We start from the raw sequence: 144,179 nt of genomic DNA, 5'->3' as shown, positions 1-144,179 counted from the left end.
CAGTGTGGGAGGGAAAGGTTCAGGGATTTAAGTGTTCATTTTATGTGAGATGTTTTTATGCACTTGCAGTAGATGAGAAATATGATTGGACTACGCTAAAAGAGTTGTGAGGCACTTCTGAGAATCCATCCCCCATTCAAAGTAATAGCACAGAGAACTGATGGCGCCCCATCTAGCTCCTCCCCCCCTCAACTGCCTTCCATGGAATGTGAGAGGGTTAGGCACCCTGTGCAAAAAAAGACATGTACTAGAATATTTGTGTAGGCATGATGCACATCTGACATTACTTCAAGAGACTCATTTCACCCCTGTGGCACATGCATCATTTGCCACTCACTGGGCCTCATATTGTCATTTTGCTACTTACTCATCGTATTCGCGAGTCACTACTATAATGGTTCATAAGGATATACCGTATGTGCCCCAGGACACTCGAAATGATCCACAGGGCAGATACATGGTAATATGGGGTAGGCTGGCTGAACAATCGATTAACGTAGTCAGTTGCTACGGCCCTAATACAGTCGATCCATCCTTTTTTGACACCGTATGGGCTCACATAGCAGATATCAGGCCCACACATATACTATGGGGAGGAGGCTTCAACCTTGCTCTCACCGCAGCCGTAGATAAACAGCTTTGCTCAACTACATCCCACAAGATTGCCCTGAAGCATTTGCGTAATATAATGACAGCAAATGACATACTAGACAGTTGGCGCTGGTTCCACCCATGCAGCGCAGAAGCCACCTTTTACTCCAATGTCCATGCTAGCTTACTGGCTTATCTCACCTGCGCTTGTGACTTGTGTGAGGGGTGTCAGCCACCTAGCTTGCATCTACTTGGATCATTCTCCTGCCATGCTGAGACATGACAAGTGAATGACCTGAGTAGGTGCCCCTCCTTGTTGGCCTCTCTCCCGCCTTCCTACTCAACATGCCATTTTGAGACGGGAAATCGTAGATTTTTTTAAATATTATTCGTGGTTCTGTGCCAAAGATCTGCATGATTTGGGAGTCTTTAAGGTCACTTTGCGAGGCATCTGTATGTCAAAAAGCCAAGGCATGCTTCGAGATACTCGCGCTACCCTGCAACGCTTAGAGACAGATACTAAATCCCTAGAAAAATATATATTGTCTGCCTTCAGAACTGCTGCTTGCAGACACCGAACGACCCTCTCCGAATATCATGAAACTGCTCAGCGCGAGGTCCTCTTTCATGGCAAATATGCATGAGCACAAACTTACAGAGAGGAAGAGCGACCGGGCTGTGCTGTAGCCACCGCAATTCGCTCAATGCACCCGCCAAATAGTATCCTGGAGATGCTGGATGAATCCGGCCTTTCTCTTCGGGATAAATCTGATATCCTACAGGTGTTTAGAGGCTATTACGATCACCTTTACACCTCAACTAGAGAAACCCAACTAGATGTTGATGGCTAATTAGAAGACGTTGCCCTGTTCTGGCTCAGTGATTTGCAGCACGAGTTTCTGGCGGCAGACATTGAACACAATGAGATACATGAAGCTATCATGCAGCTTCAATCAGGAAAGCCACAGGGCCCTGACGGCTTTCCGTCAGACTGCTATAAGGCTTATGCAGGCACTTTCATACCCCTTTTAAAGGGGGTATATATGAGAGAAGCACTGATCATGACACTACTCAAACCGAACAAATCAGCCTCCAAATGTGAATCCTGCAGGCCATTGTCCCACATAAATTGTGATGTCAAGATCCTAGCAAAGGTCCTGGCCGGTCGCTTAAGTTTGTTGATGCCATTCCTAACAAGACAGGATCAGTCGTGATTTATCCCTGGTAGAGCCACCTCACATAATTTTCATAATTTCTTTGCACTGCTACAGACAATCAACCCTGATCTCTTAGTGACAGCTATCTTTTTAGATGCCACAAAGGCTTTAATTTGCTGCAGTGAAATGATCTGATGATCATCTTGAGACACATGGACTGCCCGCCCGGATTCATGGCCTGGGTGGCTCTCCTGTACGCAAGCCCTTCAGAAAGAGTGTTAGTGAATAACATTCAGTCTGCGTCATTTCCAATCAGTCGTGGGACAAGACAGCGGTGCCTCTTATCACCCCTGCTTTCTGCTCTTGCGGTGAAGCCTCTGGCTGCCAAGCTATGCCAGCATCACAGCACTTAAGCGATCAGGACACCCAGCAGACATGTTCTTATCTCACCATATGCCGATGATGTCACACTCTATCTCAGAGATCTTGCAATTAGCCTCAACGCAGTACTCTGGGAACTTATCAAATTTGGGCACCTTTCTGGTATACAAATCAATTGGGTAAAATCATAAATTGTTCCATTGAAGACAAAAACGCAAAAGTTCTACCTGGACTATCCCCTGCAATGGTGTGACTCAATCATATGATACCTAGGTATTGAGGTGAACAGAGACAGAGATGAACTTATGAGAGCTAATTATGGTAAGGCAATTTTGACACAGTATCCTTAATAATATTAAGCAATCTTAAAGGGGAAGCAGTAGCACTGGCAGTAGGCCAGCAGCTCCTGGATGTTCCTGCACAGGATCAAGAACGTGAGCTGCCAAAGATTATCGTAGAGACCTATCCTAGTATAGGAGGGATAGTCTGGGAGCCAGACCAGGTAAACCACAACTATAAGGTAAATCCAATAAGGATTCTACCAAGCAAGCTGCAGAGGGTTCTAGAAGATGCTGGGATAAACAAAAACAAAATAAAGACAATGCAAAACAAAGAGGAGAATTTACACGTTCAGAGACCTCTGAGAAACACTATAATTTGAGAAATAGGGATAGTTTAAAAAACTTCTGATAAATACGAATACACTGATACACGCCAATCTTGTTGCTTTCAGGACTCACTGGAAAAACTTATTGAGAGAGGCGGGCATTCAGAACAGTGAAATGAGTATGTGAAACCGAGAAAAGATTCACAACGCTCATCTGAAGATTCCATAAAAAGTAAAAGAAACTTCCCCAGCAGAAACCACAATTCAAAAAGAAAAAGTGGCAGCAATTTCAGCAAAAAGTGCAACACATAATGAGAAATTTATTGGAGAATGGGAGGTGCGAGGTGACTTTGCTAGAAAGCATGGCAGAGGTCACAATAGTTTGACGCTATCTTCAAGAGCTTCTGGATGTGACAGCAACTAATGACTACTTAGAAGTCGAAACTTCCGACAAGCGCGTCCCACCCCCCTGGACAGGGTTTACAAAGCAAAAATACAAATAGAGGGAGACATAGAGCGCACCATTAAGGTAGTATTTTGTGGAAGATTAACACTGAGTTATGACATCCCTCTTGGCAGAAACAGATTGGCCACCTGAATTTATCTGGAAACTCCCATGATGAGAAGTCGTCATTATGCCATCTTTCTTGATCCTAGTTCCGGAAAAATTAAGAAAAGCTTACTCCATAGATTGGGCATTGGTGCTCCTGCACTATCGCAATCATGTAGGATAGGCTGAAGATTCCCCCTACCAAATAATACCCATTAGATCTACACTACAGCCTCAACCACTATACCCCATTAAACATGAGGTGAAAGCACCAGTTAGAGAAATACTCACACAACTTGAGTGCGAGGGTGTAATAGAACCCTGCATATCACGAATGAACAACCCTTTGTTCACTGTAGCTCAGCCAGACCATACATATAGAATAGTCTTAGATTACAGACATTTAAACAGTCACACACACACATTTGCTTTACAAAACGCACACAGCACCTATTAACAATATAGTGCGTAAAAAATACAAACCAACCTTGGATATTTCCAATGTTTTTTTCTTCAAAACTCTAGTGCCTAAAAGTAGGAATCTAAGCACTTTTAGCATGCTTGGTTCTCAAAGACAATTTTCCCAACTCCCGCAGGAATATCAGAACAGCCCTGGACTGTTCTCAGCATGTGTAACATCAATATTACATGATATTCACCCTGAGGTATTGTCCTATGTAGATTATATCTACCTTTCAGATGACGACCTTGTCAAACACCTAAGATTGGTGGATCGTATTGTTGCGGGATTTGCTGAATACGGCAACTAATTAAATTTCTAGAAAACAAAAATGGCCTTTCTCAGTGTTCTGTTTTTAGTGCACGAGTTATCAGATGAAGGAGAGAGCCTAACACCCCACTTTCTAGAAAAGTTTGAACAGTTACAACCACAAGATACTATTAAAGAGCTACAATCACTGTTGGGCCTTTTCAATTTTGGCATAACAAACATTCCAGATTATGCACAACGCATCAAACCACTCTGATTTAATACGTCCAGTCTTTTCAAGTAAATAATGGACAGTTGAAAATACACGCATTCTTAGAGCATTGCAACAAGACATGCTTGAACAAAACACTTGCACACACGATAATAAAACACACTTGGTCATCAGAGTAATTGCCGGGGCCATCTTATTCACTTATGCAACATTCATTGTAGGTGATACCGTCCCAATAGCTTGCAAATCACATTTGTATTCCACCGCTGAACAACGCTTTGGTCTAACTGAAAAGATTCTGACTGCTGTTCAGATGGCTGTCATAAAAGAGAGACCTCTGGCCCAGGGGAAATGTATCATTGTTGTGACCCCAATACCAGCCCTAGCTACTGTTGCAAAAGCCAGCGTTCCAAACGCAAAAGCATTACATCCACATTGGATTCAATAGGCAACATCTCTCATGGTCACTGATGTTGATTATGTTTTTGATCCAAAACTTCAGACCCAAGAATTCCTTCAATAAGAACTTAAGGCCCATAGTTATACTTTTTTTAGCGCCGCATTTGCATGATTTTTTTTACGCAAAAACGGCGCAAATGTGCAAAATATAATTGTATTTTGTGAGTTTGCGCCGTTTTGCGTCAAAAAGTGGCGCAAACGCGGCGCTAAAAAAGTATAAATATAGGCCTAAATACCCATTACCTACAAACATTTGACCTCTTGATCAATACCAAATGATTATCTACACTGATGGGTCAGCTCAACCAGCAGTGAGCACTAAACAACAATACTCCGCTGCGCAGCTGTGAGCAGTTTCATGAGGGATGGTGAATTCCACCCTCAGAACACATACATGCAGACCCTAGGGGACTGCATTGCACAGTTAGCAGAGCTTAAGGCTCTAATATTGGCACTGGAACATACAGATCCTAAACTTCTGAGACTGATTGTATGTGATTTGTACTATTGCGTCCAGTCTTTCTAATGAATATCTGCATTACTGGCACCAAAATGGGTTCAGAGATTCAAAAGTGAACACCATGAAACACAGATTGCCGTGTGGGAAGGTAGCAGATTTGAAGGAAACACTACCAAATAGCCATGTAGTACATGCACTGGGACATCAACATGTAGGAATACACAATGTAGGAAACACTTTGGCTGTTGAAGCAGCCATATCAGCAATAGCTACGGCTTCTCTTGCTGCAATTACTTGTTCTCGTACGAGGTTGGATGATGAAATACTGGCTGCTGTGAAAGCTTTGGCTGATGGCAAGCCCTTGCCAAAGGCATATCCTGCCAAATATTCCTACTATCAAAGCGCCCAAAATGTTGCATTCCCAACAATACTAGGAGTAGCTGATTGTTTGATCCTCAACCAAGACCAAGGATTAGAACTCATAAAAGCAGCGCAAGAGGAGTTTGCATCTGCCCATGCAGGTGTGGTGGCAACTATTTCCTTATTGCAAAAATGTTATTGGTGGCAAGGTCTGTACAAGCAGACAAAACAGTATGTCCTTTGTTGTGACATCTGCCAACAAATAAGACGGTGCACTGTCAAATGCCTACTACAGACGCTCCTCCTAATTTCCACCAAACCTCTTCAATGTGTGTGCCTGACCATTGTGGTCTCCTAACACCTAATGGTGAATACAAATACATCTTAGTCGCTGTGTGATTCTAGGCTCCAGATTTCTATGAGTAGGGCCAGAACGATCAGCTGATGCTCGAACTATTATTAAAGATTTGCATGTCTTTATAAGGACATATGCAGCTGCGGGATTCCATTTGGACCAGGGCCCTGTCTTTACCTCCAGGGCATTCGGGGACACCGGAAAAAACAAGACTTAAAGTAATCCTTAACAGTACGGGTCGTAGTTGGCTTAGCCACCTATACGTAGTCCAGAGAGCACTTAACAATCTTCCCAGAAGGTCTTTGGGAGGGCTTACCTCATATAAGGTACTGTTCGACATAATTATGTATGTCCCAAATCTCGATGGCTCTGGCACTGTGGCGGCAGACACATTTTGACATACATGAACATGTCACTGTTTTGCAGGAATTACAACAGATGAGATGAAAACTCATCTGCATGTGTTGCTACCTTGGGTATGAGGGATTCACCAACAACACCAACAGCTGCATTCCAAAACGTAGGGATCCAGGTTGAGAAAGGATTGCTGTAAAAAAGGAATTTAGTCCTTCATATCGAGCACCAATCCAGTCTTGGAAATTCACGGTACCAGAACTGACATTCTACCAACACTGGCTGGTTATAAAGAAAACTGCTTTGTTTCAATTGACAATGTCAAGTTACAGCATTTGATCAGTCCTGCACAGTAGACAAAGAGGACTCCTGGGTAGTTCTCGAACCCTTTTCACTGCCAACCAGGATGTACCTCTACAAATTTTAAGCAACAATGATGATACTTCCCCGAGCTTGGGGAGGGTGGAAAATGAACTTTCATTAGTACCTATCACGACATCTGCGACATGAAATGCCCCAAATTCTGAGGTATATTACTGAAATTTAACACAAACGGATGGCATTGTTTACTACGAACCACCAAGGGACATACCTGCCAGTTCTCCTTCTCCTACATCAGCTCCAGTGTGTGCACAAACTGCTTCTGCTATTTTGCCAACATCAACACCTCCTTTTTAAATTCTTCAGCATCTTCTACTGCACCTGTATCAAGAGCATGCAAGCTATTCATTTGGCTTAAAACTATCTATTTTACCCATTGATCTATCTGTGGATTCTGTTAACTTTGCTTGTCTTCCTTCTCTGGATTGGTTTTGTCATCTTTTTCTTTCAGCTGATGCATGGTCATCTTCCTGAACGCTCTGCTGTTGAACTGGTGGATGAGGTCTTGAAGCCTCATCTGTCCTCACATAAGGTACAAATTGACATGTCCCTAGTGAATATTTCAGCTATACCAATTCCTGATGGGATTGTTTCGGATAAAGTATCATTCAATATTTTCGGGCTGGTGGAAATGATTCAAATTCCATAGGTATTCAAAGTCTCTATGAATGATATAATAACACCAGGAATTGTTTCTGATGACTGGGATGTAAAAACAGTAGATTCTATGCTTTCTGAGCTTGAATATTGTACTGTGTTTGAAAGTGAATATGTTTATCAAACAACAACAAATTATGGAGAAATGTTCTGTTACCATCATTACGGACATCATTTTACACATAAAGCAATCACCCCGAGCACTGTTTATAATTTTACACAATGGGAACATTGTCTGACTCCCCAGTGGGAAGTTCCAAAATGTATATAGAAAAGCTTGCATATTTTACTGGGCATGATATAAAAAATGCTGAGTCTTGTTATTTTAAATTGCCACCAATTAAATTGCAGAACATTTTGGTAACAGATACTAAATTAATTTATTCTGATTTCTTAGTTCCCTAGTTGGCTATAGAAGGCTATGGATATTAGTTGAAGTCAATTGACTTAAAGAGAGTGTGGGGAACTAGAGATTGGCAAATACAGGGAAGGAAAGCTTTGTTTAGAGCATGCCTTATTCTGTTACAAATTATATTTTTAAATGAAATTGTACAGCAAACACATTGTTTAGGCTTGAGGAAAATTAAGGAAATAAATGTGGTCAGTATTCCGTCACCAGCTAAATCTGGCAAATGGCAAAAGATTTTAAATGTCACTGAAGAACAGCTCAACCGGTGGGTCCAAAATGGAACATTTAATTCAACACTTTCAGGTCCCAATGGGTGGTTATTGTGGCTAGTGGACACAAATGGTTGTCATGCGTGTTTTGGAAACTCCACAGGGGTTTCTAGAGCAAGCAGGCCTGACCCTTGTTACATTTCACTACACCATTCGGGTATCATCACCACATATAGTTTGGGCAAACTATGTCAACAATGGTTCAAAATATTCCACATTAACAGCCGTTAAAGAACACTTTTGTCTTCTGCCAGAAAACTCAGACTTGCAAGACTTTCTGTTAGGCCCAGAAAACCATGCACAAAGCACATCTTATATTCAATATATAATGAGATTTGGAAATTGTCCCAAAAAGAATCCGCCTCCTGGTTGAGGCAGATAGATCAGGGAAAACTTACAGAAAGCTTTAGTCATTGCAAATAATGGAATGAACACTTTGCCCAACCGCATATACACATTTAACAACATTGTTTCATCTGCAATTGACATCATACAAAGCAATATGTCATTTTTACAATATGGAGTCAACTTAGATCCATTATACAATTAGGTTGGATGTTACAAGTTCTGAAGAGTGGTCGCATACCTCCTTTTGACAAGCTGAGCAGGCTGAAAGCTCTTTTGTTTAAAAAACATGTGGCGCTCACATCTATCCATGCTCTTCAAGTGGTGAGGTCATTCGCAGAGATACAGTACCTAATGATACCAACTTTCCAAAACATTTAGGTAAACTTATAAGTCACATTTTAATGCGTTTAACAGCACGGGACTGTACATTTTTTAAGGCTGTTGGTTCTGGTTTTGCCAGCGCCTTCTCTTCTTTTCTTTCTTTGGCATAATACCTTCAGTCATGCACTCTCTTTTCTTAGTGTTTTGGGGGGATTCCCTGTTACTTTGGCATTAATTGGCAGCATTTTGCTGTTGCTGCTTTTCCTTTGCAAAGGCTGCCCCATATCAACAAGGAGGACTGTGGGTGCTTCCACCAGCCCAACTGTGTTGTGAATGCATAATGCAGTATTTTGGAGCACCACTCCTGAAAGAACTGTAATCCAACTGGTCTTTGTCATTTAGACCAGTTCTGAATTGTGTGAAGCCTGTCATTTGATGTTTGTGGTGCCAATTTGAACTTGCTAGGACGTGTGTCTTGCCATGCAGCATGTACCTTCTTTCGACCCAGGTCTGTTGGTGCCCTCGATGAGGGTTCTTTTCCAGACATGCACATTGAGAATGCGAATGCTACAAGAAGCTTCCTATGAGCCTCCCTTTGTAGATTGGCTACTAGTGCTACAACACCTGGCACTGCAAGGGATGCTGCCACCTCGGCTGGAGCTATGGCTGTGGCAACCTAATATGAGTGCTCCCTCGTTTTCCTTGTCAACAACTTGGTTACTTTAACACCTGCCGAAGTGGGGTTTTTCCTGGATTCAATAACAATTGATGACATTGGTGATTTTCCAAAGGATCATAATTATTGTTGATCTTCTGACATTCGGCCCTAATTGGTGTCCAGGTTGTTGTGAAATTCTAAATTGACCTTTTAATTTGGCTCAACTTTGGTGTATTTTGCTTGTCAACATGGACATATTTATCTCTTTTTGTAACTTTTTGCTTGCTTTTAGTAATTAAGGTAGGAAAGGTGATTTTAGGTTTTATTATAGACTTTTACACCTTTGAACCAGCAATGGGGAGGGTGTTGTGGGGTTATTTTAGCATTTACAAAGGCACATCATTTATCTCTGGGCCTGAGGCCTGTTCTCTTTCACCTAGTTACATTTTATTTTTATTCCTTTTATTATGTTAGCAAAGCTTCATTTTAGTGGAGATGTTTTTATTGTTTTATCAGTCGTCCTTCCATTCAAAATTTGTTATTCATTTCTTTGCACAACATTTTCATACTGTTCTCAACCCAAGGCTTAACACAATAGTTTTCCTGGATATTGCCAGTCCAAAGAGTATATTGTCTACTCATCACAGAAAAATATGTGTTGTCAGGGCAGGTCTTAGAATAAAAGATATTATATGATAACATTACACTGCCCCCACCAAATTAGAGGGAACATTCCAGCCAGGCAGCCATTTTATGCTGCACGTTGTTGTTGCAGCTCTGTTGAAACTCTGCTTTATCTCTTCATCCCTCTGTGGTGGACTCCCAGCAGACCAACAGACTTCTTCTCTACCTGTTGCACAGGTAAGAGGATTGGGTTTCCTTCCTGGGACTAGATGGGGAGATTGCTGCTAACACTGCTATTGTTCTCACATAGAATCTTAGTAGTGCAGATAGGAATATTATAATCATTATTGTGACAGTATGGTGGGCTTTTCCTCCGTTTCATTTTTCTAGCCATGGCAATAATATTGTTGTGTTTCATTTTCCTAATAAATGCCATTCATGCTTTTTTACATAGAATGCAGTTGCTTCAATAAAACAAATTGAACCAAGTCGTGCTTCTCTTTGTCTTTGCCTGTTGAGACGTATATAACTGAGACAAACGGGTAAGATCTGTTACACCACGACTTCTCTGAGGAGTCTTAGGTGGTCATTCCAACCTCGGCGGTAAAAGGCGCTTACCGCCGTTCAGAAGACCGCCATAACACCGCCGCGGCCGCGGTAAACCGCCACGGTCATTCTGACCCACAACAATCAAACCGCCAAAATACTGACATCCACAAAAGTCCGCCACACCAAAGGGCAGCAAGAAACTGGCAATGACCAAACCTCCACCGTCACGCCAACAGAAATACACCCACACTATCACGACACACGAATCCACGCTGCGGTCTTTCAACTGCGGTATTCCATTGGCGGTACACACCGCCGTGCTCAAAATACACACACGCCTACAAAATACAACCACATTGGACAATTCAAAATACACACACCTGATACACATACACACACCACTCCCACACACCCATTACAATATAAAATACACACCTACATCACCCACAAACCTGCACTCCTAGAGATTCGTGAACACGCACCGAGAAAAGACATCCGAGCACCCAGACGCCCAATTCACTGTCACCCAGCAATATTTGCACGCACTTCACACAACACAACAATACACATCACCACACTTAGCACCACACAATCCACCCTACACATCACCCACACCACCCCATGGCACCGCAAAGACACCCCAGGTTCTCTGATGATGAACTCAGGGTCATGGTGGAGGAAATTGTAGGAGTAGAGCCACAGCTGTTCGGGGCACAGGTGCAGCACACCACCATTGCCTGGAAGATGGAGCTATGGAGCAGAATAGTCGACAGGGTCAACGCTGTGGGACAGCACCCAAGAAATCGGGACGACATCAGGAAGAGGTGTAACGACCTACGGGGGAAGGTGCGTTCCATGGTATCCAGGCACAACATCGCGGTGCAGAAGACTGGCGGCGGACCCCCACCTCCTCCCCCAGAATTTACAACATGGGAGGAGCAAGTCTTGAACATCCTGCATCCTGAGGGCCTCGCAGGAGTAGGCGGTGGAATGGACTCTGGTAAGTCAAATCTTAACTACTTCTTCCCCCCACCCCACCTGCATGCCAACTCATACCCCCACTCTCACCCCCACCACACCTACTCCTTGCAAATGTCTCACCATCACAACCCACCCATCCCAACACCTAGCCCTGCATGCTTCCACAAAGCATGGGCACCCATCACCTAAGCATGCCCACTGCACATACACATACAACCCCCCCCCACCCCGTCACAACAGCCCCCACAAAGGAATGCCAGCACTGGGGTACACGGGCACCCACCCATTGCACGCTATGGCACACACAGAAGCAATAACCATACTTTTATACCCCTGCAGGACCCGAACGCCACGTCACCGTGCAGGAGGGTCCACATATGTCCACTCCACCCCCAGAAGAGGCCCGCAGTGAGGACAGCAGCTCTGTCTCCCTGGATCTAGATGACCAGCCCGGTCCATCGGGGACCTCGGGACAGTCGGTTCCCCTCACACAGCCACAGGCCACAGCAGACCTTCCCCCCTCTGGGAACACCAGCACAGCACCCACCCAGCGGGCCCATACCTCTGTCCCCAGGACACGTCAATCAGCGGTGTGTCCACCACTACAGGGAACCCAGGCTAACCCAACACCCCAACAACAACAGGGACCTGGGGGCAGTGGTAGTGGGCACACGGTCCAGGGGACAGAGGCCAAGGGAAACAGGGGAACTGGGAGGGCTGCTGTGTGACAGGGGGGGGGACAGGCCCAGGGAACCCACTCTCCACGAGGCCCTCTCCTCCATCATGGGAGCATACCACCGCTCCCAGGAGACGATGGCGACGGTCCTGGCCAGGTTTCAGGAGATCCAGCTTCTGCAGGAGGACCAGTATATGGGGTTCAGGGAGGAACTAAGAAACATAAGTTCCGCCATGGGTACCATCGTAGTGGCCCTGAATCAGGTAGTCACCACATTGCGGGACACTGTGGCACCTCAAAGGGCCCCTGACACTAGCATGCACCAAGAACTGCCTACCACCTCCGCCGGCGCTAGTGGACAGGAGGCCCCGACACAAGACCAACAGGCCACCAGCACCCCACCCCCTGCAGAAGGAGAACCACCCCGCAAGCGGGCCCTGAGAACCAGGAAGAAGACAGAGTAAGATGTCAAGACCCCCGCCAGCAAAGAATACCGCCCTGATTGTCATCCCACTGTCCCACATTGTCACCCTGTCCAACCTTAAACTGGCCCTTCTCCACTTCCCACAGGCATCTGGACAATGCACCTGTGAAACTGATAGTCTGGACTCTGCCATGGACAATCCTCCACCATCACCCCTCACCGATTTGCAACCACCCATCCAATTTAGAGCACTTGAATAAAAACACTTATTGCACAAAACAATCTGGAGTCTGGCTGTGATTTAGAACAAATGTATTAGACATGACCGTGCCAAAATGTACATTCACATTGTGATGCCAACAAACCGCTGTCACACAGCTGTAGTCCATGGGGAAACAAAGCAGATGTCACGCAGTGGGGCCCACATCTCTGAAAACGGAAGGGAAAGTCACAACACAGTTACCATACACTGGGGGAAAAAGTCAGACAGTAGAGAGGTAGGAGTCTTTAAGTAAATGTAATATGCCGGTGTGTACTCTTACCTGTGTGTCACTGAAAATACTGCTGTATTACTGTGTTCCTGTTCTCTATGTCGTCCTCTTCGGCTTCCTCCTCTTCACTCTCCACAGGCTCCACAGCTGCTACAACACCACCCTCTGGACCATCCTCCTGCAGAAAAGGCACCTGGCGGCGCAAAGCCAGGTTGTGAAGCATACAGCAGGCCACGATGATCTGGCACACCTTCTTTGGTGAGTACATTAGGGATCCACCTGTCATATGGAGGCACCTGAACCTGGCCTTCAGGAGGCCAAAGGTTCGCTCGATCACCCTCCTAGTCCGCCCATGGGCCTCATTGTACCGTTCCTCTGCCCTTGTCCTGGGATTCCTCACTGGGGTCAGTAGCCATGACAGGTTGGGGTAACCAGAGTCCCCTAATAGCCACACCCGGTGCCTCTGGAGTTGACCCATCACATACGGGATGCTGCTATTCCGCAGGATGTACGCGTCATGCACTAACCCAGGGAACTTGGCATTAACATGGGAGATGTACTGGTCTGCCAAACACACCATCTGTACATTCATGGAATGATAACTCTTCCGGTTCCTGTACACCTGTTCACTCCTGCTGGGGGGGACCAAAGCAACATGTGTCCCATCAATGGCACCTATGATGTTGGGGATATGTCCAAGGGCATAGAAATCAGCCTTCACTGTAGGCAAATCCCCCACCTCAGGGAAAACGATGTAGCTCCGCATGTGTTTGAGCAGGGCAGACAACACTCTGGACAACACCTTGGAAAACATAGGCTGGGACATCCCTGATGATATGGCCACTGTTGTTTGAAATGACCCACTTGCTAAGAAATGGAGTACTGACAGTACCTGCACTAGAGGGGGGATCCCTGTGGGTTGGCGGATGGGTGACATCAGGTCTGGCTCCAGCTGGGCACACAGTTCCTGTATAGTGGCTCGGTCAAGCCTGTATGTCAGTATGACATGTCGTTCCTCCATTGTCGACAGGTCCACCAGCGGTCTGTACACGGGAAGATTCCTCCATCTCCTCGAATGTCTCAGCGGACGGTGCCTATGAAGGACAACAGCGAGCACAGAGTCAATCAACCCACAGGTACGTAACCACAGCTTGCACATGACACGATTCCCAATGCATTGAATGCCTTGTATGAGTATTGGTGCAAGGCCTAGGTATGTGTGACGCAGTTGGTAATTAGGCCATGTGGGCCCTTGAAATGACGGCTGCCTGACCTGTGAAGTGCGACAGTGGGATGTGAGGTCAATGCGCTGGCGTGGCACACCGCGGCGGTAGGCGGTCGAAGACCGCGGCGCAAAGCCGCATTGGTTAACATTGAACCCTATGGGTTTCAGGAGCCAATGACGATGTGCGCTGACGGTCGCGGTTCGCACCGCCGCGGTACGCACCGCCGCGGGCGTGACCGCCATTTTCTATCTGCTTAATCACTCGATACCTGATCTTCGACAGGAGAGGACCTACACTGCAAGTGCTGCTGTGACCTCGGTCTGGAAGAGAAAATGGCTCATGCGACTGGGGAAAGGGCCCCTGGCTTCACTGCGGAGGAGTTAGAGAAACTTGTGGATGGGGTCCTCCCCCAGTATGCGCTACTCTACGGTCCTCCAGACCAACAGGTAAGTACACTGGGACCATGCTTAGTGAGCAATGCCTGGGTTGAGTGGGGTGGATGAAAGATGGTGGGGAGGGGAGCGATTGAGGCATGCATCAAACGACAGATGAGAACATGTGCCACGTGGCAAGGGTGGGGATGGGGGGCCACTCACATCGAGCATGCAGAAGGTGATGACAATTTTTCTCTCCCTGTACATGTGTCAGGATACTTCAATTCGATTTCCTCAGAAGCAGAAGATAACTCCTCAGTCCCGACCCGAGCTACTCACAACGAATTTTAATCCTTCGTGCTGAGTACCCCGGAGGGGGAAAGGGGAATGGGATGGTAGAGAGACTGCCACAGAGATGATGAACGCCAGTACTCAGTCTGCCTCTTCACATCTAAGATTGGATGCAGCACCTGCAAGAGTCACAGTTGCAATTACTAGGGACATACAACATCAGTTTTTCACTTTCTACTCTCAACACTTAATTCTCTTTAATTCGATTATTTCTTCACTCACCCTGAGTTCTCTGTAGCCTTGCTTCTCTATGAATGATAGCTCTTATTGAAAAAATGCTTATTACTGATTCTGGAAGAACTTCTCAACTTTTGTTAGAGATTGGTTTTATGTTGCTATATATATATATATATATAGTTGGTGATCATGCGTTCTCCAAATCAGCTGATGTTATTTAATTTCTCCTGTTTTATTGTGACTTCTGTCAATACTTGTATTTGTAAATGCTTGTTTATTAAAGTTCGTTTCTCCTTTCTTACTTCGACATTTGCTGATAACTTGTATTTGTAAATGCTTGTTTATTAAAGTTAGTTTCTCCTTTCTTACTTCGACAACTGTCGATAACTTGTAGTTGTAAATGCTTGTTTATTTAAGTCCGTTTCTCTTTTAAACTCTATTTTGGTTTATTACCATTGAATTTGTAAATGCTTATTTGTTAACAGTTCGTTTCTCCTTTAAACTTGGCCTTCGTTTATAACCTTGAAATTTGTAGATACTTGCTCTTTTAAAGTTCGTTTTTTCTTTGACTTTAATATCTTAAACAAGAACCTACTAAACATAAGGTTTATTCATACATTAACTCTGTAGCCTTGCCGACTTCCACGGGAACGGTCTACTATCAAACTCTTCGAATAAACCTTGACAATATTTATCCGTTTTCTGTAATATAATCTTAAAATGTCATTTTACCTCACAGGAGTTTCTGCTCTGAAGCGCTCTCTCTCTCCACACAGCTGATTCCTGTCAGACCTCAGTTGAAGTGCAAAGCTTCCAGCTGGAAAGCTCGTAACCTAGCAACCAACCGATTGCAAGACTAGAACTGTAACTAACCTTCGGGACTCACAGCGGCCATCTTGGATCTTCTCTCCTTGATTTTTGCTTTGAAATAAGCGCAAGATTACTCTGCAAACCTTCTTCCAGTTTGGGCTTTGCTGTCTCCACTGAGGATATATCTTTGCTTTTCTCATGCACTTCTTTGATTTGACTTGGCAAGTTTGTGTGGTCATGACAACATGTCACATAGGTCAGCGCCCACCAGAAAGTCGCGATTTGGCGTGCCATCGCCAAGGACGTCCGGACCCAGGGGGTCCACAACAGACGGGGCACCCACTGCCGGAAGCGGTGGGAGGACATCCGACGCTGGAGCAAGAAGACGGCAGAGGCTCAGCTGGGGATGGCCTCCCAACGTAGGAGGGGTGCCAGTCGTCATTTGACCCCCCTGATGTCCCGGATCCTGGCGGTGGCCTACGCCGATTTGGATGGGCGCGTGAGGACATCACAGCAGACACAAGGGGGTGAGTACAAATACATTCTGCTGACTTTGCGCGCAGTGGAGGTGTCTGGGTGGGGGAGGAGGGCTGTGGGTATCCCTAGGCCAGGGCGATTTCTGTAGGCTAGGCCCCTCCGTAAGGCATGGCCCTGTGCCCCCACCCCCCACCTCTGTAGGGTGCCAAGTACAGGTATCCATGGCCCTGTGTCATCTATGTGTGCAGTTGTCGTCCATAGGCTTGTAGGCCATGTCCCACGGATTGCGTAGTGGACCCCAAGTGCGCGGCGTAGTGCAGGGGGCTTCTGTGTTTGTCTTGTCCACCACCGGTAGCGGTAATCCATGCACTCAACATGTCTTTATTTCTCCCCCTCCCCTTTTTGTGGTCTTCCTGTTCATGTGTGCATTAGCATCATCAGGCGGAGGAGAAGTGGCATCGGAGCACGAGGGAGCTCCATCCCACATGGGCATGGAGGGCCATGCAACGGAGTCAGAATATACCAGTGGGACGGAGGGTGAGGGGAGCTCCACAGCGGGGACTCGTGCTGATGTCAGTGACAGCGACTCGTCCTCTGAAGGGAGCTCCCTTGTGGTGGCGGCAACATCTGTGCCCCCGCAACAACAGATACAGCCGCCACCCAGCGCACCAGCACCGCCCTCCCAGCAGCCCCTCAGCGTTTGCCCCGTGCCCGCTCACCCAGGAAGGTGGGCATCTCCTTCGCCCCAGGCACCTCAGGCCCTGCCCCTGTCGCCTCTGCTGCCCTCAGTGAGGAGGTCATTGACCTCCTGAGGACCATCATTGTTGGGCAGTCTACCCTTTTGAATGCCATCCAGGGTGTACAAAGGGAGGTGCACCAGAGTAATGCATACCTGGAGGTCATTCATTCGGGTCAGGCTGCCCATCAGCGATCGTTCAACGCTCTGGCCTCAGCACTGACGGCAGCAATTGTCCCTGTCTCTAGCCTCCCCCCTCCAACTTCCTCCACCCAGACCCAATCCCCTGTACCTCTGCCTATCCCAGACACACCATCAGACCAGCCTGCATACACCTCAACACCCAAGGGAAGCTCATCCAGACATAAGCACCACACATCACACAAGCATTCACACAAGCAACATCCACATGCAGACATACCAACAGCCACTGCCTCCACTTTGTCCCCCTCCTCCTTGTCTCCCTCCTCCCTCACCTGTGACGTCTCCACTCACACTTGCATGCACAACATCTTCAGCCACTACGTCCATCACCAGCACACCCACCAGAACACTCCGCACACGTGCAGTCACCACCCCCAATACCATTTACACGTCCCCTGTGTCCTCTCCCAGTGTGTCTGTCACCCCCTCTTCCAAACTACACAAACGCAGGCAGCCACCCACCCAACAGCCATCCACCTCACGACAGCCTCCAGCCCAAGCACCTGCACCCAAAGACACCAGACTTCACACTCCTACAACCACATCCTCTTCCTCCACTCCCATACCCACTACCTACCCGTCACTCTCTTTCCAAATTGCTTTTCCTTGCCAACCTTAACCTCTTTCCAACAACTCCCCCACCTCGTCAATCTCATAAGACTCCAATCAGCACCTCAGCCACCACAAAACCGGGACCTGTAAAGACTGTTGTCCATGGACTGTGGAGTCCCCCACCCTCATGGGCAGACAGTTCAGCTAGGAGCCAAGGCACGGTCAGCCCACCCCCGGAAAAGCATCCGAAGATTGCCAGTGCCCGGCGCGAGAGACCAAAGACCCCAGGGACCAAAATCCCTACATTTGCTCCGGCAGGAATTCGGGTGCCACCTGGCACACCACCAAAGGTGGGAAAGGGCCACAAGCGTACAGGGAAGGGTGGGAAGGGCAGCACGCCCGACAAGTCCGGCAGCAGGCCAGCTGGCCAGGAGGGCCCCACCAGCCCCATCCCAGGTGTGCAGGAGGATACCCACAGGCCCGGTACTGCAGCCCAGGAGGGCCCCGCAAGCCACGTCCCAGGTGGCGGGAGGACACCCACAGGCCGGGTACTGCAGCCCAGGAGGGCCCCGCAAGCCACCAGACAGATGGGCAGGAAGGCCCCGTCAGCCACATGTCAGGTGGCAAGTGACAGCCATGCCTGGGCCTGAACCGCTGACCAGGACACTCATCTCAAGCACCGCTCCGCTGGGCACCGCCGTCTCAAGCACCGCTGAACTGGGCCCTTCATCTCAAGCACCGCTGAACAGGGCACCGCCGTCTCAAGCACCGCTGAGCAGGGCCCTTCATCTCAAGCACTGCTCCGCTGGGCACCGCCGTCTCAAGCACTGCTGAACAGGGCACCGCCGTCTCAAGCACCGCTGAACTGGGCCCTTCATCTCAAGCACCGCTGAACTGGGCCCTTGATCTCAAGCACCGCTGTACTGGGCCCTTCATCTCATGCACCGCTGCACTGGGCACCGCCGTCTCAAGCACCGTTGAACTGGGCCCTTCATCTCAAGCACCACTGAACAGGGCACCGCCGTCTCAAGCACCGCTGAACAGGGCCCTTCATCTCAAGCACTGCTCCGCTGGGCACTGCCGTCTCAAGCACCGCTGAACAGGGCACCGCCGTCTCAAGCACCGCTGAACTGGGCCCTTCATCTCAAGCACCGCTGAACTGGGCCCTTCATCTCAAGCACCGCTGTACTGGGCCCTTCATCTCAAGCACCGCTGCACTGGGCACCGCCGTCTCAAGCACCGCTGAACTGGGCCCTTCATCTCAAGCACCGCTGAACAGGGCCCTTCATCTCAAGCACCGCTGAACAGGGCACCGCCGTCTCAAGCACCGCTGAACTGGGCCCTTCATCTCAAGCACTGCTCCGCTGGGCACCGCCGTCTCAAGCACCGCTGAACAGGGCACTGCCGTCTCAAGCACCTCTGAACTGGGCCCTTCATCTCAAGCACCGCTGAACTGAGCCCTTCATCTCAAGCACCGCTGAACAGGGCACCGCCATCTCAAGCACCGCTGAACTGGGCCCTTCATCTCAAGCACTGCTCCGCTGGGCACCGCCGTCTCAAGCACTGCTGAACAGGGCACCGCCGCCTCAAGCACCGCTGAACTGGGCCCTTCATCTCAAGCACCGCTGAACAGGGCACCGCCGTCTCAAGCACCGCTGAACAGGGCCCTTCATCTCAAGCACTGCTCCGCTGGGGACCGCCGTCTCAAGCACTGCTGAACAGGGCACCGCTGTCTCAAGCACCGCTGAACTGGGCCCTTCATCTCAAGCACCGCTGTACTGGGCCCTTCATCTCAAGCACCGCTGCACTGGGCACCGCTGTCTCAAGCACCGCTGAACAGGGCACCGCCATCTCAAGCACCGCTGAACAGGGCCCTTCATCTCAAGCACTGCTCCGCTGGGCACCGCCGTCTCAAGCACCGCTGAACTGGGCCCTTCATCTCAAGCACTGCTGAACAGGGCACCGCCGTCTCAAGCACCGCTGAACAGGGCCCTTCATCTCAAGCCCTGCTCCGCTGGGCACCGCCGTCTCAAGCACCGCTGAACTGGGCCCTTCATCTCAAGCACCGCTGAACAGGGCACCGCCGTCTCAAGCACTGCTGAACAGGGCCCTTCATCTCAAGCACTGCTCCGCTGGGCACCGCCGTCTCAAGCACCGCTGAACTGGGCCCTTCATCTCAAGCACCGCTGAACTGGGCCCTTCATCTCAAGCACCGCTGAACAGGGCACCGCCGTCTCAAGCACCGCTGAACAGGGCCCTTCATCTCAAGAACCGCTGGCCCATTGGCGGAAGGGGCAGGCCCGCATCTGTGTTGGGCAGGGCTGCACGAAACACTCTGGGCACTAGTCCCCCTCCAGTACCAGTGGAGACTGATATTGACTTGAGAGACTGTGGCTTTGCACTCCCCAGGATGGCACAGTGGGCAACCCACCCACTGTAGAGACTTGAGAGACTGTGGCTTTGCACTCCCCAGGATGGCACAGTGGGCAACCCACCCACTGTAGAGACTTGTGAGACTGTGGCTTTGCACTCCCCAGGATGGCACAGTGGCCATGGAGGCCCCTTGTGGATCTGGCGTCGTGGACTCATCTGGCTGAGGTGCCCCCCCCTTTCCTTCCCCCTGAGGTGCCTGTAGTTTTCCTATCTGGTGCCCCTGTAGTGTTCTCTCCGTTGGAGACAGGTATCCTGTGTGGGCTTTGCCCATGTGTTTTGGCCCAGTGGCCCACGAACAATGGCTGATAGACATATCGGACTGGACAATTTATGTATATAAAGTTATAGATGTGTGATATATTTTATACTCAGTCTTACAATATAATTCTATATTTATAATCATTTCCTTTTGCCTTTGCATTCTTCCAGGGGGTTTGGGGGGGGTAACTGTGATGTATTTCTATGCATTGATGTGTGTGTTGTAGTGGGTGAGGGTGGGGGTGGGTGTATCGCGTATGTGTGTGCCCGTAATATTTTCTCCTCCCCCCTCCCCTGTGTAGTAGGTGCAGTACTCACCGTTGTCTTCTGCGTCGGCGTTCGTGCTCCTGGTAGAGGAGCAGGAAGACAATGGCTGGTAGGATGTGGAGTTCGGGTTCCATGCTGTCCTGATTCCTCGTGGGGTGTATGGAGGTGAGCGTTTTCCGTTTGAAATGTCTGTTTCTGCCGTGTTTTTATCGGTGGGGCTACCGCCCCGGAAAAGGTGGCGGATTGGTGGGTTGTGATAGGGTGGGCGGTACATTGTCTCCCGCCTGTCTGTTGGCGGTGACCGCCGCACTGTTTGTTTGTCCCGCCGTGGCGGTCGGAGTGTTAAAGTGGCGGTCTCTGTTGGCGGTTTCCGCCAGGGTCGGAATTGCATTTCTTTTACCGCCAGCCTGTTGGCGGTTTGGCTGCCGCTTTAACACCGACCGCCAGGGTTGGAATGACCCCCTTAGTGTTATGCAATAGGCTGCCACAAATCACCTTTACTCCTGGGTACTCGTGAGGTGCTGCTAGCTAGCTGAAAGGGTTAGGCCGACAGCTGTAATACGTTGTGGGATCAGACTCAGTCCCCTACGTTTAGTAGTGCAGCCGCCCAAAATCCAGCAGTCTCTTTTTTACAATGAGAGTGCTACAACAATACAGCCCAAAAAGCCATACAGGAGAGAGATACATTTTAACATTCATTGACTGAACTTGTTTTACAGAACAAAAACCACTGAATGTTTTGAAGGCTGTAGGCCCTTAATGATGCAAGCAGAACCAAGTACTGTCGGAGGGTCATGATCACCATTAATAAGTAACACCGATACGAAATCCTGAATAAGTGAACTTTCACTATCAGCTAAAATCATGTTTGATGGAGCACAGAAGTTGTAAAGGGGAAGAGGAAATGCCACTTTTTTGGAAGTGAATGGTGACCTGTTATATTCCCAGTCTGGATATATTATTGTTCATGAGTGTGTTCCCCCGGCTGTGCAACAGCATTGTTTGTCACCATTGTTGTGGAGTGAACTATGTACTTTCATGGGGAACAACATGTGAAATATTAAACAACTCTCAAACCAACAGTCACAACATTCCAAATGTATTCTTTTGATATTTTTATTAGTGACCGAGAAAAAAAAAATTCTCATGACTTTTTTATATATTACACAAGCCCTTAAAAATCTGTTCACTTGATTTTGAAAGAGTACATAGCACAGAACGTCTATGGTGTGCAGTAGATCTATCATATGCCATAAACAATATTTATGGTGTCCAGTCTATTTTCATTGTGATATATATTCTTCTGTGTTTACAAGTTCTTCAAAACCAACACATCCTGTCACGACCCGAACACTTCTTGCTGTAGTAATTCGCCAGTCTCTGCGCACCACCTGGTTTCTTGCTTGTTCTAGATTGACCAAGGTAGGGGTGGCCCTTTCCAGTAGCCACGGTGCTGCTGATAACAAAACACCAAGCAGGCCGTAACCTCCAGAAGGAGTCCCAGAGGGGAAAAAAATAGCAGGGAAAAACCTCTAATCAAGGAACACCTGAAAAATAAGAAAAGAAAAAATATTGAGGCACAAAAAAGACTGGAACAGAAACTGAAGTCAGGAAAAAAGGTAGAATCCAAATCACGGGATACAGGAGCGAGGAGCACAACCGGGCCAGAAGTGTTTGCAACGCAAGGAACAGAAGACAAACTGTGCTTATATACAGACAAGACAGGAGGTGACATGCAGGAAGTAATGAAGACACCATCTTGGATTGGGAAATACCTCATAAAGGTAAATGGAAAAATAACCAAAGTATAAGATAGGAAGCAAAGCATGCAGGGAAAGAATACAGACTTCTGGGAAAGAGAACATATGGCCAAAGAAGAAAGAAAAAGAAAAAAGGGAAAAAAGAAGAGAAGAAGAAAAACAGCAACAAACAGGTAAGAAAAATTAAGGGGGCAAAAAGTGGATGCAGCGAGAACCCGAGCCAAAAGAAAAGGTCTTAGGTCGCGTTGTAGCTTGAAAAACAGGTCGCAAACTGAAAAGCGCCCAGCGGCAGAAACAGCTGTCTGAGACGCTGACCGCTGATCTGACCGCGGCCCCGAATGGGACGCCGCCGGTCTGCACGGCGTCACACATCCAGTGCAACTTCAGGCAATATTTGTTTTGTGGTTATAAGTGATTTGTTCATAGCTAGAAATGTTATGGGTACTTCTTTTCCAAGTATTATGTAGGTCTTATTCGGACTGACACCCCTGATCTTACAAAAATCTGATAAGCTTTTTGATGGAGCCCTTTAAAGTCCCAAGGTTAACACTATTCAAATTAGCAACATTGTCCTTCCAGCTCGTATGATATCATTCTATGTCTGATATAATTATTATTAAAAAAGAATTGGTAGCTGTGGAAAAACCTTTTGCACTTCCAAAAATTGTAGTTATTGTGACCATAAATGATACGTGTCTGGTGGTGCTGCTACAATGCTTAAGATGACCCCCATCGTCTCTCCCTGCTACCTAGGGAACTTATGCACACCGGCAACCACAGTTTGACTCAGCTGAGCTCAAGAATAAACAGGTAATCAGAGTGGATCACACAAAAGTACAATGTTATAATCAGATTGGAAAAACAATAGTAATTTAGTTTACAACATTGCTAAATTTAGCATACAGAAACACTTAGAAGGAGTAAATTGTTCCTACAGCCAACATGCATATCGTCCCACTAGACTTTCTCAAGGCCCATATTGAAGAGTTTGTATGTAAATAGCAATATTGTTGAATGATACTTATCAAATAACAGTTTAAGAACGAGTTTGGCACCTTGGAAGATGTACGAGCAATGAATACACCAAAAATGGTAGTCCATATTACTCAGGTATATTCATAGATGCATGATCCCTAGCTAGGGATGTGGTTTATAAGCATGTTAGAAAAGATGTTTATTGTGCCATGTTGGCAATGTCAATATAGAAATTCTGACAGGTCTGGTATCCCTGAGTATGAAATATCTAGTATCCCTGAGTATGAGTTGACATATATCTGGTATCCCTGAGTATGTTTCTTCAGGCCAAAGGCTATGTACCTGACAGAAGAGTCAGGCTATGATAGGCCCATATCACCTGCATATTCATGATGCAAATCATTGAAGAGGAGAAGCTATCCAAATGGGTGTCCCCTGTTGTCCTGGCCAGGAAATCTGAAATGAGATGAAGGCCCTCATTATGAACATCTGGGCCGCTCCGCCTGCTGTGGCAGTCATTACTGCCACCGGAATGGTGGTCCAGACCACCATATAATAAACATGGCAGAACCGCCACTGTTGGAACTCTGCCACAGCCAGGCTTCTGCCACCAAGCAGACTGGCGGTGGCGGAGTTACATATCTGACACGGCAGCGCTGCAAGCAGCGCTGCCCACTGGATAATAAGTCAGGTTCCACCATCCTTTCCCTGGCGGTTCACCCCGCCAGGGAAAGGCTGGTGGAACGGGTGTCTCGGGGGCCCCATGCTGTCTTTTTTTCACCACCAGTACCGAACTCAGCAGGTTTTCCTGCCGAGTTCATAATGAGGGCCTATGTATTGACCTGAGGTCCCTAAATCCCAACATCCTTATAGACAGTCACCAACTCCCTAATAAAAGTGAGTTAGTGCCTACTCTGGAAAGAGTGAATATTTTTTCACACTAAATATTACATTGTTTTGTCTCTGGAATAATATCCCCTTACAGTTTTCAGGATGCCACCAGGCCTGTCCCAATATAAAAGGACGCCATGTGGTTTGAACTCTGTGTTGTAGATTTTTCAGGAGACAAGTATCACATGTTGTAAGATTTGAATTCCTATAATAAATATTTCCAGGACAACATTTTCATTTGCTAAACCAATTAGAAAGAACACATTAAACATTTTGGAACAATGTAAGAAGTAGAAGATTAAGTGGAAGTGGACTTAGTTCGGAAGGGAAAAAGTGTCAAGTATTTCATGACAAAGATTACCTTAGGCACACTGTCTGGTTATGGTGTGGTACTGAAAGACTCGTTAGCTGATGCAGTCAAGCAAGCCCCTGCACCAGATTACAAACAAAAGTTGACTTGCTGGACTTAGTGAATACTACAGCAAGTCTATAAGTAACTATGCAAACCATAAGGGCTTTTGTACGGACGGATATGGAATTTTCTTTGGACAAGTGAACAGCAGAAAGCAATTGAACAGATTTAGGGCCTGATTTAGAAGTCAGCGGAGGGGAATACTCTGTGACAAATGTGACGGTTAGCCCGTCCACCATATTATGATCCCATTATATCCTATGGGGATCGTAATAGGATGGACGGGATCTCAATCAGGCCCTAAATCTAATATTGTCTCTTACATTGTGTTCGTAAAGAGTGTATTATTACAGTGGATGACAGTATGCATTTAGTGGGGGGCTGTGTTGTCCCAAAGAGTTGGGAAAGAAGAATGGAAATTGATTTTGCTCCTGGGACCCTAATAGCTCTGAGCATAGGTATGCTGTTATTGAAAAGGTTCTTCTGGCATGCGGCCTGGGCTGTTGAGCACTTTAGAAACTAGTGAAGAAGGGGTGTTCTAACTGCAAGTGACTACCAGTTGAATCTCTCTCATACCTCAATATTTCTGAGGAATCACAAATTAAGTATGATTTGCTGTTTAGGTCTGAGAAATGTTTTCTGCCTTTTGGAGCGTGTGAAAAAAATTATATTGGCCAATAAAGTAATACAGAAATGTCTACAATGAAAGGGATGCCTGAGCAACATTTATGATGATCTTGGTTTGAAGAAAGGGTGAATCGTAGGGTGATGAATGTGCCGAAGGCAGTGATAGAATGCTTAGAACAGCTCGGTTCTCCTAACCCCGGTGGAATTTCCATGTTTCCTTCAAATAAAGTCAATTTTTACATTTCTGAGCCTTCCCACTATCTCCCAGGCAATTGACGCTTTGCGTTGGTTTTCTTTGATTACCACTCAAACTGGCTTTTGGTAAAGTTTGTACATCAGTTCTGATAGATTTCCTTAAGGAAGCTTTTTCAAAATAAAGGAACCCTAATACTTTAGTCACTGGCAATAGTGTGCTGCTAATGTCATTAGAAATGACAGGATTTTTTATAACTTATCGCATCAGGCTTGTCACTAGAATCCTTTATGTTCCACAAACTAATGGGGAAGTTGAACATTTTAATGGAAACTTTGAAGACAGTATCACAGAGCCAGGATAAATGGAGTTTTTTGGAAGTATTTTGCTAGTAATAAGCTATGGCCATACTGTGTCACTCCCCACAATACTACTCACGTAAATCTGATTTTATGATTGTATTAAAATATGGTATGAAGTCAGAGTAACACATGATCTGTTTGTTGGAGGTACTGCAAGAGACATGAGTTTGCATAACTTGAAGTATATTTAGTAAGTATTCTGGAATGCCAAGGTAAACAAAATTTCTATAATCCAAGCTAGATTATATGCCTGATTGAAAATCCAAGCATTTTCCCATAAAGTCCTGTCGGTGAATATCACCTTATTTATATGAGGTGCAAAAGGCAAGGAGGAGGTGAAAATGATGACCAAGTTGCAAGCTGACTCAACTGGCATGTGGATGAACTAGATGAGAAGGCAACTAGCCCGTCACTCATAATGGTGGATGCCTACCAAACATAAAGTACTCTTTTAAATTAAAAAACAGAGGTTAGTTGTAATTTGTCATTGGCCATCCATTTGGCTACCTCCGCAAGGCAGAAATGAGAGGGTTAGTTGGGTCAGGAATACCTTCTTACTGAAATAAGAAACAAGAAAGTAGCATAACAGGCATTGAAAAGAGATAGCTTTAGAGTTGAATCCTGGAGAAAGAATCCTGAAAAATATTTCAAATCAAACTATAGAGGTAAGAGACAGTGGTTGGGTCTGACCTGACAGAAAGAAGGCAAGACATCCCAGGCCAATGAGCAGGCTCTCATGCCTTGAAGCATATCCATCAGTGTGGATGGTTGACAGTATCAAACACTGCTAAGATGTCTAATGATATCAGCCTCTAACACTGCCACCATCCAACACCATTCTGATGTTATCCAAAGCAGTGAAAAGGACCGTCTTCATCCCATGGATCATCTGAAACCCACCTGGGCAATGTCCAGAAGGTAAGAAGATTTAAAAAATGCCAATTGCTTATTTACAGTTTGTTTTCCGCAGGGAAGCAAGCAAGTAAAATGGTTTGTAATTTTCCATCTTAGGGCCTGGTTTAGATTTTGGCGGAAGGGTTGCTCCGTCACAACAGTGATGGATATTCTGTCTGCCAAAATATAAATCACATTATTTCCTATGGGATTTATACTTCAGCGGAAGGGATATCATTCACCGTGGTGATGGAGTAACATGTCCTCCGAAATCTAAATCAGGCCCTTACTTGGATCTGCATAGGACATTTCATAGTGGCAAAAGAAGCCACTCAAGTGCTAATGACAAGATGGTCTCCTCCTCAGCACAGCCTGCTCATGTGGTGCTGAGGGGGAGAACATCTTGTCCTTAGCACTCATGGGGTTACAGTCTGATTAAAGGAGGTGTGCAAAAAAGTAATTAAGAGTACTGCAAATCTAGGGAATCATGATCTGTGCTACTTCACTGAAGTAGTGTTAAGAGCAGGGACCCAAGTGGGAATTTGATGTAAGCTAAATTAGACATAATATAATGCAATTGCTGCTGAGAGAGTAGAAGAAACCCAAGCTCATTCTTATCAGATGAGGAGACCCCTCCTCAAACCTTAGACTACACATCTCTTGATTTGAATTGTCTCAATTTTGGAAATAAAGTTGAAAAGAGATTTGCAAACATCCATCAAGGCAGTGATGGTAGTAAAAATACAAGTAAGATTTTTCAAATCATTCACAATTTCAAAGATGGTTTTAAACACTAGTATTGGAATTACAAATATGTATTTATAAAAGTACACACTCTTGGCCACAAATTAGTTTTTTTTGTACAATATAAGTTCAGCCTTGATATTAGCCTTAAAACCAGGATTTAGCTAGAGCACTACTGCCACTCCATATTCTCGCAAGATGATTTACCATTCTGAAGGTCCTACGTGAACCACGGGGCACAAGGATAAGTTCTTTAGAAATTAGATTGTTTAGGTGGAAGAATGTAATGTAATACTTTATTAATCTATTATTTAATCCAGAAGAGGCCACAATCAGCGTTATCCAGTAAAGTTTTTCTTTTAAACAGATTTTATTAGATTTTAAAGATAATCAACCACGAACAAGGAGATGCAATAATCCAATAACAATCCCATTACAGTCAAATTCACTGTAGTGTTAGAGCAACCTGTCTGCAAGTTGTGACCCTGTGTAGGATGTTCATCAGTATATAGAAAAATGAATATGTGCCTTTTACCGACGTGTGGGTCTTTCCTGGGTTGAGATACTAAGTTAACCTAAAGTGGAATACCCTCTGACCCCACCCACCTGGCTGTAAACCTGCTTCTTGCCCTGTGTATTCCATTGACAATGCACTAAGGGGAGGACGAGGATTTCACCAAACTGGCTTTACCTCTTGGGTTAAGAGCTGGTATAAAAGAGGCTGGAAGGAGTTTACACTTTGTATGAGCAGGGTGTTCCAGCCCAACCTGCCATAACCTCCCCATGTCCTCTGCAGTGCCTTGCTTCCCGTCTATCCCCTGCTGTGAAAGTTGCTCCAGCATCATTACCCATACTGCCGAGATGTGGCATTTTTGCAGCACTCTGTATTCCTCCCTGCGTAAGGCAGAGCCCTTCACCTCTCCCCAATGGAGCATCTCTGCTCTCCAAGTCATTTCCGATGGGGCACTCAGATATTTCCAGTGAATTGTAATTAGTCTGATGGCTAGTATTAGGGCCAAGTCAACAAACCTAGCTACCACTGTGGACCCTTTGGGCCTTTGGTGGAGACCCAGTATGAAGTGGTCTGCCGTGTCCCAGTGTGAAGATTCCGTAATTGCCTGAAGTGAGTCACGGATTCTTCCCCAGTAGGGTCTCAAGGACGAGCATGCACACAACATGTGGAGGAGATCTGCCTCTTCAGAATGGCATCAGGGACATGAAGACTTTAAAGCAGGAAAAAGAGTGTGCACCTTTTTAGGGTTCAGGTATGCCCTGTGGAACCTGGTTACCGACTCGCAAAATGGGACTGCAAGTCGCAAATAGGAAGGGGTGCTCCCCTTCCTATTTGCGAGTCGCAGCGCGATGTAGGATTGCTTTGTGACCGCGAATGCGGTCGCAAAGCAATCGCAGTTGCCACCAATGTCACACTGGTGGTAACCCATTCGCAAAAGGGAAGGGGTCCCCATGTGAATGGCCTTGAAAACATTTTTTCAGAGCAGGCATTGGTCCCATGGACCACTGCCTGCTGCTCTGAAAAAATGAAACTGACACGTTTCATTTTTTCAATTTGTAATGCATCTCGTTTTCCTTTAATGAAAACGGGCTGCATTACAAAAAAAAAAAAAAAGCTTTATTTAAAAGCAGTCACAGACATGGTGGTCTGCTGTCTCCAGCAGGCCACCATCCCTGTGAGTGCTGCGACTCGCAAGGGGGTCGCAAATTGCGACCCACTTCATTAATATTAATGAGGTGGGCCTTTGCGACCCCCTTGCGACTCGCAGATGGTGTCAGGGACACCATCCTGCATCCTGCATTGCGACTCTCAAATTGCGAGTCGCTCAGACTCGCAATTTGCGAGTCGCAATGCAGGAATTTCCTACATCTGGCCCTTTGTGTGTTCAACACCCATTGTGTATACCCCATCCCCTCCCGTCCTGTCTTAGTTTTTGCCCTATAGGCTTCATCTCCAGGGGGAGCAGTAACGGAAAACAGTGGTCAGCCCTTGTGCGTACCCCAGGATATCGGGTAACGCTGTGAGATGTAGTGAGATGCAGTTTTCACTCTGGCTGTAGGGCACACATATAGCACCTTAACCCATTTGATAAAGAGGGCAGGCAGGTTGAACCTCTTGAGCACCATATAAAGATATTCCTATTCTAGTGAATTAAATGCCTGCTGTAGGTCTAGGGAATAGCAGCCCACTCTGGGAAGGGCAGATTGTGCTGATTCCATTACTTGGTGATGTGACGAATGTTCAAAGATGTACTTTTACGGGGTACAAATCCACACTGGTCTTCATTAATCAATTGGGGGAGGAGTGGTAATAACCTCTGTGCAAAGACTTAGCTCAGTATTTTGTAATCTGTGGTAAATATCAATAGTTATCAATATGAGGAAAGTGTGCCTGGTGTACGACCTGGCTTTAATAAGGAGGTGACAAGGGCCTGGCTTGATGTCCCCAGGAGCTCCTTGAGTTCTAGGCCAGCTTCATACATTTTCACCAACTTTGGTGTTAATCCTGTGGCGAAAGTCGTATAAAATTCAATGGGCAGCACATCCACTCCTGGGGTCTTGTTGCACAGCTTTTCTTTCATTGCCAACTGGACCTCCTCCTCCTTTATAGGCGCTGCCAGTTGTGTGCAGGCCTCACTGTCCAAATAAGGGAGTTGGAGGACCCAGAGGAAACCTTCACATTGATCAGGGGCGCTGGGATTGGCCCAGTCCCGTGCCCTGTAATATTCCTGAAACACCTGATTTATCTCCAGTTTTGTAGAGTATTGGTGTCCTGTGTGCGAGAGCACTTGGAGGATCGGAGCAGGGGATCTAGGAGGCTGTACCATGTGTGCTAGTAGAGGACCAGCCTTGTTCCCCTCAGCGTGTGCATGATGTATGTAGATTTTGTGGTCAGACACGCAATTGCTCCAGGATTTCTGCATGACGTACCCTTGTTTTTTGTAGGTCGGGTAAGAGGCTGGGGTCTTTAATCGCACACGTTCCATGCTGCTCACTTGGTTTTTGACACTGGTCAGGTCCTGTAAGATCTGATGCCTAGCCCCCGCTGACTTATTAATGGCCACTCCCCTGATGACCACCTTAAAAACCTCCCATTCTACGAGTCGTGACAAGGCAGTACCCTTGTTTGTGGCAAATTAGTCAGTAATGGCAGTAAAGCATCCTATAAGGGAGACGGCTGTATGCGCTATGTGGGGATTTGGTACAGGGTTGCGGCCCCATCGGAGGGTCACCTTTGGTGGATTGTGATCTGAGAAAGTCTTTGCTAAATAGTTGTATCAGTAAAGTGCCCTGACATGTGGGATGGACAGAGGATGTGGTCCAACCGGGTATGCAGGCTGTGTGGTGTGGAAAAGAAGGAATACTCATGCATCCCCTCATGATGGGCTCTCCACACATCCACTAGATCCCAGTGGAAAATCCAAATTGTGAGGGCCTGTGCTTGTTTAACTGAGTTAGTATTGGGCAGCGGGAGGAGAGCAGTCCAGTGTGACATCCAACACAGAGTTAAAGTCCCCATCTATGAGCCAGGGTACGGGTGCCCACTCTGCTCGTATTGTGGATAGATGCTGTAAAAAAGCATCCTGGTCTATGTTGGGACAATATACACTCCTCAGAACCACTTGTACCCCACCTATGTGTCCCAGGGTGAAGCCGTAGCAACCCAGGGTGTCAATTTTAGTATTCAGAATCTGAAAGGGGACACCGGCTCAGATCCAAAAGGCTGCCCTGGCAAATCCTGAGTAGTAAGTGGTGACTAATTGACCTCTCCACTTCATCTTAAGTTGGGCCACATCGGGGGAGCATTAGCCGGTAAAGGTGGCACAGTTTCTTTAAGAATGTTTGTACTCTTCTCATGGATCAATTTAGCCTGTCGACAATAGGTAGTGAGAGTCATACCTCATGCTATGTAAAGAGGCACATCCGAAAAAAGAGGACCTACATAAAGTAGTGCAATGGCCAGTTCTATTTAAAGAGCAGATCGTATTCACCTGAGCAAATTGTAGGGGAAAGAGACAATATTCTCCAGCATGTTACTGTTTGAATGGAACATATAATGAGCTCTGCCACTAAAAAGCTTGTTTAAGTTATTTGTAAGATATTTAAAGCTTTGTTTCAAATAGGAGCATCTCCCCCTCCTTTTACAGTAGAACAATCATCATTTAAAACCTCATTATTTGGTCTCTGAAAGCACAGGCAGCTTTAGTTTCTTTTGCTGTGCCTTATTTATGCTGCCCTTTTTTTCCTGAGCATGAAAACATTCTTATACCCATTGAAACAAAATATATCTGATGAGAAACTAGCCGTTAATGTGTATACTTGTATTTTATTTGTAATTACATGTCTACAAGAAACATTGTGGATAGCAACTAAGTAACAGTTCATAGGATAATAACAATTTAAAACAATAGCTAGTTTATAAATGTAACTATATTAGTGTAATGTCTGTATCATACTGTAATTAAAATTACATGCAAAATTAGGTTCCCATATGATAGTGACAAACAATAAAACTTTAATGGAATCCTTCAATAATTACAAATAGTTCCTTACTTGATTCTACACATGTTCCTAATCCTACCACTACATCCTTGATTAAGTCTTAACTGCTTGCTTACCCATCCTTGCAGAGTTAAGTATATACAGTCAGTTGTGGCTAAGGCAGACAACAGGCCCTTGAACCATGTAATATTAGAGGGGCATGTCTGTCTATAGAGGTGCTCCCAGTTTTCCGCAACTGCCTTACATTGGCAACAGAATACTCACATCTACAGATTTCTTAAATGAGGCAGCATGCTGATAAGTGGTGTAATCCTTGAGTGCAGTGCCCTGTTTTGTTTGTACTGCGTAAATTTAACTTGTAGGTATGGGTATAGTTGCCCTTTTCCTTGGGAGGCTCTGTGGACAATCCACTGTGCCTTGAACATTGCCCTTCTAGTTCTTGGTAGCCACTGGTGCAATTGTAAGCCTGGAGTCATGTGTTCTCTTGGGTGAAGATGGAGATGTTTTGTGGCAGGAGTTGTATTTTGTGTATGATGAATGTGAGTGAGCCAAGTTATAGGCTTTTGGCATAGTCAAGCGTAGACATTACATGTTTAAGGATAACTTGTAGTTTCTGTTGGTGACTAAGGTTTGGGGAGAGTGGGGGCAGTATTTTTCCTGTATAGAAGCCACTCTTTGTGCTGTTGTTAATATGTGGTATCAAGGATAGGTCTACATCCCTGTTTCCCCTAGGTTTCTGACTTATATTGATGTTGTTGGAGGGGGGCTTTGAGTTCCTCTGGCCATAAAGTAGTAGACTGTGATTTTTGCCACTGTCCATGGGTGTCAACACCAGAGCATTACGCGCTCTATTGGCGACTACAATGCAAAAACCCAGCATTCTCAAAACACCGTAATTTATGCATTTTGCTGATATGTTGTGGTTTAACCTTTTGCATTGCAGAGTTCAATCCTGAAGACTGATTTTGAATATGCTTTCAAATACTGTTCCTTTGCAATGTATTGTTGCAGGTTTTCAAAGTGTGTTAGGGTGTGGCCCTTTCCAGGGTCTTCCAGAGACTTTCCCTGCAGCATGCCTGGGCGTGGTTGTGGGCTGGGCCAAGACTCTATAAAAGAAGAGCCAGCCCAAATCCCAGTGCTCACTATTCAGAGGTCCCGGTGCAGAACAGCAGCTATTTCCAGAGTTCCTGTCCCGGTGGCCTATTTGATTTTACAGTCCTCTGCTTTTCATGCTTCATTGGTGAATCTTGTTCTTGGGCGGTAAGACGGTAGTTGGGTTTATTCCCAACACCGTTTATTTTCAGAACTATCGTATTCTAGGGTCAAATTATTTATTTGATTAACATAATGCTTTGAGTTCAGAAAAAGTGCACTTGAGTGTTTTGTAGTGTTTACATGGGAGTTTGTGAATCGGCAAGACGCGCGATTCGTTTTGTGGAAGTTTGGAAATTGTGTTTCATTGCGCGCTGTCATTTTTTAGCATATACATGTACGCTTACGAATCGGCAAGAGGCACGATTCGTTTTATGAAAATGTAGAACTTGTGTTTCATTACGCACTACTATTTTTAACATGTACATGGATGTTTACGAATCGGCAAGACGCGCAATTCGTTTTATGAAGCTTTAAAACTTGTGTTTCATTACGCGCTACCATCTATTCACATGTACATGGAGGCTACGAATCGGCAAGACGTGCAATTCGATTCAAGATAATTTTAAAGCTTGTTGTTTATTGTGCGCAACCATTTCTTGACATTTACATGAAGATTTACGAATCGGAAAACACACGATTCATTTCATGATGATTTAAACCTTGTTGTTTATCACGCGCTACAATTTCTTGACATTTTGCATGGTGGCATTCGAGTCAGTAGGACGTGTGATGTTCTCCTCAAGTTTATTTTAGGTTGTTCATTGGATACTACTATTCTAGGACATTTGTTTGGTGGTATTCGAGTTGACAAGTGTGATTTATTTCTTGAACTCATATAGTATTAAGTCATTGAAACACAATTCTTCCATAGTGTATACTATATATAAATAAATGTAATATTGTATGCTTCTATTATGCATGTTCTTTTTTCTGATTCATGCTTGAATAAGAAAGTTTTCATTTAATTAATCTTGATTCCATTACAGGTATCTGACCATCTTGAAACCTAGTCATTTTAAACTTCATTCTTAGATTGCTCATGTTTTCAGAATGACTATGCTTAAAACCTTAGTCTAGTATTGATTTTAGGTCATATTGTGTGTTCTAACCTTTTTTCTTACTATAAGTCTCATTCCCAGCTGTTCCCTTCCTAATCCCCTCTTCCCCTCTTGAACTCTCTCAGTCTCTGTGATTTATCTATCAGAGTCTTGGAGCTGTTCAGTGGTGGACGTGTTGGGAACGTGCGCAGACCCTGAGGATCTGGTGACTCTGACAATAGGTTATGATCTCTGTCTTTGAGGTATTGAGCTTCAACATACATGTTTTTATGGTGCAAAGGCAGCCATCAAGTTTTGAGTTGTAGACATTTTGTGGGCTATCCATGTTTAAAATAATTTTGGTTTCATCTGCATAGTTGTGAGGTTAAATGATTTAATCAGGTTTGGAGATTAGGCAGATGCTAAATAATAGAGGGAACATGATGGACCACTGAGGGACGGTGTAGTGTTGGGTGTTAGCAGCTAATGTTAAAGTTGGTAGGTACACTACACCTTGTCTCTGAGATAGAAAGCAATCTATTTAAGAGCATTTTCACATACACCAATATTACGGACTCTTTGTAGCAGTGAGAGGTGATGGACAGTGTAAAATGCAACTTATATATTCAGAAGCAATAAGGCAGCCATTCTGTTCTTGTCCACTGTGAGTTTTATATCATCCCAAATGGATATAATGGCTGACTCTGTGTCTCTGCAGGTCTGGCGGTTCACTGTTGGTCTGACATTAAGTCATTATGTTCTGTACATTTGAGAGGTGAGTAAGGACAATGTTACTTACCAGTAGACATCTGTTTGTCGCATGTAGTGCTATAGATTCACATGCTGTGCATAAGCTCACCATCTAGTGTTGGGTTTGGAGTAGTACAACTTGTTTTTCTTCGAAGAAGATTTTCGAGTCACAGGATTGAGTGACTCCTCCTCTCTGTAATACTGGGCATAGGCATTGAGTCCTTTGTTAGATTGCTTCTCCGCTGGCATTAGAGTGAAGTACTGAAAAATAGATAGTAGAATAGAAAAGATGTCCATGCTATGTATTTTCATATGCACATTATTTACATATTAAATTGCAACGTCTACACACGTCGGGGGAGGAAGGAGGGCGCATGTAAATCTACAGCACTACATGCCATCTACAGGTAAGTGACATTTTCCGTTCGAAGGCATGTGTAACTGTAGATACACATGCTGTACATAGACTATAAAGCAGTCCCTCCATAAAGCGGTGGCTAGCGTGCAGGAGTTGCAATTGTTTGAAAGAGTGTTTTGAGTACAGCTTGTTCAACATTTGCCTGTTGTCGTGCAAAGACGTCTACACAATAATGTTTTAGAAATGTGTGTGGTGTACACTATGTTGCTGCTTTACAAATATTTGCTATAGGTATGCTCCCTAAAAATGCCATAGATGCACCTTTTTTCCTAGTGGAGTGTGCTCTAGGTGGTACAGGCAATTGTTGTTTAGCTTTACTATAGCAAGTTTGAATACATTTGACTATCCATCTAGTAATAGTTGTTTTAGATATAGGCTCTCCTTTGTGTGGTAAGGAGAAAGCCACAAAAAGTTGTTTTGTTTTCCTAAACTCTTTTGTTGTATCTATATAATACATAAGAGCCCTTTTAAAGTCCAGAGTACGTAGAGCTCTTTCTGAAACTGAATCTGGCTGTGGAAAGACAACTGGTAATTCTATTGTCTGATTAATATGGAATTGTGAAATTACCTTTAGAAGGAATGTTGGATTTGTTCTTAACACAATTTTATCTCTATGAACTTGAAAGAAAGGTTCTTCTAAAGTTAAAGCTTGAAGCTCACTGACACATCTGAGGGAGGTGATAGTGATTAAAAAAGCTACTTTCCGTGAAAGGAATTGTAGGGAACAGGAGTGAAGTGGCTCAAACGGTGGAGCCATAAGCCCTGTGAGAACAATGTTAAGATTCCAAGATGGAGATGGAGGAATTCTTGGTGAAAATATTCTTTTTAGTCCTTCCATAAATGCCCCGATAACTGTAATTCTAAACAAAGAAGTATGCTGTTTTGAAGATATACAGCTATGGGTGCTAAATGTAAACTAACAGATGTGTAAGCTAGGTTTGCTTTTTGAAAGTGTAACAAATATTGTACAATGTCTTGTACTATTGGCTTGGGAGGGTTAATATTTTGTGTTTGACAATAGCAAACAAAACATTTCCATTTTGGCGCATAACATTGTTTAGTTGTAGGTTTGCGTGATTGTTTAAGAATATCCATACATTCCTGTGGTAACTGTAAATATCTAAATTCTATGACCTCAGGAGCCATATTGCTAGGTTAAGTGATTTGGGATTTGGATGTCTTATTTGACCATGTCTTTGTGTCAGGAGGTCTAGTCTGTTGGGAAGTTTCTGATGTCAAACAACTGAGAGATCTAAAAGTGTTCTGAACCCTAGTTGACGTGCCCATGTAGGCGCCACTAAGATCATGTTGAGATAAGATTGTTTTATCTCCCGGACCAGAAACGGTAAGTGTGAGAGAGGGGGAAAAGCAGAGGCAAAGTTTTTGCATTTTTTGTTTTGATATGTTGCGAATGGGTCTATTTGATGTGTTCCCAAATTTTGGAAGTACTGTTGAAGGACTTGTGGGTGGAGTTCCTACCTGTGTGTTTGTTGCTGCATCCTGATTAGAAGATCTGCAAAGTGATTGTTTGTCCCTAGAAGATATTGTTCCACTATGTGAATGTGATGAATTGCTAATTTCCATTTGGTTTGTGCCTTGATGGGACAGTTGATGAGATTGTGCCCCATCTTCTGCCCCCCACCCCTGTTTTTGAAGATAGTACATGGCAGTCATGTTGTTTGTACATATCAATACTGTCTTGGGTTGCAATTGTAAGAGGAACACTTTCATTGCTAAGACTACTGCTTGCAGTTCCAGGTAATTGATGTGAAGAGATTGTTGACTATTGTTCCACATCCCCTGAACTGCGAGGTTGAGGAGATGAGCTCCCCAACCGGTATTTGAGACATCTGCTGTGAAAGTGATATGAGGCACAGGGTCTAAAAGGGTGGTGGTGGTCGGTGTGTGGAAATTTTGAGTGGCATTGAGGGCAAAACTGAAATGGGGTATGTTTATATTAGGGCCTCTTTTCGCCCCAAAGGGCAACAAATTTTATTCCAGGTGTAGAAATGGAACCGACAGTTAAAGTTTTTAAGAATACGCAATTGAAAATAATACCGACAATGATAGAAAGACGGAAAGAATACCGTTTTCGACTGTATGGAGCCAAGAACTTGGAGTGAGAGTAACACACGTCCAAACCCGCCGGCGGTGAGAAACAATCTAACAAAGGACTCAATGCCCATGAGCAGTATTACAGAGAGTAGGAGTCACTTGATCCCGTGACTCAAAAAGCTTCTTCAAAGAAAAACAACTCCAAACCCAACACTAGATGGCGAGCTTATGCATAGCATGTGTACCTACAGTTACACTTGCCATCAAACACAATGCTCTTTCAAATGTTTTTCTAAAAGTGGTCCACTTGATATAGTAGTTTGCTGGTTTGGATGAGCAGGGGTTTTTCTTCTTGAGGAATGGTCGAATATAGGAGGTTTTCACCTCAGTGATAAATTAACCTAGTTCTAGGGACTTCTTGAGTGGCATCTAGCTACCTCCCCTGCAGACGTTGAGCAAAGCATATCTTGAAAGATTTTTAGAGGTGCTGGATCTGAAGGTGATCCTGACGGTCTACGTGCGATGATTATGTTAAGGACATTTGTTTCTGAGAGGGCACTGAAAGAAGGCATTAGTGGGTGATTACTTTTGTCTCTTTCTATAGTGCCTAAGTCAGGTTTTGATGTGTCATGGTCTGCAGTCTCCTTAACATAATTTTTTACATTTTTACATCAACTTCATAAAAATTTTAAGACGGAAGTCAAAATTGTAGTGTTCCTGTATTTTGGCACTCTGGATTGCTAAATTCTGTTACAATCTTGTGGACTGTTTTTAGAAGGGAAGTTGCTTTCAGTTATACATGTTGAGTTGTGGTGCCTTTTATGGTTATGATGGCTTTTATGTAGATTCTTTATAGTGGTGTAGTGTGCTTTTGTCTGTTTCAACTCTTGATTTTCTCCACTTACTTTTAGTTAGTATGTTGAGTTGTGTTTCCATCCTTTTGATGTTGTCATTAATCCAGGTGGTTTTCTGTTTGCGGTCAACGGTCAATGGGATTTTTATTGGTATCTGTTTGTGCAGTGAGATCCAGTTGTCTTGGGTGCATGCTTATTGGGTTCCTTAAAAATGGGAGTTGAGTTTGTGGGTGTCTATATTTTTCCAGTGGTAGTACAAGAGTATGTTGTTGTTTGTTTTTAGTGCCTTTGTAGTGTTGTTGATAAGTGTGGTGATCTTGAAAGTGTTGATGTTGTGGTCACTCCATCTTAAGGGTGGATTGTCTGTAATTGTGGCCTGTACTCAGGTTGCAAATATACATTTAGAGTGTGTCCTGTTGAGTGAGTTGAGACAGAAATATTTTTTGGAAGTTGAAGGCTTCAGGGGTGGTTGTTACACCTATGGTTAGGGTTAGATTCTTCTTGGCAACCATAAGTTGAGCTCACCTAGAATGTGTTGATTTGAGTGGTGCAGATGGGTATTGGTCACTGTTTTAATTAAGACATCTTTGAAGCTTACATTGCTACGTAGTGGTCTATATAGTAAGATAAATAGGTTATAGTTGGAGTAGGGTGACATCTTATCAATGATTCACAGTTGCTCACGATGTGGTTTTCAATTTATATTATTTTTTGTGATTTTTTTTATGGATGATGGCTAGGTCTCCTCCAATTTTGCCAAGACCATTTTCATTGATGATGCAAATATATGGTGGGATAACTGTGTGGCGTATGCATGTAAAGTCTTCGCTATGCCATATTTCTCTAATAAAGGTGAGGTCTGCAGTGGTTTTTGAGAGTAGGTTGAAACTATTGAACTGAATTGTATTCATGGATCTTGTTTTGAAAAGTAAGCATTTGAATTGTGTTTCTTTCTTCTTCATGTCATGGTTCTTTGAGGAGAATGCGTGGTGTAGTATGGGAGGAGAAAGAGAGGCATAGTGGATTTTAGTGTGGTGATTTGGGGAGTACTTTGTGTGCAGCTTGGGAAATTGTTTGGGGAGAAAGCTTGAAATGTGTGTCAGGGCTTTTGTGGCAGACAGTGGTGTTGTAATTTCTGTGTTGTCTGGTGGTTTGAGTGGACTGTGTAGATGTCTCAGGGGAAGGTACGATCAGGTAACCTAGTGATCATACGTTCACATCTTCCCTTGATTTTTAATGGCCTTCTGGCAAGTGATATTGTGTTTTTTAGTTCACTGGGCGATGGTTTTAGAGCTGGTGTGTTGTTTTTGATATGTTGTGTGGTGTACGTGTTGTGGTTGGTTTTATTGTCGAAGGGGTTACATAGTTAATGGGAGTGGTTTCGTAGAAGTAATAGTGGCTCAGTGATTGCTTACCTGGTGTTCTTGTGTTGGAGATACAGAGTTTCTGGCCCTTTGAAGGCCCTAAGAGGCAGCCCCCTTAACCTGCTGCCCTTTACCTGGATGCCCGGGCTGGGTGCCATACGCCATAGGTTTAAATAACCCTAGTGATCAGGTGACCTGGACCAGTGAGACCCTAGCGCTAAGGACAAACAGGAAGCCAAGCCTTAAACCCTAAGCAATAGAAATAATACTTTGGGAACTAATCAGAACCCAAGCACTAACTCATAGAACCCATAGAAACCCTAACCTTAGGAGCCAGTGGGAGACCAGGCTCTAAACCCTACGGCCAAAAAAAACTTTAGACCTAACAACCAATGGAAGACTAAGCCCTAAACAATATAGCCAATAGAAACCCTGCTCGAAAGAATCAATGGAAGACCAAACCCTAAACCCAACAGCCAATAGGGTCCTTAGCCCTGGAAAACAATCAGAAACCCCAATATCACGTGCCAGAAACCACAGCCAGTAGTAAACCTTGCTCTATAGGTCACGTGACCGTAAATCTAAGGGGCAGTGCGACTGTCACCTGACCTTTTAACCTACACCAATATTATTATATAGTTCTTTCCTTCCACACAAATACATTTCTATTCCCATGTTATTTACGCGTAATATTTCACAATGTCACACAACATTCATATAAAGCCAGACCTATTTGTATTGCCAATTGTTGTTAGGGTTTATGGTAAGAATGTTGATGGGAACTGACAACCAGAAAAGAGAGATTTACCATTAAGATTCTAATTTTTATCTAAATATCCCACTTACTCCCTGTGCGGCACTCCAAGATTAATGTACAGTTTATGCGTGCATTTAAGAAAACTGTCTTTGTATCTGTGTTTGCCTTCAACCATACCGTGGTTCTAAGTGCTGCCAAACTTTTTAAACATATCCTATTCCACTGATCCATGCCAACTGCCAGAGGCTTTGCAATTGATGGAGCTCGTTTAATTACAAACTTGGGCATTACAATGGCATCACTAATCAATTAGCCGTCCCAGTAGTGACCCTATTAGTATCTGGGGCTCATTGGGCGGTTCTCGTGAGAAAAAGTGTGGGTGCAATGCTCTGACACAATGTTCTTACGTATGGGTAATTTAGGTAGTAACAACCGTAATTAATCATGGTCCACAATATTTAAATACCTAATTTAAAAAACGGATTTGCATTTATTTTGAATGCATTTTTCGTAGAAAAAAACAACTTTAGGAATTGTAATGATGAAAAAATGGCTACAGAGCTTGCCACTGTCTTCATATCACAGACCCACGCTGGTGCCTATACAGACTCACAAAACTATTTGCATAGCCGATATACAGACGTTGCCCACAGCACAGAGCGTCCCGAGTATCACAAGTGCAATATACTACCAACCGCCCCCCCATCTCCTCCTATGCTTTATTAGGTCAAGTGCGCAAGCGCTCTGACTTAGTATTGTAATCTACCTGTGGGCTTTCAACCATGCCCACAGCACGCCTAGCACTATCACTCGTTCATGGGTTTGTCTTTCAAAAATCCTTTGTTATCATTGGTAAATGATCTACGTTTGTCACCTCCTTGTGGCAGTTTTGTTACTGCCTTGGCCGTCGACCCTGTTATATGGATAATAGCACATTTGCCGATACGTTTGACTGCAAGCGAATTTCTTTTTCCTTTTATGTCTCTCTTTCGCGCTCACGCTCATGGCGGCCGTGGTGCTTTGAATTGGTTTTCTTATGACAACTGTTTTACTTTTGATTTTCAATTTATTTGGCAAGAAAAGTCCAGTTAGGAATTTATAACACTAATAGCTCTAACTCGAGCAAACGCGATTCCTATTTCATTGCCAGAGTCTACTTTGACCCCTGGTCTGCCCTACCATACCGCATCTATCAAATACGATAACAGACCAATGTCCCAATATCCAGTGAGAACTAGCAATAACTTCTCCTTGTTCTTTGTAATGTTTGTAGTTTACATTTCGAAAACCCAATAAAAATATTTTACAAAAAAATGATGGAAAAATGGCAATCGTGCAGAGAAACGAGTCTGCATATTTAAATGTAAAGATATGATCACATTTCACAGTTGCAAAGCACTGAATGAAACAATGACAGACAACATAATGGCGGCCGTTAGACTCACACTGGACAGAAGGGACACAGAGCCTTGAAATCTACGGGATAATTTTACAATATGCAAATAAATTCAACAGCAACTGCTCAAAATGTTATTTTTAATAGTTGCGTGTTACTTCGTTAATCACCTTTCTTGCAAGAAAGCGACAATATGCAATCCATTACATTCAATAGGTTTGCTTAACTTTCTTTCTGTTCACCGGCCCACACGCTCCACATTTCACTAGCATGGCACCTGAATGGCAGCAGGGATGGGAACTTGAAAGTGATCTTGGAAAGGCAAGGTGCAGAGTGAAGGGAAGAAAAGTCCGTCTGCTCCAATAGATGAGAGAGTGTGGATTTGGATGGGTGAAGCTGTAGGACAGAGTGAATACGACAGCAGGGTGATGGGAAAGAGGACGGGTGTGTGAAAGATGAATTTATTAATAATAAACTTGCATTGACTAATAACTGAGAAATTGACATGAAATTATGCTAATATAGAGAGGTCAAGTGTTTTGGAAAATGTGCCCACCTAAATGGCCGACATATTGTGTACGACATTAATAAAAAAAAACATTAACTGTTTGAAATAATGTGCATATATAGAATAAAATGTATTAGTGGACCATGCTAAATTATTAATGACATGTATTTGCTTAAATTTATTAGGCATAGAGTAACTGAGACATTTTTGGCATAGTCGACAAAGCTTCATGTTAAGCTTCCTGGCATGTATAAATGTTTGTAAATACTTTCTGCTTCAAACAAGAATCTTAATTTGTTCTTTGCTCATTGTTCACACAGTGTTGACAAAATAAATTTGTAATATTGCAACGTTAAACTAGATGATGTCTTAAACTTTCTTGTGAGCACTGTCTGCTGTAATACGATGTTCTAGCTACAGTTACATTTGTATCTTTGGTGCATGAGAAGCTAACGTTCCCAGGTCTTGACAGTGGCTTCACTGATGGGAGTTATGAATTGCAACTAAAAGCTACCTGACAAAAACTGGTGATAGGAGAAGAGAAGCCAATCATCGACGTGTGAAAGACTGTCTAACTATATCACAGATTTAAGAATTAATGTTTATTGGCTCTACTATGAACAGCCGATATTCTGACCAATAATGACTTGAGAAACTACTTTATGGATTTGAACTTATTCTGACTACATTTACCAGGGGCAGAGCAGAAGCAGTTAGTTTGCAGAACAATTCCAAATATCCTTTCTTTCTAACTTTGGTCTCATCGAGTAGCTATTATTAATTGTTAATGCTATTAACACTGTCTTCTTAGTTTGATGCCCCTTCTAATTTGGTTCAGTTAACTTAGAGCCCAATCGTTGCTGAGCCAATCCCCTTCACTTCTCCCACCGCAAATGCTGACTAGATGGATGTCCAGCTGACAAATAAATCTCTGCTTGCTGATCCATTCAGGAGAGGTATAACATGATGAAATTGTATTCGTCAGAGATTTTTGTTCTTTCTTTTTGGGTACCAACCGCTATATTTGTACTAGAGCTTTAGTTAGATGTTTTCCAAATTAACTTTTTACTAATTTTTCTTTTTGCATGAAGGCCAGTCATGCCATTCGAATTAGAGAGTTAGTGTGTCCATGTTCAACAAATGTTATTAACAAAGGATTGATTTTATTCACCTGTAAGTGTGTAGATGTATGCCATCTCTATAGTTCAGTTATTGTTGATATACATTTTTCTCAGTATCTCTTGAATGTTTAATGTTAAATGCTTTGGTTAGATTGAGATTTTTCCGATCAACCTGTGTTATTCATCTACCTTTATCAGTTGGTTTTGAGATAGCTTTACGTGACAGAGCATTGTTTGTCTAGGGAAATATATTTTCTAACTTTTACTAAAAGGTGTGGTTATTCATTGTCACATAGGCCATGGTGTGTAAAGGTTTAATGACTCAGAGTTTAGATAAATGATTTATTGTATTAAGTAGAGCTGGTGTTAGTTGGGTCATGAGACAATTTTGTGTCCATGATGGAACACTCTTAACTGAGTCCAAAGGTCCATCGAACATCTAACGCATCCCCTTATAAACAAATTACAAAAGACCAAATAAGACCAGGTGCGCTCACACTTTTTGGTAGCTGAGTCGGATGGTTATGTCTCTTTCAGAGGCTACTATGACTTTCCCAAAAACTTGGGTTTTGACAATGCTTGTTTGAAGATGTTCTCTGCGTTTCTAGTGTGATTTATGAACAAAATAGGTTTTGCACTTACACTACTTAAGCGAATTGCAGGTGAATTGTGATGTTTGTGAGTAAACAGGGAGTCTGCGTACTCCAATGAAGTTGATTAGGGAGTTTGCGTACCCCAAAGTGAGTGTAGGGTAGTCAAACTTGTGTGTTGAGCTTTGTGCTAAAAAAATTGTCCACATGGTTGTTCGTATACAGACCCTGCGTGGTTTATGACTCATGAAGCATAGAATATTGATATTGAGTATTGAGTTGATGGAATTTTTCTGTTTAATAGGTCAATCGGACGTGGTTGACAAATTCATAGTGTGTATGTTAAAATAGAGTGTTGGTTATTCCTACGTGCACCAGGAGGATCCATTGATCAGTCAAGGGTAAAATTTGCTGGATGAATTTTGCTTGCGAGTCAGGGAAACTGAGATCGAAGGAGTATCTGTGAGAGCAAAAAGCTGCAGTTGAAAATTCAGTAAGGTTTCCAAAGCAATTGTGTTTCCTACTTGTAGTAAACGGACAGGTTTGGTGTACTGATTTTTCATCAGTGCTCGTGATATTTGCATTTAGTTTTGGCACGGATCTGAGTTGAGGAAGACAAGCCGGAGGCCTTTGTCAGCCGCTGTACATGTAAGTGTGACGTCACTGGAGCCACGCTGGGATAGGTTGGTTAGTGAGAAAAGTAGCCAACGGATTGGTGGACAACTGTTAAGCGTTATTGGTTGAGAAAGGCAAGCGAAAAGGATTTAGGGATTGAAATGTATTTCCTGATTTGATTGAAGCGTAGTTTAAATACGAAAATGAAGTTTTTCACCGCATTAAAGAGTACCCTGAGGGGGGATACGTTCATTCCAGTTAGAGTAGGAGAAGTTACACTGCCAGAAGGTACATATATATGGTAAGCATATATTGTATTTGAGGAACAAAGTGCTGTGCCAGGTCTTTGGTTAAAACAGTGGTGCAAAGAAACAGAAAAAGAAGGAAGCTTAGCGTTTCCTGCCCATGGAACTTTTAATTTGAGAATCTTAGAGAACTTGAGGAGAGTACTGTTTGATTCTAAACCTTCACCGAGACCTGCACAGTTTGAAGCATTAGCTATTTGGGAGTTAGTGGTCAACAGAAATTTGAGAGGAGAATGAGTAAGGCTGAGAAGGCTTTAGCTGAAGCGAGATGGGATAATGAGCAGAAATTTTGGAGAATTGAGACTTTACAGGGAATTAAGATGGTTCCTGCAATTACACAAGAGAGCAAGAGTAATGTCAAACAAAATGCAAAGAAGAAGGGTTTGTATCCTTCTGAGGAAAAGGAGCAGAAATCAATAGAGTCTAGAAAGTCTTTGACTTATCATGAAGACTCAGATGGATCGTCCCCCACCATATGCAGCACATGAAACTGGTCCAAGTACTAGTGGAGATCCTACAGCTCCAGAGCCTCCTGAAGTTATACAAAGACAAGTACAGGTTAGTCATATTGTACCTACCGCATCCACAATTCAGACACCTATGCCGCAGGTTGCTATACCTAGAATTTATGGAGATGTCCCTATTGTAAATTCTACCCCGAGCATGATAGTGCCGACAGGGAATGTTTCCCAGATGTGACAGGTTTATCAGAAGCCAGCATTGATTCAAATAGAATCTACAACAAATTTGGTATCCCCAATGGAAGCTCTGACAATTCCGAGATACACCCCATAACAGTGGCACAGACAAATGCATCGGCACTGACAAGTCAGAATGCAGGAGTGATGTATTCTAGAGATCAAAACACCCAACCGAGTCCAGACGCTGTGTCAGTACCAATTACTATTGGTCCCGTTATACTATTGTTTGCTTAGGGAAATAATAAGAGCATAGAACAGAGAACTTTTAACTCAAATGATGAAATGGAGAGACACAACATGATTACAGGGATCATGACTCCAATGAAGCAAACGTTTTACATGACAGGTCCATTAATTAACTTGAGTTATTCCAGGACTCCACCGAATATTCAGGGGAGAACAGACATAGATCCTAACACAATTTTAATGACTCCAGAGACTCCATGCCTAACATTACAACAACTGCCCAATGTAAGTAATAATAGTCATAATATCTCATTGCATTGTTTGACAGACCAGCAATTAACTGAATGGCTGGAAAAGCTGAATAGGACACCAGGAGATTCCAATGGAGGAAGTTCATTAAATTTCGCCAGGCTCAAATTAGAAGTGGAGGAAATAATTGAAGGAATAATTGAATTAAACAGAATTGACCCATGTGCAAAATGATTACCAACAAAGCAGGAGTGGTACACCAGAAATTACCAGACCTAGCAGCTACATATGACATAGAGAGAGAGAAAACAAAGCTTTTGAGAAGGTGCAATTTAGAATTTGACTCAAAAGACATTGAGAACATGAGAATTCCGGGAATGGAAATTCAAATTAGGGAACTAATCCAGAGCATCCAGACATGGGGAGCATTAGATGAATGGGAAGACAGATGGGTAAAGAAACAAGACAAGAAGAAGGAGTCTGTGAATTTAAGTGCTAGTGTACAGCAGACTGACAATCCAGTAAAAATATTACCAATGGAAGAAAGTCAAGGAGGAAATTTTATACATGTCCCTTGGAGCAGAAGTGACATTATGCTATTTACAAATTACTATCTGAGATTGAAAGTGGAATGATACCAGCAAACAGATAGGTTTGTGAAACTTGCCAAGTGCCTATTAGAAATAGTGGTTCAAGCTGAATTGTGGATTGAATGTAAAAGAAGTGTAGATTGGCCAACGATAGAGCCTCCACAAGCTCCATTTACCGATGCACCATCTCCAGATGTAATGAAATACTATTACAAGGTGATTGCGTTTTTTAAAATAAGAATTTCTCCCAAGAATATTGATTGGCAGAGAATAGACAGGACAGCTCAGGAAGCCAGAGAGTCCAATCATGCGTACTATGAGAGATGGTTGCAAACATTTAAACATTACAATGGTACAGAAACAATTGAGCCGACGGACATGATTCATTTTGTGTTCAGATTTGTTGAAGGGTTGAGACCTGAAATTAGCCAGATGATTGAGTCATTTGGTTTGTTTGGCAAGCAAAGACGATTTATAAAGTATTGCAATATGCCAAGACCTGTATTGACAAGATTGAATTGAAGCAGAGACAGTTGAACGAGAGGGCAATGGTGATGCAGATTGAAGTGGCACAATCAGGGATGCAGGGACGTTTTCCACAGCAGTAGCAAGGAAATGTGTGGTTTCAGAATCAGGCGAAAGGTAGAGGTTATGATGGAAATGAGAATGTGAACTGTGGTGTCGATTTGAGCACTGTAGTTACTCAGAATGATGTATAGGCAATGAAAAGTTTGTTACCTAGTCACAGTTGTGGTGGCTTCGGACATTGGAAGCAGTAGTGTCCGATGCTAGGACAGGAAGGTGTTGTTGCACAGGCAAATGAAAGTAATCCTTTTCCAAACATGAGAGGACCAAGAATGAGAGGTCAAAATGTTAATTTCCAAAATAATGTAAATCAAGTTCAAAGTCCTCAGCCCATGCAACAGATGCAAATGCCACATTTGCAGATGAGACAGTCACAGTAAATACCAGCCCAAGTTCAAATGGTACCTAGACAACAAATTCAGATACCTCAAGCTCCAATGGAACATCAACAGATGATGCTTACTCTGCAGGGCACAGGTCAAAAGTTTAATTCCAGTAATAACACAATACACCAATACCTATTACACAGTGCGGATGAACTGAATGATGAAATGGTGAGTGAGAGTTCAGATGAAGAATGAAGAAGACTGCGTATTGGCATCTTCATTAGAAGTAGACCAAAAGGGCCCATATGTGAAGGGAAAGGTAATGGGTCATAAAGTCTTGTTCCTAGTTGATACGAGAGCTAAGCGTTTTACTGTGAGAACTGCAGAAGTCCCTAATGTACTACTTTTAGGAAAACAGTGCAGATTGTAGGAGTTGCAAATCAGTATTTGGCAAACTCAATTACAGAATCAGTTCCTGTTAAAAATGGAAATTTCAAAGGCTTGCACCAATTTATAGTTTGTGATTCGAGTCCAGTTTCCTTACTAGGAAGGGACTTGCTATGCAAAACAAAATGTTCAATTACCTGTTCAAATGATGGGATTACCACTCAGACAAATAGTGATGATGAAGATGAACAGTCTGAGACGATTGTAATTCAGTAAATGAAGAGAACCCATTGATCAGTTTCTTTCCTGTATTTACAATGTGAGATCTTCCTTCTAATTTACAGGGAACGGTTAAGATAAAAGTGTGGGATTTTTCAGGGAAAGACATTGGTCTAATCAAAGGAGTTGAGCCAGTTAAAGTCCCGGTCAAGTCAAATACAGTTTTTCCCCAGATTCCCCAATATCATATGACACAAGACTCTATTGAAGATATTGCACCTATAATTGCAGAATTTGTGAGAAAAGGTGTTCTACAAGAAGTACTTAGCAGTCCATGTAACTCTCCTATCTTGGGATTGAGAAAACCTTGTGGAAATTTCAAATTGTTCAGGATTTGAGGAAAATCAATGATATTGTGATTAAATGTTGTCCAGTGGTGCCAAATCCAACAGTGATATTCCAGGTCCCATGCGAATGGTTCACCATAGTGGACCCATCACAAGCATTCTTTTCTGTGCCTCTTCATGAGCATAGACAGTTTCTCTTCTGTTTTAAATTCCTAGATAACATATATTGTTGGTGCAGAATTTCTCAAGGATTTTCAGAGTCCCCGTCCATCTTTAATTGATACTGAACAAGAGCCTGGAGACATTAGAAATGCCTTTCCAATCGACATTGGTTCAGTAAATTGATTATTCGTTTGTTGCTTCAAAAACTAAGGAAGCATGTAGACTAGAAACTATTGCCTTAATAAACCATTTAGGAAAAACTGACACAAAGGGCCTGATTTTCAATTTTTTAGTGCCGCATTTGCGTCATTTTGTGACACAAAAGCGGTGCAAACTTACAAAATATAATTGAATTTTGTAAGTTTGCTTCGCGTCAAAAAATGACATAAATACAGTGTTAAAAAAGTGTAAATCAGGTCCAAAGTGTCCCTGGCAAAATGACAGTATTGTCAGAAAGAACTGAAATACCTTGGACAACTGATCGAAAAGGAAACAAGAAAGATTTCTAGAGAGAGAGTCGCTGCCATACTGCAGATGAATCCTCCAGCTGCACAAAGAGATGTCAGAATGTTTCTGGGAATGGTGAGCTATTGTCGCCAGTGGATTCCCAATTTCTCAATCATTTCCAAACCATTGAAAAAGCTGACCCACAAAGACATTACTGATCCCCTAGAGTTAGATCAAGCCTGAATGAAAGCCTTTACAGAGTTGAGAGAAAGTCTGTACAAAGCTCCGGCTTTGGGGATGCCTGACTACACGAAACCATTCATGTTGTTTTGCCATGAACGTGATGCATGTTCTCTTTCTGTTTTGACACAGGTGCATGGTGGTGTAAACTGCCTGTAGCATATTTTTCAGCTTCTTTGGACCAAGTTGCAGCAGCTTTGCCTTGCTGTTTGCGAACTGTGGCAGCGGTTGGATTGAGCCTCACTCAAGAGTGAGAGCATTTTGATGGGGAGATCCTTTAACTGTTTTGGTACCTCACTCCATTGAAGTTTTGCTTACACGGATGAAATCACAGCATCTCACAAATGCAAGATTAACCAGATATGAAACTATAATTTTAGGTTCCCCAAATGTTACTCTGAAAAGATGTACAGTGCTTAATACAGCAACTTTGCTTTCTAAACAAAATGTTGAAATTGACAAATTAAAAGAGGTTGAACATGAGTGTCTGGAAGTAACTGAATTGTGCACTAAACCTAGACTTGACATTCAAAATACCTGAGTGGAAGAAAATGACCAAATCATTCTTGTTGACGGTTCCTGTTTACAAGATAATACGGGAATCTTAAAAGCAGGATATGCAGTGTGCACAATTTCAGGAATACTCAAAGCTTCCTTGCTTAGGGAAGTGTATTCAGCACAAGTGGCTGAGTCGGTGGCTCTTACTAGAGCATCCCATGTATTTACACAGCTTTAAATTACCATTTACACAGACAGCCAGTATGGATTTGGAATAGTGCATGATTTTGGCCAGCTATGGTTACAGAGAGGTTTCATGACCTCTTCTGGTTGGTCAATTAGAAATGGTGAAAGAATTCATGATTTGTTACAAGCCTTACAAATGTCTGAAAAGACTGCTGTGGTGAAATGCAGTGGGCACCAGAGATCGCAAGATTTTGTTTCAATGAGAAATGGATATGCAGGTCAAGTCACAAGGTTTTGTGAAGTGAATTGTATATCCTTCAAAGACAAATGGGAACTGTTGCCAGAAGAAGAAATGTGTACAGATTATGCATTGACTGTTGTTGATACCTGGGAAGAGTTAAAAGGTCTGCAAGAAAATGTTGACAAAGAAGAAAAAAAAGGTGGGTTAAAATGAAATGTGTCCAAAGAGAAGATGATGTTTGGGTGTCCGGGGAGGGTCAAGTGGTCTTGTCTAAAGGTTTGCTTACTCAAATGGCAAAATATTATCATGGTCAAGCACGTATTGGGAGGGATGCAATGATTCAAACATTTAAGCAGACATGGTTTAATACAAAATTTAGACAGGTCGCTGAAGCAGTTTGCCACCAATGTATCATCTGTCAACAGATGAATGTGGGTAAAAGAACCATTGTTAACATCAGCCACATTGGGAGAGAGTGAGGTCCATTTAGCAGAATGCAAATGTATTTTATTGAAATGTCTGTGTGTCGAGGATTGAGATACGTGCTGGTGATTGTCTGCATTTTTAGTCACTGGGTTGAAGCATGCCCCACAAGTAGTAATGACAGCCTTACAGTAGCAAAGTTATTGCTCCGGGAGCTGATACCACGTTTTGGTTTTCCAGTCTCTTTAGAATCAGATAGAGGAAGTCACTTCAACAACAAAGAAATTAAATTACTATGTTCAGCCTTAAACATTGAGCAGAAGTTGCATTGTAGCTATCATCATGAAGCCTCAGGACTTGTAAAACAAATGAATGGTATCCTGAAGTCACGACTTGCAAAGATGTGTCCTTCTACGAATCTAAAATGACCAGATGCACTACCGCTAGTTCTGATGAGCATGAGAAACACGCCCAATAGGAAAACTGGACTATCACCGCATTAAATCCTCATGGGCAGAGCAATGAGGTTAACAGCGGTTCCTGCCAATGCTCTTGTGAACATAACAGATGACATGGTGTTGGATTATTGCAAGAGTCTGGCTGATGTGGTTCGCTCCTTTTCTGATGAGGTGGAAGCAACAACTGTGCTGCCATCCCAAGAACAAAGTCACAACCTGAGACCTGGAGACTGGGTTGCAATCCGAAAACACATGAGGAAGACTTGTTTGGAGCCTCAGTGGAAGGGTCCCTACCAAGTAGTACTAGTTACTACCACTGCTGTTAAGTGTGCAGGAATTCCAAACTGGGTGCATGCCAGTCACACGTGAAAAGAACCTGTCCTAACTGCATAGAAGATTGAAGATATATTTTTGTTTTTGCTGCATAGCTGAAATGTTTCTCTTCTACTTTCTGATTCTTTACAGATCATGGATAACCACAAGAGGAAGATTAGGAACGGCAGGTGCTGTAAATCCAGAGGTATTGGCTTAGCGACAGATGCATGACAGTATGTTTATTATTGATTGTGAGCTTTCTGAGTAAAGTTGAAACCAATCACACCTCTTTTTTAGAAATTACCACACTAACAGAATTAGACAAGTTTAAGCAGGGTGAGAAATAATTGCACCTAGATAACTCACAAGGAGTTCTTTCCTCTAATGTTTTCTATCACTTGCTGTATGAATATGTTGAGACAATGAATCTGAGAGAGTGTTATGATGGCAGGCAAATTCCTTTAGCAGTAGAAGAAGGAATAACATATGGAATTAGTTGCAGTCTTCTATTAACAAGATTTTATAATCAAGAATACATTCAATATTTCTACTCAAATCATGATCTCTTGGTTTTTTTGTTCCTCTTATTAAATAATTGAGTAGCATAGCTAGAGAAGAGAATATAGAATTAGTAAGAGGTTTCTTTAAACCTACAGTAGAATTTGGCACATTGTTCATACAGTGTTGACCAAATAAACTTTCTTGTGAGAACTGTCTGCTGTAATACGATGTACTAGCTACAGTTACATTTGTATCTTTGGTGCCTGAGAAGCTAACGTTCCCAGTACCTGACAGTGACTTCACTGACGGGAGCTATGAATTGCAACTAAACATTACCCAATGGAAACTGGTGACAGGAGAAGAGGAGCCAATCATCAATGTGTGAAAGGCTGTCTAACTATATCACAGATTTAAGAATTAATGTTTATTGGTTCTACTATGAACAGCTGATATTCTGACCAGTGACGACTTGAGAAATACTTTATGGATTTGAACTTATCCCAACTGCACTTACTAGGGGCAGAGCAGAAGCAGTTAGTTTGCAGAACAATTCCAGATGCCCTTTCTTCCTAACTTTGGTCTCTTCGAGTAGCTATTATTAATTGTTAATGCTATTAATGCTGTCTTCTTAGTTTGATGGCCCTTATAATTTGGTTCAGTTAAATCAGAGCCCAATTGTGGCTGAGACAATCCCCTTCAATTCTTCCCCCTGAAAATGCTGACCAGACGGATGTCCAGCTGACGAATAAGTCTCTACTTGCTGATCCATTCAGGAGAGGTATTACAAGATGAAATTGTAGTTGCCATAGATTTTTGTTCTTTTCTCTTTAGGTACCAAACGCTATATTTTTACTAGAGCCGTAGCTAGATGTTTTCCACATTAACTTTTGCCTAATTTTTCTTTTTGCATGAAGGCCAATCATGCCATTCGAATTAGAGGGTTAGTTAGTGTGTCAATGTTCAACAAATGTTATTAACGTAGGATTGATTTTATTCACCTGTAAGTGTCTAGATGTATGCCATCTCTATAGTTCAGTTATTGTTGATATACATTTTTCTCAGTATCTCTTGAATGTTTAATGTTAAATGCTTTGGTTAGATTGAGATTTTTATGCCGTTTTGGTCAACCTGTGTTAATCATCTACTTTTATCAGCTGGTTTTGAGATTGCTTTACGTGACAGTAGCATTGTTCATCTAGGGAAATACATTTTCTAACTTTTACTGAAAGGTGTGGTTATTCATGGTCACATGGGCCATGGTGTGTAAAAGTTTACTGACGCAGAGTTTTGATAAATGATTTATTGTATTAAGCCGAGCTGTTTCTAGTTACTTAACTGTGTCCAAAGGTCCATCAAACCTCTAATCATCCATTTATAAACAAATTGCAAAAGACCATATAAGGCCAGGCGTGCTCACAGGTGTAAGGCAGACTACAGAGCAGAATTAAGGGCGCAGGGCATTGTGGCGTGCCAGCTTAAACGAATGGCTCTTTCAGGTGGAAGAAGCATAAAGAACAAGCATAGGCAAAGCTAATATGTCTCTCATTTGGGTCTTATTTCTTTGCCAATGATTTTTGGCAATGCCGTGCAAGATGAATAAATAAAATGAAAATTTGCATCACGGGGCGATGACACAGGGTCTTGCCTACTGAATGATGCTCACACCTGGTGACGCCACTTGGTGCTGTATAGAAAAAATATTTTGAATTGTATTAAACAACAATTCTGGAAGTGGAGCAGCCTAGCAGGAAATGGGAGCTTCCTGTTCCCTTCAAAAACGTTTAAAAAAGCATTAAAAAACTGTAAAAGATAGTAGAGTGGGCAGGAGGAAAAGCATAAGAATAAAGCTATTTTGGCAGAGAAGAGATAATGGAGGGGAAAATGCAGTAGATGGGGGAGACAGAGCAACACAGTCCGTAGGTGCGAGTATTTGGCAGGGGTAGAGCGCACGTGGGACAGAGCTAGAAATCACATACATTTTAGGAGTACTTCGTGAAAAATAAAAAACTTCTCCTAAAGTGAGCAGTGGAATGTTACAAGTCAGTTAATCAAAAAGATGGCAAAGAGGCTATGCCCAAGGAGAATAACAAACACAAGAAGAGAAAGGAAAGCCACTGAAAAAGAGGCAAGCATATGAGAGGGACAATAAAGCCAACCAATGGAAACAGTTGTAAAGCACGTTTTTAAAGATACTTACAAATGCATTTACGAAGGAGTTTTGACACGTAGAGCCGAGTGAAAAATAAATGACCAAAGGTCTATTTATTTTTGCTGCAGCAAAGAGGACAGATTTTCAACTGGCATCCTTGGCCCGAAGTAAAGTGTGCTGGCATGGAGCGTTTAACAGTGATATTTATACTCATACATCAAAGGACACATAAAGTAAGTAAATAATGATATACGTCATACAGATATTTTAAGGAGGGAATCAGTTTCCACACACCGGTTCCATTCCCTGCTTTGTCCTCGACTCCCTTCTGCAGCTGCCTGACTTCCCACATTCTTGAGACCCTTCAAAGGATTGCGTGGTTCAAAGTTATAGATATCAGCCTTTCCCTCCCCAAAATACAACAGCCGAGGTCGATTAGTTATTTTTACCACATGATTGTAATGAGTAACGTGCCCCAGCTAGGGAAAGAGACCAGCTGCGAGCCCGTGGTGTGGAACCAGGCTTATTTTACTTAAACAAATATAGATAAGATAAAATATGCGATAGGCAGTGCGTTCAGAGAGAGAACTCAAACTACATGTGTAAAAGGAAAAAGAGCAATACAAAATGGATTCTTACAATCGACCCTTTTTAAGTTTTTCTCCCTGAACATAACCAACGTTTTTGAAAGGAGTTCTAAATTCCCTCATATATGTTGAATTTTACTCCTACTTCCTTGGAATTTACATTCATGGGGACATAAACAACCGATGGGTATGAGCAACCAGTATCTGTAGTGAGAATAGTGGGACCAATAGCCATTAGAGAATTTATCTCTTCTCTCTGCATCATAGTTCGATTTGTTTCTAGTATTTTAACTGGAGGAAGTTTACACAATTTTATACAGGGACATAAAGCAGGTAAGAACTGTACTAACAGACAGCTTAATACAACAGCTATTATTATCAAAAGTATGTCTTTAAACAACCAGCCCCACCCGCCGAGCCAAGACCATAACCATGATAAGCTTAAATTGCCTCCTTCATATTGGCCCCCCTTTTCAAATACCTGTACTGCTTCTTTTATTTTCCCAATATCCAATTCTATCTCTGATGATTTGTTGACAAAGTAGCAGCATTTTTGCTGGTACTGATGTTGGATTAAAACACATACTCCTCCTTGTTGTACCGTAATCAAATCTAGAGCAAGCCATTTTTGTATCGCCAATTGGGCTGCAGAGTTTATTTCTAGCTGTATACATCCTATGGCCTCCCTGATGGCATTAAATGCAATGGCTAATTCAGCAGACATGTTCATCATTGCCAGCTGTAAGTCGAAAATTCCAAATCCTGGAATGAGAACATGTAGTACTTGAAATACCCAGTTCTTTCGTTCCTCCAAAATGGGCGTCCCTCGTTTGTACCTATGAGCAAAACTCCCCATGTTAAGGGGCTGGGAAGATGATATATTTGATATCACGGTAATGTTGGGTGGCAAGTATGCCATTGAACATATCCCTTCCCAGTTTAGAGCGAGTACTTTATATGCAGTTCTTTCACATACAAAATACATGCCTCCCTGGATTTGTGCATTTATAATGATGTATTTTATTCAGGGCAAACCCACACCCTCTGGTGTGTCATGCTCAGAACTATTACAATACTTGTAATCCACCCAAATTTCATTTATTAATGATACATTTGCCCAGGGTGCAACATAAGAACACCTAGCCATCCAGAGGGGGCCTAGGAAAACCCGTGACAATATTACAGGTGAATTCTTCCCATTTCTATCTTGTTCCCTTGAGGGATCATATAACAATCCTTCTGGATCTATCAGAACCTCATTTCCTCCCACGCCAGGTTCCAATAATTTACAGTGTAATTTTGCTGAGTCCCATTAATAAATGAAGTCCAATTTCTGTCTATTTTCTCCTCTCCTTCAAGATCCGAGTTCCCCGTTTTAATATCAAATAACAAAATGTAAACACATTGTTCAGGTGGGACCTTCCCCATGTATTTTGCCTCTGGGTTTTGCCCATAAAAATAAGTATCAAAACATATGGAAACATTTTAAGTGTGACATTCTCTCCAGGAATCGGGGAAAGCTTGTATTCTGCCAAGGTATTAGGGAGCAAAGCACACCTAGGGTACCACTGATATTCTCGTTGGTCACATCTCCAAGTGGTATTGGGTACAAGACACACTTCCCCTCTTTCATGTTCTCCTGGTGATACTGGTACTTCATAAAGGACTATAGGGTCCTCAGGGTCTCTAGACAGGTGTCGGCAAATCCAGCAGTCAGTGAGACTTAGTGTTTCAGCCAAATTTCCATGAATCTTTATCAATGGATGTAAGGTGGGATTTTGCAGCAATGATGCAACACCGCTGGACATTATACATATTAACATGAGGGTCACTAGGTACTTCATTGTTGTTTTGTAGAAATAGTTACAAGACCACTCTTCTCTATTCTCTAGAGGGATATTTGTCCTGCCAAACGCATATATTTTCATAATTTTATTCTACTCACCTCCTTGTTCCTACTACCTTTCTATGGTGCCGTTTTACTCGTCTCCACCACCTACGTGTGTTCAAAAATATATCCACACAATTACCAAATATGCAAATACAAAATATTGAGACCACTATACCAATAATCATATATGTATATATGCAAATAAGTGAGTTTCCTTCAATGTTCACAACCCACTAGAGTTCAGCAACGCCGTGCTTCCCACTCTAACAGTTCAGCTGCACTAGTTGGTCCATAAACTAGTTTTTGAACAGTGGACAATAGGTGTTAGCTCGATCCTGGGCCCCTTGATCACTCCTTGTCGAGTTTTTTACTCTTGATGAGAACTCAACTCTCAGTGAGTAGGTCGCGATACTTCAAAGCTCTTCTTCAGTATAGTAAGTCAGTTTGTTCAGTGTTTCAGCAAAATGAGGGCAGGGGTCAGCAATTGAAATCAGATCGGTGGTGTGCTGGGTACTTAACAGAAAAAGGAACCTTCTTTTCCACTGGGACTACAAGCCGCACCAACCCTAATGACTGCCCGCTTCTGTAGAACTGGTACTTGTTTTTTCTCGACAGTCACAGAACTGTTAACCCCACTTACACACTTTCTTATCACAGTTAATGTTCTTGTGCCGTTGCACAGGCTAGTCACCCGTGTTCATGTTTGTGCTGAGGTTTCAGTCATCACAATCATTTACAACCTCGTCGCCCAAGGTATGCGTAACAACAGTGAGGATAGCTTGTTTTAATGCTGTACATCAGGGGCATCGGAAATGCCTGTGGTGGTGAAAGCGGGAAACTGTATTTCATGAAGGCAAGCGTGCCGTATTCTGCTGAGCAAAGGATTCCTTGGCCATTCAGAAGAGACCTCAGTTTGCTGTTCCAAGCTGGGAGCTATCAGGGTGATGTAAATGTAGCTTTTCGTTGGGGTCACCACTTTACGCACCTCCAGAATTCTGTTCATTTGGGTGGGCAAGGACGCAGATTGTATCAATGAGTTTGTTGATCTTCAAACAACAAACCTTCGTCACTGGGCTGCTGTGTCACCTCAGGAGCAGAAATGGTAGTACTTGAATCATGTGGAGGTGTATCATGTCTCCCTACTTCTCTGTGATCAGGAGACAACGGTAATTCTGCTGCTGGAGTAGATTGCAGTGGAATTGGTGCACGCTTACAATGGCTAGCATGTATCCAGTTTTTCCTTCCTTCCACTTTCACTGCCGTCTGTGTTGCAAGCAGTACCTGGGCTGGCCCCCGCCACCTGGGCTGAAAACTGTTTGTTCTTTGAAAGTTCTTTGTCATAAGCCAATCCCCCGGCTTGAAAGGGTACCCAGGGCCTTCAAGAGGAGTCGGTAGGCTGGCCTTGACCTGTTGGTGGAACAAACGAAAATCTTTAGTCAATTGTTTACAATAGTCTACAAACAAAGGATATTGTACTTCAGAAATCTTCTTTGGTCGTGGTAACCCCCAGATATTGGCTGGCCTTCCCATGACAATTTCGTAGGGGGATAATCGTGACTTGCTAATGGCAGTCGTCCTAATGGACATTAATGCTAGGGGCAAAGCATCTGGCCATTTTAAATTGGTCTCCGCACAAATCTTAGCTATTTTGCTCTTTAAAGTGTAAGTATACCTTTCTACAAGGCCCGCTGATTGTGGGTGATTTGCAGCATGAAATCGCTGTTTGATGTTAAGGGCGGTACAGACTTTTCCCATTACCTCATTAGCAAAATGACAGCCATTGTCACTCCAGACTAATCTTGGTAATCCGTATCTAGGAAAGTATTCTTTGAGTAATATTTTGGCGGTAGAGAAGGCACCACTGTCGTTTAATGGGTAGGCCTCTATCCATTTTGAAAACATACATACTACCACTAACAGGTATTTCAGTTTGTTACATGGTTCCATGTGGATAAAATCCATCTGTATAGCCTCAAAGGGGAGGTCAGGAGGGGCAAAATGGCCAGGGGGCATAGGGGTCTCTTTTCCTGCATTGTGCACTGCACACACCATACAACTCTTGACCAGGTTATTAGCAGCTTTGGATATCATGGGATTACTCCAAACGTGGTCCAAAGTTGTCTTGATGCCTTGGGCACTGATGTGTGCAGGACTGTAGGCCATAGTGACCATAGCGTGTACATAACAATTAGGTAACATCCATCTTCTTCTGTCTGTGTCATCTGTGTAACAGCCCTCATTGTCTAGTCTACCGTTCTTCTCTCACTGTTCCCTTTCCTCTGCTGTTGCTTCTGCTTGAATATTTCTCACACACTGCAAGGTATTTTCTAGTACTTCGTTCTTGGGCTCCCCACTGATACTACTCTCAACGTATGCACTGTCAAATGGTGCTTGTGCTGTTGCTTTTGCAGTAGAATCTCCAAAAGCATTTCCTCGTCCTATATCATCAGTAATTTTCTTGTGGGCACTACACTTATGGGAACACTGGACTACACTCATGTACTTAATTGCTAATTGCTGTTCAAAATATGGCATATCTTGTACTGTGTGCATAATATTGGTGTGAGTGTAAATAGGATTTGCCATCCAAGTCCCTGACTGATTTTTGATAACCCGTTTTTCATCCTTACCAATAGTGGAGCGTGTACTAGGGGCCGAAATCGGCTTCATAGGTGTGCTCCACATGGGCGATAGTGTATGAATGGTTGTATCTTGTCGGCGTTGCCTACTTGGGGTATTAGAGATAGAGGACCTTATTGGTAAACTTGCAGTGCTGGATGGTAATGGTGGAGCAGAGGGCGGAGAAATTTGGACTTGGACTGGGGTCTGTGATTGCTGTGGCACATGCTGATGTGGTGGTGTACCTGGATTTCCCAAATTGTGCCCTTGCCCTTGCTGCTATTGCTGTGTCCCCATGATAGGTTGGGCTACTGCAGGGGGGGTGTAAGGTGGAGGTGCAGTGGGGCTATTATCTAACATCTGTGGCTCTATGGACTTTATCTTCAGACTCAATTCTTTTCTGGGTTTGGGAATGGTGGTATTGTGCTGCTTTTTGCATTATGGTTTTCCTTTGTTCTTTCTCTACCAATTTATCTGTCTTAATTTTTCTTTTGGTGGCCCCAATTTCCCATTTTCTGTATACCTAACATGTGTTGTCTAGCCTTTTTATGAAACAAACATTCCTGTAAGTAGGTTAGTTTCTTTAAATCAAAAGAACCATCCTCCGGCCACTGGAGGTCAGGACAATGTCTAGTATATCTGCGCCATATACTGTTATACAAATTATTCTCTAAACCATAATCCTTTAACATGTCCCACCCTGGTGTTCCCTCTTTTGGGATCGGTTGTTTTTTATCTAAACGTGGAACATGATTTCGGCGAAAACAACGACATAGCCCTTGCCAGCATTTTTTATTTCCCATATCTAACCCTTTAAATTTCAAAATGTAACATGCAACAAAGTCACTTTTTCAAACCCCTTTTATCAAATGCTTACCAACTTACAAATTGGTCCAGGCCTGGACAAAATATTAAAAATTAACAAAACACATGTAATACAAATTGTCAAATAGTACCTTGTACAAATGCAAATTTACCAAGAACTAATCATTCCCAAAATTTATAACAGTTATCTAGAAAACAATTATTCTCTCAAATGCAAGTTAAAGCAGACAAACAGCCATCGAGGAACACTCTCACCTGATTATCTGCTTTTCCTGGATTTATCTCCGGCCGCCCGTGTCAGACTAATCAGTCAAGCTAAAAGCCGATGTTCAGGGTCTTCGCTGGGATGTCGTGAAAAGCGGGGAAAGGCCTGCCAGGTGGATAAGATGCAGCTGCTTTGAAACTAAGTCTTTGTGCAGGGGCCCCTGGAATCTACACCTCCGGAACGGCGTCCCCCCACTGGCAGCACGTCTCGTGACAGCGCTACTGAAGACATCCACTGGAAGGTCCCTGTTCGGGCGCCAAATTGTAAAGCAAGTTTTCAAAGATACTTACAAATGCATTTACAAAGGAGTTTTGACCTGGAGAGCCAGAGTGAAAAATCAATGACCAAAGGTCTATTTTTGCTGCAGCAAAGAGGACAGATTTACAACTGGCATCCCTGGCCTGAAGTAAAGTGTGCTGGCATGGAGCATTTAACAGTGATATTTATATTCATACATCAAAGGATACATAAAGTAAGTAAATAATGATATACGTCATACAGATATTTTAAGGAGGGAATCAGTTTCCACACACCGGTTCCATTCCCTGCTTTGTCCTCGACTCCCTTCTGCAGCTGCCTGACTTCCCACATTCTTGAGACCCTTCAAAGGATTGCGTTGTTCAAAGGTATAGATATCAGCCTTTCTCTCCCCAAAATACAACAGCCGGTTAGTTATTTTTACCACATGATTATAATGAGTAACGTGCCCCAGCTAGGGAAAGAGACCAGCTGCGAGCCTGTGGTGTGGAACCAGGCTTATTTTACTTACACAAATATACATAAGATAACATATGCGATAGGCAGTGCGTTCAGAGAGAGAACTCAAACTACATGTGTTAAAGTAAAAAGAGCAATACAAAATGGATTCTTACACAGTGGGTGGAATCTAAGCCCACTTTAAGTTATTTGTATAGCCCACAATAGGCTTTTACCTACTAGCTGTCTGGTTAGCGAGACTAAAAACAAATTGCCTACTTCAAGGCACATTTGTTTTTTTATGTATGCAGTGGGTTAGAGGAGTGAGAGGGTGAGATAGAAGCCAAGCCACTTTAGGAGAGAATAGGGAAGAAGAGATAAAAAAAACAATTTAGGTGCTATGGAAGACGGAAAAGGGTCACTAGTGTAGGAGGGAATATATAACTGTGGACCCTGAAATATTACCTCAACAGATAATGAATCAGAGACAGTGTTAAGACTCAATTTCGTTAGACAACGTGTCCCTGAGGGAATGTACCTCCAAACAAATACAAAATACATTAACGTGAGGGCCCACTCAACAACTGAGTTCTACACCAGCAAAATAAATTTAAAGACTTTATTACAAAAATTAAAAAGATGTGGTACAGATTTGGTAAATGCAAATCATAAAGGCTTTACCATGAAGGCTCTCAGCAATTAGACCATTACAACGTACTGGAATCTTTTAAGTCCCAAATAGGCAGCAAAATCAAAAGAGAAATAGACAATATTCCTAGCAGCAACTACATCTTTAGGAACGTCTTCTAGCTCACCCCCAAAACTGAGGGTTTGTACACACTATTCTCACATAGTAAATCAATAAAACTATGAAATCATTGTGGTATAAACACAAATGTAACATTCTCAGCAGGTCAGAGGACAGTCTTATTAAACATCATTTTGCCTTAGCACCTAAACACTATCTCACTGCATGAATGTTGATTCTTCACAGCCTATGTTAATGTCATCCGGAGATGGTGGAACAAACTAGTTACATGAACAACAGCAAGTTATTGGAAATAAATAGAGCACAGTGAGCTGTGGAAGGTCCTTGAGGAATGAAACATTATTGTGACCAAACTGGAAAGCTGTCATCAAGATCAGCAAGAACAATTTAACTGGAAATTAACAAACATGACAAGTCATGTAGAAGTATCTTTTCTTGTCTCTTGCTAACTAGGCCTTAGATTGGGCCCTGTAGCCATCTTTTTTTTTTGTGGATGCTTCCTTCTCCACATTTCTCTGTTCATTATTTCTGCAGCACACAGTCAAGCATGAGTAAGGGGACATGGAAGTTTAACTCATGCTGGGCAGCAGGTGTTGGGATATTCACTTGTCAAGAGCCAACAACTACTCTGTACAAGTATGATTGCCCCACAGAACACAGATGGGTTAAACAGAAACTCAGTACTAAATAGCCAGATGTTGAATACAGGATCACAGGGGTAAAGCTGACGACCAGTCAGTGTGAGGTGAGCAGGGGGCTGCAGTATCAATCTGCCAGGAGCTCTCCATCTGATGTAAGTTATGCATCTTTCTTACTGTATTAAATATGTATTTACAGTGCATCATATCTGTATTTCTGTAAAACAATTACTTTTTTATTTTAGTAAAACAACATGTTCCATTACTTAATAACTGACATAGAAAGACCACAGTATCTCCTGGAAACTAAAGTAAGCAACACATAGTGACATCCAAGTTAGGAAGATGGCTCAGTGGGCTAATGCACTTGCTGCAGAAAAATATATGCAATCTTAATGATTAACAAGGAAATGGATGAAAGTAATCACTGTTATTCATATGACATTTATGCTTAAAGGAGGTGATTACGACCAAGCAGTATATAAACAACTATTACAATTATATGGAAAATCCATACACTAACATAGCTCTGGACAGCTGTTGCAGAAAAGCAAAGGACTCTATGTGTTTTATTACACAATGTATATAGCACGTACTACACCAAATGGAGCACTGCAGCGATAGGGTGTGTGGTTGGAACTGTGGTGTCTTTGTTTTGATCTTGTGTGCAAAAGTGTTTCCATATTGTGTGTGATGACCCCCATGGTGCAGGTAATATGTTTTGGAATGCAGACCTTAGCAGGACGATGGACGAAGAAATGAGAGGGGTGCAGTTTATGGCTTCCAGTAAGCTGGCAGCTTTGAGCGCCTCTGCAGGTCCCTTATGGTATTTTCTTATGTTCATAGCCCAATTAGCTGGTTTCTGCACTGGGTTGTCCATCCTGAGATATTCTGTTTGACGTTTATAGTCCTGAACAGGCTTAGATTCCACTGAGAAATGGTGAAGAGATCTGCTTAGTTGCGGCCATAGTAGGTAGCTTGTTGAGACTTGCAGTGGTGGACTAAATTAAAGTCCTTCATTAAACAGCAGTATGTGGAAGATCGCTGCAGTTATTCCATGCCTGTTCAGTTGGTAATGGGTAATTTACTGCTGTGAACTGGTATAGGACTGGATGATGGAAATTGCCCATAAAAGTTTTGTTTTATATGATAGTACTAATGTCAAGCAGTTTAAGTGAATTATTACGCAGCCTGTATGAACTACAATGGAATGCTGAATGTTAAGGTATTAGTTTTAGTGTGGGTCAGTAAGGTTACATATTTATTGTATTGTAAGTGCATCCATATAGCACTTACTACCCCTGATGAGTTATTATAGTGCTTTATGCTGAACAGCAGGCTGCTCTGATAGCCAGGGTTAGTTTTTTCTGTGTTTATTGTGATTATTCTTGCGCTCTTAAGGACATTTCTTCATGGATGTACTCCTGTTTCTATGTGGTAGATTAGGTTAATAGGGCTTAGGTGTGTTCTTAGGCAATATGAGATACATGTCAAGCAGGCTAGTCTGGGCTGAAGGGCTGTAACTCCAAAAATCAAATATATATATTTTTTTCTTGAATAATCTTGTGTATGGTTTCATCTTTACAGGACAGAGAGTGATTCCAACAGGGGCAGTATTTTTGCAGGCCTATTGGCAATCACCGCTAGAGAGACCAGGAGAATGCTCCAGCATTGTATTTCTTGCACAAATGTAGGTGATCCGGCATTCCTGGACACGCATGTGGTTAAGTGGCTGCTGTGGTCTTACAGAGGAGTTATTGATAAATGCAGGTATGAATGCTTTGGGAGTTTCCAAAGACTATATGCAGACTTCAAATGTCAGCGTGCAGAGCTTGGGAAGGAGAAAGGAGAAGAGAGAGATTCCTTTGGGAGGAAAGCAGCAGGACCCCTCTTGGAGGAAGGATCCTATCCCCATGGGCCTGGTCTGGAACTGACCCAGATCTGAGCCAACAGTTTGGAGATACACTTATCTCAGCAGCACGTTTTCCTCAAGTGTTTGGGAAGAATATGGATCGCTCGAAGTAACTTGGACACAATAGCCTTTGGCTAGGCAGTAACTAGGCAAAGTGGGAAGGTGTTCCCTGTTTGAGCTTACAACCTCGGTGGCGAGCTTAGGGCTCTGCATAGGGCCCTGTGGAGCCGGCCCATGTCGGGCTCCACTCCAGACAGCGATCCACCTTCAGTGAAGTATGCTAAATATTACACAGTCTGGGGCTCTAGGCAATTTCTCACAAATCACACTGTTACGATGGGTAGGTAAGAAAGCTGTCCTGTGTGTTACATACCTAGAGAACTCATGATACCTGTGTGGTAAATGTTGCAGACCAAGGTCGCAGACAGCAGAGCTGTACCACACTTTACTGAGACACCACGAGCTCAGGTCTTACACAGATGAGATGAACAGGTTATACATACTGCTGATTTGGGTGTTACCAACCTCCATCGTAATCTTCAGGCTTTGGTCTGACGCAGCAGAACTAGTCTGCTGCTTATCCTGATCAAGCAGCATCAAGCAATGAGAGCAAAACTGGTCCTCAGGTTCCGATTACACACCTTGTAGCAGAATCAGTGTTCAAGTTTGACAGTGATATACCTTAGTTTATATTGCTCATACAAGACACATCCACAAGCTGCAGCGCTATCTCTAGGTTTCAGGGCATAGACTGTAGCCTTGCACTACCATTGGCTATAGGCAGGGGAAGTATCCCTTTGAACAGTGATGTTGCTATACATGTGCCTTGAAACAGGGAGGCTGAGGCATCAACCAATCTGACCTGGTAGACCATGACGTGGCTAATTGTGGCAAAGGAAATTATTTAGCCAGCAGACATCAGGAGTTTGCGGACCGTGCGACCTGCATGGCTTGGCAAATATAAAGCTTTCTCAATATAGTCATTGTAATTAACCTATTGAAACAAGTGAGTATTAAGTCTGCTTTGTTTGGGAACAGCTCCTTCAGAGTCAACAGGCAGAAACAAAGTGCACGAGATCAATCCGGAGTGAAAAATAAAGAATTACATCCTGTCATAGTTCACTGATCGTGGGCTATTTAAAGTCTCTTCCATTCTAAGGGAACATCTACAGTGGGACGCTGAAGAAAGTTCACCTATCGCTTGGCTAGACTCAAGGATCTGATAACTACGACCACCAAGCATCTGGTCCATGCTTTTCTTTAACCACCCAAAAGTCGTCCACAATCTCGCCGTTCTAGAAAGAAAAACAGGAATTAAGACCACGAAAAGGACACCATTTTAAAGAGTACATTTATACAATTGTAGAAAAATGCAACAAAAACTCTTAAAACTATTGAAAGATATCCCCTCTGCCCTTTCATCGAAATGCATTAATTATCTCAGCAAATTTGAAATCAGTTCTGTAAAATCTAAACTGACATTTCATATGCACCCCAAACGTTTGAGAGTTATTTACAATTGCCATCTATCAGGTGTAAACCAGGTTATACACCTGACACTGATTGAGTCATTGCAAACGAAGAAACAAGCTGAATAAGAATCACATTCGTACTTGTGAATCATCGTTCCTTGTACCTTTCACTTTCATCCCCCAAGATGGCGTGATGGCCCTCGAGGTTGTCCACCCCTCTCCACAGTGTTCATAAAGAGTATCCATCTGTTCCTACCTGGTCATCCGAAATCTGCTGTAGGTGGAGGTGAGTCCTGTTCACCACCCACATGCGGGTGAACCCATAGTCCTTGATACGCACTGCACTCCAACTCCGGGGGTCGGGGACGAAGGGGTCAAGCTCTTCTCTGCAGCCCTGTGGAAGTTGCAATGGAAGCTGTGACACCACACCATGCGCTGGCGAAAGTTGACATAGTTTGAAGCTAACATTTTCAAACTCCAGGACGCCATCACCGCTTATTCCTTTGCCCCACCACCCACGCTCAAACTCTGTCCCTCGGATAGGTGTTCATTGTTTTTAAAAGAAGCAGCTGCCCAGATGATGAGGCGCATCAGATGGCAGCCCTGAGTGGTACTGTAAAAGTGCAGTATTAAAAACAGCTACACAGATAACCAGCACTAGCAAAGCCAGTAGGTCTGGCTTTGTTCCAGAACCACTTAAATTAACACAATCTGCTTTGTGTGCTTGCTCAGTGCAGTTAAATGTCAAACATTGATTAGTTTCTAACATCTGCTTTGTGGCCGTAGGCAAGAAGATGTACTGCAGCCTATTACACCCTGTTAGGTGACACAGGGCAGTCATTCAGTTTGGGAGAAGGTGGTCTTCCTCCCCCCTAGGCGAACAAGAGGGCCACCTGGCACATTTATTAGTGGCCACAGTGGTCTTATGTGATTTTCCCTCCATAGAAGGAATTGTATTGTATTGTATTGTAATCGTATTTATCTAGCGCTTACTACCCCTGACGAGGCGTCAAATCGCTTTTTGGTGAGTAGCACGCTACTCCGGAACCCAACAAGAATTAGTGATGGATAAGTATCAGGAAATAATGAGTAAAGTTTTAGTATTATTATGAGTTAATTTGAGCCGCGGATATGAGAGTTTGTTAGATAGACTGGAGTAACGGAGGGGTGGAGGAGGAAAGAAATCCAGAAGTGTTAATTGGGAGTATATCCTTCATTTACTCAATGAATTTAATCTCTTTCAAGCATGACCTTAAAAGGATGTGTACAGCGTTATAACATCTAATACGAATGAAGTACCAGTAATAATGGTCCTCATGCCACGCGTGGAGAATTCTTTAAACTACAGGCCCTTGTCTCCAAAGAATGTCTCAATATTCAAAGCTGATGTAGTGTTTGTCCTAGCAGCTGTGTATATTTGTTTGGCAGTTGCACAGCACTGGCATACAGATATTGCAAGCATCTACAAGCCTAACTACCAATCACTAAGATGCGCTCAATATCCACTGAGGGCATTCATGCTCAAGAAAACCAATAACTAAACTTATTTATTTTGTTTCTTTATTCAACATTCAGGGAAAAAACACGGCTTTGAGCAATACAAAAGCAAAACAAACCCCATTAATATTAGGATTACAAAGTTCCATTTTGGGCAGCAATTGTAAAGCCAAGTCCAGACATGAAAGTTATCATTACCATGGCTGGATACAGACCTAAAAGGAGCACTGAAAATGCTTTTATACCATATAATACATTGAACAAGTTCTGCAAGTAGGGCACACTGTCCCCAAGAGGAGTAATTTATTCTTTCCTACCCCTCAATATGTTGTCAGTGCTTAACTTGTGTAAAATCAAAAAAGTGCCAGGGCTGGGGACTTGGTGCCGGGGCTTTATAATAAGTAATATAGCTCGTCTGGAAGATGATTTGTACTGGACAGGGGGGGGGGGTCACTGAAGATTTTTCAAATGGATGGGATGCAGTTGAATTTCTTTAAGCCATTAATGTGTTTCTCTGCTGCATGTTGAATACTACTCAAGGGTGCTAGGTGTGTATCCAAGGTCACCAATGAGCAGGGCATTCCCTGCATATAGATGGGAGAGGTAAAAGACTTGTAGAGTTGTTTTGAAGTCATTTTTCACGAGAAACGACTCACTTTGCTCAAGAGGGAGAGTTGGTCTCCCTTGCATTGTTTTGCTTGAATGAGAGGTCTGCGTCGAGGAAGAAAACAAGAGATTTTGCATGGTCTGCCAGCTGATAAGTTTACATTGGAGAGCTGGGATTGAATCTGGGGTTGTTTGGTGCTTCAGGCAATCAGGAGGAATTTAGTATTTGTGGTGTTTAACTTCAGGAAGTTAGTTAACAGCCAAGATTTGATGAGTTTGAGGGAAGTTCTAAGTCTCTGTATGTCACTGAGTAAGGATAATTTTATTTACAGCTGGATATTAGCTGCCTATTGATGAATCTTGATGCTGCTGACTGAAAGAACTGAGAATTTCCAATAACGGGTTAAAGGTGATGAGAGAAAGGATGGATCCCTTGAGTATGCCACAGAAGATAAGGAGTGTCCATGATCTTGTGGACCCTTTTTAAATAAGTTGTTGCTGGTTGGCAAAGTAGAATGTGAACCATTTTAAAAAGTGCCTTAAAATTATCTGTGTTTTTACGTTGTTGATCAGAACTGGATCTCCTACTGTTCCAAAGGCTGCAGAGAGGTCAAGTAGGAAAAGGAAGCATGGGCAGTTCCCATCACTGAGGAGGAGGGCATTGTTGATTTCTTGAAAGGTGGGTATCGCACTGCTGCATTATGGTCTGAAGCCTGAATGGTAGTCATTTTGGAAATTATTCTTCCTGATGTGCTCCTATAACTGGGCGATGACTGCTTTGCTGATTATTTTTTTCTTTGAATAGAAGGTGGGTAATAAGAAGGAAGTTAGTGAAGTCGACTGGGTCCAGGGATGGTTTCTTTAGGACGGGGAGGATATGACCTGTCTTAAGGGCATCTGGCAATTCTCCTTGGCTTACGGAGGCATTGACAATGTAGCAAAGAGATGTCAGATCCTTACTTTGGAGCAGTCTTGTAATGGAAGAAGGAAGTTTGCAATCTTCATAGGAGGTTTCCTTCCAAGAATTCAGGATATAGGAGAAAGACTAGATTGAAGGAGGTCCATTTGGTGGTGGGGCAATACAGCAATGGCTGGATTGAGGGGGGCCTGGAAATTGAAGTGATGATGTATCGGTGTTTTGTCAATCTTCTTGCTGAAGAACTGTATGACGCAGCTGCATTTGTCAACTGAAGCAGGGACTGTGGGTTCTCAGAAAGGATTGGTGCCGTGTTTGACACCCATGAAGAAGGCTTTGTTTTGTTAGTTGCCTCACTGATGATGGTCTTATAGTAAGAGGCTTTAGCTGTGACAATAAGGCATTGGCGATTATGAGGGGTGATTTGAGCAGAGTGAGGCCATCCAGGAGTTCTGATCTCCATTTCTTTTTGTGTTTCATTATGGTATGTTTATTTTGGTTAAGCTATTGAGTGTACCAGGGAGCTACCACCCAAACAGTTCTCAAAAGCATGGATGAGACATTAGAAATCCTAGGTTGGGAAGACAAACTAACTAACCCATTGTGGGTTGGTTAAAGACTCAAATGTGTTTCCATGCTACAGGGATTCAGATGAGACACCTTCAGACTCTGAATACTAGAAGATGTGGTGCTTTGAATAGTTGTGCACCCAATAGCAGAAATGCAGAAGGATTACATGGCACCACACACATCAGTTCTTCTGCTACTTGCATTTGCGTCATGCAGTATCCGATTCCCAGTATAAAGTAGACTTCAAGGAGATGTGTGATTATGATTTCAACCCACTAAAAGCAAAATTATTGATGAGAAATTTAAAGAAGCGAGCTATATCCCATCTGTACCACTTGGTGGTTATCAACACCTCAGACTCCTTTGACAGCCTACAATGGACATTGAAGAGGTATGTTGATGAACTGGTAAATAATGAATGACAGAAAGCCAGAATGGTCCCAGGTGAATCAGTAACTGCTTTACAAGTCAGACTAATTGAGTGCAAATATTTACATTGTGCTTAGTTAATCAGAGTTAGAATATGCCACATCTCTTCCCTGGTGTGCCTTAGATGCACTGCAATTTGGTAGTGCAGCAAGACCTTAATGGGGTGGGGTATACCGTACGAAGGAGGAAATATTGGAAGATCGTAAACTTGCTTTGCATAACAACCAATTTAGATTCAAGCTAATACAAGCTGACACTGCTCTGGCCCAGCAAACTTACTGCCATGAGAGACATATCTAGGAGCTGATGTTCTTTATAGCCTCCCTATCTAGAGGTCTGGTGAAAGGAAACACACCTCTGCATAAATCTTGAGATACTGATTTACAGAGCAAGTTCCCAAGGAACCATTAAGAGATATAAGGGGTCTTGTTCCAATACAGAAGTACAGTACTTAGCCAGTCCAACCTGCCTGGAAACTCTGTACACTCTGTTAATAACCCAGGGATTCTGTAAGAAGTTAATGCAGGAAGCAGACTCCTTTCCCACTTATAATCACCATGTGACATGCAGAACTATGTAGCTCACAGGTGATGGAAAGAAGTTTAACTCCAAGAAGGGACCTATATTTGGAAAATACAGTGAATGGAGAGGAAGCCAGTTAGGCCTACAGTTTGCTCACTCATCTAGCCATGATAGCCAACGGAAACATATCCTTTTCACTTAAGAGATTTGATGTTGCAAGAATGCAAAGGTTCGAATGGTTGGCTCTTCGGAAATGTAAGCACTACGTTTAAATCTCACTGGAAAATGGCAAACGGGGTCAAAGAAAATGTATTATAAAGATCCCAAAGAAATAAATAACCAAAGAATTCTTAAACAAAGAGCCTTGATCAGGAAAAAAAAGACAAGAAGAAATGTCAGCGTTGTATTCTTTTATTATGCCGACATTTACGTCTGTCTCTGCTAAAGAGAGAGCAAATTGTGGAATATGACATAGGTCAGCCGGAAATACATCCAGATATCTATCACAAGACCAAGAAGAAAAGATGTACCAGTGATAACAGTATACTGCTTACCTAGCTAAAAACATTGTGTCCAAAACTTCAGAAGGTACGTCATGCCTAGAGAGAGTGATTCTTTCAAGATTTAACTTTTAAACTTAATGTTTCTTGATAACATGAAGAAAGGGAAGGTTGCATTGCCTACTTCACCTTCATAATTTTAACCCGAAACCTATTTCAATGGATGGTTTTCCTTTGTACAGTTCTGAATGGAGTGACGGTGCTGGTAGCTAACGAGTGACAGGGGATATGATTATGGTATGTTTCTGTGAACATTCCATAAGAACATACATTATTTATGTATCTGTAGAGGAAATGTGTTCAGACCAGATTAAAATATACGTTCAGGTTATTCTTTTTTTCATCTTCGGTAGCCTCATACACTACACACATTAACATCAGGGAACTAGAGAGCTAGATAGAGGTGGATTAAGTGCCCGAGGAATGCGCACTGCACTACAGGTGAGGCAAAGTGGCAGAACCATGTCAACCTATAAACACCAGGTTGGGACGATCCTAACAACCTGATATTGTTGGGTTCTAGTCTTGTGGTAGCAGGGTATATTCACGAATAAAAATTGAATTTGTTCCTGCTACAAACAATTTGAGCAGCAACCTATATCAATACTACCAATTCTAGCTCGCAAGTATCCTCAAATCAAGAAATGTATTTAACAAAGTTCTTTGTGAGATTATATAGCAATATTATTAGAATAGCCTTGGCTAAAAGAATTCTGATTTTGAGGGATACTCTCTTGATTAAAGGGACCAGAAGGAGGACAGTACAGTTCAGTGTTCTAGAGGAGGAACCTAGCTTGAACATAAAACTGGGTATTTCTTGTTCATTGCTGTGTCAGACAAGCTCACCTACTAGGGGATGCCCCAAGCTGCAACGATCTGATTCAGAACTTCCACCTTCATTTCCCATTCATGGTTGTTTGACACTGATGTGCTAAGGAAGACCACTTTGCAGTTCCCCATCTCCAGCGGATCAGCTGCTAAGACTCCAGTACATCTGTGTGTGCCCTGATGTGAGGACTCTTCAGATTCAAGACACAGGGGAAGGGCGCTTGCTGCTCCTTGATTGTTCAAATAATGAATAGTGCAAGTGTCTATTAGGACTTGTAGTTGTTTGCCCTAAATGTGAATACATTGAAAGCCTGTCTTGTAGAAATGAAATCCAATAAACTGATTTGGAGTTTACTTCTTTTTGTGACCATTGCACACTGAACCACAGGGGACCAGTCGTGCCTTTCGGGTTTTCAAGCAAACTTCCATCATCAGGGTGTGAACTGGGACCAAGGGATCTAAAAAGGCTCCATAAGAGTTTGGATGGACGGTCAGTCACTGGAGGGACAGCAGAGTTAGTGAGTCCAGGCAAACATGGTACTGCATCTGGCCATAAAACAGGTTCCTTTGTCGACTGAGTATCAATTACAGGTGCCTCATATGGAAGTGTGTCTGATGAACCAGAATTGAGGGTAGGGAAGTCTGATTAGTAAGAACCAAAATTGGAAGCACATTTCTCCTACTGTAAAGTAGAGATACGATCTGTGCTGAGGGCGCATTTGTAAGAGGCATCCGCAAACCCAGTCAGGGTAGCCGGTCTTGAAACTGAACCAGATATTTATTATGTAGAAATCTATAGAGACTGCAGAAACACAGGAAACAGCAGGCCTCTGAAATGATAAAGACAATTTTTTGGGGGAAATGTATACTTACTGCTGAGCCTGTTATGATATGGATTGGCGCTCCAGGGTTGGTGTACGGGGCCTCTGTGCTGCCGTTATAAACCTGAAATATAGGAAAAAGGTGGACGCATTACTCACTTCATCATTAATAGTTCGGGCAATTCATTAGCAAATATTATTTTATTGTTTTTTATGGCTGAGGGAACACTGTTAAGGTATCGAGGTGCCACATACCCAGCTGCATAAAAACAAACTCAACCCAAAACAGTAAAGAAGAAACATAAAATCGAAACAAGAAGACAGTGTGGGAGTCACAACCCAGCAATCAGCATGGTACCGATGCCCCAGTCACAGACTTCTCAAAATACCTTCTTCAGGCATCAATACTACCTCCCTCTAATTCGTTTGGCGATTTGTAAAACTCCCCAGAAAATGCAGTTAGAGCACTTTGAAAGTGGTGGGGCTAAATGGTGCATTTTACAGCATAATATTCTTACAAAGTAGCTATAAAGCCAGATGGTATGGAGGAGCATTAATTAGGTATTTTTAAGCTTTTCTGGTGTTACAGAAAAGCCTTCCCTTCCAAAGGGGTATTGAATATTGCTTATGCCAAATAAGTTGTGAAACAATGGTTGGGGAAAAAGTAAATGTTTCAATAAAGTGTCCTTCCTGTAAAAGCGAAAGATCTACATGTATTGCAAGCCATGAATAAAATGTTGGTGTGGAAGGCCACGTCCTATATTTGCCCAGAATAGGGTTAGTATCTTTCTTTACATCATTTTCCATCCATCGCCTTTCAAATAGCTTCACAGTCATATCTTCTGACTGAATCTCTACATAGAACAGATCAAAAACAAACATCTCTCCTCGTAGCAGGCCAAAGAGAGCAGTGGCAGACAAATCATAAGGACCATACAGCTCTGCAACTGCTCAGCTACAATCAGAGTCAGCAAGCTAGGTTACGCTGTGCATATACATGCTAAGGGCTCAGGACACTGAAGGGATAAAATCAAATATGCTCCACAGTATAGATGAGCAAATGCTTCCGAATCCCTCATGAAATAACAACAGTAGTAAGAGAAAATTGGTACTAAGGAACCAAAATCAGCAACGAGTCTCCTGGGGTCAGCATGAATTGTCAATGAAATATCAGCTTTAAAAGTACTTAAAAATGCAGTACTTTTTCTAAAATGCAGATACCTCAATACGAAATACATTTTGGAAAAAAAACACCCTCAAATAAGCTCCAACAAATGCTTCATTAAAGTTCAGAAAATCTTATCTCAAAATAAGAGATTTTCATTTTTAGTTAACACATTTCACTTCGGCTGGTTATTTTCACCAAGCACTGGTATTTACTACTGTCGTTCATGGACTCATTCTGCCCTGCATGGCATTTTGTATATTTATCATCATCAAAAACCCAGAATGTCAATGACAAGGCAAGGAATTTAACAACAGTTAATCCAGAGAACATCAGAATTATGTCAAAGATTTGGACCAAAAGGCTACAGTGGGCCAAGATTATGCATCAACTGTCAGCATTCTGCCATTAATGCCAAGAATAGATCATTGATGTTCCACTTTATTCAAGGACAGCCAGCATGGCCCCAAAATGTGTCACAAGTATGCACACAAGATTTCATGCAGGGATAGCCAGATGGTAGCCAAAAATGATACAGCAGTATGTCACAGATTGGCCCCATTACACAAGGGTGAGTTCCCTAAACCTTTCTACTCCGTCCAGAAACACAGCATACACGTGCAGATACAGTCATGCTCACTCTTGGCACCACACAACACCCCCCACCTACCCACTACTTACCTCTCAGGAAGTAGCGGTAGTCTGATTCTGGGGGCTCCAGGAATGCTCCTCCTACTGGTGGTCTTCATACGTGGCCACAGGTGGTGGGAGGAGGTTACAATGGGTACCGGCGCCTACCCAGTCGGTGGTAGGCCTCTCCTAGGCTCTAGAAAAAGATAGCTGATTTCTGCTTCAGCTTTCCTCTTAGCTATGCAGAGGTCAAGCACCAACAGCAACCAGATTGTGCGTTGCACGGGGGAGGCCATGGGCTCACAAGCAGAATACAGGCTGGAGAGAGAAGTGGAGGCAACAGGCAGTAGTGATGCAGGAATGCTGCCTCTTCCTCTCAATGGCTGACCCTCTGAAGGATTAGCCAACAAATGGAAAAGGCAGGGACTTCAGCTTACACCAGGGCTGAAGATGGTCCAGCCAGTTGTCTCTGCTGCCCCCCTGAGATACAATAAGCATGTGAGAAAGATGAAATTGAAAGCACAAAACCTTGAGTACCAAGTGTGTGCTTCTGCAATGCTCAGCTGAATTAACCTAATAAGAGGCTAACCGTACAAGAGCAGTTTGACAGTCTCTGCCTCCTCTTCCTGCAGAGTTGGTGAGTCACTGTCCAAAGGCACCCAGTAGATGGGAGGGAGAGGACTACATCCACCTTGTATTTACGGTCCCAAGAAGAAATCACCCAACATACAGGTATCTCCCTTCAGTAATGTTCTCAAGTGAAGCAACATAGTACTTGCACCTTTGGTGAGCTTATCTGGCAACCATTCAGCTCCATTGGAATTACACCGAAAAAGCTGAAGCCTGGCAACCATCACTACAGTTTAGGAAAGATAAGGTGCCTGCTTAGTGAACCGATGCAACTACATGTCTATATCCAGCCTTCCATACACTGGATAGAAGAGTCTCACAAAGTTGTAATAAGGAAAATGACAATAGGCCAGCACAGCAGTCTACGACTTTGCAATGTTGAAATTTCTGATGTTGGACACAGAGATAGACAACAAGTCAACATGTTAGATTCCTCAGACCACCAGGATACTCAAGGAAAAGGCTGGTGACCTGCAACACATTGACAATTATCTCAGTGTGGGACTGGCCTTTTATTCCACCGGGCATTTCCCGAGTGGACTGGAGCCCTTGGATGTCGGTTTTGAAAGCCTAGGGCCGCTCCTGTGCCTCTGTCACTTTTCCCACCTCCCCGAACTTAACTGTAGCAGGTACAGGGAGGTTTCAAGAGAGAGAGTGAGGGATGGGCAAGGTAGAGAGAAAGCGATCAGAGAGAAAAAAGAGAGAGAGAAGGAGTGGTAGAGGATGGATGGATAGAAAGAGAGAGACTGTGCAAGGAGAAGTAGGGAGCGGGCTGGTTGGAGCATTTTTGCCAGGGCTGCTACTGTTTACCCAGTCCATCCCTACGGGCTCCTAGCCTGAATGCGCGAGAACAAGCGGTAATGTAATACGTTCAAAAGAAATACTTAATATCTGGTCTTGTGGTGGCACAAAGCCATACGTATATTATGTGACCTGTGGCTCCTACAAGGTGTACTGTTCCATCCATGCCCTGTAAGCAGTCTTAGTTTTTACCATGGTTTCGGCCCACAAAGCATCATGTTCAGGCTAAAACGCATGGATTACACCATACTACTCTTACAAAGGCCTTACAATGACTGCCAGTGTAAGAAAGAAAACACTCTGTATCAACCAATGGCAGGAAACTCTGTACCTCCCAATCAATGCTCAGTGGACACTATTCCACCAATACCTTTAGTGTCGATTGACTTCTTTTTTGGTCGAGTGCCTAAGCGCTCTGAAGTGTTGTACTCTATCTGTGGGCTTTTAACCACGCCCACCCTACACCCATCACTTTCACTCATTCACTGGCTTGCCTTTCAAAAATCCTTTGTTATCATTGGTAAATGCTTTATGTTTGTCCCTCCTTGGGGCAGTTTTGTTACCGCCTTGGCCATCGACCCTGTTACATGGATAACTGCAAGTTTGCAGATACATTTGAATGCAAGCAAACTTATTTTTCCTTTTGTTTTTCTCCTGCACGCTCATGGAGGATGTGGCATCGTGAACTGGCTTGCTTATGTCAACTGATTTACTTTTCATTTTCAATTTATGTGGCAAGAAAAGGCCAGTTAGGAATTTACAACGCTAATCGAGCTAACGCAAGACCGATTGCATTGCAAATGCTTGTTTATAGTTGCTGTCGTCGGCTAAAAGACATTTTTACAAATAGTTCTTAATGCTACAGGTATTTTAGGGATTATGTGGGGAATCTGCATTGCTGCAACTATCTCAAACATTTCCAGATCCGATGCTGGAGAAAGTACTTTTGCCTAGTAGATGGGGTTTACTCATGTCTGCACTATGATTTTGGTGATATTCTTTGACACTGTTCAGTCACACGCAGGTTCCAAAATCAGAATACAGTATGTTTAAAAATGTTCAAAATTGTGTGATTTGAACTTCTGTTTTTGCAATGTATTCAGGGCTTGCAACGACATGAAAGTCTCTAATAAAAAAAAATCTGGAACTCTGTAAAACTTACGGCTGGATCACAAAATATTAGTAACTGGCACCATTACATGTACTACATGTACACGGTACTAAGCAAGGCAGTTCTTGCCACAAACAACATTTAGCATCGTATCATGAAATCACATTTGTGTAGGTGGTAATGTGTGACAGTTATCTTTTAGCATATGTGTTTTATTGCAGCTTGTTGTCGTGGTGATGTGTTGTGTTGTTTTAGTGCCGCATAATTACATTGTGTTATTGATAACTTGTAGTGTGGATGTTGTGTTGTGCTCTGTTTTGACTATTTTTATGTGGTTTGCCCAGTAAAGTTTTTGTTGTGTTGTTATTTTGCCGTATGTTTTGTTACTGTGTTCTATTCTGTTCAACCCTGGGGTCATTTTAGAGAGGCCAACGAACGCTGCTATATTTCCATCCAAATGAAGCACATTCCTTTAAAGTTAAAATAATTTCTGACCATTTGGGAATGTGTAGGCCAAATTTATGTGCGTGGGGGCTGTGTGGATTGTGAGCAGTGGGATGGGGGTAGCAAGGGCAATTCTTATTTAGACCCAGCTTGAAATAATAATTCTTCTATATGGTGGTTGCCCACTATCACGTTCAAGATGAATTTTTAACTGATGAATGGCCCAAAGAAATTCTCTTCTAAGTGTGGTTAAGGTAGCTAATATATTTTTACACATGGCAAAAGGGTAGCTCTGTAAAGTATATAATATTTTTGAAAGTGTGATCATTTTCAGCAGGCAATTCTGCCATGCATTTATAGAGGTATGGGCTGCCAATTTTGTGTGTCTTTTTGCAGGTCTTTTACAACAATGAAACTATATTGGCCATTCAAGCAACAGATTATTTGCTAGTAGTCAAGACACTAAAATATTTTACGCTATGTGTGTTCACCTGCATTCCTAGAGTCTTTACCCAGATCATGTATTTAACTTGGGTACAAAGCAGAAAAAGTCTTGCCTGTGACCGATTGACTGTGAATCTTGAACATAGGCCAACGTCGTTAAGTGTTTGCATCACAACAGGTCTGGAAACCCGTGACTCGTTTAGGTATATTAGAAGATCATCACTATAGAGGGATAGTTTGTCTTCCAAGCCATCAGGCAACTGAAATCCTGTATTAGACTAACTCTGTCTAATAGTCGCTGCCAAGGTTGCAACCGATAGGGCAAATAACAGTAGGGACAGCAGGCAACCCTGCATGATGCTTCTGGTCCAGGGGAAGGAGTGTATGAGTTCCCCCAGTCTTAAGTCTGGCCGTGAGGTTTGAGTATAGTACTCGTAGGTAAACCAGGAAGTGAGGTCCAAAGCCTAAATGACTCAGTAATGAGAAAAGATATTCCTGTGAGAGGCAGTCAAATGTTTTATAAGAATGAATTAATGGCTCTTTAAAAAATGCATTTTGAGTACATTTTTTTCTTAAATTGCACATGGGTACCACTGCCTTGGAGTCCATGGTAATGGTAATAGCGTTTCCTAAATGCCTATTGCAAATTTAGGAAATGATTTTATTGGACAGTCCCCATGAAGGGCTATGCTTTTGATCACTGCTAGGTCACCCATGGGTATTAAAAAATAATCTGTGGGGGCGTGGCCAACCATTATGGCTGTGATCCACAGAGGCTTCGCGTTATACCCTCCGGGCCTGAAGATATTCCTCCTCAAAACACCCTGGCTGCAGCAGAGGGAGTACCTGATTGCCTCGAGGCGGCTCGGATCTCGCCGACTGCTGCCTTTTATCTAGATGTGAGCCTGATTCTCCTGGCAACTCTGACGGCATGGCGGCAATATGGAGGATTCCAGTCTGACATTGTGGCCGCTGCTGCAGAGTGGGAGGGTGTGCTCTCCATCGCAGACACAGGCGCTCCTGTGTGGTGGCAGTGTGACTGGGGGGCTGCTGTAGAGGACTGGAGGTTTTTGCGGCCTCCTGGGACCCCGCTTGGCAGAATACTTCACTTCAAAATGACCCCCGCCATGCTCCTGATCTAAACGGTGGCAGCGGCTCCCTCCCTGATGTCGTAACGAGGTGAGCTATCTGCCGCCAGGGTGTAGCTGTGGTCCCCACTCCCACATGTTGCCCGTGACCTCTCTGGTGCGCTGCGCATGGCGATTTCCTGCCTGGCTGATTGTGTGCACAACGCTCCCTACCTCAACAGTGGAGCACTCTCCCTGCTTTGCCTGGACATGCTAGCAAGGCCTGCTTCCACTGCCTCTGGCCGGTGCCACCCCCGAGACCTCGGCAAAGCTGCGTGATGACCCCACAGACAGTAGATAGGCCCTGAGTTTGTGAATGCAGGGGCCTGAGTGCCCTTGAGTGTCGAGCCTTTAGCTGCCCACAGGCCCCAGGTCACTCGATTGGACGCCCGCACCCTCTCTACTATGGGCCTCAATACCTCATCTGTTTTGGTCTCCGGAGTAAATCTAGACTGTGAGAATGCTACCGAGATATGGTTGAAACTGGGCCAGACTGTTCTTTCCCACTCAGCAGGCCCTGAAACCCATGCTCCGGCCTTTGTTTGGTTTCCCTCTTTGGTGTGTTGCGACCTTTGTTCGACTTACTCCCTGGTTGATTGTTGGACGACTGTGTGTGTGGCTCTGGAGCCTTCAACTTGACGTAGTCTATATGCTGCCAAAGAAACTGAAAACTAATAGGGTCCCTAACTACTTTTCACAGGTTCGGCAAGGGCTTTGCTGGCTGCCTCAGACATTGGAGGAGAAATGGCCTCGACAAAAGAGGACCTCCTCTCTTAGAGTCTTTAAGAAAGAACTCAGAGATGAACTAAGAGCAGGCCTAACCCCGTCCTTGCTGTCCCTGAGGGCAGGTATTAATTCCAGATCTCCTCACTGCAAACTGGCATAGATGCTGTGGGAGCCCGCACAATTGATCTTGAAACAAAACACCACAAGCTCACCCAGAGGTGGACCCATTAGAGTCAGAATCGGCCCAGGTGAAGACACAGCTGCAAGCGGTCCTCCTTAAAAGCGAAGATCTGTAAAAGTGTTCCAGATGGGACAACATCTGCATTTGAGTTCTAGAGGAGGGGCGGAGGGCCTGGATCTGGAGGCCTGTGTTGTAGGCTAGTCTCCTGGGAGACGATCACACTGAGGTGCTGCTGGAAAGGGTCCATAGGGTTGGCCCACAGACAGCTGGAGAGGGGAAACGTCCTAGGGACATTCTCACAAAGTTGCATTCCTTTAAATCTAAGGAGCTGATTCTCCAGGTGGCCTGCATGCAGCATTCGGTATCATTCCAAAGAGCTTTGTGCTCCATGTTTGAAGATATTGCTCCATCCATCCTGGCGAGATGTCTGCACGTTAAGCCAGTCACAGATCAGCCATGCAAAGAACACGTCAAGTATCGCTGGACATACCCTTTTGGAATAGTTTTTGAATACCAGAACAAACAACATCATTTCACTGACCTGAAGGAAGATGCTAATTTACTTGGCCGGATTGCAGCACTGAGGTGTTAGACTAGCGCATTTCAGTGTTGTGGTCCGCATCACCGCACTGAAATGCCAAGTCAAACATTGTTATAGTGTCTCATCAGTCAAGCTGGAGTAACTTTTAGCGCCACTGTCGCTTAGCTGTTTACAGCACATGGTCCGCGCAGCTTGTGGCAGGCTTGGGGGCAGCTGGCCCAGCTTGCTTTGGACTGGCCTAGGCAGCAGCAGCTACAATGTAACAATAAGTTGATTCTGTTCTCCTGTGGTTTTCAGAATCATTGACGTGACGTCACAGTTAGTCAGTCAGTTTGCAAATGCCCAAAGGCTGCTGACGAGACATCCAGGCGGGCCCATCGCGAGCAGGCAGCACAGCAGTACTTTATGTGTGTCAGAGGTGCGCAGCCGGGCCTGCCGCTGCTTGCACCGCAAGCTGCGCCAGGCCGTTACTCGTAAATGTAACTGACAACGCAGGTCCTAATCGGACTGCAGCCGCTGGCGGAGTGGACTGGTGCCAGCAGGCAGCTTGCACTGCAGTGCGGTCCAGCACTGAGTAGCCATAATTTCAGAAATCCGTGGACTGGTGCGAGTCATCGACTCACTCGATTCCACTACTGGACCGTGGATGCTGCCCGCAGCCGAGCCCATGCAGGGGGAGTGAGTTGTTGTGGCGGGCTACCCCATGATGGTCCTGCTTGCTACACACAGTAAGTGTCACCTTCAAAATCATCAGTTCTGGGATTCTGTTAACGTGGAGGCTGGTTACAGCTCAGAGGCCTGGGCTTGTGTTAAGTTCACGGTGGGCATAGCATTGCAGCTGAGAGTTGTTCTGAGGTAGTGATGAAATTAGGCACTTGGCCGGGGTTAAGGTATAACACACAAAATGATCACCCTTGCAGAATGTGATAAACTGAAGGTCTCGGACATTTCTATATGCCACAGATGCTCATAGACCTTGGGCTATATGAGGGTGCTTCATGAAATGTGGAGCCCCTCTCAGTTTACTATTAGGAGAGCGTGACTGACGGATGAGCTTTAGAGTAAAGTTAGAGCACAGCTGATGTGTCAGAGTCCCGCTATCAGGCAGCTAAGATCACGATCCGTGCTGGGCCCTCTCACATCCTGTAGTCAGGTTCCCACGTGGGACTGTCTAGATTAGTGGCATTCATTTATGGTGCTTTGCAGCAGTTTTAAGATCTTCTTAGAATTTCTCATTGTTTAAATGGGTGTCATTTCTGATATTTATATGTTTACCAGTCTTCCTTTCTTGATTTTGCTCACGCGAAAGTGTCGCTCATACTCGTTGAAAGTCACTCATAATTACACTGAAATTATGCAAGTGTCACACTTAAGCAATCTGAAACCTTGGCAGCTATGTGGATGTGACGACGTCCCAGAGAGAAGCAAGCAACTTGGGAGACTTTCACGGGATTCATGCGCATCCCAAGTCTAGCAGTCGCTGACAGACACAACACAGAGGGAGACGTGCCACCAAATGACTTGTCTTTGAAGATCTGGAGTCTTAACAAGGAGTCTTAGTAGCTTGGTATTTGATGGCTCAGGCCCAGGTAGGCTGAATGCATAGACTTTGTGTATTTTTTCGAATTTGGCAGGATAGGAATCCTGGTTCTGGTCTGTGTGGAGGGAGGAACTCTGCGAGCAAACTTTGAAAAACCTCGACTGGTCAATTGGTTATTGCGACTTTTGATGAACAGAGGTGAGACGGAGGGGCCTAGATAGCTGTATACTAACTACACACGATTCCTGGTGAGTCCATCCTAGCGCAAATTATTCATAGCTACAGCTCTTATGGCTTTAAACTTTAGCTCCTGGAACATTAAGGGCCTTAATTCTCCAGCTAAGAGGTGTAAGTTTATGGAAATGTGTACTGGACCGTCACTTTGATGTAATTGCTCTATAGGCATTCCACCTTAAAAGCAGAGAGGATCATAGGTTGAAGAACAAGTCATACCCACTTATTTATAAATCATCGGCAAGTACCAAACATAATGAAGTACCCCCTACTGTTGCACGCTTCCCAGTGATTTCAAATTTTGGATATTAAAGCCGACAAAGCAGGGAGGATCCTTAAGGTTAAGGGCCTCCTCAGGGGACGCAAGTGCACCAAAGCCACAATCTATGCCCCAATCTCGGGCCAGGTGTACTTCCTCCTCTCCCAGTTGGGGGGTTTTGTGGAGAGGGAAATCCTAGTTATTTGAGACTGCAACCTTACATGGGACCCTAGTGTAGACAGTACCCACGCACACAGAACACAAGCGGGAACTTTACACAGTCTATAAAGCTGAAAATGCAACAGCTTGTCCTCATTGATACCTGCCACATGCTTAATCCACTGACAAAAAGATGACACCTTTTTTTTGCACTGCCAGTGGTCCTACTACAGACTTGCTCATATCTTTATTAGTCAAAGCCTGCAACCATTTTCCCCATCACGATCTCCGATCATGCTCTGGTGAAGGTCACTTTTGATTGGCCAGCTCCATAGCCTTCTTTTCGCAGATAGTTTTTCCCGAACCCACTTACGCGACATTGTCTCTTTAGGGAAGAAGTCCGTAAAGCTATTAGATATTATTACCAAACAAATGACCCCCAGGACACTAATTATTCTACCATCTGGGATGCTTTCAAAGTTGTGATTAGGTGAAAATGCATACAACAGAAAACACAAGAAAGATTGGAGCTGGAGAAAGAGCTCCTTCAGGCTGAAAGGGCCAATAAGGAATATCCCACTCTTTTTAAACAGAGAGTCACAGCGTTGAGGGGCGGGGGGGTTAATGCCATGTATGCCAACAGGGCAGAATTTATCCTACTTCCTCTTAAACAGAATACTGATGAAAGAGGAAATAAGGTTGACACTCGGCTGGCCCGCCAACTCAGGGCCAAGCAAGAAAAGGACTATATAGGTCCCATTCAGGATTCAGATGGGAAATAGGCCCTTACCGAGGAGGGAAAGGTGTAGACCTGTCATACCTTTTATAAAACTCTTTAAACTGCAGACACTGTAACATCCCTGCCCAATTGGCATATTTGGCAGAGGGGAACTTACCCAAGATCTCCCCGACCAACAAGATCTTTTGGAGGATCCTATTAGTGAAGAGGAAGTCCAGAAAGCCATTGACTTTCCTAAATTGCATAAATCTCCCAGGACCTATGGGTTCACTGCCCAGTTCTGCAGGACATTCAGTTCAGACTTGGTACCACACCTGGTCCACTTCTTCAACCATTTTGCAGAGACACATGCAGTGACCCTGTCAATGTGTGAGGCTCTCATATTTGTTATTCCAAAACAGGGGAAAGACCCAAGCTAGTGATTGTCCTACTGGCTGATTGCTCTGCTTAACCTGTATGCAAAACTGTATACCAAACTTTTAGCTAATCAGCTGGGAAAGGTTATGCCAGAATTGATTAATCCAGGACCAATCCAGCTTTATTGCAGGGCGACAAACCCATGACAATCTAAGACCGGTTGTCCACCTAGTGGAGAAAGCCAGCAAGAAACAGAGACCTACATTGCTCCTAGCACTAAATGGCAAGAAGGCTTTCGGCCGGGTGGGCTGGACCTTTCTTTTTCATGTGCTCCGTCACTTTGGTTTTGGAGACAGACTTCTATCATTGGTCAAGGTCAATTACACTAACCCCTGTGCTAGAGTCATGGTGAATGGGTCCACTTCTGACTTTTTCTCACTGGAAAGGGGGTGCAAGGTAGGGATGTCCCCTATTCCTTCTCTTCTTTGCTCTGAGTACTGATCCCCTAGCAGCCAGAATACGGGCATTCCTCCCCTTATCCAGGGGTCTTCCCTTCGGACCAATACATCATAAGATATCCTTGTTTGTGGACGACGTCCTCTTAACTCTTACTTCTCTACAAACGTCTTTGAGGGCCCTTCAGGAGGAACTTTGGGGCTTCAAGCCCATAGCCAGCTTTAAGGTCAATCTCAACAAATCATTTCTGCTTAATTTGACAGTTCTGGAAGGTGAGATAGAGGAGCTAGCTTCCGCTACTCCCTTTCAACTAGCCAAGAAGGAACTCATATATCTTGGCATGAAGATCACTCCTAGAGTTGCTGATCTCTACCAGGCTAGCTACCCACAACTCCTTTGACAATTACGGCAGGACCTCAAGAAATGGGGTCCACTCTACTAGATGTGGCATGGATATATAAGCGCCACAAATATGACAGTACTACTGAGAATTCTATGTCTTTTTCAAGCCCTACCTTTTGAGGTCAAGCAGACCTTTTTTGCCACGCTACGATCTAGGCTTTCTGCTTTTATATGGCAGATTCATTAGCACCTTGCTACCACAGAAAGTATTGGTACTCCCTAAGGAGGCGGGGGGTTTGGCTCTTCCAAATTTTCCCCTTTACTATAAGGCGCACAGCTGCAAGTAGTGACAAAATGGTCTTTAAAGGACTCCAATAGACATTGGCTACATATGGATAGGACAATCACCAGACGAACATTTGGGATCTTCTGTAGAAGCCTAAATCAGATAGGTTAACCAATGCTTATTTAAGCACTCCGACTAAAAATACTCTGAAGGCCTGAGATGAGGTCACCCGCTCCCACAGTCTGACGACCTTTCCCTTTCCTTATACCCCTATTCACTACAATAATGCTTTTATGCCAGCATTAACACCAGGCACCTTTGATCTATGGCGAGAGCGGGAGATGCCTTACTATCTCTGATCTCTTCCATGGGTGGGAACTCCATACATTTGAGAAGTGCCGTCGAGACTTTAACCTGTCAGCCACTGAGTTCTACCATAACACCCAATTAAAGCATTGGGTGATGCAGCTGGAGAATTGTTAAGCAGCAATAAGGGATCTACTTCCCACAGAGACATTTGTGCGCTGTGAGGGTGGGGGTGGGGTCTGAAGGTTGCATCTATTTTCTTTACACAACTCTCACCACTACGATGATGTCCACTGTTCCTCGACACAGGGCCATATGGGATCAGATCCTGGGTAAGACTATCGCCCGGAGCAGTGGCAGCGCCTTTGGAGCAACATTCCCTGCTTCAATCCCTCAGTAGGACTCAGGAAAGCCCATTATAAGGTTTTTTTATGATTGGCACCGACACCCTGTTAAATTACATCAAATATACCCAGAGACTTCAGATAAATATTTGAGAGGCTGTGGTCTTTTGGGCAATTTCTGCCATGACTTGTGGGACTGTCCTACAATACGACCTTACTGGTCTGAGATTTTAGCTCAGATGAGGGAGATTCTGGGATATCCCCTTTCCCACATGCCTGAATTTTTATTTCTATGGCTACGTGACCCATCCCTTAAACATCAAACTGTGAGAGACTGATCCATTGTGTGGCTTGGTTTGGGGGGGCTGAGAGGGCATTGGTGGCTGCCTGGAAGAAACCTTCAGCCCTCTTAATGTCATAGTGGCATGCCCGATTGTGGCAGGGCCTCACTATGGAACACATGACAGATATTTTAATGGACTCCCGCAAAGGTCTGGGGACCCCTGGTACAGTTCTGTCTGTAGGCCTCCCTCCGTCTCCTGTCCCACACGCACGAGGGTGCTACACCTTTTCCAAACTTGAGGCTCGACGGAGCTCGGGGTGCCTCCGGCCTGGATCCCCTAAGCAGACTATTGGAATCTCCTGACATACCCATGCACACCTAGCGCAGGTTTGCTAACACTTCGATCACACTGCATATGCATATGGTTTCATTCCCTTGTATTTTTTCCTCTGGTTGGAGGATGTTTGGTGTGTGGGGGGCTCTAAGGGGCACTGATGGTGTCTATTGTAATATGCGCCATAATTCTATCTTAACGGGATATCCAATTTACATATATGTTTAATGGCTGACCTATATGTTTGAGACTGTACTCAACTTTGGCATTGATTTGCTGAATGAGGTCCTTTTGTCTTGTCAATTTGTACTGGGTCTGTTCTGTGGCCAGAAAATCAATAAAGACTGTTTGAGGAAAAACAATAATAAGTGAAAAACTTTTGTTGCCCTGCAAGGAAGTTGAATCCTCACTAAGCTAAGGACAGTGTTTGAGGGATCACCAAAAGTGGAAGGCTTGACCTATCCCTAATATAGTCTGCTGAAGTCTGTATTGTTAAACAGTTGGTGTCTCCAGCAATACAGATCCCAACAGAGATAGAAAACCCTTTGAGTGAGAAGTGGAGCAAAGACTGAGCAGAATGTAATTTTTCTATCTTTTAAGGTACCTCTCCTCAAGCCATAGCGTCTCTCAGGATCATGCCACGAACATTTAATTACAAAGGGAAGTGCATTTGTATGGCTACACCATTAAAGCCTGTGTGTAAAGCAATGGAGGAGCCATAGCGGTTGAGGCACCTGCAGATTCAAGGAAAATGGCCTTCCAATGCCACCCAACTTCCTCGCTCTTTGGCTCGTCAACTCTCCTTCACACCTGAGAGAGTCTCATAAACCATCGGGTCAGACCTGCCTTGTCTCGCCTCGGACGCCTCAGCCCCCATCAGAATCACCACAAACTCCTGGGTCCCTCTTAGTAGTGATCGCAAAGGGCTAATCTGACACAAAGCACTGGTCATCCCCGTTTGATACAGACTGTAGATTTTGTGGCTCTTCCGTCTCCAGGCAGCAGGTTTCATTGGCCCCCGCTGCTCCCCCGCACCCTCCGTGCCAAAGATAGATGGGCTTTGGGGTCATACAGAAATTGTAGCACCAAGAAGTTTATTGGGATGGAAGCAGTGGTCGCTCTAAAGGCATTCAACATCTTCGCTCACAAGTCATGCCCAGCTACAGCTGTTGTTCCAAAGGTGTCTATTGAATTATTGTACTTTTTGTGATTTAGTCCATAAGAGGATAAAGGGAGAACGATTTGTGCATAAGATATATGATATATATTTCTAAAGTTATGTAACTATAATGCTTCCATGGATATAACATGTAATTTTCTGTGCTTTCAACTGGGTGTTTTCGACTATGCATTATGGTAACACTTATACAAGGCACAATCCATATACATCCACTAATCTGTAGCATGTATCTCTGTCTGCTTCATACTCCTATGTAACTATTAGAAAAGAAGATTTTCTTTTATCAGATTTTCTTTTTTGTAGGAGTGCTCCTATATAAAATAATCTGGGTAAGCGTTTTAAAGTGAATCTTGAAGTTCAAAAAAGCATCTACCCACAAGGCACTTCTCACCACCAAAAGAGGTAATTGTTTCAGATTTTCTAGAAACCAGGGTTGCAATATATACTTTAATGCCTTTAGGAAGAATTGAACTCTCTGTTTAAAACTAACCAGATTCATCCATTTGTTTATGAAATTTAAACCTGTCTATAATGAAATTATAATTAAATAACATGATTTGGCCCGATATAAAAAGGTTGTGCTACAAGGAAGTGAATTTTAATTAGTGTATTTCTATTTGCCTCCTTTTGTTGAGCATGAGAGCACTGTAATTCACCTGTAAGGAATTCATAGATTCTTTCCTATAAACATATGTTTGGACAAACTGCACACTTGTACACAACTTTGAGGAGGGCAATAAAAATTAATATGTTTGGCCATGAGAGACAATCTCGTTTCTAACTTCCAATAGAATTACGTAAAATGCTTCAAACTTAAAATCTCATCTTTGGCCCTGGACAGCATTAAATCAGGATGCATGAGTAACGTGCTCAGAACGTCTAGGAACCAGTGGTCAGGAGGAAAGAGGCACAGACTGGGTATATTTGGTGAATGGAGACATTGCTGCCAGTAGCCCTTGTGCCATGCGTCACTTTATACTTATCCTGGCTTTTTAACCACAAGACGTTGCATCTTCAATTCTGTAACGTTGCATTTAATGATGACAAACACATTTGATACCTTGGTTTGACTTGGCCTGCATTCAGACATATGACAGGACAGCTGTATACCTCCGATCTCATATCTCGTGGTTAAACACAGTACAAATAGCACAACCACAAATATGAGTATATTATATATAAAAAAACTTTTTATATAATATAGGTTATTTCTGGATTCTAAATCAAGTAATTCACCACCACAACATAGCAACAGCAGTTAACAAAAGCTGTTACCTTCTCTTGCTATGTCATAGGTCAAGGAACTCCAGGCTGCACTGGCTGGGCTCTCTGGGAGCTTGTAAGAGCAGATTTAGGAATCAGAGTGCACTGCTTCTGGGAGAGGGTAGAGAGGCAGAAAGGAACTGCTTCTGGAAGAGGGAAAGGGAGGCAGAAGGCAGGAAGGAAGGGGGCAGGTGGCAGAAGGCCATGTATTTTTAGGTCGAGTGTAAGCGTTCTACCTGGTGTATAGTTAAGGATACTTATACTGTGGGTTAAAGAGATTTCATTTGCCTTGCTCTCCCTCCTTTTTCTGTTTCAGAGCAGTGACCAACTACTGTATTGTTCCACTTTGGTTTCTTTATTTGTTGCTGTAACGGACTATTTTGTTCACATTTCCTTGGTGGCCCCCTTTCACTGTGTGTGTTTTAGGCTGGTAGCTGCCTGCGTTTTATTGCAGCATTCCATTCCTCCCACCTCCTCCCATGTTGCTGAAATTTGTTTTGACTTTATTCCAGTGCTGTCCTCATTTACCCGGCTCCTAAAATAAGCTTATTTTACTAAACAAACACCATATGCTCTCGCATTGCAGAGTCTCTCTCCAGAGCCCCTCCCTGCCAGCACTCATGACATCGCACACAGGGCATTGCTTACTTCCTTTTCAGGGCCATAAATCTTAGCAGGCTGCTCTGCTAACTTCATTAGAGCTTTGTTGAAATGCGAGGCAAAAATGCTTGCAAGACTTTTCATTCTGTTAACATATAAACACTCTCCTTGTTCTTAGTGTGGTGGCCCACCTGCTGCAGTGGCAAAACTTATTTGTGCTTCTGAGTAAGGAGCTCTTGCAGTCATCAGAATAATAATTAATATCAACTCATTTTGATAGTTGTGTGAAAAAAGGCCCATGCTTGTTGGCTGCGGCCACAGAAGCAGCGACTGAATGGCTCGTTAGTATGGCAAAGAATACTTTCCTTCCGCCCATGGGTTCAAGTCTCACCTGTGACTCAGACTTTGCAAATTGCCGCCCTCAGCTGACTATTACGTGGTCTCTTTGTAATGAACTCAAGGTTTCACAACAGTTAAAAGAGGATACATTTGCATAACACTAAAGCTTTTGTGTCATAATTTGTGGCACTTATGTTCTAGATAGATGGATCGAGGGCCCTTTTCAGCGTGGAGTGGGCACCATTTTACCATCCTCTATGTGGTTTTTCCCCCCAGAACTGTGCTGAGGCTTTACAACTGGGAACCCCGCTCTGCTGCCGTATGCATGTAGTCAAACGGAGTCTTAGCTTCAAGCGCCGTTCGTTATATTTTTAATAGGGACGTGGTTAAAACTCACACTTCATGAAAAAGGGAAAACAAAAACAAATTGTGAGGCGTTTGTCATACTGGATAATTTATGGCTGAAGTGAAAGTTGAGCAAATTATTTGGCATGTACTTGTGTCACACCTGGACTTAACAGGTTCCCCTAGATTAAACCAACTCCCTGAAGACTAAGTTCACGTAGCAACAGGGTGTGAGGAAAGTTATAGGGATCACTGGGGACTCCGCACCTGGCAGGAATACGAAAGCTCAGAGAACTGAAGCCAGGGAAAGTACTAAGCTAGTATATCTCACATCATCCACTGCCAGGTGAATGAATGAGTAATGAAACTCAAGGCTGCACCCCGTTACCACATTTGTGCACCATGTGGTGTGTGTCCCCGAGCACAAGCCTACCTGTTCGACTCGGCCATAGGGCCAAAGGACTATCCTACTGAAACTGGGCGGCCATCTTTTTTGAAAGTCACTAATTGTTTGGTCCCCTAAGCCAGATAAAAGATAATCTTTGATATTTCATTTAAAAGAGAATGTGTACATATTTGGCAATTTATCATGTGCTCATGTTTATTCTGTAAATCCAGTCATTTGAAACCACATAGCATATCCTTGTTGAGCACAACAATGGTAAGTTCTGACAACAGTAGCTGATTAGAAATCACTCAGTGAGTGAATGAATTGATTATTTTTATCTGGTTAGGATTAATATTTACAATCAGCCCTTACACCAATTTGCTAACAACAAGGGTACCAGTTTTCAAAACCAGACACACAACATTTGAACCAAATGTTGACAAGGAGAAGGTGGGGGAGATATTTAACAAAATTCTGAAATTAATTCAATGAGAAACTATGACTCTATGTAGCCTAAACACATCCAAAGAACAGTTCCTTTTAAGCGGCAAGGGCCACAGGCTAAAGAAACCACAATGTCAGCCACAGGTCATATACATTGGGATTGGTCAGTATTCAGATCAAAGGCAATGCCAAAGTCTCAGACTGAATTCTGAAAGGCGGTTTATTATGGTCAGTTAAGTCGATCTGAACACCTACTCTTTGAACCTCCAAACTCAAACTCCTGAGTAAAGTTTGACATTTACTATTGCCAGAAGCTTAATCTACCATTGCATTAACTGCTGTATGTGATAATATGGATTATGGCGATGCCCCGCAGGTGGGGATTTATTCAAGGGAATTCAACCAAGCTTCAAGTACTACACAATTACGCAATAAGAGGTTTCTTTAACTTGTCTGAGACACACACATTTCTACAGATCGAGAAAGTTTGCAGCCCCCATACAATGTAATGCCCTCACTTCTGATGCACAAAACACTTTTCAGCACTGTTTTTCGCTACCTTAATCACAGCAGTATACCATACTGCCCTGAAAAAATGTTGAGATCCACAGATAAATATCTCCTGATACCTCCCAACAATTGATGTAAGAATATAGGCCCTCATTCCGACCCTGGCGGTTTGAAACCGCCAGGGTGGAGGGCAACGGAAGCACCGCCAACAGGCTGGCGGTGCTTCCAGGGCTATTCTGACCGCAGCGATAAAGACGCGGTCAGAAAAGGGGAACCTGCGGTTTCCCGCCGGTTTTCCCCTGGCCCAGGGAATCCTCCGCCGCCATGGGGATTCCGACCCCCTTCCCGCCAGCCTGTTTCTGGTGGTTTTCACAGCCAGAAACAGGATGGCGGGAACGGGTGTTGTGGGGCCCCTGGGGGCCCCTGCACTGCCCATGCCACTGGCATGGGCAGTGCAGGGGCCCTCTAACAGTGCCCCACCATGATTTTCACTGTCTGTTATGCAGACAGTGAAAATCACGACGGGTGCTACTGCACCCGTCGCACCTCTGCAACTCCGCCGGCTCCATTCGGAGCCGGCTTCCTCGTTGCAGGGTCTTTCCTGCTGGGCCGGCGGGCGCTCCTTTGGCGGGTGCCCGCCGGCCCAGCGGGAAAGCCAGAATGGCTGCCGCGGTCTTTTGACCGCGGAGCGGTCATTCGGCGGTTACCGCTTGGTGGGCAATGAGGGCCATAGTCTTTTTCTGCAATGGTCAGCTCATTGTGGACATCCTTAACGGTATTTAACAACTCATAGCTTTTAGAAAGGCTCTAAAGACGCTTTTATTTGTGTATCACTCATTGGCTCAGGTTGAGCCCATGCTTAGTTGGTCCAGAAAGTATCTAGCGTTTTAGAAATATTGGACAATTATATATGATACAAATATATATAACACTTAAAATAAAAATATACGTGTCAGATAGCGCTTTAAATTGAATCACATATCTATCTGCACTGGGTTACTTCAGAGTGCATGGTTAACTTGCTGAACTATACCCACTCTTAAGAGGCAGCCTTCATTTTTAAAACACAGCAGATGCATTTTGGTACTTGCTGTGACATACTCATGCCATGCGACAGTCTCTTCTTCCACACGTTGTAACGTCAGGGTTGACATGGAGCCCAAATGAGTTTAAAAGTGTAGGGGTCCCCTATTTGTTTTATCCTAGACACCATGAAACCCTCCCTTTCTGACATATAACCACAACAAGTCCTTGGAATCATTACTTATGCAATGTGCATGACTGTTAAAATTCTGCTATTCAATACCAGAAAATCTGCTCACAACTCCTTTTTTAGGTTGAGTGCACAAGCACTCTGACCTGTTGTAATCTATCTATCGGGCTTTTAACCATGCCCACATGCCCATCACTATCACTCGTTCGTGGGCTTGCCTTTCAAAAATCTTTTGTTATCATCGGTAAATGCTTAATGTTTATCTCGCCTTGGGGCAGTTTGGTTACTGCCTTGGCCATTGACCCTGTAACATGGATAACTGCATGATTGCCTATACGTTTGACTCCAAGCAAACTTCTTTTTCCTTGTGTGTCTCTCCTTTGTGCTCATGCTCATGGCAGCCATGGTGCTTTGAATCGGCTCACTTATGTAAACTGTTTTTACTTTTCATTTTCAATTTAAGTGGCAAAGAAAGTCCAGCTAGAATTTTCAATGTTAACAGCTCTAATTCGAGCAACCACGAGACACATTGCATTGCAAATGCTTGTTTTATTTACAGTGGGTCTGGAAGGAGAGGCTGTTATGTATAGTCCCCAATGACTCCTCTGCGAAGCAGCTGAAAGCAGGGGCAGATGATTTTGAGGGCCACACAAAAATAAAGTATAGATGGGTGAAAAGTGAATTACAGGAATGTTTTTCATCTAGGGGTTCTGAGTGACATCATCAACAACTCGAGCTTTAGTCTCATTGTCTATCTGATGTTGCTCCAAACTCCTCGATGCAAAAATCTCTTTAATTCACTGTTACCTATCTATAATCCTATATGCTAATAAATATTTTCTGGATATTACACTTTAGTTGTTGTAGTACCCTTGCTTTGAGGGTGAGACGGGACATCAAGACAGGTACCGTTTTGAAAAATTACGATTGTCTAATGATACTAAAAGGAAATGTAAGCACATTGGATGCAGGAACAATGAGTCAAGGAACTTCGCATAAAAGAATAACAATTTTCTTGCACTAACTCTGTGAAGATGGATCATAGGTTGGGTGGCGAGAAAATCCTGTTAGCTCCAAGATCTGTTACATTGTGATAAAAATCTACACACAGACTTTAGCCCCTTCAGAGCATCCTTACCTGGTAATTGTATATTGGCCACAGTCTCTCGTAGGAATGCTCGTGTGCCCAAAGCTCAATGTCCACACCTGAGGATTAAAGAAGTGCAGCATGCTCAGCATAACAGATACTTGTAATCAGCCCGTATCAATATTCACATATCGAGGACAGGGGACAGTCCCTAAAGCATTATAGGATAAAACATCAGACAATTCCCACCTATGACAGCTGGCTCACTGGGGATCATTTCATGTACTCTTGGCTCAATGGCACACTACAGGGCGCCGTGAGTCCCTGAGAAACGTAATGTGTAGAAAACCACAATTCAAGAATGCATACTAGTGAATGAGGAGGGTCAAACGAGGATGAAGGGGGTGGGAAATCACAGAATGCCTGTATAGAATGTGTACAGATGCCCCAGCGGGGATCTGACTTCTTACAGCTGTCCTGGTAGTGTGAAACCAAAAAGGCTAAAAGACAAACTGGACGTAAGTACTGCACAGTTACCATATTTGTAGAACAGGTCCTCTAGGCCATAGTGACCTTGAATTCCTCGGCGAACCTTAGCGAAAAGGAAAAAGGATGAGTGTTAGTGATAATCCAGCTCTTGAGTTATTGGCTGCAAATTAACATCCTGCCAGCTTCATTTGTTAAAACTCTCCTCACTCATCTCACCTCCTGTCCCTTCCCTGGTTGATGCTTCTGACCCTTTTAGTTAGGCACAAAATATGACAACACACGCAGTCAGCTACATCCCCCAAGACTTCCCAGAGTTCTATTTAAATAAATGCCATAGGTTCAAACTTGCTCAGTCAGGGACTCCGGGTTAATTCAATTCTACCCACTGAGCATGTCCTAGGAATTCTTCCCCTTCCTTCATTTTTTATGGCTCTTCCACACATTCAGGCTTGTTTTGTAGCTCTAAAACATGGAGTCTCTTTACTAAATAATTTAAACTGGCTCATATATGTGATTTAAGTCACTGTGACATTTCAGCAGTTCTTGCACATCCCCTCTACATTCATCTTTAGAATGAAACAAGTAAGCCATTAGTTCTGCTCTCATAGGGATTTTACACTATCGTGTTCCATGGGATTCAATGAGTCTTCCCACCTCTCTCTACAGGATTCTTATTTCTGTCCAGCATTTCTCTGTCAGCAGCTATTATTTATTTTGCGAGTCTGTCCTCTGGGATGCTGTTGCAACTATGTCTGCTAGATTCACTTGGCACACATTGTCAACCCTTACTCACAATGCTCTCATATGTGGTGCAGTCATCCTTGTCATTGTTGGAGCAGTACATTGGCCGATGTCCCATGGTAATAATCCATGGATGCTGTCTTCGATTTTCTGGCTTGTTGGCTTCCTAGAAAGCGAAATATAAGAACAGCAAAGGGGGAGGGGAATGTTACAAGGTGGATAACAAACCTGTGGCCCAACATACCTCATACTTAAAAACAGAGGGTTCAGAAAGACATGCCTGGCATTACTGATTGGCATTTGGGCTGAAAATGTTCTACTCCTGTAAGCTTCCTTCACCATCTGAGAGAGTTCTCTTTTTAAAGTCACTGTTTCCCTGCCACAATGTCTCTCTCCTATCACCAGTTTAACAAAGAGATTAAGAACTTTCATCATTCTGAGCCTCTTTTGTACCCTTAAGAAGGTCCTTTACCTGCAAGTCTTTCTCCAACCACTCGTACTGCGCTGGGATAAGCTGTGGTCCGTACTGAGTGTAAAAGTAGACTTCAGTGGAGAAAGAGACGATGTGTGCCGGACCTACGTCATAACTAAAAAGAGTCACAAGGTGGATAACAATAGCATGGTTAAAAAACAAAAATGGCTTTCCTCAGAAACACTCATAGCTAAGCCCCTCTGCCCTCAGCACATACAGCACTGCTGCCCTTTCCGCTCCCAGAGCCACCAACTTTATCCTCCAAAATAAAGCCAATTCCCGCCCTTCAATGTCCCTTCTTCACCCACAGTTACCCTTTGCACAGCGATGAGGTCAGTGACATTAGGGAAAGAAGGGCACTCATAATATGTAGTATTTACAAGCTTTAACCACTGCCATACACTTCTAGTTCCCCATGTAAATATCACTGATATTCATCTGTAATGTTTTTTATTACAATATTTGTACCAAGGGCATTCAATTTTTGCATGAGCACGTTAGGGTGGCATTCACCTTTAATACTTTCCACCACCTCTGCCTACAGCATTCGATATTAGCTTCTTGTACATGCCTGTAGTGGATGCTTTCTCAATATTCTCGCTGCCCCTACCTGTACCAAAGGCTCTCGGTGTCTCCAGGCATGCTGAATCGGTTGCGGTAATTTGAAAAGTTGCTAAAGGCAAACAGAAAAAAAAAGTTAGACGTAGAAAATAAATTCTGCAGCTATCCCCCTCAAGGCTGCTTCGGTATAATTAATCACTGATCATGTTCCTCCACTTCCTTCTCATAGCCTCTGGGTGAAGGGACTGTTTAGTTTTCTCAGTTCTGCCTGGACTAGTCGTTATTGATATCTGTAAGCCTGTCCTGCGGTCTCCTCAAAACCTGAATATCGGTGTCAATGATGTTGTCTCTTTGAACAGTACTGCAATAAAGCGTCAAGTCTTAGTCCACCAGTAATGAGGCCTCCTAGAGTGCACATTCAGCATTGCAACAACAGAAGTCCAAGCTCTTAACCTAGTTTCAACATATACCATCAACACCAGCTGTCTGTCACCTGGTTCCACAGTGATCTACTGTAGGCCTGGGGTACTAACATTTATATTCATGACAAAAGTGAACCATGTTGCCGGAGTAGGAAATGTTAAATTTAAACCATTTCCCACTGAGCATTTTGCAGGAAATGAGCAAAATAAGAGGGTTCAGTTTTTGTATGCTGCAGATGTGAAAGCAGGTGCTTAAAAACTGTGATGGAGGTAAGGGTCTTAAGTAAGTGACGATATGCCAGCCTACGAACAGTGGTCTCTTTTAGTATGCTTCAAGAACTATCTAGTAACATTGTTTCTTATACCGCGCCAGTTTCAAAATCTTATAGTAAAAAAAATTGGTAGAAAAAAGAAGGGATTTTAGAGTTCCATTGTAATGCATGAAAGCAGGTTTAATCTAGCGGTAGGAGGCGCTCTCCAGACAGATCTTTGATGTCAAAACATTAGTTTTGCATTCAAATGGGTGATCGCTTTATTTTTATTTCTGTATTACCAATTCTGTTTTCATTACCTTTGTTTTGAATGTAGCTGCATGAAAGTACACCAGCTTCAACGCAATTTTTATTTTGAGTAAAACTTAATCTAATTATGTTAACATTTAAGTATAAATATGCAGGGTCTTATTCAAAAACCTATTAACATTTGTAAACCTACATTTATGACTGAAAAAGGGCTCCATTTAAGCCTGGCAGCTGTCCACAAAAGGATGGGTATATGTAAATGATTTCAAAACAGTCAGGCGTAAATGGTTTCACAGCTCTGTTACACTCGAAGTGCTCCAAAAGGAGTGAAATAAGTATCTGGAATTATAATTAATATATGTGTTGTACTACAGGACCATAATGCACTGGGATGGGATAATATATTTGTTGTGCTACAGTCACCGTAGTGCGTTGCTATGGGATATTGAGCCAAAGGTCTTGCTATCATGAAGTTTGAAAAGATGAATTGCATTATGAACAACCATATGATCCATAATCCAAAAGAAGACTAGAAACAAAAAATGGTTATTGGAGCCATGAACTGCAGCTGTAACTGATTTGCTGGCCTGATAGTGTGCACACCGCATTCTGTGGTTTATGATTTAGATACATAGTTACTCAGTAGTAAGTAAGTACCATTCAAGGGGTAGGGAATGGGAAGGGTCAAAGTGTGGTTTACTTTGAATGTTCACATACACCCACTAACTCATACATTTGTTGGGATTATTAAATCCCTCAGTTACTCCTCTTCTCACTATGGAAACTGTCAGAAAGTCACACTAGCGAAGGGAAAGAGTAGCTTCCCTTCCAGGGTGAGAAGGGGAACAGGACATCACCAAACTTTCATTAGTTATAGTGGAAGAAGTTTCTCCAAAGACAAAATATTTTCTACTTTAGAGAAAAACAAAGAAAAGAACCTGTACATTGGGCTGCCTTTCCAGAGTATATTCTTGTACACAACGAACAATTCCACATTGTGGGCAATAGAAGTTTTTAATAAGATTAACATGACAATAGTATGTTTGAAAAACTATGACAGCTGAACTTTCCAGGGTACTACTACTGAGTATTTTGAACATCCAAAAATGGTACACTGAACTCGTGAAAACTTGTATGTCTGACTGCAGCTTTCCAGTTCCCTTTGCAAATGGACCTATTGTCTATGCTTTTTTTTTGCAGGACTATGTTCAAAGTAATTATTTGCGACACATTTAATATAAGTCAAATTCTGGGACCAAGTGTATTTAATCATATAGCAAAAATTGGCAGCAAGGCTCTTTTACAGAAAAAATAAAAGAATCAAGTTGCATAGTTAAAATAGAGCTCCAGTGCTCATCGCAAATGATTAATCTAGGGCTGATTTACCAAGAGTGGATTTGCAAAATGCGTTTGCAAATTGCACACCAACCTTTTCCAAATCCAGTCTGATTTTGCAAACCGAACTATGTCCTAATAGGTCGGCTTGCAAAAAAGGGAACGGGTGTGAGTTACAGACCGACCTGCTTAATCAATTTTAATTAGGCAGTTTGCATTTGCGGCTTACTACAAGTGGCAAAACTCACAAGGATGGTGGCCTGCAAGAACAATCATCCCTGTAAATGCTTTTAAAAAATGAAAAGTTTTTTTTTTTTTTTAAAGCAATCCGATTTTCTTAAAGGAAAGGAACTGCTTTAAAAAAAATAAAAAGTAAATGTTTTATTGAGATGGCAGTGGTCCACTGATCAACTGCATACCCCCCTGAAACAGCCACCCCAATTCACAAAGGGGAAGGGGTCCAAAGAGGACCCTTTCCCTTTTGTAAATTATTTACCATCACAGCTTGGAAGTCTTTAATTCCGGTAACAAACCATTGAAAGGTTATTGTTGAAAACCACTGATAAATCGGGGTCCCAGTAGCAATTTGGAAAGGATGCCCTAAACATTGCCTTTTCAAACAGCGAATCGGAAACCACTTCTAAACCCATTTAACAATTTATTATAACATTCTAAATCACTAAGTGGGTTTATTAAAAAAATAAAAAAGTGATTATGCAGTTGCAAAACCATAAATGTTACTGACCGCTAAAACACTTGGTTCATCTGACCCCTAGTTTGGGCGTCAACAGAACAGACATCCCACCCTAATCTTTTGTTTGCTGTTTCTATAGTATTCTGTACTTGTTACAGTACTATTTGTAAAACTTTAAATTGTACTTTAGTGCATGCTCTTGTTCTAATTTACCATTCACATTAAACTGATGAGCACTTGCAAGGGTGAATATGCATAAACAATTAATGTTGTCTTTTTTTTGCTGTCAAATATAACAATGTTTTAATACATCTTGCACATAGTAGTACTTACTAAGGGAGTACATGAAATGGGCAAGGACATTTACTTCAGACAGCTGCTGCTTGGCTGGGGATGTTGGTGGCTAGATGAACAGTTTGGGATTTCAACAACGCATTAAAACTCTATCCTACTACATCCATATCAGCTTCTCACATAGTTTTAATGGTGACAAGTGCCACCAGAAAATTTAGTAACCATCGGAAGGAAAATTACCTTCACTAGCTAAGATATTCTATGCAAACCTTTGCTGGGACAGGGTTGTCACTGGCCTTCAGCACGTTTCTAAACCATGGTCGAGGGAAAAACTGAGTCTGATTTCTGGACTGGTGATGTATTAGCACTGAGGATGCCTAGGCCACAGTGACAAAGGTTATCTAAGGTGGTGACAAGTCTTTAGCATCAAGTGCTGCATCGGGCATCTACATTGGAATATACTATTCCTGAGCAGAGCCAAACAAAACAGAAGTTTGTTTAACAATCTGAGTGAATACCGACGTTCAGATGAGGCAGCAAAGCAAGCAGTGCCTGATTGTGTGAGACGTATTACTGTGAGCCACGGTGACGCCATGCTTATTCACAGCCATTTTGGGGCTGGAGAAACAACTTGCATGTCATATGCACTTGCAATTATTTGGTTGCCGGAGTGTAATGATATTTGTGTTTTGACCACTGACTCAATGTCGCACCACTTTGCACTTGGCTTAGCTGTCCACCGTCACATTACCGGTCACAAGTTACAGACTCCATTTTGTATTCAGCTTAGCGTTAGCTTCACCGCCACGTTAAAGGTGCAAGTATTTTGTTTTCGTGCACAATATGTTGTGCAACGTGCTTTCTTGTTCATGTTTTTATTATCCATGATCTTTCTCATCAAGGGCTAGAACATAACGTAGAGGAGTCAGTCAGTCATCAAGATAAGGATGTACTAGGATGATGTTTATGGTACGGCAGGGAACGGTTTAGTTTTGGGAGGGACACTTTGGGAACCTGGCCAGTTCCAATGTACTTTTTCAAAGCTGACCTGAAGTAGCTTTGAATAACAGTGAGTGGGGGGGTGTTCTAGAAATCTCCCCTCTGGCTTGTTTAAGGTGTATAAGAGACCCAAGATTGACAGTGGGTGATTCAGAGACTTCTGTCAGGATTGAGACTTCAAATGCCTGACATCCCGTGAGGGTAGATCTCTTTCTCTTCCACAGCCGATCTTGGTGTCTACGGCTTGAAGCTACTGAGAGAAAGATGAAGAAACAGCTGTGCCCCATTGTGATGAATTTGTACAAATTATTTGGTTTGCATTGTGTATGAATATATATATATATATATTCACTCAGGGCTTTAGAATAAATTATGAAGCAGAAAATTAATGTTGTGGTAGAATTTCATACATTTTTCTCTAAAAAGCAACTTCAGATAATAACACTTGAGCAATGTGGATCAGCATTAAGTACTGTTGTTTTCATGTGTAAATTCAATGGCTTAAGTGAGGAGATTGTCAAGGACCAAACCACTAATAGGACAAGCAACATTAAAATCCAGGAGAAATTGCTTAGTGTTGAGAAGCCACCATTAGTCAAGGCCGTATAAACTGCCAAGACAACAGAAAATACTTCCAAATATGTAGAACCATTCAATAGGAAGGATCAAACAAAATTACAATTTGAAGTACAGATACGAATGTGTTATCAAGAAATGTGAAAGTTCAACAAAGAAGGAATAAGTAAAGTAAAAGACCTGGAGAAGAAGGGGTGATTGTAAGCTTCTCCAGATGTTATCTGTGGGACTGGAAAATGCATGCCTTCATCTACTAACTGCCCTGAAAGCAAAAGATAAATGTTACAAGGGTAGAAGAACAGGTAATTTCTCACAAGTGTCTATGTTTAACAGGTAAAAAATGAAAATAGTTAAAGCAGTACAACAAAAGTCTAGCGAGAGAAGTTATGAAGATGATATATAAGTTGTGGTGTGTGTGAGGAGGAGTAAAATAAAATAGGGTATATGATTTGAGAGAAACATACTGTTCTATAATCTGTAAGGTCGCCATATTGGGAGTGGAATTATATATGTGAGAAGATTCCTGGTTGCCCTATGCTATTATTGACAAAACTACTTATCACCTGCTTGTCGGTTGTAAAGAAAGCATAGATGTGAGGTCTGAAAGATAGTGTGGGCTAAACGTCCCAAAATTGGGTTGGTATTTTGAATTTTAAATAGGTACTCATTGGTTTGGAGGTAGATGAACACACCAGGAATGGTGTTAGATCCTAATCATCAGGTTCAAGTTTTGCAAACTAATGAAACAAAGGTCAATTCATGTAAAGCGGAACCACTTGACATGTTTGCAGAAAAACTGGGATTTTGAAGCAATTTACATACCGTGTAGTATTGTGATCAGGTTGCCATACCTGGTACCTAAGGTCTGGAGTGTGCTTCTGACAGTGAGCAGTGCATTGCATCAGCAATTGAAAGAGTTATGTAGGTGTGGTATAACTGAATCAATTGAGGCTTCAGATTGGGTGAGCCTCATTTTTTGAGAGATTAAAAAATATGATAAAACCAGAATGTGCTTTGACCTTAGAGAGCTCAAAAAGTATATTTGGATAGATAGGCATCACCTTCCACACATATATGAAATGATTTGCACCATAAGTGGCTATTAATACCACTTTCGAGCCATCGAATTCCTACTAGCAAATTAAACTACACTCATCAGCAAAACCTTTGACTTATTTTATTACGTTTGAGGAGCATATAAATGTATAATAAGAATGCTCTTAGGAATTACTTCTGCGGTGTTTCAACAAGTATGTAGCGGTTGTGTGGATGGATAAAACAGTTCACATGTCTTCGAGTTTATATCTTAGTGTGGGGAAAGAATCATAGGAAGAATGATGAGATGTTAAGTAAAATTTTGTGTATTTTGAGTAAGGCCCAATTGAGCACTGAAAAGACAAATTACGTATGCCCATGGAGGAAGTTGGTTATCTACACCATGTCTTATAAGGTGAGGGAACTAAACCCAAGTTGAAGTTGGTGCGAGGTATTGAGGAAGCACTATATCCATAGGACAAGAAGCAGTTGAGTTCATTCTTGGGTTTGGCAGAATACTATTTGAAGTTTGACCATTTTTCTTTGAGAGACACCTGTCGCAAATAGGTTACAGGTTGAAGTAATTCAGAGTAAATGAATGGGTAAACATACAGATCAATTTTATGAAGAGGAACGGTGGATCAATTTGGTTAAAGCCAAAAAAGAGTGTTGAAGGTTTATGACAATACTATAGTGATGGAACATAGTTATGAATGGAATGTTCATAAATTAAGCTGATGCATTCCATTAGGGATGGTCGAGAATTAAAGATGAAAACTTGGGCGAATGGGAACGTCAAGATAAAGGACAGCATGGCGGTCAATGGAGGTGACAAGCTGAGGATAAAGATAGAACGTTGTGAGGCACCAATATGCAGGGATTATGTTCTGATGAATAGGAAATGATTTATACTATTTCCCTGAGAAGTGTTTGTGCAACTCTGGCCCAAATGCCATCTTACCTGTATGATTATTAATGCATATATTTCAAGTTTTTGTGCTATGTTTCATCAAAGGGGATACGTTAAGGCTTGCATACTGTAGTAGTCACTAATGGCATATTTCTTTAACAAAAGAGCTTAAGGTATAATGGAAAAGGGTAATGTAGAATGTATTATCGGAAATGGGTGGTAGAATACCCTTCAGGTAGTTGATGCATGACTGAATTTAGATGGCTTACTGAACAAAATGGTTATCAACATTGCATTAAACCAATTGTTTGCCTCTCATGTTTTTTATGTTTCTAATTTGACCAGAGAGGGGAATTCTGATGAAAAAGGCAAACAATAAATAATTAATTTCTCATGACCACAAGTACTCATCTGAGCAATGAAGCAAATCTTTTAAAATATAGTGAAAACATAATGAATCCCACACTTGTAAACAATGTTCATGTATGGTAAACCAACTACATATACATATGAACACACAGTGGGAAAATACTATTTTAGGTTTTCCTTCAGTTCTAGATCTTGCGGTACTAGAGAAGAGACTTGCTTTCAGCTACAGGTCGCACCTGCAAAGGAAAGTGAAGAACTCTCCATCAGTCTTGCGTCAGTGCTGGCCCATTTCGTGAGCTAGGCCAGCCAGTGGTCCTTTATTACAACTCTATGATCTTCATAGAAATGCATTTTGGACACATGGCCTTCTGATTTGAGGGTTGAGAGTGTAATGAGGCTCAATTCAATTTATTGTTATGAATCTCCTAAGTATATATAGGTTTAGCTAAGAGGCAATGAAACCACAAACCCATAATCTCAGTAACGCCAAGAGCAACATCTGAAGGCCTCAAACATGTTTGATCCAGTAACCAGGTTCACTAGCAATGTTCAAGGTACCAAATAGCAGAAAGGGTCAGTACTACGATTCAGGTAATAAAAGCAGCAATTAGACATCAATGTTTCAGGAAAATAAGCAACAAGTAATCTGAGTTTTAAACACAAGGCAGCCTGATCTGTTGCACGCACTGGGAGAAGTTAGTGATGTCTTTGACATCACACACATCGTTTCTCTATGGCCAGATTCTCAGAAATTCCAACTGAGGAGACTGTCACCAGAAAATAAACAGAAATTAGGATAATCTTTTGTGTGACAACAATATGTAATGTAGTCATTGAATGAAGTATTGAGCAGGTGTTTCCATCACAAGAAATGAGACAAAATACAATATTTTTATTTTATGGATTACGGGAAATGGCTAAGGGGGCACTCTAGCACTAGAATATACAACAAAAATTAGGCTTAACTCTTGTGTGACAGCAATGTGTAATGTATTCTGAGAATGAAGTAATGAATAGGAATATCCACCATCAAAAGTGTGACAAAAGTCAGCATTTCTTTTTTACAGAGTGTAATGACAGACTAACTCAAAACCTCCTGTCACTAGAAAAAGAGAAGAAAGTGAGTGTCGAGGACCTCACCAATGCTAACACTTGGAGAAAAGGCATTTGTATACTCAGTGCTTCATTTTTGGGAAAAAGGAGTGTCAGGGCCCAAAGCTCTGCTCCTGTGGTCCTATTAAAGATCGATACACTGAATACCAAGGGTGTATAGTCTGGAATTCACCTTATGCCTCTTTAACATACTACCAGACAATGCTGCCTATTTATCTCACTATTGCCGGTCCCTGCTTTATCCCTTTGTGCCGATTTGTCCATCTTTCTCTTCCTCCTTCTTTCCCATTTGTGTGTTTTTACCTCTATCGCTTGCGGTGAATTTCTGATGAGGAAACCTACGTGCTGGTCCCCAAAAATGAGTGCTGGTGAACTCCAAATGAAGGACTGCACATACTACTTGTTTCCCAAACGCAGTCCAAATGGAATTACAAGAAGCTCACTACCAAGTAAACACCGGCATGACTCATTTACATTCAGTCATAAAAAGCAAGGTGCTTCCAGCCCACCCTGCTTGCCAATGAACTCAACCAAGTGTTGTTAAGGCGTGTGCTATGCCCTTTGGATCCTCTGGTGGCAGGCATAGCAACATGTACCATAACTGGTAAAAACCCCTTCACCTGGTTATAAACTGAATTATGGTTGTTATCATATATATTTAGTGTAATATTGCTTCACGATAGTGGCTTAATAATTTTGTGTAGTTATAGTAAAGATTATGAAGTTTTAATTTAATTCACCACTAATGTACATTACTTAAGTATCCTTACAAGTAGCTGTAACCCTTTATACCTTTTACATGAAAGAAGGCCAAGGACCTCATTATGAGGCTGGCAGTATTGAGACAGCAGCCTCGCAGTGGCGGACAGACCACCACACATTAAGACCCTGGCCGTCAGACCACCAGGGGGCTGCCGTCCCCACCAGGAATATGGTGCCCAACAGGCTGATGGCAGTCGGACTTGTGGTCAGCCATGGCGGTGCTGATCATGAGTCCCCTTTCCCCCAGCCTTTAAATGCTGGTGGAATGGAAGTGCTGGGGGCCACAAAGGCAGTGTCATCGGCAGTGCAGGGCACACCCTGCCCAGCACCCTCAGAATGCGCACTGTCTGCTTTGCAGACAGTGAGCATCCGAGGGTGCTGTTGTGCTACGATATTGGCATTTGCTGGAAGAACAATACCGTAGCACTGTTCCTGCAGGTCTCAGCGGCGGGAATGTCGTAATGTGATGTTCCTACCAGTCAGCCCGGTGGAAGGATCATAATACGACTGGGCATGAGGCGGCGGTCTTATCTCCACAAGTTTGGCAGTCAGCTCGTCTGACCACCAAACTCGTAATCAGACCCTAAGAGTTTTTCACAACTCATTTGGTCTCTGGGTTTGAGAAAGGGTCAGTACCCAAAGTCTATAGTACAGTCAACTCTGAAACTGCTCCTTTGTTGTAGTACTTAGGGGTCATGGAGGGGTGTACACCAATAATCTGTTCATTTTATTTTTGGTGTTTACACTATGATCAAATGTACTGGATTGTGCATGCATCTCTCCTTACCATGTGAATGCGTTTGTATTCCTAATTATCAGTGTGTGTGTGGGGGGGGGTCTATTAGAAGACTCAGACCTTGGGTCTACTGATTGCATGAGCAGGATCCGTGAAGATATATCCATTTCCTTATTTTAATTGAGTATCATGCATAAATCTTTCTGTGGATGCATCCCAGTATCTTATTAGTTCTTGGCAGTAGTACTAGTAATTGCTGCTTTTGTATATGCACTCATTTGATAGAGGAAATTGTCTGGAGTGTGTGTGTGTACAGGATTCAATCAACTGTGAGGTCGGCAGCATTCCTAATGACATGTGCAATAGGACATTGGGACCACCTGCAGAAAGATTTTAAGTGAGTATTTAGCCATCAGTTAATCTTTGGGTTGCTGTTCTGTATAGACATAGATCTACGAGCCACAGTGCTATATCCCAAACCTATGTGCGCTAAGAGAAATAAGCCATAGGGTCCAAAAGTAGGCCCAATCATTATCTCCAATCAGACCAACAATGGTGTGGGTCTTCCCTGAAAGTTTCCATAAAGTTGCGCACTCCATCTCATTCCTGTAACATTATGTTTCACAAGCTGCTATGCTGAACCTCTGTCTTCAAGAGGTTCTCTTAAATTTCCATAGAGCAAACATGCTACCTCTGTCCAATTCACCTACTCCTTGCCCAGTGCTGGGATGGGTTTGAGGAGAAGAACAGATCACCTTGGACTGCACTAAGTGGGAGTACCTGGTCACAGACCTTCCCTGGCCAATTCCAGCTTGAAGGAGGGTGGGACTAAAAGATGGGAAATGAATGGTATGTATATGAGTACAAAACATGCACATTAATAGAGGCTTCCTGGTTAGACCAATAATACTGAGGGAGAAATAGAGAGGAGGTGATAGAGAGACTGAGGGTAAGCCCATGCCAAACTAATTTGGTGCATAACATCTGAATGAAGAAGATGCAGTCTAATGTTGTACAGCTCCCCAGCACCAACTGTCTAGTATTATATCTATAAACTAAAGGTTAAAGTGACGTTATAGTTAGGTGAAAATGTCAGATGAAACTGAACATTTTAAACTAAAAAAAACACTGAAATCCACAAGATATAGTTAACTTAAGTAACTGTAACTTGCAACCCTACCATGCAGAGTAATGTCATCAAGGATGCCATTTCAGATGTCATCAGAGATCTTAACAATGAAGTCTTTATACAAGTCAAGAGTGATGTAATATATGAGGTCATAAGCAGTGCATGGCGAGGGTGCTAGTTATAGTTACTTAAGTTAACTATAACTGGTGAATGTTACAAGTTTTTTGAGTGTAAAATGTTATGTTTAAACTGACATTTTCACCTCACTGTAGCCTCACTTTAACCTTTGTTTTTTATGTAAAGTTATGTAAAGTAAAATATTATTATACCTAACTATAACATCACTTTCACCTTTTGTCTGTTAATTTCTATGTTATGAGCTTGCACCACACCCTCACGTGGCGACCCACAACTGCGCACGGCCAAGGCTTGGGGGATGGCTACAGTTCCTGCCCTGTGGACAGGCACCGACCCTGAACTGTCCCTCCACTGCCAGCCCCTGAGACACCCATGCCCCTTTTAGTATTTTTTTTTAAATGGTTACTGAGTTTCCAATCACAAGACTCTCGCAGGACCCAGTGTGCCCTTGCACTCCTGCAAGACACTCTTGGGAGCACAGGGGGCTGTGCTGTTTAACACAAGAGTCCAGCGGAATCGCGTTACCACAAAAAAAGATCTGATTTGGCCCCAGGATTGTCCACTAAGGACTGCCCCCTTGCAATATCCGGATGGTTGGAGTAACCCTACCCTGCACTCTTATACTTTTTGTTTTCATTTTTAGGATGGAGGACCTCCACATCTCCTCTAATGACATCCACAACATTTTTCTTCATGTCGCACCCAGCCAATCGGACAGCGAGCTTTCACAACACTCATGTGAGGTTCTTTCCCCACAGAAAGGAGGGGATGATGGGGGAAAAAACCCTGTTGGCCAATCAGATCGCTCTATTATTTGAAGCTGACAGATAGCTATACATTTTGAACCTTATTCTCTCAAAAACTACTGAACGATTCCCACCAAATCATAAAAAGCACACATTCTGGGTAAAGAGCTAGCCTTCTGCCAAATTTTGTGTAATTCCGTTCAGCTGTTTTGGCTGTAGCAATGTCTAAAATTCCATATGAAAACTGCATTTTAGGACCTCCAAAAAAGATGAAGTTTTATGAAGGTTCTTCAAACGATGCCACAGTTATTAGCAAGTCAACACATAAATTTCCTACGGTAACTAAGTTCTAACTATAACAACACATACATACACACAATATATACAATGGCTCCTTTGAGGTTCCTTCTCCCATCCTTATCAGTTTTGTGCTTCAAGTGGGGATCCCTCTGCGGCACTCAGCCCAAGTTTGTGCTATTTGCTACAGTTCTGTGCAACTCACTGAACACTCTGTGATTTAATACGAGATGTGGTGATACTTCTTCAAAATTGGAAAATGTTAAAGACAATATTTCGATCCTACAGTTGTCTGTCATTCCCACACTAAATACTTAACCCATCAATGCTATCCTTTTAGCCAGCCAGGCTTACCTCAGAACCTGCAGACACCGAAGGCAGATCTGAGAAAGTGGCAAAATCTTGTTTTGATCAAAGATAAAATGGTTTAATTTTATCAAGAGTACTTTTTACACTTGTTCCCAGCCCACAGTATCATATTGGGGCCTTGTGTATAACAGCAACCAAGTTTGGCAGACCCTGGTCTCATACTATAATCCATACTGGAATCAGAGTCCTTTAGGGAGTGAAAACTAATTCAAAAATACGTTTTGATTTTCATGCCAGAGCACTTGGGACCATAGGACAAAAGAAACTGTAAGGCCAAAAAACATTATACGCTACAACCCACTGAAGAATATTTTCAGACAGCACATTACGTGTTCATGTCCTTAGTCTCTATAGGGTTGTAATGAAATAAGGGAAACTCTCCTTTACCAAACAAAACAAACTATCAGCTACAGCCATTCACTATTTTCTGAGTGTTTTCTAAGATTATTTATCCTTTATGGAATGTGCACACTGATAGTGCATGTACCCTATCCCTGTTCTTCTAATCTGGTTATACCAAGTTTAATTATTTAACTTTCTAGTATTACCCTTGTCCTACTATTAAACCGACCGTCTAGGGAATTGCCGGATTTGTGTTTGAGATGGGAAACTGATAGTTCTCATATGTGGGCCATCAGATAGCTCAGAGTGCAGAGAAAAATACACCTATAACATGGAGAAGGTTATTGAGGGCCTACGAAACTCAGATTGATTCTGGAACACACTTCCAGTCTCAGTCATTGAAAGGGTGGCATTCGTGATTATGTTTTCCTTTCACAATGTGTATATAGATTACAGAGTTTCTTGTGTCCAATTTCTAGAGCCACCTTCAAAGATTGAAATAGATTATTGACCTTACTGTGTAGGTGGCCAAAAGAAGAATGCTGCTGTTGAAAGTTTTTAAAAGAGACAGAGGTGAAGGGTGTTTAGGTCTGCTCGATAGGAAAATTAATTATACAGTAGCACAACTCCAATATGCACCAATGTGGTACAGTGACAAAGATCATTTGGAAAAACTCCTTCTCAGAGAAGTAGTAGAGATGTTATCCCGACCGGTGTGCCCGATGAGGGGGAATAGTCAACCTAGAGAAATTCCAGACGGAGTTATAGAGAGCCATTTTGTAAAATAAATCGGAATAAGTCCAATGGCACAGAGCAAGGAGAGTGGTCTCCATACCCTGGGAGACATACCCTCATGAAAGATTTATCCCATTCACAGCAGCACGTGCTGCATTTAATGTTGGCAGAGGACAGTTTCTGCAATTTGCAAAGCTAGCTAATACGGCTAGGGAATATGAGGTTGTTTTTTCTGATGCCCCACCGCCAAGTAACACAGTGAGTTTTCTTTTGGAAGATGAACACACTTGACACTTGGCCTCGAAATCGTATAACGCACTTAAGGCAGACAGACCCAAAACCCCTTTGAATGTCAGACAGAGATGAGAAGAGGGACTTCTAGAGAGACTGAATAATCGTAGTGAGACGCTACATGTGCCCAGGTGCAGATAATAGCAAGTAATACAAAGTTTAAGTTCACGCATTTCCATTTTCTGCATCACCCCCGGGAGACTTCATAAAATATATCCAGATAGATCTCCACTTGTATATGATGCAATGAAAATAAAGCAACATTTAAGCACATGACTTGGGTATGTGGTCCTGGTCTGCATTACTATGGAGAAGTAGCTCCAAATTTAAGAAAGGCATCGCACATTAAACTTAAGATCAGGGTGAAGCATTTTCTATTAGGCCCTATCCCAAAACCCATAAGGAACATCTCAATACAAATTTGCTTCCCTGGGTCTCCTACTGGGAAAAAGCAGAATAGCCGTACATTGGATGTCTTCCAAGCACCTATTTACTCACCTTGGTTATGGGGCATGAGGGATTGGTCGTCGGCAGAGGAGAGATTCAGTAAAGAAGGGTGCATGGATGACTGGGTGGCAGAGGATTACATTTTCTTCCTGACCCCTCTAATAAAAATTGACATACTGCCAAGTCACAGTAGGCCGGTTAATACAGGACCGTGTCAGTCAGGCTGTATGGAAATGGCAAATGGCAAAAATAGGCCTATGGAGAGCATCCTGGATGATAATGCTAGAGCTAAAGATTAAAATTATAGTTGTTAACCATATTGGAGACGATCAGTGGCTTGGGAAGGATATACAGTAATATGTACTATTGTTGGGGGTGTTAACATATTTATGACAATTCTTCTAATTGAGCGCTGTTCAATGTGCTTCAGAGACTGGGGTGAGAGGATTATTTGTTGGCATTTTATTGACATGGTGATTCATGTATCGCAGATTCTGCTATAACAAAACAAAAAAAAAAAGATATATGGATGAAAAAAGCTTCATAGTAAGGCTGCATTGCTGATGAAATGCCTCAGTGACGTGGAGCGAAATGTCATATTTGGACTACAGAGAGAATGACTAAAGTGCATGCCACCAAAGTACACAATTGAGATGTAAGGAGTCAGTTAAAACCACTGCAGTGAAACACGGCAAGTAAAGGTGCTTTGCCATTTACTTGTTCTATGGTTGCCTTGTAAGCCCACAAGTCTGGGTACTTAATGTATAAAGGGGAAATACAAATAGTGAAGACACATAAGTCCCAAAAGTGAAGTGTCCCAAAGCTGGTTTTTCACTATGTAGTTCAAACGACTTTTTCCATGAACATGCCTAATTATTCATAAAAATGTATTTTCACAACTCAGTTTGAGAAAATGCCAGACATTTTATTTAAAGTTGGAGTGTATTTGCGTGAAACATTGCTGAGTCTGCCTTTAACACCCAGTCTTTGAAAGACTTAGCAGTTTACTGGCAATCTTTTCTTGTTCTCATTTCTGGTACAGCAATGACATCTGGTGGCCTTTTTGATTAAATCATGTAGACTTAAAGTGACTTTTCAATCTCCATTGTTCCTATGGGCATTTTTTAAGATCTTACTGTAAACTTTAAAAATACGTGCCTGGTTTCCTTTATTCACTCTTAACCATGTATTATTATTATTGTTATCATTACGTAGATTTGTTTAGCGCATGGCTACTGAAAAAAGGGTTTCCCAGCGCTACACTACAGTAGAGGTACCCAGAAACAGAACAGGGCGTGCTCCTAATGCCAGAGTTTTAAAACAAGCAGGTTTTGGGCTTATTGTGGAAGACTGAGAGCGAGCGGCAGACCCTCAGGTCAGAGGAAGAGAATTCCTCAACTTTGGGCCAATAAGGAAAAAGCCTCGGCCTCCTTGCCTGGATCTCATAACTCTAGGAACCACGGCAAGATCCAGATTCCTTGAACGCAAGGACCAGCTAGATAAGTATGGCGGCACCAGGGATCTTAGATAGGAGGGGCCAGAGTCTGAAAGACATTTATGCACGTAGCATAGTGATTTGAACACTACATTGAACTGGGAGCCAGTGAAGTTCCTGAGTAGACTGGCAGTGGGATGGAACTTAGGGGGGTGAAGAAGGAGTCTTGCTGCTGTGTTCTGCACTATCTGGAGTCACCTGAAAAGACTCTTCATGACCCCTAGGTAAAGGATATTTCTGTAATCCGGCCTGGAAATGCCTACGGCCTGGATGACGGTACGCTCGGCAGAGGTAGATAGACATCTTAGAATTCTTTTGAGCTATCTCAAGATACCAAAACAGGTAGCAGCTACTTTAGTGATTTGGTGACTCATGGCTAAGCTCTCATCCAGCCAAACTCCCAGATTCTTAACCACAGGTATTGGCTAGGGGATGGTACCCATTACCTCAGGCCAAAGATGTGGGCCCACGGGTGGGGGAGTTTTCCCCTCAATATATCCTCTGTATTTTCTCCATTCAACCTCAAGGAGGTATCGTTCATCCAGGAGCAGGTTTGTGTGATGCATCTATTCAGAAACTCTGTGCTGCGGTTCTCCTGGGATAACAAGGAGAAATCGATCTCAGTATTGTCGGCATAAGAAAAGAGAGTGAGACCACACTTTTCTACAACATCCGCAAGTGGCATTACATACAAGCTATAAGAGTTGGACTAAGAATGGAGCCCTGCTGAGCCCCAGAAGGTAGCAGGTGTAGCTTAAAGCGGTGCTGGAGGGTGTGGACTTGAAAGACACGTTCCCTTGGAAAGAGCTCAGCCAGGACAAGACCGTGTCCCGCACCCCCACAGCCTCTAACATCTGCAGTAGAGTGTTGTGGTTTACTGTGTCCAAAGCTGCGCTGAGGTCTAGCAGAACCAGGGCAGCGTGCCACCATTATCTACTCGTTGCTTCAGATATTCTGTTACGGCGAGGAGGGCTGACTCCCTAATGTGTCTGGCTCTAAAGCCCGATTGTGAGGGGTGGAGCAGGCCACTGTGTTCAGTGTATCTCGTGAGTTGCTTATTCGCGTGATTTTCTAGGATTTTAGACAGAGTAGGCAAGAGAGATATTGCCTATAGGTAGACAAGGTAAAGGGGTCTAAATTGTGTTTTTTTGAGCGGGGAGGTAACTGTTGCACGTTTCCATTACTTGGAGACAGGGCTTTCTGAAAGTGAGCCATGTAGAAGCTGTGTAAATAAACCCATAAAATATGGTTCGAGTTTGCCAAACAAGGAGGGCTAGGGTCAAGAGATGAGCCTGACAATGTCAGGGAGGAGGGATCGCAATGTCAGAGCATCAAGGAGCTGAAATCAACTCAGTGAGCAGGCCCTGGCAGGATGACCCTGTTGAGAGTAGTGGTCTAGTGTGGGGGAGAAAGTGGCTTGAATGTCTGCCGCCTTTTCTGAGAATAAAAGTGGCTGGCTCGTTGCACTGGGGTTGTGAGAGACAGACGTCCGGGGCTGTATTTACGGGGGTCCGATTGTGTCTTCACAACTTGAGGAGCGTTTTAAGCTGAGCTGATTTTTTTCAGTGAAGGGAGCTCGAGCTGTGTAACAGTTTTTGTGGTAATCTTTTAGCGCCAATTTATATTTTGCTTTGTCCTCAGCGCTGTAGAATTTATGCCACAATCGCTCAAGGAATTTGCAGATCTTTTTATATTTGTGCAGCAAATCATTAAACCGTGAGGCTGGTGGAAGGGTTCTCTGGATCTTTCTGATCAAGACAGGGACTGAAGAGTGAAGTGAAGATTCAATCCGGCTATCAATGATGGGAGCGTCATAAATCACTGAGTCGTACAGCATTGGACGGTTGGACTCTAAGGTAGAATTTAAAATTTAAAGCAAAAGCATTGAGCTTTGATCAGTTCCTGCCTAGGAGGTAGACTGGGCTACCCCTGGCTGGGACAAACCTGGGATGAAGAGGAAAAAGGGAACTGCAAAATGATCCGGCCAGGGTAAAGGTATATTGCCCGATTAGCTAGCAGATTCTTCTCATTTGAGAAACGGGGTCAAGCAGATGGCCAGCCTTGTGGGTAGGACCACTGTTAACAAGCTGGACGTCAAGGGACAAAAGATCCTCAATAAGAAAGGAGATCATTTTACATGACCTATTGTCGAAGTGAATGTTAAAGTCCCCGAGAACTGTAAAGCTAGCGTACTTTACAATGTAAGGAGATAGGGTCTCCATTCAACTACAGCTCCGATTGCCCCCCGGACCAGTATTATTGTCTTGTTCTCACTAACTGTGGTGTTTCTAGACTTGTTTGGAAGTTTTATTGTTCTGTCTTCTTAACTTTAAAGCTGTTTAGTAATACATGAACTTATCACACATTTCTTTAGGGTATTGCAAACTATTTATGCCATACCACCAGGTATCAAGGAGAGATTTACTGAGGATTGTGCTGTGAACTTTCCAGAGGGGGTTTATTATGTTTTTGGGGGTAATCACCGTCCCAAATTAATCAAAAACTTTCTGACATCAGGTACTGGTGATCTGTTGTTGCTACTGCGTGAGAATTAAATGAACTTGTTTTGGGGAGGACAGCAAGGGGCAAGGACAGCCAAATTAGAAGAGAAAGCAATGATGATTTACCTTTGAATGATTTGTTATCCTGTCAATCATTGGTGTACAGCTCTGAAGTTCTCTTCCTCTGACCATTCAGGCAAGAAAGGCCTATAAGGCTTTATGTAAGTGTGTGAAGGCATTACAATTATCCAATTAAAACTCTATTGGGGATATAGGTTGTAGCAAAGTATGAGCAATCAAGGCTTCCAAAGTGGCATGTGCTTTTGCAAAGAGCAACATTCTTCATCATTCTCCCTTAAAGTCTTTTTTCTCTTGTCCTCAATATTACCCTATTCCTCTTCCTTCCTAGGTCTCTTTTTGTGTCCCTTGATTATCTGAGAAATAATCCGAATTAAGTGCAAAATTGGAATTATCTGGCAACTCACTATTTCTCCTCGTGATTCCCTGGGCAGGTCATGTAGGGAACATAAGCAGCGACCGACTCCATCTGGATCATGAAAAAGTCTCCTAGCACGGCATTGTACTGAGAGAGAAGACAAGAGACAGGAGGCAAATTAGGACCTCAGGGAAGGTGTGTACACAATAAGATCACAATATTAATATTAATAAGTGCCAAGAAATGGGAAAGTGACTTGTGTGGTAAGTATTCTTGTGTTATAGTGTGCCCATGTTTGTACATGCCTGGGATTGTACGTGTACACTGTATATGCTGTACATTTCAGCAGTGTACATGTGAGAATGAGCATAATGATGAACAGTGATTAATTTGTAAAAATAATAAGTGCCAAGGATTTTGTCAGTGGTCACTGCAGCTTCTACCACACATTGCCCCTGCCAGGCTGCCAACTTACAAGTGTGACAATTTGGACTATCCCAGGCCCCAAAAGCTATAAAAATGGCTTGGGCAGCAGGTACTAGTCATTTTAATGGATACTGTTAATAATTAGCTGTTGTTGTGGCAGTCTCATAATTAGCCAGACAGCGCCAACTTGTGGCAGGCTGTCGCAAGTGCCGTTTTTGACAATTAAGTGCGGGTGCTGAGCACCAGAAACCACCGGCTCAAATTAAGCACTGGTTTCCTTGGAGGCCGTATAAAATATGGCGGCTTCTAAGCAAACTTTTTGTGCCTTCAAAGGCACCATTGTGGCAGCTGATCTTCTGAAGGTTTAAATATCTCTATCAGGTGGTAGTTCGCCAGGGCAGAGAACGTTATTACCTTCGCCCCATTGGTGGAGGGAGGGTGTGTTGTCAAACTCTAAATGAGGGCCAAAATCCACCTCCACTCTGGTAATTTGGTGGGTCACCTGCACAAAAATAAATTACCCTGTAAATGTTTTCTTCTGTAGAGAAATAGCAGAGGAACCTATCCAACCAGCTTTATAAGGCAGTCCTAGCCTATTAAAGGCTTGTGGTGGGAGATTCCTGTTTTGCATGGCCAAATCTTGGCAAGGTAGAGCAAAAACTTGGGATAAAACAAGCAAGTTCGAATGGTTCTTCCAAACTGAGAATCACACAAAGAAGAGAAAGTACACTAAGCTGCACTTTTAATGAAATCTCAACAGCAACCTCTTCTCACAAGTGAAAGACTTCCCAAGCCACTCTGAGTCTGTATTGACAGACAGACCCACTGTCTGACTGACTTATTGAACAGATTCGCAGCAGATCTGCAAATCAGGTAGACCATGGATGAGCAAACAGCTGACCCCTCCTTGTCGAGTCATCAAAGGCAGAGACAGTGAAGCACACTTTCAGGCAATTCACATACCAGACAAGCCACAGAAGACAATGCCTGTGTCCAGAGCTTAATTTGTAAGAGAAAACATGCTGGTGGCCGAAATCTTACTCAGAAGTCCACGGCTGGTGCAATGAAATGTCAGCACACTGAACGGAATGGATGTGCAGCCCTGAATGTACACCAAGTCTATTTAATTCACTGCCAGGCACTCCCTCCGCCTTTATCTCACTCCTGCAGGGCCCTGATTTCTCCCTTTGCACAGCTTCACCATCTTTCTCTTCATTTTTCTTTCTTGTTTGTGTGTGTTCCTTCTTTACACTCTAGAAAGGTCAAATTAGGAATAATAGGTGCCAGTACTCAAACATAAGTGCTAGTAGCCCCTTCCAGCAGCAACCGGCTCAAATCAAGCACTGATGATGAAATGTGTGAAGATTTTTAAGGACGTCCATGACATAATGCGTAAAGTGGATTTGTATAGTAAAAGTGTATTTGTCAGAACATATGAAGTGGATGGTAACGGTCCTTTGTGAGTATAGGTGACTGTGCAAGGACCTGTCTGGTTAAAGAGACAGGCCATGTAATGCAATGAGATGCAAGATTCACCGTGAGGAAGATGAATGAACATGGAAAAGACAGATTTACAAGTATGTGAAAAGTAAAAAAAAAAAATAACAAATTTAAGGATTTATGAGGGATGCATAATGCTGTGCATGATGAAAGGTGCATGCAAGAATATATATCCAAGCTGCCGAAGAATATATGATGGATGAGCAGGGATGTGCGAGATGGCAGTGGTGTAGCATGGGTGTCACGGGCTCCAAAGCGAGAAAATAAATTAGACCCTCTGCTACTGGTGGGGTGGTTAAAGAGAGATATAACTGTTTTAGCCCCTCATACCCCTGGGCGAGTGTCACTGGGCATGTTATACTAATGGTAGCTTAGCAGGGCGGAAGTGTTGAATTGTTTGTGAGGAAGTGTTTGGGGACTTGTAGAGAGTGCAAGAATGGTGAAAAATGCATGGTGAAAAAAATAAAAGACCTGTGTGTTGAACATGCGAAGATGTGCTTGTGTGTATGTTCAGCAACAGAAAATCTGATCTGTGAAAATAAAGGTCTAAAAATAGAGGCAGTATTTAAATGAAAGCCTTTCTTACCCAATCAAGGTCATATGCAAAGTCACCTGAAAGAAGAAAATGATCAAGGTAAATATTTAAAAAGATAGAGAAACTTTACAAAAGAGGGACAGTAACGGGACCCTTTATCAGAGAGAATCAAGGGGTTAGCTACAGAAGGAGAGATATTAGAATCTGGTCTCTCTGGCGTTGGCTTAAGGCACGAAATTCAATCTAAGGATTAAGCCACAGGAGTTGAAAAATAAAAAATATTCAAGATTTTCAAGTAAAGACATTAGATAAAGATATGAAAGAAAGCCCCGGAGTAAAAGGGCCAGAGATTATTCAGGGGTCAGGTTCCATGGGTGTGATGGAGGATATAGCTCCTAAATGTAGGTAATTTGTCTAGGGGACTAAGACAAAATCAAGCACAGGTCTTGATCCATCAAGGTACAGGAGACTGAAAGCTTGGACCCGGTCTTGGATGCTGAAGCATTGATAGATACTGTCTGGATTGCTGAACACTCTCTGATATGTATCTGCCAGTAGGGAAGATCTCTTGATGGCTGAGGCAGTGAAACATTGCTTGTATTCTAGGGCTTAGTGTTGAAGGCAGGTGCGAGTTGAGTAAGGAAAATACCTCAGTACCCACCTACATGAAGAAGGATGTCATAGTACCCAGCCTGTGTCTCTCGCTGCAGTCGTGGTAGAGACTGTGGGTTCCAAAATCCCAGGTCACCAAATATCACAAAACGAGGACTCCATTCTGTACCATTCTGCAGGGCCACAAAGTTGAACTTTTTACTCCAGCCAAGGTCGCTACCGCATATGTAAACTGCAAAGAACACAGTAACAAAATAGTTCACCCAGTTACACTACCGCAGGGATTATCTGTGAGCCTATATCAACACAAAAATTACTAAAGACAAGGGCACTGCTACAGAGATATACACCGGAAACAGCACTGTAACACGTCCTACAGCCCACAGCATAGGGATGAATTGACAATCACAGTATGGACGCAGCCATCAATTCAACAGTGGTTGCCTTACCATAACACAATACATCTGACTTCAAGCTCTCACAAGCGCAAACACAAATGCATACAATCACTTGTGTAGTCACGCACGTGAACATGTACACCCAGTATGCAGACATGAATTCACAAACTGTATTAAAGTCTGAAGCACTGGCTCAGCTGCCAACACACACAAATATATATCACACTGTCTAAAACTGGACGTTTAGCACAAGCACTCACAATGTGCCTTAAATTCTGGCAAAGTTCCACAAGTTGGCAAACAACTGACTTTATTCTGGTGTTTGTGTATATATATATACACATGTAAAAACAGACACATCCGCAGTGTGCACACACACACACACATATTATTGCCTCATATACTCTAAGTGGCGGTATATCAATGTTTCGGGCACCTGCTCTCTCTCACCCCCCAGGACATCCCTCACTCTATTTTTCGGTCCCTCTCTCTCTTTACCAAGACATCTTAGTCTCCCTCTTCATTGTTCAACCTTTCTTTTTAACTCTTTCCCGCCTACTGTATATCCTTACCGTAGCGTTGCCCTGCTTCCAGTCCAGTCAGCGTTACCCTGTGAATGTACATTTTCCGCTTCATTGTTCCTCCATCTACAAAGATGGTGCTGTTTCCCGTGGCAAAATCTAAGAAATTCTCTGGTTCAGGGAGTCTGCTGTACTTCACAATAGAAGGAGTGTCACTGAAGGTGGTCCAGGTCACAGTCATGCATGTGGGATCACCTGACAAAATGACTTTGTAAGTATCATACACATCCAAAAAGAAACCACAGACACAGAAGTACAGTATGGCTACGTTTGGGTGAGTTATAACAGCGTTTAGGCCTCAGAAACAGATGTATTATTATACTAGTTGCAAAAACTGGTGACAATTTATGGCCAATATGGAATTTTGAAAATAAACTAATGTACTAATAGGTTGAGTCACAACATTACAATTCAGAGTGGAATTGCAATCTAACCTACTTAATAAATATTCATGAGGTGGGTTGCAAATTGTAACTCATTATGATAAGCCATCATCGCAGGGATAATGGCCTACAAGGTTCCACAGACCATCATGTCAGTGATTGTTTTTAAATAAAGACAATGTTTATGTTTAAAAGCAGTCTGTTTTTCTTAAAAACTGAGGGTGCTTTTAAATGTTTTTTCTTTTAAAGTTTCATGAGTGATAGCAGTGGTCTCCTGGACCATCGCCTACTCCTTCGGAATTGTACAAAAATTCACAAATGGGATCCTTTACCCTTTACATATCACCCTTGAGAAGTCAGTAACAGTTCAGTGGTTTGAAATCACAATTACGGTAACAAACAACTGATACATCTGATTCAGAATCGCAACACGCCACTTCCAAGTTATGATTCAGAATCCAGTCGCAGACCAGTTTTAGGAATCAGTATAAATTCAGCTATGAGTAAAATGGGTTGGTAAATAGTGGGAAAAACGTTTTAGCTATTGCAACAAATTTAGCAAATTGCAGTGTTAGCGACCTCTGAGTACTTAAAGCTCTAATTCATTTCGTTGGGTCTTGGAGAATAGGAGACTGGGTCTCAGAGACTAGGATTTAAAGTACTAAACCTCTTCCTAAATTAGAATGAGCTTATGCTAAGTCTAGTTGCATATCAACACCAACTCACTCAATGTTCAATACGTATTACACACATGATATAGAGAGGGTGCTGTGACCATTAAGCACTTAGCTACCAACAGTGTTAACTGATGCGTTTGGATGCAACGTTCAACTAGACAACTGTAACATAGTAACAAATGGAAGCACTCCTCTATAATGAATGTAGATCATTCATAGGCTGATATATTACAGTAAGTATGCAATATTGTATTCTGTTCATGGATTTTTAATCATGTTGTTGACAATTGTTCGGTTGTAGCAAAACAACTAAGACATGCTTCGTCCCTTTCAGGGATTTTCCCAAGGCGCAGATTGTTATTGAGAGTAATCAGACTCATGGCCGTAGTAGTTACCCGAACCTCAATGGTTAGGAGATGTTTGGTTATGACCAAATATATGCAACATACATGGGGCAATTCCAGAGTCCTTACAATTAATACTTCTAATGGCAGACTCCTCCAGAGTCTCAAGGTTGGTGTAACGGTACTGAAAAGGACAAGCAGTGCCCAAAGTCACAGACTGCACGGCATTTTGGATTGTATGTATTGAGTGACCACTCAGGTCTATGATAGAACTTGAAATAAAAGGGAGTAGCTTGCCCGGAGTGAGCTTCCAACGCAATGTGAAAAACAGTTAACAGATTGGCACTACAAACCAAGCACATTTTTGGCCAGAACCAACCATGTCCAGTACCACTGATATTCTAACTACTACAGCTCTGAATGGGTTACTCGCAACAAAAAAATGTGCCTTGAAAAAGCCACTGGATGGCACAAAATCCATGGTGGAAATTTTGCTGCAATCGAACAACTGTCAGCACATAATTAACAACCACGAATGGTATCATACTTACTGTGGCCCTATAGTACTCTGCAAAAAAGGTGCGTTTCAGTTTGTTACTATACTACATGAAAAACTGATGGATGGAATGCCCGAATTAAATTTAGTAATCTAAGCAACTGGTAATTACTTGGGGCTGCATCCCAGTCCATTTTTTTTGCACACCATACCACCACAGTTTAGACCCAGACAGGCCGCGTCTTCCCTGAACCGGAAGACATGCAATACAAGTCTGGTTTCAACCTGACTGATGCTCTTCAGTCGGTGCAGCTTATTTCCAGTGCAAAGTGAGCTCAGGGCCCATGTCTGACTTGAGGCATCGCACTGAAGTAAACAAAAAAGTGATGGGTGAGGGGCTTGAATTAATCGCCACTGGTATTAATCGGGCAGTATCCCAGGCCACCGTTTGTTTTGCCCACAATGAGGAACAGGGCTTGACTATGGCCCTTGCCCCCATAAGGGTGCCAGCCATGTGGTACTATTTTATTTCTTGTATTCATTTTAGTAGCTGTCCTGTTGTGTCTCGTATTCACTTTTCAAAAAGCATAATTTAACTTGTTCTGTTATGAGAAAATCCAGTTTAACTTCTCTTTATGACTGTGTATGAGGAAGTTGGTCACTTCACTTTTGGTGTCACGTGCACAAGACAGCCCAGCATGGAGGATGGCCAAGGCGATGACTATTGCACAACTCGGCATTTTAACGTTATTATTCTTGTTACCAGAGGTGATCGTGCGACAAAATGGCATTGTGCACGGGTTTGCGCACTTAAATGACGATTCATTAATATGTTGCATTTGCTGTTTTGCGTAGCTGTTGTTCAGCCTATGAGAGGCTTCATACTGCGTCAAGGGAGCAGGCAAAACATACAAGGAAGGTGGTCTCCGGAGTACGTACATCGCTAGAGGCTTAACCAACCAGCTCATCGAATAGATCTGTCTTCAGGGACCTAACACATTTTTTAAATAATTGTCTTCTATGCTGGAGGCTAAAAATGAAACTGCTGACTTAATGTTCAGTCTAAAATGGAAATAACACTACAACATCCTTTGCCGTTGCGCATAACCCAGTGCTCCCCTGTTTTGTTCCCCCACCTTCATTTAAAACATCAACTATCACCCAAATTGTTGGCAAGCATGAACAAATAAATGTTTTTCCCTGCAACTGGATTTACAGTAAATCAGAACGATTCGCAACGTTCCTCCTTTTTGACTGCAACTGGTCTTGTTCTTCTGAAGGGCAAAATATTGATCTAACACCCTCATTATTAGGGTGGTGGTAAAATGATGCAGTAATAGTCCACACACTACCAATACCGTGGTTTAGTCTTTTCCAGGAGGCAATATTACCATATCATTAGGAGTTCTGCAGGTCTTAATGGATTATTTAAATGGAAATACCACGTTTTATCTCTTTTCTAAGTTTCAAAACTTGGGATATTTCGTTTCCCCGCGCACAGGTTTCACCTGCTGATGTTGGGGTGGGAAAAACTAACAGGCCTTTGTAGCACTTTTGCACAAGTTGTAATTCTGATCCTGGTGCAAACTCCTGCCTGTGTAGTAATCATGATTAACTCAGAAGGAGGGCACAAGTGTAGGACGAAGCTAATATATTTACTTGCTTATAACAAGAATTATTCCATAATGACAATGTTTGAGGGGTTGTTATGCCTGATAACTGAGACTGAACCAAGCATTGTCCCGGGTACGGTTGACTGACATGGTGGCACAAACTGAACTCAGAGACTTGTTATAATAGTAGGACATGAATGTGACATATCCGTCTGTGCAACAAAAAGTAGCAGCCAGTGCAAGAGGAGCATGGCTTGAACTCTCCTAGCCACTGCAGGCCGGGACTCTTGGTCAGGGGCACTTTCCCATTCATGTTATGTTAAGGCAGAAGGTCCAAAGATTCTGGAGAATGGTCTTTGTTAAACTGATTACAGCCTTTACATGCAGCTAGTAGAAACTGTTGTGCCCTTTGCTAGGAACGCTACAAATACTTCTATTAAATCATCAAGGTTGGAGTGAGCTGTTCTTTCAATTTAGTGAATAGTGAAGTGCAATGGGGCTTCCCACGCAGGTGTTAACCAGTTATGCAGAATACCTTGGTGAATGGATATGTATGGTAGGTTTAAGAGGGGTATTCTGCACATTCTTTCGTTTACCAGGGTTTCTCTAGGTCAACCAAATATTTTGTTCTTTGGCCGAAAGCCTATTAACGTACAAAACACAAACTGTACCTAACAGATACACAGATGGGTCAGATGGTTGGCTGTTTGGCTGTGGACAAGAAACACACACCTAAATAGAATAAATATATATGCTTTGAGAGGTCAATCATTTACCTGGAAAGGACAAGTCATTACTGGGGCACCTGCATCAGCTTTGGATGGTCTCGGACAGATGGGAAACATATATGGGTATGAAAAGTTTATGAGCTATAACAAGTAGAACATACTTGTATAGGACAATTGTACAATACAAGGGATGAAATAATAGGATGAGCCAGCTGTGTCTGCTTGAATAGATAAGACATACCCGGAGACATCAGATCATCTGCTGAGACAGGTCCAATGATTACCTGGATGGGGAAACTGAATGAGCTTGCACAGGCCAAACACACACAGACCTGGATATCACAGACATATAAGTACACACATAAGACCACAACTAGTTAGACCAGGTGCTTTGATTCGGTGGGGAGGCACATACCTGAATAGTGTGTACTTTGACAGGTGACACATATACATGAAAGGGACAGGTTAGCTGGTTGGGGTGGATTAGACAAATTCATGAATAGGAGAACTGTATCTCGTTGGACTGGGCTACGAAGGATTGGGCAAAGACATGGTAAGAGCTAGGCTTGGACAAATGGGGAACATACATACTCTGGCCGGATTCAGCCATCTGAGACAGAACACTAGACTAGATAGACACCTCGGCTCCAGTTTGATTGGAAGAGATGAGGTATGCACTAAAATAGAGCAACTGAAGGTGAGGAGCATTGTTTGGTACAAAATGTGCATCTTCTAAGACTGCACAAGGACAGGTGAAACACAACTTGGTTAACACTAGACTATGCCAATAGGAAAGGCTTTGATAAACAGGTGACACACACAGGCACCCCAAGCATATTTTCTCACACTGCGGTCAGACAAGTTGAGGACATACCTGGGTAGGAGAGGTGTATCTGCTCTGGCTGGTATTGGAAAGGAGGACCGCTCATCAGCTCAGGAAATATAAGGCACAGGCACAAAAGTACCGCAATACCTGCCATGGCTCTAGCAGAATGTGCAGGATTAAACTTTTTTCTAGCACTCGAGGAGACCACAGCTTCTGAGATGAGCATGTGATCTTGGAGAAAAAGATTTATTCTGGTTGACTCTGCAAAAAAACAGAAGAATCAGAGCCACATGAGGAAGAGGAAAGGGACTATGTGTACCTTACTGTAGTTCTGCTGACACATACAGCTAAGCCATAATTGAGAAATGACACCAATAAGCCATTCTCCCTGTCATCAACAGCCTCCGTGCACACTGAAGGGCAGTATGGGAAGCTTGCACTGTTGTGGAGGGATTTAGGCTCCAAAGTTTTCAACCTGACGCCTTTCACGAGCTCAAAATTTACACCTTGGATAATCATAGTCCCTGGGCACTTCACATGATGGTCCCAATGAGCAGTGAACAAGAAATCCCACTTGCGTACTCTCCTTCAGATATGAATAGACAACCTACCAATGTGGAAAACTACTACATCTCACCAAGGCACAGACACCGTCAAGTCAGGTACAAACATGTAACAAACACCAACTTTGACTCAGGGCTAGTGTATAGAGCTTGCAGCATTACCAAACCTTAAATAATCAATCACATTCCAGGTGTACTTGTAAACCCAGTTAATATTGCCAGGACACAACCACAGAACAAAATTTAAAGCCACAAACAGTTGCAATGGACGGAGAAAAGGGTAGCCGGAATTGGTGTTTTGCTTCATGTACTGTAAAACATTCCTATTATGTGCTAACTCCGAAGGTATGGGTCATTCTTAGAATGTATGAAAAATATAACCCATGCACAGGAAGAGGCAGCAGTCATCAAGAACGTAGTACAAAGGCACACAGTTAGTTTCCTGCTTCTGCCACTGCGGTACAACCTTACTGTGGGCTTATGCTGACATTTAGCCAAGTGTGGGAAAAACTTTTTTAGGCTGTCTCCACCTTTAGAGTGAAGTGCCATGTAGAATTTGATGTCTACAATATATAATGGCTTGACCTGGGAGGTGTTTGAGTAAGAAGGAGGAGGATATCAGTAGATGGCATACTGATAGTCCAGAGCGGCACGCAAGCAGACTCCTGCAAAAAACATATGTGCAACAAATGCGTATGAGCAGCTCCACACCATCCTAATGCACTGGCAGCAAGTGTACCACCAACATGTTGATCATCTGCTAAACTACAAACAACTAGCTGCTGCCGGATAAACTTCAACTAATTTGCTACCCATTTAAATGTACCACATGTACCTGTATTAGCAGTCGGCTGCTCCTGCTGCTGAAGTACAACCAACCTGCTGGCTTTCTGCTGACGTGCAAACCTGCTGCTCCACTTGCTGATAATCAACCAGCCTGCTGGCTCCAAGTTCAATCAAGCAATGTCTGAGGCCCTGTCTAAAGTGCAGGCAGCCAATGTCCCAGCTGCTAAAGTACAACCGACCTGTTTCTGCCCATCAGGTGATGCCAAACCTGCTGTCCTTTAATAAAGTATAGCCTGCTACATGCACAGAAAAACAAACAGGGTGCTGCAACCCAGGGCACAAGTCCTTAAAAAAAAACAGCGTGCAGATCAATTACATGAATAGTGACATCACATGCAGTGACTTCACAGGAAGTGACATCCCAGAAATTATGTTACGCCCCAATGACATCTCTCATGTAAAAGAGAATGGGCCTACTTTACTCACAAATTTGATAAAAATACTTTATTATATATAAAAACGTAATATAAGTATACAAGGTATGTATTCATATCTAAAGCAAATATACATCTACATCAAATTGTTGTCTAATGTAAAGCAATGAATGTTTTAGATAATAAAGCTACATGTCAAGCATTTAAAAACATTTATTTTGCAAAGCTTATAATTATGGGAAGTGTACAAATTAATATAAAATCGATAACTTGATACTCATTCAGAAACTACAAGCTGTTAACAATGTATATGTAGAACTAAAAAAAGATGGTACCAGGAATGATATGTGAGGTTAAAACGTTTTTGTGCTAAGTTTGAAATGCGCGCTGATGGATGAGGGTTGTGATCAGAAGAGGCCTCCTGACAACATGTGTGTTTTTTTTTTTTTTAAAGCAAATAATACAGTCACAGAGAAATTTTAAAAGAACATTTTGAAGGCGGTTTTATTTTCTATAATTAATATGCATGTTTTTCATATATCAATATGTAACTGAGCTTATAATTGTCTGAAAATTATAACATTTATAAACAGATGTTTAAAACTTAGTGAATACCTTTTTAAACTGGTTGTAAGGTGTAAAAAAATATGTGCTGAGTGCATCTTTTTTAGACCTCGCCTACTAGACAGTGCAAGCACTTTCTTTTGCAAGACCCATTGTTACATTACAGTGGGCTTAGATCACGGCCACTGCTTACCATTGGTTGGCTTCACTGTTACTTTTATTTGCTTGCGTCGCATTAGTGTGTGTGGTATTTCTGTCCTATTCTTGTGTTAGTCCCTAACCTGGAAAATGTACACATTGCTTGTGTGGTTCCACTGCTCCCTTTTCAGGCGTTACTTTTTAGGTTGAATGCGCAAGCGCTTTGACCTGTTGTAAGTATTGTGGGCTTTTATCCATGCCCACCACAAGCCCAACACACTCATTCATTCCTGGGCTTGCCTTTCAAAAATCCTTTATCATTGGTAAATGCTTTACATTTGTCCCTCCTTCAGGTGGTTTAGTTACCACCTTGCAGACTGCCCCTGTTACATGGATAATTGCATGGTTGCCAATATGTTTGACTGCGAGCGAATTTCTTTTTCTTTTTGTGTCCCTCCCTCATGCGCATGGCGGGCATGACGCTTTGAATCGGCTCGCATATGTCAACTGTTTTACTTTTAATTTTCCATTTGAGTGGCAAGAAAAGTCCAGTTAGGAATTTAAAATGCTAATAGCTCTAACTCGAGCAAACGTGAGTCCTATTGCATTGCAAATGCTTGTTTATTTTTGTTTGAACGCTCTACAGTAGTGCCAGTGTTTTCCTGCTGGCCCCCTCATGTTATTCTACACTCAGCCGCACTCGCTTGCGTTGCTCTTTTGCTCCCCATGTGAATCTCTACTGCCCTCCTCTGTGATGTCGTGAGCGCTTATCCCCCGCATTATTTTGCCTGTATGCTTTTCCAATCCACCACATTACACTCTCTCTCTGTTTGCCTCCCCCATCCACGCCCTCTGTGTTCATTCCCTCAATCCATGCTCTCAGTATTGCTTCCGCCCCTCCACCCCTCGTGTTGCTTCACCCTCCTGTCGTTTCCCCAGTCCTGCACCCTTTCGTGTTGCTTCTCCCCACCCACCCACGCTACTCTTCTTTCTCTTTCTTTTCTGAACCAACTTGGATCTGAAAATAAATAGAAAAAAACGCTTGCGTCATTTTGTAGGTGTGTGCATAAACCTACAAAATGACAATGCTGGTCAGGTTATAAGCCTGTTTTTTTTGCTTTTCAAAAGTCATGTTGCACAGCAGGCTAGACCCACTGGAGAAGCTAGTAGCTCCCAAAAGTGAGATCGGCTGGCTTTGCCAATGCTTGTTTTAACTTGTCGTTGGTGTGTTTGTTTCCTGCAGTCTCGCGTTTTTACGCAGTGAAAGGTATGACGGTGGGCGAATAAGAGGACCAAAGACAACTTTCTATTGTGCTATTTTCTCAGATAAAGAGTGTACGTGCATGGAGGGTTAAAAACAACCTGCGGTCACATATAGAATTCCTCCTCCTTTCCTCCTCCCTTTCTCATCCCCCAGTGCAAACATGGATGGATCAGATCAATCTAATGAACAATAAGCCCATCATTGTCGAGAGCGCAAAATCCCTTGGTGTCATTCTCGACAAAAAACTTAATCTACTCTCCCACATTAACTCCATTGCAAAGTCTGCTCGACACCAACTGCGCCTTCTTTGGGGGATTCGTCGCTTCTTCCCGGAGTACGACCTTAAAACCCTGGTCCAAGCGCTGGTTCTCTCCAGATTGGACTACTGCAACTCTCTTCTTACTGGCCTTCCTAAATCCCACCTTTCCCCCCTGAAGTCTATTCTCCATTCAGCAGCTCGTTTCATATATGGGGCCAAAAGAAGCGACCACATCACACCCATTTTATCCACCCTCCGTTGGCTTCCCATAGAGGCAAGATCTATCTACAAAACTGCATGTATCACCCACAAAGCCTTGCACTCCTCCTCCCCTCGCTACCTGGTGAATAAACTGAAACTCTCTGGGGGCTCCAGACCATCATGTAATGCAGAAAAGTTATTGCTTGAACCTCCCATTTTCAAGAAGGAAAGATTGATGGCCCAATCCTTTTCAGGCAACGCGGTGAGAATCTGGAACTCACTTCCGCCTCAGCTTCGGACCACCACCTCTTCCCAGGCCTTCAAAACTGACCTCAAAGCTCTCCTCCTTCAAAGACACTTCCAAAGTTAATTCAAGCCCTCTGTTTTCAGAAGGAAGTTCTTCCATTATAGGATATTCTGTTCTCCATGCCTATAGAAGTGCCTTCCCAGGGTGTTTTTGTGTTTTGAGTGTCTGCCATTTAGTGCAGTATTTTACCTCTACCTGTATCTTGTACTCGTTTGTAACATGCACACTGCACCTTTCCTTTTCAACGTATCATTTGCTACCTCTTATATCTTGTTTGCTTTTGATACATGCACAACGGCCACCACTGCCTCATGTAACGTAACTATTGTTTTAGTGTTTTGAGTGTCTACCATTGATTGCAACTTTTTTTACCTCTATTCGTACTTTATTTACTCTTGTAACCTGCACACGTCACTTTTTCCTCTCATAACGTATCGTTTGCTACCTCGTTTATTTTTTGCTCTTGATACGTGCACAATTATCACGATTGCCTCTTGTAATGTAACGCTTGTTTTTGTAACAGACTCACTTGTAATTTTTCTCCTCTTGTATCTTTACTTTGCCTATTGTGAAGCGCTCTGACACCTTCGGGTAAAGTCTGCGCTATATAAAAACGCATTAAATAAATAAATAAAAATACTGTGCTTACATGTGAGCCCGGGGAAAAAGGTGACAATACAAATGCCTTAAAGCCTCCGGGATATGTCGCCAACATACAACCTGCTCTTTACCCAGCATCGAATGCCCTCCTGCCCCCAACGAACCCCAGACAGCAAGTGTCCTGCTGCAGGCACATCTCCATACTTCCAACAAGCTGCAGATTCCGCTACAACCCCCACAGAAACCCCCAAGAACCCGCGGCACCCACTTCTAATTCCTAACAGCATGCTGACCGGCCCGATCCGCCCCGACAGCGCACCTCCGTCCGGAATCGCCCACTTCTGACCTTACAGAAACTGTAAAAGACCTGCTGTCCCTTTACTAGTCCGTCGGGTCGTGCCATTTGGGTACCACGCCAGTTAGCAGCCCCTACGAATACCCCAGCCTTCTGTCCTCTCTAACGCCACCCTTTAACCCCTAACACCTGCCACTGCCGTCCCAAAACCGCCTGCTGCCCTTCTATTCAACCTAAGGAGCCGTTACTGACTCCGGTGTCTGCCGTCTTCGAATCTTTGAACGTGTTTCAACTTCTTCTAAAAGTCCCCAACAAGCTGTTTGTCTTGCTAATTACCCCAAACTACATACAGCCAAGCGAATAAAACAGCATGTTGGTCCCTCATGCCACACATTGTAGGGCTCCCTCTACAAACTACAAAGGAATGACGCTTTTACGAAAAACCTAAACCACTCACTGGTCACTCTTACCCGCTAGCACCTCGGCACCTGCAGTCCGCCCGCTGCCCCTTCCTTTATCCTAAAACAGTGCAGTCTCCTACCAAACCCATCCGGCCCTAAGCCTGCGGCTCCCTACTCAACCCCACAGCCTTCGACCTCACCGAATACCAAATAGCCCCCCTATAAACTCCATACATCCTCCCGCTGCTTCCTGTTGCCCCCTAAGTCTGATGCCAGCTCTCTTTTCAAACCCCAAACTGATGCCCTTTCACTAATCCCGACTTCTTTAACGCTCACTTTATCCTAAAGTCTGCTAGAAACGAAACTACCCCAAACGACTACGGATACCGCGATTTCTCCTCTGATCACAAACAATTTGATGCTTCATATGAGCCATAAACAAACTCCCCCCTTTAGAGCCAGCAACAAACAAACAAATCAAAGTTGGTGTTTGTTACTTAAAGGGAGGCAAAGTCGTGAATAATCCGGTTACTGTAGGATTATTTCCGGGTCCTACTACCTAAAAGGGTGCTTTGCACTGTTATGTTGGTGACCGCTGAGACACACGCTAGAAGTGGCACTTTTCACCATAATATTTGGAGCGTCCATCAGCTGTCGGAGGGTCTCCTATCGAGACACGAGGATGCCGGGGCTCCTGGGCAGCGGCACCCGGCCCCTCGTCAGGCAGGCACTCTCTGACGGCTCGTCCGGTGTTCCGTGTAGCAGCTGATCCGTGGGCGACTCCTGCCTCCTTCCGGTAGTGGTTAGTGAGCGGCTGCACAAGCACTCAATCTGTGCCTGGATTCAGGAAGTGAGTGAGGTCATTGGATTCCGCCACTTCCTGGTTTCGGAGGGTGTACAGTGGAGGCTTTCTGGGAGCCTTGAGAACCTAACATATAAAGGGGAACACTCCAAAAGGGCTTGATAGCGCAAATGCATATTTTGAGTTGCATCATTCAATTTTGGAAAGTTTGTGAGTTTCAGTGCAGTCTTCTGTTGCTCATTGTTTCGTCTTATTTGTTGTTACTGATGGTGTGGTTTGTGGTTTCATCCTCAATATCGTGGGCTTAGGTAACAATACTCCAGCATGTGTAATGGCACCGGGCCTCGCTGCACCCCATTTAGAGCCTGATAGAGCGTTCCGTGTTAACAATTTACCTGTGTTTGGGACGCTCTTGAGTCGATGAATCTTTTGACCAAGTGGGACTCTCCTTACCCGAGAGAAAACCAATCTTGTCAACTCAGTAATCAATAATCGACAATCAATAACGAACATAAGCAGTACCACGAACAACATAACACTTCACAATTAATCCAGACATCATTTCGGCGAAACCGTGACCTTTCGGCCGCGAATAACCACACCAGTTTTATGCAAAGTTAGTCAATTTATTTCCCTATATTAACAAAGCTAGCACAATGTAAATGTGTCTCAACACCAAATGATAAATGTAAATGAACATTAATAGCTGTCCATGTCTACGGAAGAGATGTAATCTATGCAGCATTTGAACAACAATGCCTTCTATAATGGCAACGCAAACTACTAAAACAATAATCTGTAATGAGCTAATTGCATACATTGATCAGCATAGCAAGATCTCAAAATTGCATCGTGCATCGAATGAATTCTCACCTAACCTCGAATTAGCATCAGCATGTGGGACTTCATGCAAAACAATTTGGCAACATCAATTTGGAAAACTTCTAACTAGGGCACTAATCAAAATCAGCAGTTGGTTACCTAAAAAGGAAACACAATGCAATTTGTACATTTATATCTTTTCATATTTACCAAAATTCAATCAGCATTCAAGGAAGTCTTCGTCTCGCAGGTACCAGGTTCAATCGGCATTGGGACGGGGCAAAGGGTAGGGTGGACGGGGCAATTGCCTTACGGCGGCAAGACTAAGGACAAACTACTTCATGCAAGGGACGAATCAAGTTAAAGTCTCTAGGGCAAGAATCTCTTTCTCTCGATTAGAGAAAGCACCAGGGTCTCCGTCAAAAATGGCGTCGATGGCGATAACGGCATCAAGGGCATCAGTGGCATCAATAGCGCAATGGGCTATAATGGCTGCAATGGCTACTTTCTCCTCGTGCACCTGATTTTTATAGACAACAGTTCAAATCCAGTAGGGTCTTCCATTGGAGGGTTCATAGGTTAGCTTCAAATTGACCAATCAAAAACAACAGTTTACAAGCTTTTACTTAAGCATACAGTATCCTTGGAGATGGGTACGCAAGTTGCAACATTTTATGCCAATTAACTCACTCTCAGAGCTTCCATTGTCCGCACCTGCAGATTGACCTTGGAGAGAAAAAGAAGATGCCTTGCTGGCATGAAACCTTAAGATAAGCATGTGAACCGAGCCCACTGGAAAAGTACAGCTTCAAGCAAGAATACACGTTTATTCAGCACAGTGGAAAAATACGAGCATCAAAACCGTGAGACCAAGCAACTAGGCCGAAGCCTCTACTAAAGTTAGGCTAAGCTAATGCATTTTAAACGAGCAAATCATGGCACACGTTTACGATTATGTCGGATTAGTACATTTCTAATACACCACGTTATATAAAGCACGCTTATAAATGTTGGCAAACTACTCTGAGGGCACATTTTGTCCCCGTACAATCTTTATTAGTTCGGTTAGAGTCACACATGATTATTGCAATACTACGTTTATGCGCTAATAAATGTAAAACCTTCATTCCTGCGTCACCAATCCCTCCTCTGATGACTACTTGTCATCACACAAAACATTCCCACAAATTTTATTCCATTAAAATTCTGTCAGTTCTCTTTGCCTTTTAGTTCCCCTTGTTCTCGCTTTGTACTCCTCTGCCATTCTTTTCATTATTTTCTCTTCCTTCCTTCTTTTAATTCTCTCCATTATCATTATTATTCCCCTTTTTATTCCCCAAATCCCAAAGATGCAAATTAGTACTATTAGTATTCCCTGTATTATTTTCAGCAAAATTCCATTCCAAATCCCTCCTAACCAATGTCCCACTGACGCAATTCCTTTTCCAACCTTCTCCCAAACTCCTGGTTCTTTCAGTTCCTTCAAATCTGCACTTTCTTTTGTTAGATTAGCAAGCATTGTTTTAATCTTCACACTATTATCAGGAATATAAGTACAGCAGTGTCGGGCACCAAGCATTTTGCAAACGCCGCCATCCTTTTCTAAAAGAATGTCTAAGGCAAGCCGGTTTTGAAGAGTCATAGCTCTTTCCGCTGCAAGTTCAGCATCCATCAGGATTATAGCACCTGAAAACTTTGTCAACATGTTATCCACTATAGTAGACAACTTCCGTATTTTGATGGAATTCAACACAACTCCCAATGAAGGAATCATGGCTCCAAATATATCTCCTACCACAGCAGCTGCGGTCTCTCTTTTCTGGATACGATGGGATCCAGACTTCTTTGGAATCACCGATAGGTCATCCAGTTGATAAACCTATGGGGAACACTATACCCAAATAACATCTCCCCCACCAACCCTTTGGAAGACGATAATAGGCATTATGCCCACAAATGTAATATATACCCGGTATGACAGGGTCAAGTCCGTTCAGCATGAATGTCCATTTGGCCTTAAAGATAAACGTGTGTTTACATTCACTCGCACCCACAAAAATATTATCATAATAAGACTCACCACGATATATACAAAATTTCCCTACATGCCAAGCATCTAAAGCTATTTTCCCTTGTGTTTTTATTGCAGCAAAAGCATAATTATCTACTGAGGTCCTTTCGTGTAGTTCCTTTTCTAATTTCGCATTCATTTGTGCTCTTCTATCATCTGTGCGATCTAAGAAGCTTATTTCTACTGCGGTAAGCGAGCAGGTAAGATTTTCCCTATGAGCGTGAGCCGTTTCAAAAGGCAGCATTGGCTCGAAAAATTCCCTCATTATTTTAGCATCCCAATCTTTAGCAGTCTGGCTTAGCTGCGTGATTATAGGTACATATGCAAAAGTGACATCATAATTTGAATAAAAATACTGTATGTTAGTCTGACCATAAAATCTAGAAGTTACTATACTACATGTAATCCCATACGTAAGAGGCATGTTATGATAAGTCACCCCTTCCGTTACCGATGTCGGTATCTGTGTACACACGTAACAATCTTTCGCATCCATAGTCTCCACATATTCTGTTAGTAAGCGATAGAAAACGTTATATGAAAGCTCCTTCTTCTCATGCAATTGTCTCTCATCTAATTCTAGTCTTTTCAAGGCAGATAGTTCAGTGACAGGAACAGGAGCAATAGTAGTAGCATCAATTTTCTCACTCTCCCCCTTTCCATGAATTCCAAGCACTATTGCCATTATTATTATTATACATGCAACTACTAAGCCGACACACACATATTTACAATATTTCATTCTACCGTTTTGTGTAGCGTATCTAGACATGATCTGTATAGAATCAGAGAGCTGAAAACACTTATAAAAAAAAAACGAGGTAGCAATTTGTTACAAAGCTGAACAAGCGCAATGTTCACACAGTTCTCTTCAGGAGGCCAGTCACTTATCGTTTAGCAGCAAAGTCTCAATTCGGGTTTAAGAGTCAATCAGGTTATCAAAGTCTCATCCGGTTAACAAATGTCTCATCTGATTTAGCAATGTCTCTTTAGCCAGTTCTCAGCTGGTTGTATCACGTTAGGTTATAGCAAGCAATGTCCTTTACCAGCTTTTCAATCAACAGCGTCTAGAAAACTTTTCTTTTCTATTGGTATCTCTTCTTCTTCGTTCTCGAGGCTAAGAGATACAAATTCGTCAGCCCAATCGTCATTGACTGCATATGCCCATTCTGGACCGAATACCTCCTGTTTGGTATTCTTTTCCTTTTCAATTTTGCCTCTCTCTTTGATTCTGCCTCACTGGTACTTTCCTCTTTGGTCAAGTCTTTCCCTTCACTTGATGCTGGTACTACGACAGACACTTCCTTTCTTTTCTCTTTCACCTTTGGCCCTTCACAGTCTATCGACTTTCTCCTCGTTCTCAGTTTTTCTGGTGATATGCTCGGTCTTTTCCTTGCACTGTGACCATTTGATGGACCTGCGCTTTCTTCTGATGAAGACTGAACACTTTCGTTCTGTTTTTCTTTGTCCCTTTCTTCTTGGGAATCAGTCCCGTTTTCCTTTTCTTTTTCTGTACCGTCTGCTTCTGGGAAAGCCCTCCTCTGATCAGGCTCTCCTGCTTTCTCACCTCTTTCTGTATCGTCTGTTTCTGGGAAAGCCCTCCTCTGATCAGGCTCTCCTGCTTTTTCACCTCTTTCGAGCCCGTTACTTTCGTCAGGTTCTTTGTCACTTTCGGCTGCTTCAGGCTCTTTGCTACACTCAGCTTCTTGGTCGCTGTCTGAGGTTTCTCCTTGGTCTTCCCCAAGTGAGTTCGTTGCTTCGTCCTCAGAGAATGTTTCTCTCTCCTCTGTTACTGCCTGTTCGCTGTTAGTTCTGGTTTGTTCTGCCACGGCACTCGGCACTTTATCAGGTATTGGCAGTTTCAGCGCTTCAACTTCCTCTTCTGTGGGACACAACACTTTCTTTGTGTGACTGGCGTGAATCCAGTGGGGAACTCCCGCACACTTCACAGCAGTAGTTGTGGTCAGGATCACTTGGAAAGGGCCTTTCCAACGGGGTTCCAGACACGACTTCCTGACGTGCTTCTTTATCACGACCCAGTCACCTGCTTTCAGTGTGTGTCCTGGACCTTGGATCGGTGGCAAGGTGGTCGCTTCCACCTGGTGAGAGAAAGAGCGAACCACATCAGCCAGACCTTTGCAGTAGTCTAACACCATATCATCTGTAATATTCAAAAGCGCGTTTGCGGGAACTGCAGGAAGTCTCATAGCCCTGCCCATGAGGATTTCGTGCGGGGACAGTCCAGTCTTTCTGTCAGGGGTGTTTCTCATTGACATTAACACCAAAGGCAATGCGTCAGGCCATTTCAAATTTGTCGATGCACATATTTTCGCCATTCTTGATTTCAGGGTACCATTCATTTGTTCCACCAGTCCTGATGCTTCGGGACGATAGCTACAGTGCAGCTTTTGCTCAATGTTCAGCGCTTCGCAAAGTAACTTTATCACCTCGTTATTGAAGTGACTTCCCTATCTGATTCTAAAGAGATCGGGAACCCGAAACGTGGTATTAACTCCCTCAACAATAGTTTAGCAACTGTGAGGCTGTCATTTCTACGTGTGGGGTATGCTTCAATCCAGTGACTAAAAATGCACACAATCACCAACACATACTTCAGACCACCATGCACAGGCATCTCAATGAAGTCCATTTGCATTCGGCTGAATGGGCCCGCTGCCCTGCCAATGTGTCCCATGTTCACGACAGTTCCCTTTCCTGGGTTCATCTGCTGGCAAGTGACACATCGGTGGCAGACGGCCTCTGCAACTTGACGAAATCTGGGGTTAAACCAGTCTGTTTTGAACAATCTTATCATGGCATCTCTCCCTAGGTGAGCTTGCCCATGATAGAACCGCGCTAGCTGCGATAAGAGACTATTCGGTAAGACAAATTTTCCCTCATTTGAAACCCACAGCTCATCTGGTCTCTGTACACATTGTGATTTAATCCAGGAAGCCTTTTCATCCTCCCTGACGCTATTCTGCAATGCTTTTAGTTCATCCATTGTGTCTACGACCTTTAAAGCAAATGCTTCGGCTGGTTCAAGCTCTGGCTCAGTGATCGAGTTCCATTCATCTTTGAGCAATATACAGTTCAAGGCACAAAATCTTGCGACTTGATCCGCATACGCGTTTCCCAGGGAAACATAGTCCTGTCCTTTTGTATGCGCACTACACTTTACCACTGCAATTTCGGCTGGCATTTGAATGGCATGTAACAATTCCCTTATTCTCTCCCCGTTTTTCACTGGGGACCCTGAAAAAGTCAGGAAACCTCTTTGTGACCATAGTTGCCCAAAGTCGTGCACAATCCCAAACCCGTATTGACTATCAGTGTAAATGGTAACCTTCATCAATGTTGACAATTGGCATGCTCTTGTAAGGGCTACAAGCTCTGCTACTTGTGCAGAATAGACTCCTTGAAGCCAGGACGCTTCCAGGACACCTGCTACAGTACATACAGCATATCCGGCTTTTAATACTCCCATTGCATCTCTTAAACACGACCCATCAACAAAAACAATTTGATCATTTTCATCAAGCTTAGTATCTCGGATGTCAGGTCGTGGTTTTGTGCAAAATTCAGTCACCTGAAGACAGTCGTGCTCGACATCTTCAGCGTTCTCAATTTCAGCATTTTCCCCAGGAAGCAAGGTTGCTGGATTCAACGTAGTGCACCTTTTCAGCTGCACATTCGGTGAGCCCAGAATTATCGTTTCATACCTTGTGAGTCTTGCTCCAGTCATGTGCTGCGTTCGGGAGCGGGTCAAAAGAATCTCAACTGAGTGAGGGACCATGACTGTTACTGGATGTCCCATCACTATTCCTTCACTCTGAGTGAGGCTGATACCAACTGCTGCTACGGCGCGCAAGCACCCTGGCAGTGCTGCTGCGACCGGATCCAAAGTAGCTGAAAAATATGCTACTGGTATGTTTATGCCACCATGGGCTTGTGTCAAGACAGACAAAGAACATGCATCACGTTCATGACAAAACAATGTGAAAGGCTTCGTGTAGTCAGGCATACCTAAAGCTGGAGCCCTGCACATGCATTCCTTTAATTCAATAAAAGCATCCATCTCATCTCCTTTCAGCTCAATTGCATCCAACGCATCCTTCTGGGTCAGTTTCAGCAAAGGCTTTGCTAGAGCCGAGAAGTTGGGAATCCACTGGCGACAGTAGCTCACCATTCCCAAAAACTTCCTCACCTCCCTTCTCGTCTTTGGTGGACTCATTTGAAGTATACTCGTTATTCTCTCCTTCATTATTCTCCTTGACCCTTTCTCTATTTGGTGACCCAAGTATTTCACTTTCTTCTGACAGAACTGTAATTTCGAAGGAGACACCTTGTGTCCATTTCCTCCCAAATGGTTCAGTAGGGCAATGGTGTCAGCTGTGCAGTCACTTTCTGTCTTGGATGCGATCAGCAAGTCATCAATGTACTGCACGAGGGTCGACTCGAACGGCAACTTTAATGCTTCCAAGTCTTTCTTCAGGATCTGATTGAAAATCGATGGTGACTCGGAAAACCCTTGAGGAATTCGACACTAACTGTAAACCCTGTCTAGGAATTTGAAACAGAAAAGAAATTGGCTGTCCTCATGAAGAGGCACCGAGAAGAATGCTTGTGACAAGTCGATGACTGAGAACCACTCAGCATCACAAGGAATTTGAAACATTATCACAGCTGGGTTCGGTACTACGGGGCAGCATTTAACAACAATGTCATTTATCTTTCTCAAGTCCTGCACAAGTCGGACCTTTCCACTCGGCTTTATCAATCCCATGATTGGTGAATTACATGGGCTGCTCAGCACTTCTTTCAATACTCCCTGTTTCACAAACTCGTCAATTAGTTGGGCGACTTTCATGAGGGTGTCTTGTGCCATGTGGTATTGTGGTGTCTGGGGAAATACTGCATTGGGCTTTACGGTCACTTTCACTGGTTCCACTCCTTTCACCAATCCCACCTCCTTTCCTGTCATATCCCACACTTCTTTTCCCACTGTTTCCCTTAATTCAGCTGGAATATCCTCTTCCGTTATCATTGGGAAAAGGTTAATCAAAGGATATGCTTCATCAACAGTCTCTATCCTGTCCTCTTCTTCACTGTCCTCCTCTTCCCCATCACTGTTCGTCTCAATTTTAATTCCATTGTTCGAACACGTGATCGAACATCCCAATCTGCACAATAGGTCTCTCCCTAACAGTGCTACTGGGCTTGAGTCACAGACCACAAAATTGTGTGTCCCTTGATAGTTACCGATGCTGACTGGTACTGGATCTGTGATTGGGTTCGTCAGGTGCCTGTTCGCTACTCCCACTACTTGAACCGTTCTCCCTGAGAGGGGCAAGTTTGGTACTTCAATGCTCCTAACAGTTGAACGTGTGGCTCCTGTATCAACCAAGAATGAAACACGATGACCCATCACTCTTCCCTCCACATACGGACCCTTTTGATCGACCTCCAAGGATGTTGCAAGCACACAATTTCCCTCCTCATCTGAGCTTTCACTCTCCCATGCATCGTTTATTCCATTCTCACTGTGTAATGGGAACTGTTGCACTGTATCATTTGTACTCATCACTTGACCCGAGACCTGTGGAGGAACCATCACTTGCTGCTGATTCATTGGTGCTAAGGGTATTTGCATTGGTTGATTAGGTACCATGGGAAACTGCTGTTGCATTGGTTGCATTTGCGTTATCTGCATACGGGGCATCTGCATCTGCTGCGGCTGCATGGGCTGTAATCCTTGCAGCTGGTTTACGGTCTGAAAATTTGGGTTCGGACCTCTCATTTTCGGTCCCCTCATTGTCTGTAATGCATTGACATCATTGTTCTGCTGACCAACACCTGCACCTTCCTGCACCAACATCGGGCACTCGCGTTTCCAATGTCCGACGATTCCGCACACGTGACACGGCATTACCTTCTTCATCGCCTGCACACCAGTCACAACAGTGTTTAAATCCGGACCATTATTCACAAAACCTCCTCTGCCTCTGCCTCTCGCTTGTGGCTGAAACGCCATGTTTCCCTGTAACTGCGGCTGCAGTTGCGGTACCTGCTGTGAAAACCCTTGCAACCCTTGCAAACCTGTCTGAGCTGCCTTAAGTTGCATCACCATCACTTTCTCCTTCAACTTTTTCTGCTTCACTTCAATTTCGTCGCTACAGTATTTCGCATACGTCAACACTTCATCAATCGGTTTCGACTGCCAGCAAATCAAATGTGACTTTATCATCTGACTTATCTCTGGTCTCAACCCTTCCACAAATCTGAACACAAAATGAAGCATGTCCTTCGCCTCTATTGATTCTGTACCGCTATAGTTCTTGAACGCCTTCAACAACCTCTCATAGTAACTGTGAATCGACTCTTTAGCCTCTTGGGCAGTTCGATCGATCTTTTGCCAATCCACATTCTTCGCGGGAACCTTCGTCTTCAAGTGCTCAATCACCTTATAGTACAAACTCATTACCATAGGTGATGGTGCACCTGTATCCCTGTCTCTCTCTGGTTCACTCGTCGGCCAACCTACAGCTCTTTTGCAGTCTTCCCACAAATCTGCCGGAACCACAATCTCAAAGAGGGTGTTCAGGTCTTCCCAAAGACATTTCGCAAGCTTCACAAACCTATCAGTCTGCTGATACCATTCAATCGGTTTCTCTCTTAGTTTGGGAAAATCATCTGTAAAGGACTGGATGTCACTTCTGTGCCACGGCACATGTATCAACTTTCCCCCTGCGGTCTCTCTCATTGGTAACATAGTTACTGCATCACTGCTCTGTCGTCTTTTCTCATTGTTCTCTGGGACACTGTCTTTCTTCTTTTCCTTTCTCTTTACCCATCTGCTCTCCCATTTGTCTAGACACCTCCACACTTGCGCACTCTGCAGCAACTCTCTAAGGTGCGTTTTCATACCTGCTGACCTCATGTGTTCAAAGTCTGTGGTCCCAAAATCTAACCTATAGCTCCTGCTCAAGTGTTTTGTTTTGTCTATCTCAACCCCATTTTTGTCAGCTATTTCCTGCAACCTTCTATGTATTTTGTTCACTTCTCTTGTAATCCTGGGACACAGGTACCTTAGCTCTTCTTCTGTGTAGGACTCTAACCTATTCACACCCATAGTCCCTTCCACCAACTCTCCTGCTTCCATTTTCAACCTGACCCTGTTCATATAGTCTTCTCCCGTCCCACTGGCTGGGCTTTGTGTGGAATTCAGGCTGTTGAACCACTGCGTCAGCTGTTGCGCATTCAACCCCATCAGTGTTGCATTCACATCGACTGCCATTGATGGTTGCGGCAACTTCTCAGTTTGTGATGATAGCGGTATCACCAGTGGGGGACTCGACCTCACCACTGTGGACTGAGCACATATGGGACTAAACTCCATCAAGGATCCGTGTCCAGTTGGCTGAGCCGATATCGGAGTTATCCCTGGAGTGTTTTCTATGCACCTCCTTTCCATCCCACTCTGCATCATTGATCCCTGACCGCTCCTACCTGAGTTAGCAGGCTGAACGTACAAAGGTACCGGTGGACCTACAGTAATGGGTAGTGATATCGCATCTGGGTTCTGTCCATTCCCCATGCTCTGAGGCATGTTCATTCCCACACCATGGGTCATCATTGCCGGCATGCCCATTTGACTCCCCGTCATCTGAGCATGTGTAATTCCCCCCTGCATCTGCTTTTGAGGCATCAAAAGCTGGGTCGATTCGGCTTGTGTCAGCGTCAGGTTGTGACCATTCTGCATTCCCATTACGGTGGGGTCTAGAACCATTCCCGCACCGGGATCACTGCTGTAGTATCTTGGGACCTGCGGCTGATAACTCTCTGCTGGTTTCAACACAGGCACATCTGGGTATATTCTCCTAACCTGCGGTATCTGCGGGGTGAACAGTAGACTCGGGTCCTTAGATCCCGATGTAGTTTCCGAATTCGGGGTTCCACTTCTCTGTACCGGTGCCTGAGGGGCAGAACTGGTACTTGGACCTTGTTCATTCTCTGCATAAGGTGGTGGACGATCGTTCAGCAACTGCGTGATGAACTCCTCATCCTCTGACTCATCTTCTCTATCTTTGGAACACCTTTTGTCGGTCTTACAGGTAGCTTTCTTACCTGTCGCCTCTTCCTCCTTGGCAATTGCGGGAAACAACTTTATCCCCTGCAATACATCTGACCTCCACACTTTCTGCGCATTGTCCCACCTAGCATCCGCTAATGTCTTTTCTACCTTTCTTATCCTGGTCTCGAACTTCTTTTGCTGTTGCTGTCTAGCCATTAGCTCCCAAATTGCTAGAGCCTCAAACTGTGCTGGCCTTGGAGGTACCTTCATGTCGTACATCGCGAATCTTAAATTCTCTAGAATCCTTATATTGAATGTCCCATGTATCGGGAACGCTACGCTCCCATGTTTCTCTGTCAACTTGTGCCATTGCTTTAGCCAAAGGCACGGAGCTACCCCCCTTTCCTCCATTACAATGTAAGCTGGTGTACCTTCGGGTGGCGTCTCTTCTCCTACGCTGGCTTTAATGTAAGACTCTCCCTTCATCGCACTCTTAAATGCTTTTAAGAACTTCATTTTCTCGTCTTTATTTCACAAAAGTTGTAATCAATAGGTGACTTTATTCCCGGAATACTCTTCACCTGCCTTTCCCCTTCCAATCGAGTCCCACAGACTGCGTCCAATCCGTGCGCGACCCGTCTCTACAACCAACCTATCCCAGCGCGGCTCCTAGTGACGTCACACTCACACACACACTGCGGCTGACAAAGCCTCGCGGCTTGTCCTCCTTCACTCACCTCCTCTCGTAACAACTTAGCATATATCGCGAGCAACCAAAATAATAAGAAAACAGATCTGTCGATTTACTACAGGAAGGGTAACACAATCGCTTCAGGACCTTAGGGATTTTTCACTAGCCTCGGCAGTTATTCCATCTTTCTCGGTCCCCACTTTCGCAAGCAAATCTGACCCGCAGACCTACTCTCAACTTGTCAATGATCTATTCTAGTGCACTTAGAATTTTGTCAAAGCCCGAAGTCGAAGTTTCTTTCACTCCCTTAACACGCGTACCGACTCGTTGACCACGCCCGATCAACCTATTAAACCGACCAGACCACAACATAAACAAGTGTCTCATGCACTTTTCAACATACTCCGGAGTCTCTTGACCTCGCAGGGCCCGTCTCAACAACAACAACCACGTGGACCTTTTTCCTGCACAAAGCGCCACACGCACATGAAGTTCGACGACTTCCCTACTCTCATACTCGGAGTCGCACCTCCGCTATCCTCTATGAAGTTCGACGACTTCCCTACTCCTACACTCGGAGTCGCACTTCCGCTATTCTCTAAAAAAAGGAAAATCCTCGCAACCTTTTCACACAATCTGCGGCAATAAGCTGTGCAAGCGCAAAACCCTAACTTCTCTCATACCATCACTAGTACCGCCAACGCTGATCTCACACCTCCATTCTTTCCATTCGCAAGCTCCGAGATCCCGGGAAAGTCGCGGTGGACTTAGCCCATCATCATTCTCTCAATCTGTTTTACCAAAGAAAATCTAATTCAACCTCTCAAACGGGTCCCAACACCATGTACTTTTCGAGTAGGGGTCCCAAAGGGCGTAAACCGTCCTCTGCTACCATCTACTGATAGAGCGTTCCGTGTTAACAATTTACCTGTGTTTGGGACGCTCTTGAGTCGATGAATCTTTTGACCAAGTGGGACTCTCCTTACCCGAGAGAAAACCAATCTTGTCAACTCAGTAATCAATAATCGACAATCAATAACGAACATAAGCAGTACCACGAACAACATAACACTTCACAATTAATCCAGACATAATTTCGGCGAAACCGTGACCTTTCGGCCGCGAATAACCACACCAGTTTTATGCAAAGTTAGTCAATTTATTTCCCTATGTTAACAAAGGTAGCACAATGTAAATGTGTCTCAACACCAAATGATAAATGTAAATGAACATTAATAGCTGTCCATGTCTACGGAAGAGATGTAATCTATGCAGCATTTGAACAACAATGCCTTCTATAATGGCAACGCAAACTACTAAAACAATAATCTGTAATGAGCTAATTGCATACATTGATCAGCATAGCAAGATCTCAAAATTGCATCGTGCATCGAATGAATTCTCACCTAACCTCGAATTAGCATCAGCATGTGGGACTTCATGCAAAACAATTTGGCAACATCAATTTGGAAAACTTCTAACTAGGGCACTAATCAAAATCAGCAGTTGGTTACCTAAAAAGGAAACACAATGCAATTTGTACATTTATATCTTTTCATATTTACCAAAATTCAATCAGCATTCAAGGAAGTCTTCGTCTCGCAGGTACCAGGTTCAATCGGCATTGGGACGGGGCAAAGGGTAGGGTGGACGGGGCAATTGCCTTACGGCGGCAAGACTAAGGACAAACTACTTCATGCAAGGGACGAATCAAGTTAAAGTCTCTAGGGCAAGAATCTCTTTCTCTCGATTAGAGAAAGCACCAGGGTCTCCGTCAAAAATGGCGTCGATGGCGATAACGGCATCAAGGGCATCAGTGGCATCAATAGCGCAATGGGCTATAATGGCTGCAATGGCTACTTTCTCCTCGTGCACCTGATTTTTATAGACAACAGTTCAAATCCAGTAGGGTCTTCCATTGGAGGGTTCATAGGTTAGCTTCAAATTGACCAATCAAAAACAACAGTTTACAAGCTTTTACTTAAGCATACATTATCCTTGGAGATGGGTACGCAAGTTGCAACATTTTATGCCAATTAACTCACTCTCAGAGCTTCCATTGTCCGCACCTGCAGATTGACCTTGGAGAGAAAAAGAAGATGCCTTGCTGGCATGAAACCTTAAGATAAGCATGTGAACCGAGCCCACTGGAAAAGTACAGCTTCAAGCAAGAATACACGTTTATTCAGCACAGTGGAAAAATACGAGCATCGAAACCGTGAGACC

General features: G+C 43.2%; 1 protein-coding gene across 2 annotated transcripts; it reads right to left on the bottom strand.

The window, feature by feature from the left end:
- Positions 1-61,864: 61,864 nt before the first annotated feature.
- ACP7 (acid phosphatase 7, tartrate resistant (putative)) lies at positions 61,865-130,345 on the bottom strand. Of its 2 annotated transcripts, none has more exons than XM_069206910.1 (14): positions 130,121-130,345; positions 123,730-123,942; positions 118,606-118,809; positions 117,685-117,867; positions 117,075-117,100; positions 114,612-114,709; positions 95,920-95,982; positions 95,310-95,424; positions 94,890-95,003; positions 94,145-94,199; positions 93,659-93,726; positions 72,852-72,923; positions 66,307-66,444; positions 61,865-65,873 (listed from the first exon to the last, which is right to left on the bottom strand). In XM_069206910.1, the coding sequence occupies exons 2-14, from the start codon at positions 123,905-123,907 to the stop codon at positions 65,805-65,807; spliced, it is 1,383 nt and encodes a 460-aa protein (XP_069063011.1). In that variant the 5' UTR covers positions 123,908-123,942; positions 130,121-130,345; the 3' UTR covers positions 61,865-65,804. The 2 variants fall into 2 exon arrangements, with proteins under 2 accessions (XP_069063011.1, XP_069063012.1); XM_069206911.1 differs by having other exon boundaries at positions 130,053-130,328.
- Between the last annotated feature and the right edge of the window lie 13,834 nt (positions 130,346-144,179).

Source organism: Pleurodeles waltl, chromosome 9 (genome assembly GCF_031143425.1).
Source record: "Pleurodeles waltl isolate 20211129_DDA chromosome 9, aPleWal1.hap1.20221129, whole genome shotgun sequence".
Classification (NCBI taxonomy): Eukaryota; Metazoa; Chordata; class Amphibia; order Caudata; family Salamandridae; genus Pleurodeles; species Pleurodeles waltl.
The sequence above is the reverse complement of the archived record's forward strand: the minus strand, read 5'-3'. Positions and strand labels throughout refer to the sequence as shown.

Excerpts from the sequence above, each read along its gene's own strand:
- ACP7 (XM_069206910.1), bottom strand. The coding sequence starts at position 123,907 with ATGCTCATCTCAGAAGCTGTGGTCTCCTCGAGTGCTAGAAAAAAGTTT. Across the intron at positions 117,101-117,684 it reads TGACATCCTTCTTCATGTAG|GTGACTTTGCATATGACCTT; the intron begins GTGGGTACTGAG and ends TTCTTCTTTCAG. Across the intron at positions 65,874-66,306 it reads AGCAGATTTCGGATGACCAG|AACGGCGAGATTGTGGACGA; the intron begins GTAGGAACAGAT and ends TTTTCTTTCTAG.